The sequence below is a fragment of the Camelus ferus genome, chromosome 5, assembly GCF_009834535.1.
Source record: "Camelus ferus isolate YT-003-E chromosome 5, BCGSAC_Cfer_1.0, whole genome shotgun sequence".
Classification (NCBI taxonomy): Eukaryota; Metazoa; Chordata; class Mammalia; order Artiodactyla; family Camelidae; genus Camelus; species Camelus ferus.
In genome coordinates this window covers 5,173,250-5,299,066 of record NC_045700.1, presented here as the reverse complement: position 1 = coordinate 5,299,066, position 125,817 = coordinate 5,173,250, and the positions used below count along the sequence as shown (strand labels likewise).

The 125,817-nt window shown below is 42.4% G+C and overlaps 1 protein-coding gene, 1 long non-coding RNA gene and 1 other non-coding gene across 13 annotated transcripts; 2 read left to right on the top strand and 1 right to left on the bottom strand.

Annotated features, from left to right (window-relative positions):
- Positions 1-19,384: 19,384 nt before the first annotated feature.
- On the top strand, positions 19,385-91,713 carry SAP130 (Sin3A associated protein 130). 11 transcript variants are annotated; one of them, XM_032479235.1, is made up of 21 exons: positions 19,385-19,521; positions 21,163-21,283; positions 27,970-28,205; positions 28,924-29,082; positions 30,250-30,361; positions 31,640-31,764; positions 33,407-33,531; positions 42,180-42,327; positions 42,478-42,568; positions 42,780-42,884; positions 47,463-47,604; positions 50,201-50,322; positions 53,884-54,186; positions 54,889-55,066; positions 58,853-58,957; positions 72,888-73,246; positions 77,362-77,610; positions 77,787-77,912; positions 89,244-89,347; positions 90,516-90,629; positions 90,798-91,713. In XM_032479235.1, the coding sequence occupies exons 2-21, from the start codon at positions 21,169-21,171 to the stop codon at positions 90,954-90,956; spliced, it is 3,177 nt and encodes a 1,058-aa protein (XP_032335126.1). In that variant the 5' UTR covers positions 19,385-19,521; positions 21,163-21,168; the 3' UTR covers positions 90,957-91,713. The 11 variants fall into 11 exon arrangements, with proteins under 11 accessions (XP_032335126.1, XP_032335132.1, XP_032335127.1 ...); XM_032479241.1 differs by lacking the exon at positions 19,385-19,521 and adding an exon at positions 20,184-20,203 and having other exon boundaries at positions 54,892-55,066; XM_032479236.1 differs by lacking the exon at positions 19,385-19,521 and adding an exon at positions 20,184-20,203.
- LOC116663547 lies at positions 26,388-41,526 on the bottom strand. The gene is made up of 3 exons (XR_004319716.1): positions 41,515-41,526; positions 34,308-34,313; positions 26,388-26,686 (listed from the first exon to the last, which is right to left on the bottom strand). It is a non-coding gene; the product is annotated as an uncharacterized LOC116663547 (long non-coding RNA).
- A 21,897-nt stretch (positions 91,714-113,610) lies between the features above and the next one.
- TRNAA-GGC lies at positions 113,611-113,684 on the top strand. The gene has a single exon. It is a non-coding gene; the product is annotated as a tRNA-Ala (tRNA).
- Positions 113,685-125,817: the final 12,133 nt, after the last annotated feature.

Genomic DNA, 125,817 nt, shown 5'->3' with positions numbered 1-125,817 from the left:
GTCTAAGGAAAAATAAGAGGTTTACACAACTGTGCTGAGAAGATGCCAAGATGGCCCCAGTGGTCCCCTCTCCTGGTGTGTACACCTCATGTAATCCCATTTCCATAAATATGGACTGGCCTAGCAACTTGCTCCTAACTGGCAGAATGCAACAAAGAGATGCATTCTAAGAACATCAAAGGAGGTCACCTTGGTGAGTAGGATACAAGAGATTGTGACATCATCGTGCGAGGGGACTGTTTCTCCTGCCTCTTCTATTTGTGTTGATAAAACAAGCAGTCGTGTTGGAAAGATTCAATGGCACAGAACTAGGGTGGCCTCCAGCCAACATCTAGCTGGAAACGTCACTCCAGCAGACCACAAGGAACTGAATTCTGCCAATAATCACTCAAGCCTGGAAATGAATCTTTCCCCACTCAGACCTTCAGATGAAGCCCCGACCAACACCTTGGTTTTCAGTTCAGCTTTGTGAGAAACTCTGAAGCAGAGGACCCAGCGAGGCCATGGCCAGACTTCTGGTTCAAAGAAATGGGGAAGTAATACACGCCATTTATTTTAAGCTGCGATTTATGGTCATTTGTTTTGTAGTAACAGATAACTAACAGAATAATTATTGGGCTTTGTAATAACCTCTAATGAAAAAAATATGAAAATGAATATATGTGTGTATGTGCATGACTGGGACATTGTGCTGTTCACCAGAAATTGGCACCTTGTAACTGACTGTATTTCAATAATAAAATAAATTTTAAGAAACAGAATAATTATCGCGAGGCTCAGGGAGTGAATGTCCGGGGGGCTCCTACTGTCTTAGCTGCCTACAGCACCAACGTGGTAAAGAACTTCTGCCCTGCATCTGAAATTGCTACCATGGATTCTCTTCTGCCTTCAAAATCTTGTGCAAAGGAGAACATGAGTCTGGAGCATCTTGGATGCCATAAAATAAGGAAGGGCTTGAATAAATATGGGGGAATGCTGAAAGAACACACAGCCAACCAGAAGCTCCCAATGGCCAATGCTCAAGCAATTTGGGAAAGAAACTAAGTAATGATAGTAGGAGACAATAACTCATAGCATACACTAAATATTCATGACTCCATACTGATATTAATTAATAATTGGAGAGAAGGGACAGCTTTTCCTTATGGAAGAATACCAACTATAAATGTAGAAGGAATAAGAGAAATGTAAAGTAACCATCAGCAAACACCATAGCAACAATTTCTGGAGGCAGGTTTCACCAAGGGATGCTAAAATCTGTGGGCAGAACAGGATGTGAGCATCATCTCAGAATAACTCCTGTAGGACATTTATCAACTACAAAGGGGGAAAATTGGTAATTTTACCTGGAAGAAACCCAGCAAATAACACCTTAACCAAGTGGTCCAGGTCCACCTCCTGATACGACACACTGAGAAGTACACAACAGCCCATATATAGTTTCAGTCAAATCACAAGAAAATATCAGACAAACCCAAACTGAGAGAGATTCTACAAAATTCCTGACAAATGCTCATTGGAAGTGTCAGGGTCATGAAAGGCAAGGAAATGAATTAAAGCAAAATAAAGAAAGACAAGTTGGAGGAGACAAGGATATGTAAAAACTGAATGCAATTTGGAATTCTAGAATGATTCCTGGAACATTTAAAGGAACTTAGAGGATAAACAACAAGGTTCTACTGTATAGCACAGAGAGCTATATTCAATATCTTGTAATAACCTATAATGAAAAGGAATATGAAACTGATTGTAACTGAATTCATATATAGCTGAATTACTGTGCTGTACACCCAAAATTAACATATTGTGAATTGATTCTACTTCAATAAAAATAAATAAGTGAAAATTTTTATAAGAGGACATTAGAGGAAAACTGGTGAAATTTTAAGGTCTGTGATTTAATTAATAGTATTGTACCATTGTTCATTCCTGATTTTGATCATTATACCATGATTATAGAATCTGTTAATATTAGGGAAAGTTGGGTGAGGACCCAAAAATTTATACCATTTTCACAAATTTCTGTGAGTCTTAAGTTTTTTTGAAACAGAAAACTCAACATACATACTCTTCTATTCATATTTGAAGGGCCAACAAACAGCAATCATTCCACCCTCCCGGTTCTGCCTAACATCAGAGACGCCCTCATGCCATCAGAGATGCTCTTCTGCTTTCCCCAGGAAGGTGAGCTCCTGAGTCCTACAAGTCATTGTGATATTCACTCCTTCTCTAGATCAATTGCAGTCCACTTTTGCTATATTGTCATCTAAAGCCTGAATTACAAGGTTACTATTAACAAATACAACTTAAGTTCAGTACTAGCATATCATGCAGAACCACCTATAAACCCAGCCTGAGGGAAAACCTAGTCTTTCTCAGTCATTTGATCATAGGAAACTCCCCCAGGAAGCCAGAATGTGGGTTGAGAGAGCGGTGTCAATGCAGCAGGAGGAACTACCCGGGAACCTAAGCCCTCACAACTCCCTTGTGTCTTCAGGACATGTTCATGCGCAATCTTATACATTCTGCTTCTGCTTGATGTTGAATTGCTGGTACGCACGACCAAGTTTATGGTGTCAGAGATCCAATAACACTCAGATCATGACCAGCTTTACAGCTTCAAATAACACTTAGATCATGACCAACTGAGATCAGATAATAACTTGGCTTCCCTTTGGTCTCTACGAGGCCTAAGGAGTAAGTTAGGAGCTGTTCCTCAAAAAAAAGGAGATGGCATTCAGAAGATGACATTACTTTGCTCCAAAAGCCTGGAAGTCTGAGCTGAGATTCCCTATTGGGGTTTTCCGGAAGCCCCATCATAGCCATCCAACTGTGAGATACTTTGGAACCGTTGAATCTGCTGGGTTATTAGCCTCGAGTGGCGGGGCAGCTAACAGTAAAGTGAAAGAAACTGTCATGCCTTCTCTTGCTCAAAATGGAAATAGTGTGTAGGACTCAGTAAGTGGGTCAGAAGACACACTCAAATGCATATGTTGCCTCCAGAATCCAAAGTGACCCACTGAAATGTTATGCCTCTTTGTTAGTGGTGGGGGCGCACACACTGCAATTATTCGTTTCATTCAGGGGTTGGGGGGCGTATCTCAACTTACCCTCAGACCAAAGAACCTCTAGAAATGTCAACAAAGTGACAACCTTTTGGATTTTTATGAGGTTTACCTCCTACCTCAGACATGCACATGTCTTAAAATGAAATCTAGGGTATTTGAAGCACCTTCATTATCAGATCCAAACAGTGTCACGTGCTCACTGTCATAGGCCAGAATGATGACCTGATTTAAGAAGATTGTTTCCTGCGGGCTGCATTATGACACAGAGCCAATTCAACATCTTTGAGGAAAGATAAGTATACTGCTGCTATGGTTGTCAGGTCAAAACGAGTAACTTCTGATAGTTTTTTTTAATTGATATTTTTTAATTTTTTATTTTATTTAATTTGCCAGGTCAATTGCTGCAAACCAGTTACCAGATATGCCAATTTGCTCTGAAAAGACAATATTATGAAATCTGATGCAACTGGAATTAAATTGGCAATAATTCTCTGTTCTCCAAAATCAGTCCTTTGCACAAAACTAACAGGCATGACAAATGGGGAACCATTACCCTTGTGTCTTTCTTTTCTTTCCTGGTGATGTTAAGCTCTGAAATTTCCCACAGCATGCTGTATTTCTATTGTGGTGTGTCAGGGTAACTCCTGGGTCTCCCCTTGGCACTTCCTACCGTAATAGCAACCTTCTCTACGGGTCAGAGAGCCACTGTGGGCTTTTACCAACTATTGTGTTCAGAGAAAAAAAATACAGAGAGTGTTCACAGCCCACTAGACCTACTGTGAGGTGGACATGGACAAAACTCCATTTATCATATGACTCCAGAAGTCACCCATCTGACTAGTAAAAGGCAAAGTCTCACAGTTTGGAGATCAGAAGCTTAAAATGGGTCAGCAGGGCTGCATTCTTTCTGGAGGCTCTGAGGAAGAATCAATTTCTTTGTGTTTCTCAGCCCTAAAGGGCCTCTCTCTTTCCTTGGACCTCGGCTCCACACACTTTGACCTCTGCTTTTGTCCTCATATCCTCTTCTCTCTCTGACCCACCTGACTCCCCCTTATAAGAATCTGTATGGGAGGAGGGTATAGATCAGTGGTAGAGTGCCTGCTTGGCGTGCACGAGGTCCTGGGTTCAATCCCCAGTACCTCCATTAAATAAATAAATAAACAAACAAACCCGATTACCCTCCCCCTGAAAAAAATGACCCTTGTGATTACATTAGCCCCATCAGGGTAATTTAGGCTACTGTTTCCATCTCAAGATCTTTAAGGACACCTGCAAAGTCATATATTCAAAGGTTCCATTCTATTCTGGGGCTTAGGTAATGAACTAATGTGGGAGGGCTCTTCAGCACACCACACAACGGTTCATCATAAAACAGCATCAATTAAGTGACAGCATACAGTAACGCTTGGAAATTCTTGGTGTTTTCCTTCCCACAATACACAATTACTCTGGTAAATGGCCACAGATCCCGTGCGGAAGGCCTGGAAGAAAAATAGCAGTTCACACTTGTGGCCACGTGGCAGGGTCTTTCCTCGGAGAGTTTTCCCTGCCCTTCAACTGAAGGCGCCCTAGGTTTGCAAACCAGCTCAGGTGTGAGAATCAGGTGAGAGACTCTACAGTGTACGGCTCAGATCAGCTCTGTGGACACCACCACTAGGACATTTAATACCAAGTAAATCTTTAGTGGAATTCTCATATATTTTTATTCCTTATCATGTTTAATAAGCCAACAGCAAGGCTATCTTGAGTGAGCCATTCTGATTATTGCTCCATCTATGCTTGCTGTCCCCTATGTAACTATGGCTGTTTTTAATGGTATTTGGCCTGTGTCTGGCTTCTCAAGCAGAATCAGGACCAGGCCCAGGTGAAGCATAAACGGCAGGCCCAGGGACTGGCCCTTGGGAAGAACTTGGCACCTGGTGCCTGCCCCTACTGATGTGGTGCTGGAAGGCCAATCCTCCAACTGAATAACAAATGGCCTGGGGTCCTTGGGGATGGGGAGCTCATCAGAGCCACTTTTACGGTATTCAAGTTTGCTAGGAGAACGTTCTTATTCTCAGGAAATGCATACTGAAGTATTTTAGGATGAATCATCTTTAAAAAAACTTTATTATGGTATGATTCTTGCAAAGTAAACTACACATATTTGAGATAAACAATTTGATGAGTTTTGATAGATGTATACACCCATGAAACCACCACCACAATCAAGATAGCTAACGTTTCCATCACTCCCCAAGAGGTGCAAATTTTGAACTCCCAATTTATCCCTTTCCACCCCCTTTACCCCCTGGTAGCCATAAATTTGTTCTCTATGTCTGTGAGTCTGTTTCTGTTTTGTAAATAAGTTCATTTGTGTCCTTTTTTTAAAAGATTCTACATATAAGCTGTATCATATGGTATTTTTCTTTCTCTTTCTTGCTTACTTCACTTAAATGAAAATCTCCAGGTCCATCCACGTTGCTGCAAATGGTATTATTTTATTCTTTTTTATGGCTGAGTAGTATTCCATTGTATAAATATACCATATTTTCTTTATCCAGTCATCTGTCAATGGACATTTGGGTTGTTTCCATGTCTTGGCTATTGTAAATAATGCTGCTGTAAACATTGGGGTACATGTGTCTTTTCGAATTACATTTTCCTCTGGATATATGCCCAGGAGTGGGATTACTGGATCATACAGTAAGTCTATTTTCAGTTTTTTGAGGAATCTCCATACTGTTTTCCACAATGGCTGCACCAAACTGCATTCCCACCAACAGTGTAGGAGGGTTCCCTTTTCTCCACATCCTCTCCAGCATTTATCATTAGTGGACTTTTAAATGATGGCCATTCTGACTAGAGATATCTAGTGTGAGGATGATATCTCATTGTTTTGATGTGCATTTCTCTAACAATTCGTGATGTTGAGCATCTTTTCATGGGCTTGTTGGCCATCTGTAGGGTGAGTCATCTAGATAGCTGGACTGACTTTCTAATGGTCTAGAGGGAAAGAGTGAGTGTAGACAAACACAATCACATAGAAAAGGATGAGTGAGGGCACAAGGAAAAGCAGATGTTAAAAACTCTTGTGCAAAATAGCAGAAATGGAGAACAGATTAGTGGTGGTCAGGGGTTAGGGACTGGATGGGAGGGTGTGGAGAGAGAAGGAGATGGGTATGACTGCAAGGGGGATGTTTGTGGTGATGGAACAGGGCTGTATCTTGATGGAGTTGATACACAAATCTACACATGATAAAACTGCATAGAACTTTAGACACACACAAGTGCATATAAAACTGGAAAAACCTGAGTAAGATTCGTGGATGGTACCAATGTCAATTTCCTGGTTTTGTTATAGTTATTAAGACGTTACCATTGGGGAAAACTGGGTGAAGAGTACAAGGGACCTCATTGTACTTCTTTTTATACTTTCTGTGAATCTATAATTATTTCAAAATAGAACATTAAAAAAGAAATCTTGAAAAAATTGTGTAATGTTGCAAATTGTTGAATCTAAGTGAGTGGAAACTAGCTGGTCATTATGCAACACTTTCAAATCTTCTTTGTGTTTGAAAGACTTCTAAATTAAAAAGGGAAAAAAGCAAAATAACATAGCGGTGAAGGGCTCCTAACAATCAGCTTAAAGGCAAAAAACAAAGCTAAGTGTGGTGCAGAGCATTGTTTAGTCTTAGGCAGAAGACTGAATGCGATTAGACAGACACACTGGTCCCAGACTGGTTGCTTTCCAGATATACTCACTGCATCTGTTTGTTAAAATCAGGCATCTCCATGAAGGGAGGGCTTGGGTGCTGCTGGTGAAGCCCGGCTAGGCTCAGCAGTCAAGCATCTATTTGGATCAAGACCCACTACATAGATCATTGTTGGCAGTGGGCAGAGACTGGTGGGAAGCCGACCAGACAGAGTAAATCAAGTAGGGCACTCCTGCCCAAAGGACACTAAAGGACATCAGTGAACTTAGGGTATGTGGCAGGAGACAGGAGCCCCATTCCTCAGGACAGGTGGTGACCCGAAGTTCCAGCTCCCCATCCCCTGAAGGCTTAGGGCTACTCCTCCTCCTCTTCCTCATTCCTGGGGCTCCCTCTAGAGGCCAGAGGGTGCCACTGACACAATGGCCAGGCAGGAGCCCCAGCACGTGGTGGATCACCCACCCAGGGGATGGGGGGAATGCGGGGCAGGGGGGAGATTTTGCATGGTCCTTGCCCCACCCCCGCCCAGAAGGTATCACTCCATTCTTTGTGGAAACATAGAATTAACTTGCCCCAGTGCAGCCAAGTGGGAGTGCTGTGTGCCTGGGGAGGCCACAGGGAGTGGAGACCCTAATTACAGTGAACTGTCAGACAACGCACTATGGGAGATGGACACACTCCACATGGCCATCGAGGGTGGGTCATGGACATGTGGACATCTTGGGTGTGGAGGGCTACAAATTCAGGCCATGATCTGGACGTCTAAATAGGAAATGAAGTGGTTTGAGAAGCCACAAAAGTAAGGCGAACACCCTCCAGAGGTAGGGGAGGTCCACAGGACCTAGAACCAAAGGGTCTCCTTCTGTGCTGCCGATGTTATGTTATCAGCTGTTTTTCTAATTGCCAACAGCTCCTCGGGTGCCTTGTGACCCAAGGCACCTTCTTCTGGCTCTTCCTCAGCATTCTAGAAGGCAGAGCCCTGTGGGGCCGTTTCTCCGGCCCTTGGGCCGCCCTGCAAGAGTAGGGGTGCAAACACAGAGGCTGCCTTTGGAAAGATGTCAAGTCCAAGTTAGAACCGAAGAAGGTCCTCAGTGAAAAGAGACTGGTCAGAAGGAGAGTCTTGCTCATAACCAAAAAGATGGCAGCGGAAAGAAACAGCTAAGAAAGGACTCAGATGAAACACGGCAGAGGCAGGACCTGAGGCTATAAAAACAGAGCTGGGGAGATTTTCCTTAACCAGTTAGCTGCCACAGACACCCCTTGACAGCCTTGTAAAGTCTCAGGACCCTTCTCAGAACAATGTTCTTAAATGCATAAGCTAAAATACCTAGGGTTCCTAGGGAAACAGATTATATACAAACATGGTTATTACCAAAATATATATTTTTAAAGAATCTGTGCATAGTAACACAAGTGCTCCTTTATTAATATATTAAGGAGGGAGGATATAGCTCAGTGGTAGAGGGCCTGCCTAGTATGCATGAGGTCCTGGGTTCCATCCCCAATACCTCCATTAAATAAACAAACAAACCTAATTACCTCCCTCCTCCAAAATATATATATATAAAATAGCAAGCTAGGTCAGTAAATCTAATAACCAGTATACTTTCAATATAGGGAGAGCTGCAATTTGTATTCTGAGGTACAGCTTGTGTAATACGATATGAAAATATATGTGATTTCAATTGGTGACAAATTTACAGGGACTGTTCAGGTTACTGCAATCTGTTACTTCTATTTATAATGGAAGGAAATGGTTGTTTTCTGGTAGACTTTAGCAAAAATTAACATGTAACTTTTTTCTCTCCCAGTTCACAGGCCCTATAAATTCTGTCCCCAGACTCCACTCTGGAACACTGTTCTAGAGTCATTTTCATAAGGAACCCAAAGCCTTAGAGGCCACTTCTTTGCCTCAGCCCCTCCATGGGAAAAGTGGAGCCAAAATTTCTCTAAATTTGCCCTAGTGGAAAGTTCTAGTTCAGCTGGCTGGTTTTAGAACTGGGAGGCAAAGACCTTCATTTCTTCCAGCTCAATGTTTTTCAAACATTTTGACCAACAACCCATAACAGGAAATGTATCTTGCAGTGAGACTCAGTGCATGCACACCCAACTGAAACTAAAATTTCATAAAATAATACCCCACTGCATATAGGATACATATCGTATATAGTTTGATGGGGTTGCCATAACAAAATATCACAGATTGCGTGCCTTAAACAGCAGAAATTTATTTTCTCACATTTCTGGAGGATGGAGGTCCAAGATCAAAACGTCAGCAGGTTGGGTTTCTCCCAAGGGCTCTCTCCTTGGCTTGCGGACGGCCACCTTCTCGCTGTCCTCACACGGACTTTTCCTCTGTGCAAGCAGGTCCCTGGTGGCCCTCTGTTCTAATCTCCTCTTATTAGAAGAACATAGATCAGATTGAATTAGAAACTACCCTAATGACCTCATTTTAACTTAATCACTTCTTTCAAGGTCCTGTTTCCAAATATTGTCACATTCTGAGATACTGGAAGTTGGGAATTCAACACATGAATTTGGGGTGGGGAGAAGATACATTTCAGCCCATAACATATTTACATAAAATGTTATTTACTAGTAAGTGAAAACATAACTATATTTACATAAAATGTTATTTACCAGTATTTAAATGTAACAGGTTAACCCCCCCCCAAATAAAATTAGGAAATATTTTATGTATATTTCAATGGATGTGCTTGATTGGTAAGTTTAGTACAGCCTGAAACACACGGGACAATTTAATTTGCACAGCTGATGTCTTCTCAAGAGTTTCTTTTCATTTTTATCAGGTCAAGGTTGAAAATTATAGTTTACACTAATAGGTCACTGAGAATAGTGATTATATTAATACACTCTTTTCACTCAACAATTGAATTTTTTTCCTCTTACTTAATGTCTTAGAGTCATCCTTCAACGTAAATGAGAAACCAGCTTGTTCTTCAGACTCCAAGTATAATTCAATGACCAGCAAATGGATATTTTCTCTAAATAGTTTTCCTTAATGTTTCATATTTTTCTTCTGGAAAGTAAGGAACAAAAGTTTGAGACAGATAATGTAAGAGGTAACAATATCTCTAATCGTGTTTGTTCATACCATCCTTTTTTTTCATTGAAGTACAGTCAGTTACAATGTGTCAATTTCTGATGTCCAGCACAATGTCCCAGTCATGATTTTCTTCATGTTGTAACTGGGGCAATCACTTTTGTTTTTTCCCTACTTGCTGTAACCATTATGTCTTTGGGGCTTTTAAATACCCTGAATGTGTGGAAATCATGCTTCTCTGTGGTTTCAATTTAGTTTAAAAGGATGCCAAAAATTAAATTAAGTATGCCAATTGTGTTGCCCAAATATCAGGCTTTAAAATATTTGCCAAATGAGATTGATTTTCAACTAGTAAATGTGCATCTCATTCAAGTACTATACTCTGTGCTTGGTATTATTTCTAAAAACTTGAATAGGATACAATGAGTAGTTCTGATTTGCCCCAGCTTCTCATAAGAACATGTCTCAAATCTGGCTAGTCAGCAACCTGACTTTAATAAAATCAACTACTTCCACTGCGTTTGTCAGGACATCCATGAGATTTGGCAAAATTTCTTTGGATACCAGAGTTTCATGATGGATAAAACAGTGATTCCACCCAGCGTTTCTATAAGCAGCATAGATATTAACTATCTGTGCTATGTTCTCTGATAATATTCACTACTCCATAATTCCTAATTATTTTACTACATTTTAAATTTAATTTATGTTGTTCAACCTTGTACTTTTCCAATTCTGTACATTTCCATTCGTGTTCAAGGTGGATTTCAGACAGCACTAAGTTACAAGGGCCCTGAGAAGAGGTCTGTTTTGTTCACTGCTGTGTCTCCACCACCTGGAATAACGCCTGGCTCACAGTATGCACTAAATAAATGTGTGATAAATATATGAACAAATACTACCTACAACAGTCTTGCCACACAATTGGACATAAACGTAAAATGGTTGCAAAATTTATACCATCATTGCTGTCATCAAGTTGGACTGAAAATTCTGTAAGTATTCTTTTAAATGTTTGTCAGTGCCACAGGTTAGCTGAACTATTCTACTGTCACTTAAGGATATTTTTTCATGTATTACTTGATGTATCAAAAGTCAAATGTCCTATTTCCGTGCATGATAGGGAAATAGTTCTTTATATGTCCTCTTCCTTTGCCACAAAATATGCCCTTAAAATATGACACCCATAAGGCATTTGCATTAATATTTATATAACAATTAAGAAATTGGATGATAATTTTATTTCTTTTTCTTTCTTTTAACATATTTAAAGGGCTTATCCATATGTTCAGCATGAGTTACTTTTTATCTACACTTTGAGGTGGGAGTCAAAGTTCATTTTTCTTTCCATACAGATATCCATTTGTACCAGCAACAGTTATTGGAACGATTATTATATCTCCATTGAATTGCCTTTGCACCTGTTTGAAATGCAGTTAATTGTATAAGGGGGGGGTCTATTCCAAGACTTTCTGTTGAATGGCCCATCTATCCTTACCGAAATACCACGTGGTTCTGATTATGGCAGATTTATAGTAGGTCCTGAAAGACTTGATATCAGAGAGTATAGGTCCTCAGAATTTATTCTTCTTTTTCAAGACAGTTTTGTCTCCTTTAGGTCTTCTGCATCTCCTAATTCTAAAATGAGTATCCCCAAACACATATTTTTTCTCCCAATTAAAATTCATTCACTGGGACTAGTTGTGCTTCTGCCCCTAGATGAAAACTTTCTGAAAATATTTGTGCAATTATGAGGCACTATGGTAAGAAACTGACACAGCCAAATTATATAATAATGAAAACTGTGAGCTTATTTTAATATTAAGATTCCTGCCTTCACCGACACAGTCCTGGTTTCCAAACACTTTTTAGAATCAGCTTGTCAATTTCTGCAAAAAGAGCTTGCTGGGATTGGAACTGGGATTGGGGTTGCACTGAATCTATAGATAATTTGGGAGAAATTGTCACCTTAACACTTAGTCTTCTAATCCAAGCTTTTGCTCTTAGACTCCCTCTACTCTCATACTCTCCAGGGAACTGACTTGTTCCACCTGTCCTGAGTCAGCTTGTACATGTGGTTCTGCCAATCGGTTTACCAGGCCACGAACTCCTGGGGTGGCCTTCTAGCTCAAAGATAGAAGTGTCTGGCCAGGGTTGGGCAGCTGACTAGAGCAGAGTTGTGATAGAAATCAGACCCCCTGACCTGCAGTGATTAATCAAACATGTAGTATGGTAGGTAAAATAATAGCCTCCCAAAGATGCCCACACGCTAACCCCTGGAACCTTACAAGACGAAAAGGAATTTGCAAATGCAGTTAAGTGTGTGGACTTTGAGACAGGGAAATTAACCTGGATTATCCAGGTGGGCCTAGTTTAATCACGTGTGTCCTTAAAAGCAGAGAATCTTTCCCCACTTGGTCACAGAAATGAGATGAACAAAGAAGGAAAGGAGATTTAAATCCTGAGAGGGACTTACCCTGCATTGCTGGCTTCTTAAGGATGGAGAAAGAAGCCAAGACACAGGGGATGTGGGTGGCATGGAAGCTGGGAACAGCTGTCAGCTGATAGCAGCAGGAAAAAAGGATCTCAGTCCTACAACCGCAAGGAACTGTTTTGCCAACAACCCAGATGAGCAAGGACATGGATTCTCCCCCAGATTCTGCAGAAGAGAAAGCATCCTGACTGGTACCTGATGAGATTCACACTGGTTGGGTCACCCACAGGACAGGAAGACGATCCACATAGGGTCTTTATGTTTGTGGTGATTTGTTATAGCAACAACAGAACACGAATTCAGATACATACTGGAGGGCACACAGAACCAAGGGAATAGCTGAAGGAGCAGACTTGGGGTGGGGACATTCCAGAACCTCGAGGGGCTTCCACGGGTGACTGGACTCCACGTGCACTCAGTGTCTGCACAGCTGCACGCAAGTCTCCCATTCATGTGAAAGAATCCACTCTTCCAGTGGGCCTCACACCCATCCCAGGGGTCAGGGGACAGGGCCATGTGTGGGTCAAAATTCCACTCGGGGTTATGGAGACAAGGGGTCCCTGACAGGAAGGACCATGGATCAGCCAAAACACCAGATGCTCCCTATGATGTTTAATCATGGTTCTTCTACAAAAAAACATTTGAACAATGGTTCTTTTTTTTTTTAACTGAAGTATAGTCAGTTTACAGTGTTGTGTCAATTTCTGGTGTACAGCATAGTGTTTCAGTCACACATATACATGCATATATTCCTTTTCATATTGTTTTTCATTATAGGTTACTATAAGATATTGAATATAGCCACCTGTACTATACAGAAGAAACTTGTTTATCTATTTTATATATAGTAGTTAGTAGCTGCAAATCTCGAACTCCCATTTTATCCCTTCCCACTCTGTTCTCCGTGGTAACCATGAGTTTGTATTCTATGCCTGTGAGTCTGTTTTTGTTTTGTAAATAAGTTCATTTGTGTCTTTTTTCTTTTTTTTTCTTTTTTAAGATTCCACATATGGGTGATATCATATGGTATTTTTCTTTCTCTTTCTGGCTTACTTCACTTAGAATGATGATCTCCAGGTCCATCCATGTCACTGCAAATGGCATTATTTTATTATTTTTTATGGCTGAGTAGCATTCCATTGTATAAATATACCACAACTTCTGCCAGTGGGCATTTAGGTTGTTTCTGCGTCTTGGCTATTGTACAAACTATAGTTCTTGACTGAGATTTCCATGGCCACACATGCCTGGGAGTAAAAATGTTGTCATAGTAATGGTCACAAATTATTAGTTCTTTTCTTTTAAAAATTGTTTTTGTCTTTTGTGTGTGGGGGGGTAATTAAGTTTGTTTGTTTGTTTGTTTATTTAATGGAGGTACTGGGGATTGAACCCAGGACCTCCTGCATGTTAAGTACACGCTCTACCCCTGAGCTGTACCCTCCCACAAATTATTCGTCCTTTTACTCTGTCTCCACCTCTCTGCAGGGAAGTTTTATTATTTTTTTGTGATGCTCCCTGACAGTGGTGATGGACCTGTTTTGTTGGGCTCCGCATACCTGGCCTCTGTGGAGAGCTCGTCACTCAGTCCACTGGTAGAGTGCGTGGCCCATCTTCCTGTCTGCTCCAGGGGGCGTGAGCCATTGTCTTCTCCTCTGGTTGCTAGGGTACTCTCTCCTGTCCCTGCTGATACGACAAAGACAGTAACCTCGCCTCTGATGTGGGCACACTCACCTCTTATCTGGCAGCCACTCTCGGGGGTACAGTCCAGGACACTGGCATTTTTGGTTTTTTTTTTTTTTACTATGGAAACTGCTTACAGCCATATTTAGTGGTTCCTTGACATCGCAACTTTCCACAAAGTGAAAGAACTTGCTTTCTGCCTTTTGTGTTCATCTCTATCCTTTGGGTAAGTTTTATGCAAATACCTCTGGTTGCCTACCAAACAGCCAATCTTCCCTTCTTTCTTTTAAATATTTTTAAATTTAAAAAATCATTATTTTTCCCCGAGTTTTATTGAGACATAGTTGACATGTAGCACTGTGTACTTTTTTTGGAGGGGGTGAGGGGAAGTAACTCGATTTTATTTATTACTATTATTTTTAAATGGAGGTACTGGGGGTTGAACCCAGGACCTTGTGCTTGCTAGGCAAGCGCTCTGTCACTGAGCTATACTCTCTGCCTCAATCTTCCCTTCTTTCTTGAAAATAGTATTTTCAACTTTTAACTAGACACATAGCTGTCAAGGTAAAAGTCTATGTTCCCCAGTTCCCTTGCAGAATGAGAGGGTGGGGACTTCCAGCTTCCCAGCCTCTAGGGATGAAAGGAGAGCTGGAGACTGAGTTCAGTCATGTGGCCAATAGTTTAATTCATCATGCCTAAGTAGTGATCCCCCAACAAAGACTCTGGACACTGAAGTTCAGAGGAGCTTCCTGGTTGGGAACACGTTGATGTGCTGGGTGGGTGGTGCACCCCAGTTCTATGAGGAGAGGGCACGGAAGCTCTGTGCTCCCCCTCAGACCTCGCCCCGTGTGTATCCTTTATAATAAAACTGTAATTGTAAGTATAGTGCTTTCCTGAGTTCTGTGAATCATTCTAGTGAACAAGTGAGCAAATTCATGGGAAACCCCAAATTGGCAGTGAGTCAGCCTGAAGTGTGGGGGTCCTGGGGACCCCTTGAGACTCATGGCTGACACCTAAAGTGAGGGCGGCACTGAGGAGGACTCTCTCTTCAGCCTGTGAGCCTGAGTTAATTCTGGGTGGTTAGTGTGGGCACTGAACTGCAGTCCACTCAGCATTAGACCATTGGGGTGGAAACAGAGTAGATGGCTGGAGCTGGTGCTGCCGGCTTGGATCAGGAGGCAGCAGATGAGACCTGGCAGAGTGGAAGACAGTACTCTGGATGCTTACAGATCTCCAGCCATCTGATCAACTCTGCATTGTCTACCTCCAGACTTTGCACTTTAACTTGACAGCTTTCAGCTGCCACAATCCAACTCACTCAAGTTACTGTGAATTTATCAAAAAGTTACTTGTGGTGCTAAAGAAGATGGGTGTTCATGCCGTGTCATGAAGAGTGGGCTGCAGAAGAAAGTCCATGAGGCTCCTAGTCAATTCCAGAGACTGAGCTGGCTGGTTGTCCCGCTTGCTCAGAGGTATTTGTCCATCTGCCACCCTGTGCCTGGTGAATTGACCTTTCCCTGTTTCTGCTTCCCCAGGCTGCCCCTGACTGCCGGTTGCCTCTGGGAACCCCATGCTTCTCTTTTTTTGTCCATGACTTCAGCCCATTTCTGGTTCAGTTTTCTTAGGGCTTAGAGCCCGGAGGCTCAGGCTTTTCAGCTTCTGCTCCTTCTAATCTCTACATCACTTTCCAATTCTGGGGAGAACTGAGAAGGTTGGTTAATTGCATTCCTTCTAGTTTGGACGGAGCTTTCCTTTCAGACAGCTTACAGAATAGCTGCCCTAGGATCAGATGCCATCTTACTCTTGATGTATTAGTTAGCTATTGCTGCATAACAAATCACCACAAACTCAGCAGCTTAGACCAGCACACACTGATTATCTCACAGTTTCTGTGGGTCAGGAGCCCTGGCATGTCTTAGCTCCATCCTCTGCTCAGGGTCTCACAGGTTACAATTAAGATGTCAGCTGGACCAGGTTCTCATCTGGAAGCTCAACTAAGGAAGAATCAGTTTCCAGGCTCACTCAGGTTGGCAGAACTCATTTCCTTGCTATTTAGGACTGAGGGTCCAGCCTCCTGCAGGTGTGCATTTGGAGGCCACCCTCAACTCCTAGAGGTTGTCTGCAGTTCCTACAGGCCACCCCCAGTTGCTTGCCATCTGACACATGGCTGCCTCCTCAGGTCAGCTAGGGGAGTGTCTAGACTGAGTCTCACAGCCTGACAGTCTTTTATAATGTAACATGGTCAAGGAAGTGACATTTCATCACCTTCGCCATAGTCTATGGATTAGAGGAAAGCCCCAGGTCCTGGCATATTCAAGGGAAAGGAATTATACAAGGGCATGAATACCAAGAGGGGGATCACAGAGGGGCATCCTGGAGTCTGTCCACTGTACCTAGATAGGTCCACTTGGGCTAGGGACAGTGGTATTGAATGTGGTGCCTAGAGGAGACAGATTGTGAGTCTGGCCTGGGTACCAGACCAAATAAAGGTAACAAAAACAACAGATGTGGGCAAACTCAAGAGCTTCATACTCCTTGTGTGTGTAGCTCATTTAATCTACACAATAAGATTGAGGTAAGTAACAGTACTCTCATTTTATAGATGAGTTAAGTGTAAGGGACTAAGTTTCCTTGGCTGGGGAATTGGGCCAGAAGGAGTATGTGGACTCAGAGGAACCACAGAGGCAATATTATTAGACCACCAGGCTCCAACTGAGAACCATCTGGGTTCAGTGGCAGAGGCCAGCGAGATGTCATCAACACTTGCAGACCACCCACTGACATTTGAGTAACCACCACTTGCATTGAGAACCTTCCCTCTTCGTTGGCAGAGGACAGTAGTTATTTGTTCCCTAGTCAGCCACTCAGAAGATGTGGTGCCTGATGATGTCTTTGTTCAAGCCATCCAAACTATCTCACATGGACATCATTTTCAAGGACCCAAGATACTAAGGAGCCCCTGCAATTGGCACAGGGGCTTGAATACCTGAGAAGTGTGGAAGGTTCAGCCTAGCTGGGGCACAAGGAGGCTGTCTTCAACCCACTGAGCTAAGTGGATGGGAATCCTAAACTCTAGCAACACAACCATGGGTGAAACGTCTGTTTTCCTTCAAGCATCCACTCTGTGAGGGACTAGAGACATGAGTGAAGAAAGCAAAGACTGTCCCTAGTAACAAAGGAAAATGGAGATTTCATTCATGTACTATGGATGTGTCTATGTTTATACTCAGCAAACATTTATTGAATCCTTCCTCTTGATGGGAGATATAAAGATGAATAATTTCTCTCTCCATCTAGTCCAGGAAGAATACAGGGTAGATAGATCAATGCTAGAACAAAGGTACTGAAGGAATTCCATGGAAGTATCCTGGCAGGTAGAGGAAGGAGAGGAATTCAAGGAAGTCTTCCTGGAGAAGATACATCATTTTCTTCCCAGCTGGGCATTGTAGAACTGAAAGCACTCTGCCATATGACTGCTGAAGGGTGAGGCCAATAGAAGGCATTGTGGCTTGAGCCCTGGAAGCCAAGCCGTGTGGAGAATTGGTGGAAGCTCTTGTTGAGAAAGCATCCAGTGTTTGGAGAGGTAGAAGAAACTCAACTATCACAGCCTTTGATCTAGGGTTAGGGGTTTTGAATATACTCAGAAGTTACTGGAACATCAAGATGGGAAAACAGATTCAGATGAATGCTTTACAAAAAGGACTCTGTGGAGGACAAGTTGGGCGTAGGAAGAGATTGGAGTGGGGGCAGCCCTACTATAATCCAGACAGGAAATAATGAAGGGTTGAACCAAGGCTGCAGAAGCAACAGGAAAGGGGATACGGAGGCACACAGGGTGGGCAATTCTGGGAGATGAAAGAATAAAAACTGACAAGGAAAAAAATCAAAGGCAGAGAGGATATAATGCCATTAACCAAACCATTGACCAAACCCAGAAATCAGGAGGAGAAGTACAAAGGTGGGGCAAATCAATAAAGGTGTTCAATATGTTAAGTCTCAGGGGCTTATAAGAACAAGACATATTTGGGGAACTGTAGGTGTACAACTCAAGACGGGTCCTCATGGGGATACAATTTTGAGTCATTTTTGAGAATGATATTTGGAACTGTGAGAGTGCATTAAAATAGTTTGAGAGAGTACAGCACCGAGAGAGGGCTGGAGCCTAGGAGAGCACTGTACATGTGAGAAAGAGGAGGTATGAAACAGCTTAATAGGGATAAAAGTAGAATCAGGAGAGAATGTGGTTATGGAGGCCAAGGGAAGAACGTTTGAAGGAGGAATTCCTGTCGGTAAACTGGACAAGATGAGAACTAAGCAAGGACCACCGGGTGAAGGTGAGTGTCACTGGCAACTTTAGGGGAGCAGTTTGAGAAGAGTGGCAGGAGCAGAATCGACTACCTAAGGAGAGAGGAGGCTAAAGTATATCACACCAGTTACTTCTAGAAGAAATTTGAGAAGGGAAGTGTGAGAAAGTGGCTTGGGGAAGGAGTATTTGAGACATCCTTGTCGCCATGAGCTACTCCCGTCCGAGCAAGAAACCATCTGTGCACGATAAGAAGAAAGGATTTGAGCTCCTATTTATTTCTTTACATAAAACTCCAGGCCAAAATTACCACCTGGGGAGGGAGGAGGGGGACCTCATGTCTATCATCAGATTCAAATTTTGCTTCAGCCGCTTTGGCTAAGACTTCTACAGCTGTCTAAATGCCAGCTCTCCACTCCAAACAAAACAACAAAACACCACCACCCTCCTCCGCTTCTCCGAAATCTGGAAAAATCGAGCAGGTGCACCGTGCCCGAGTCCGCAGCCCAAAGCCCCGCTCCGAGCCGGCTTTAACCCGGGGATGCTCGGCTCCGGGGCGGGTCTGGACCAAACCGGACAGAGTCGCTCCAGTTCAGCAACCCCGATCCTCCCGCGATGCTCAGGCCCTGCAGTGGCCTCGGCGGGGACAGCAAGTCCCACATACGGCGCCGGGAAGCGAGCAGAGTCAGGAAAACCCTCGGCCCTGCCGCCGGCTACTTCGGCCGTCCACAGTCGGCCTCCATTACCCTTTTCTCGCGCCGCACCTCCCTCCGGAAAATGAAACCTGGTGCCGTCAGCGGAGGCAAAGGGGTGGGAGCTTTCTACTATGCAAGGAGAAAAGGCAGAAGCGACTCCCGACAGCAAAGAGGTGCGGAGACCCAGCCAGGTCGCCGCAACGCCCCGCCCAGGCCCGCCCTCTCGGCGCCAGGGACCACAACTCCCGGAGGCCTCCGCGGCCCCGGGGGCGGGCCCGTCCGCTCTCACCTAACACTGAGCGGTGACTGGCTTCCCCGGAGGAGGGCGGGGCCTACCCCAGCCAATAGGGGAGAGGCTCGTTACGGCAGCGGAAGCAGCGGCGCTGGGCTGAGGGGTGGGGGGCAGAGTGCTAGCGCCTCGGCGGCGGCGGCGGGTCTGGGAGCCCGAGGACGTCGGGTCCACAGGCGGAGAGCGCACGGGAGCGAGCTCGAGGCGGCGCGGCGGCCACTCGGCGCAGCACCCAGGTAATGGCGGGACGGGCGCCCGGGAGGGGAGGGAAGGGGAGGGACGAGGGGGCGGGGCGGGGCGGCCGAGCCGGGCTGCAGCGTCCGTCCCGCTGCGCGTCCCCGGGGAAGGGCAGCGGTGCCCCGTCTCCTGCGGCGCAGACCTGGGCTTTTTCGCGAGCTGAGCACAGCTGTTGGGCCAGCGGCAGGGGCTGGGTGTCCTGCGGCAAGGAAGGGAGAGGCGCCGGGAAGGCAGGGCGGATTCGGGCGTGGGGGCGTGGCGGGCGTGGGCCTTGGCGGGGAAGCGGAGCGGCCGGGGAAGCGCGGGAGGGCGGGCGGGCGGCCCAGGGAGTTTGGCTCCTGAAGCAGTTTAAAGTGACTCTCCACATCCGGGCCCTGCGCCCGCCGCTTTCAGACCCCGATCGAGGCGGGGCCTCCCAGCTCCCCGCCCCTTTCGCCGGCAGCGTTCGTCTTCCTCTGCCATTGGCTCAGCCTCGAGGGGTTTGGGCTGCCCCGGCGAGCCTCGCGCCTGATTGGCTGGCAGTCGGCGGGAGGGTGGGGCGGGATCACCGCGCGCCGGCCACCGCGGATTGGTGCGGGCCCTGGAGTGACGCGCCCGGCGTGGGGCCAATGGGCGGGCGGGGGAGGTAGGGGCAGGTTCCGGGGAAGAGGGCTGGAGCCGAGCGGCGGCCGGGCGGCGGGGGTGAGCGGGGCCGGCGGGGCTGGACAGCGGCGGGCCCGAGGCGCGCTGCGGCGCGAGTCCTCCTGGCGATCTCGGAGCCCAGCGCTGCCACCGAGATGGGTCCTCCGCGGCACCCCCAGCCCGGCGAGGTGGACTCGGGAGGGGCGGGCGGCGGGCGGCGGCTGCAGGTAAAGAGGCACCCTGGTCCTGGGGCTCCTCAGAGCGCCTGACCCGGCCCAGACCCGGAGTCTTACAGACCCGAAGGGTCGGCAGACCTGTGCCCTCGGGTCTCAGCCGGGGGCTTCAGAGTAGGGGTAGGAATCCGGGCGAATCGGAAACATCGGCAGAGCTTAGCTCCTGCGGGAAAAGTGGGGGTCGATTTTAGAGAAGGTGGTGAAGGTCTCGGATCCCTTGGGCTCAGTGGAGGTCTCTGAAGGAGGGTGGTGAGGAGAAATCCGTAAATGAGGCCTGTAAGAAAAGCGTTTGAAAATTCCTTTTGGATCAGGTCTTGATGTGAGGTTCCTGATCCTTCCGTAGGACAGGGCGTCTGCCCGGATTCCTCGTGTGACATACTGATGACAGTTCTGTTCACACTGGTGTGAGGCTTAAGTCTTTCAAACGCACATACCATTTGTCTTGAAACTTTACATAGATACACATGTATTAGTACCTGTCATGTGGCTATTGTCTAGGATGCAATGTCGACTTTTTAGTGTGGCAATCCACAAGTATTATACGGGGTAGGGAGGTCATAGTATCCCTCAGTGCCACATAAACGGTTTAACCATTCGTCGAACCTATGTACTTCAAAAACTTACAGAAGTTAGACCATTTCTGCATTGTATATTGATGACAAGTATTATTTTAGATAAATGATACTGCATTTGCTTTTCTAAGGGGAAATATATAAGATGCTTTAATTTCTCATCACTGATTCCAATCTCAGTATCCAGTAATAACCATATGACTGTGCACTGCAGGTGGAAATGAGTTCTCAGCAGTTTCCTCGGTTAGGAACCCCTTCCACCGGGCTAAGCCAGGCTCCTCCGTCACAGATTGCCAACAGCGGTTCTACAGGATTGATAAACCCAGCTGCTACAGGTGAGATGTGCAATCTTCTCTATTACTTCTTTGCTTCAGAAATGTTGCCAATTTTCTAGTTTAAACATTAGCAAATTCCTTGTGGGGTTTTAGTGAATATTAGGTTATTGAATTTGAAGAAAGAATGTATTACAATTCTAATTTAAATAAGGGTTTTTTTTCCTTCCAGTTTTAACCATTTTATTTACATGTACCAGAGTGTACATGAAACTCACAGCAAAGCATGCCTATAAGAACTGTTTTTTAAAATGTATTAATGTGTTCTTATTTCATTAAGGCCCAGAAGTATAATAATAATGCCATGAGGGAGCGCAAAAGTGTGTAAAGCATAGGTCTTGCGTTTTAGGAGCTTACTGTCTAGGAAAAGATTTTTTTTAAGTATGTACATATGTATGTATGTATATAAATATATATATTTATATACACCCATATTTGCAACTTGATTTTTAGTTGTACAAAATGCTGTAGATCAGAAGTCCTTCAGCTGGTGATGATTTGGCCCCCCAGGGAATATCTGGCAATGTCTAGATACATTTTTGGTTGTCACAGGTAGAGGGTGCTATTGGCATCTGATATTTAGAGGCCCGGGGTACTGCTAAACATCCTGCATCAAACAAGACAGCCCCCCACAGCAAAGTGTCCAGTCCAGTCAGCAGTGCTGCAGTTGAGTTACTCCTTCAAATAATGTGTATATTGTATGCGTCAAGTGGGAAGATGGTATTGCAAAGTGAAATAAAGTACTCCTTTTTCTATTCCTTTTCCTTTACTGCCTGATTCCTGTATTCCTTATGGGAAATGGTACTACCATCTACTCATTGTTCAAACCAGAAATGCAGGCATCATGTTTAATTGTTCTGTCTTTGTTTCTTAGCTCTGAGGTATGGCCCTTTGTCTAATGTTTCAGCCTCATTTTCTGTTGTCTTGCCTCCTTCCTGCCAACTTCATTTTTGCTACAAATTTATTTTAGTTCTCTGTGGACTTGAAGTAACTTTAAGCTCCTTTAGTCTCCTGCTTAATAGTAGCTGCTCATATTTTCTGAATGAATGATAAAAAGTTCCCAATTTTCTTGACCTTGGGACTTTACATAGTCTGGGGTTTTTTGGGTTTTGTGTTTCTGGCTACAATTTTTCTTCTCCCTTTCCACACTTACTTATCTGGCTAATTCTTTGTTCTTCCTTGAGGTTTCATCTCAGATGTCACTTTCTCTGGGAAGTCTTTGCTGACTCCATCATCCACAACAATTCAGGGTAGGACCTCCTCCCAGAGTGAAGGCCAGGACCTGTCCTGTCTGTCTCATGCTCCTTTGTATGTGCTATACTTGCTGCAGTGTAGATGTCAACAAATTCTTACACAGTTCTTTACTTCTTAACAGATATCTTTGACAATAGTTTGGCTTTGATATAAATTCACAGCAGAGTAATTTAAAGGAGCATAACTAAAGAGAATATTTCTGAATATATACTTGCAAGGAGTTACAGTGCTCGTTAAAAAAGGTATTAATTAATAATAATTGCCCTCAGATTTTGTTGAGAAGGAAATCATTAATTTAGACCAAAATTGTCTGTAATTTTACTGCTGAAATGTGTTTTTTTCCTTTCAATTGCTCTTGAAAAGAAAAAGGGTTTCCCAAGTAGTTACTTATCTCTCTATATTTCCTATTGCTCTTATTGGAAGAAGTCTAAGCATGTCAGGATTTCAAGTGTGTGTTCACAGTTCAGACGTATGGATTACAGCCAGTTCTCTTAACTACTGCCTCAAGAGTTTTTTTCTGATAAAAATTAACTGAAAATAAAGAACTCCAAATGTCTGGAAGAAAACAATAAAAGGTTCCAAAAAGAGCTTAATAGGAAATGGTCAGTGTGGTTCTATCTTAATGAAACTGTCAAAAATCAAGGTCTTCCTGGACCAATAGGTTTGGGGAAAAGTTATGAAATTGTCCATTTCCCCTAAAATTTTAATTAGGAGAAAATCTGGACAAGTGGAAAGGTTAAAAATTAATTGATAATGAAAAGACAGAAGTAAAATTGTCTTTATTCACAAACATGATCATGTATGTAGAAAATACTAGAGAATGTTTTAAAAAAGCAATTAGAACTAAGACTGAAATTAGTAAATGTTGCAGGATTAAAGTTCAGTGTATAGGAATCAATTATATTTCTAAATACTAGTCATGAACAGTGAAATTTTTAAAATGTCATTTACAGTAGTATCAAAACAAAAAAACCCCACAAAATACTTAGGAATAAATTGACCGATTATGTGTAAGACCTGGGGTTAGAGAACTATGTAAAACATTTGTTGAGAGAAGTTAAAGACCTAGATAACATGAAAAGATTTATCATGTTCATGGATTGGAAAACTCAGTATTTTCCTTTACCCAAGGGGGTGTATAGATTCTAACAAATCCTAATCAAAATCACATCAGGTACTTTCCTAAAAATTGATAACCTGAATCTAAAATTTATGTGGAAACCAAAGGACCTTAGAATAGCCAAAGTAGTTTAGACAAAGAAGAAAAAGAAAAAAAAGGAGGAGAAGGAAGTGAAGAGGACTCTACTACCTCACTTCAAAACTTACTGTAAAGCTGCACTAATCAGGACAGTCTGATATTGGCATAAATCACTGGCTCATTAGAACCAAGTGGAAGATCCTGAATAAACCCGCACATAATGGTCAGTTGATTTTTGATGAAAGTACATAGATAATTCGATAAGAGATGATAGTTTTCTCAACAGAATAGTGCTAGAACCCCAGCCTATCCATATGAAAAAAAAAAAATGAGCCTTGACTTTTCACCACGCGTGTAAATTAGCTCAAAATGTATCGTTATGGCCCAAATTATAAAACCTAAAATTTCTATTAAAAAAAAGCTAGGTGAAACTGTTTGTAACCTTGGGGTAAGTAAAAATTGCTCAGGGCACAAAAAACACTAACTATAAAGGAAGCAACTAATATGTTGTACTTTATCAAAATTAAAAGTGACTGCTCTTCAAAAGACACCATTAAGAAAAAGGCACACCACAGAATAAGAAGACATTTGTGATAAATGTATCTGCAAAGGACTTACATCTTGAATATACAAAAAACTGTTGTAACTCAATAGTAAAAAGGCAAACGGCCTGGTTTTTTAAAAAAAATCTGAATGGATACTTCACCAAAGATGCTGTATAAAGGCCAGATAAGCACTTAAAAGGTATTCAGCTGTATTAATCCTCAGGGCAATGCAAGTGAAAATCACAGTGCAAATCTGCTACAAGTGGACTAAAATGACCGAAATAAAAAGACTGCCGTTACCAAGTTTTAATGTGTTTGTGGAGCAAGTAGAACCCATACATGGGTGGAAATCCAAAACAACCTAGCCACTTTGGAAAACAGTTTGGCACAGTATCTTAAAAAAAAAAATTAAACAGAAGCTTACCATCCAATCCAGCAATCTCATTCCTAGATATTTACCCAATGAAAATGTGTGTCCTACTTACAAAGACTTCTACTTCAGTGTCTATAGAAACATTATTCATAATAGCCCCAATCTGGAAAGAACCCAAATTTTATCCAGTTTTTTTTTTGCTCACTGGATAAGCAAAGTTTGGTTGATCCGTACAATGGACAATTGGACGACAGTAAAAAGAAACAAACTTCCAGTGTACAGAGTAACATGGAGGAACCTCCAATGCATTATACTAAGAGAAAGAAGCCAGACACAAAGGACTGCATACGGTATGGTTCTGTTTATACGAAATTCCACAAAAGACAAAGCAGTAGTGTGGTTTATAAGGAGTAGGGGTGGGAGGGAGGGGACTGACTGCAGAGAGGCGTGAGAGAGCTTGTCAGAATAACAAAAAATGCTATCATAATGCTGTTGTGTCTTAATACCCAATACATTTGTGAAAATTTAATTTTATCCAAAAAAATAGTAGATTTTATATGTAGCTTGTACTTTGGTCAGTAAAGCCGATGGATTAAAAAATGGACAAAAGATAGGAACATATACTTCACAAAGGAAGATATATACAGATGGCCCATGATCACGTAAAAAGAGGTCCAGCACTACCGGTCACCATGGAAATGTTGACTGAAACCACAGTGGGATCCCTAGTGCACTCCCACTTGAGTGTCTGTGTCAGGCACTGGTGAGGATGAGGAGTGCCCGGAGCTCTTAAAACACTACTGTGGGAACACAAGATGATACAACCACTTCAGAAAGTGCCTGGGCAGTTTCATGTGAAGTTTCCCGTGGGGACCCAGCCATTCTGCTCCGAAGTTGTTAGTGAGAATGTAAAAAAAAAAAAAATCGTTGAACTCTCTACTCTTAGAATAGCCATCTTACTGTATACAAATCATACCTCTGTAAAGTGGCTTTCAAAAGCAAGGTTTTTTAAAATGGGGGGGTAGGTGGGGAGGGTGAGCTTGAGGTCCTGGGTTCAACCCCCAGTACCTTCACTGAAAGATAAATAAATAAATAAACAAATGAAATTTTAAGTCTGAATGACCTACGAGAAAAGTCAATATATAGCGAAATATAAAATACACGTTAAAGAAATATATACAGCAGTCTTTTCTCCCAGCACTTGGAAAAAATTAGAAAATTGTTCCTGAGGAGATCATGGAACGAGGACTAAAAGTACGCACGGATATGTACTCCACAGTTGTGGATAGTAGCAAAAATTTGGAAATAACCTAAAAGCCCATCAGTGACACAATGGTTATAAAAGCTATGGTACATCTAAGCAATGGAATTCCACTTAGCACTTTTAAAGTGATGTAGTATATATTCTGTATTACTCAGCGATTCCACTCTTAGGTACATATCCAATAGAAATGGTACAGAGGGTCCCCAGAAGACATATATGTGAATATTACTCGTACTACTATTCACAATAGTAAAAAACTGAGAACGATTTAACTGCCTACTAGCGGTCAGATGGCTAATTTGTGATTTATTGACGCGATGGTACAGTATACTGAGAATGAAAGGTTTATAGCTGCGTGCAGGAACATGCGCGTATCTCATACCAATAAATGAAGAGGCAAGACAGCCGGGTATGTCTGTTGTGAGTGTATTTATATAAAGTTCAAAAGTGCACAACAGTCATCTGTAGTGTTAGAAGTTAGCATAGTGTCTTCGGGAGAATGCAGACTGGAATCAGGCTGCACGGAGAGTTTCTGGGGAACTAGGAACGTTCTGCTCCTTGATCTAGGTACTGATTACTCAGGTGTGTTCAGTCTGTGAAAGTTCACTGAGCTATCCCATCAGTATGTGTGCACTTGTCTTTATGAGGGTTACAGTTCAATAAAAATTAAATAAATCAAAACTGACCCAAAATTCAAGAGGCAAAAAGTGTCTGAAGATTTTACCAAAATAGTAACTGTTGGCGCCTTGGGCAGGGTAGACCGTGGGAGCAGCTTTACTTTCTTTATAGTTTTCCAAATAATTAAAAAGTTTTACATAAGTGTAATGTTTATGTTCAGAGAAATAATGCTGTTTTGGAAAAATGACAGTGCAAATTAATATTTTGACAAACTGTCTTTTTTTATGTAAGTTCCTTGATATTTTTTAACTTAATTTTTAAATAGGCTACGTGTTCCCACGGTCCAAAATGCCAAAAGAAAAAAGAGTATACGGTGAAAAAAGTATCTCGCCCACTCCTGTCCTCCAATCATCCACTTTCTTTCTCTTCAAGCAATCACGGTGCTTTGGAGATACGTTATACAAATACAAATGCAAATGCATGTATTAGGGGGGAAGGGTATAGCCCAGTGGTAGGGTGTATGCCTAGCATGCATGAGGTCCTGGGTTCAATCCCCAGTACTTCCACTAAAAATAAATACACAAATAAACCTAACTACCTCCCCCCACGAAAAAAGAATCTTAAAAAACAAAACAAATGCGTGTATGTTTGTGTGTATTTACTTTTTCACTATTCTGTACCTTTCTATTTTCCTGTATTTTTCCATAGTATATATTATACATTTCTCCATAAGAGTACCTAAAAAACTGTCTTGTTTTATTTTTATAGTTATGTGGTAGTCTGTTGGGTGAGTATACCGTAGTTTATATAGCCAGCCCCCTATTGACGGACAGGTAGGTTTTTTGCAGTTCCTTTCCAAGTATAAATATGCTGAGACAAATCACCTTGTACCTAAGTCATTTTACACATGTGTTTTGTGTCTGTAGGACACATTCCTGCAAGTGAAATTGTGAGTCTCTCAAAGGTTGAGTCTATTCAGTGCGTCATAATAATGATAGAGGTTTACATGCTCACTCTGTAGGGATTTGGACTGAGAAATTTGTTTTGGAATACTACATGTTCTTGGACCTAAAGTCTATACTTAAATTATCTTTTCAATATTAGTTTCTTATAACCTTTTAAATAAATATTTTAAGTGAAATTGTCTTGAATCTTGTCTTATAGTTTCAACCATTTGAGCCCATTTTCAGTCCTTGTCAGGTCCTTTGTTCGTAGCAGTGGGAAAGCCACAATATCTAGACCAAGTCCCGTGTTCCCCAGGTGTGACTTTTGGGTTTGATATCCATCAAGGGAATCGAATGCCCTCATTCTCCTCGTTCAGAAAAATCTCACAAGGAAATGGGTCGGTTTATCAGCCCTGAAACTTTAACTGTGGGGGCCCCTCTGGCATGTGCTGTTACATTCATTAATCCCGTTTCACCTTCATGTCTTTACCAGTCAACGATGAATCTAGTCGAGATGCTGAAGTCACTGCCAGGGAGCACATGGGTTCCAGCAGCTCCCTACAGGCCCGTGAAGAGAAGCAAGAGCCTGTTGTGGTAAGGCCCTATCCACAGGTGCAGGTGTTGTCTACACACCATGCTGTTGCATCGGGCACACCTGTCACAGTGACAGCCCCACCAGCACATCTGACGCCAGCAGTGCCACTCTCATTTTCGGAGGGACTTATGAAGGTAATGGAGAGGTTTAAAATTTCACATTGAACCACAGCTAAGACTGGCTAGCATTTCTGACAGTTGTCACCAAGTGTTAGGCTGTAGCCTCGGATCCTAGTTTTTTCCCGTTGACCTCTCAGTTCAGCCGTCTCTGTAACTCAGAGTCCTGCTGTTCTGCAGTGCCTAGTCTCGTGCCGCTGGGCAGTGGGCATCCCAGGACCTTTCTAATACCCATCTGACATTACTCGGTTCAAGTTATGGGCATGCTGATAGAGTTTTTCTCTTGGAGTGGCACTCTTCTCCAAGGTTTTGTTTTAAACGCTTGCTAATTTGGGAGTCTCTGAGAATATCGCTTTGTGTATTACCTTGCGGATATGTTTCAGTTACTGGGAGTTTGGGAGTTCTGTTTACTTCCCCCTAGACTTGGGAGGCAGCACTGTACAGAAGAAAGAGTGTGGGCTGTGAGCCATGCAGCTCTGGGCTTTATTCCCAGTTTTAGTCTTTGCTGTCTGTGTGGCTTTGAGCAAGTGACTTAGCCTTGCTTTGTATGTTTTCTCACCTGTAACATGGAAATGCCAGTACTTCAATGGAAAGCCTCTGATACTAAGATAAAATTCAGGAGGCTTCTGGCATCCTTCCTGGCCCTCTCCAGGTTTGATTTGTGTACGTGTATAGAATGAAATGCATCACTAGTAAAAAGCTATTGATATGTTTCGTGTGGTTTTCTTGTTTGCAGCCACCCCCGAAGCCCACCATGCCTAGCCGTCCCATTGCTCCTGCTCCACCTTCTACCTTGTCACTTCCCCCCAAGGTTCCAGGGCAGGTTACCGTTACCATGGAGAGTAGCATCCCTCAAGCTTCAGCCATTCCTGTGGCAACAATCAGTGGACAACAGGTTTTTTTCCTCTTAATTTGCTGATTTTCAAACTGAGATGCCCGACTGTTGATCATTATTTCCTGAATGCCAGCAGTACGTTAGGCACTGTACTAAATAAAACATGAAGTGGTCACTGATATCTGCAAGGGGGCAGTCGTAGAGGTGACAGCGGAGGGTGACAAAGGGAATCAGACGAGTGTGCACAGCGGTCTTGGTCACTGAGCCCAGGGGTGTTGACTGTCTGCTGTGTGCGATGCAGATCCAGATGAGACAGCCGAGACCGTGAGCTCACAGCCCAGCTGTGCTTGGCTCCGGAGCAGCCTCACAGCAGTAGTGCTCCTCTGGGTGGTTCTTCCCCTGAGGTGGGTGCACCTCCTGGGCGACCGGCAGGTCCCCTCTGCGGCCCGCCAGTCGTGAGCATTTACTCTGAAGTCTCATGTTTTAACTTCTTTTTTTTTTTTCCCGAAATTGCAGTCCTACTCCATAATACGTATTTGGTTTATTTAAATATTTTCAATGACTCACCCATGAAAACAATGTCAAAGCTCTTTCCCTTTATGTTTTCAAGAAAAAAAACCGGTGTTCTGAAAAGAAGCACCGAGTTTTTCTTTCATTTTGTCATTCTGCTGAGTCCTCACTCCCAGAAGTGCTGGAACAGCCACCGGAGAAGCACTGGCGTCAGGGCTGGGCGGGTGTGAGGAAGGGACACCTCGGGGTGACTGCAGAGCCACTCAGAGGGTGCCTGTTGGATGCTAGCTAAATTTACTGAGAAATCCCGGAGAGCTTGCGGGATGAATGAATGCCATGGGGTGTAAAGGAAGTAGTGAGAATAAGGAAAAACAAGCTTTTGGCCAAGACAGAGAAGACAAGCATGATAGACTAACATTGAGAATGAGAGTATCTGAATGCGGACAGTCAGATGTGTCATCAGCAGTAAGGATCTGGCCACTGGCTGGACTCCAGGCAGTTGATGGTCCTCCCAGTCGCTTCACGTGCCTGCTGGCACAGGTCGGCCCTCGATACACTGACTTAAAAACCCAAGCGTCCTCTCCCTCGGGGTGCTCACTGCCTAAAAGGAACAACCTGGCCCACATTTGGAGGCAACCGACTCCCTAGAAGCAATGGCTAAGCACCAGTGGCTCAGACCAGGCACGTGAAAGTAACATGCCATCCTGTTTCTTGCAGGGACATCCCAGCAACCTGCATCACATCATGACCACAAACGTACAGATGTCTATCATCCGCAGCAATGCTCCGGGGCCGCCTCTTCACATCGGAGCTTCTCACTTACCTCGCGGTAAAGACTGCACGTTTTGTTCAGACGTGTAAAATGTGATGGCACAGACACATTTAGTAGAAGATAGGGTGACACAAAGCATGTCCAGAATCAGCTTGTTAAATTGTCGGGCAGCCAAAATAAACCCAGAGTCATACACCTCTTTAGAATGGTCTAATAGGTACTTCTTACAGTTGTATTACAACAGGTGTGTGTGTATTACATAAACTTAAGGCAATTTAAATATTTAGTGTGGTCTACAGACATGGAAAACCAACAGCAGAGGGTGGAGGTGGGGAGGGACAGATTAGGAGTTTGGGATTAACAGACACACATACAACTACATATAAAATAGATAAACAACAAGGACCTACTGTATAGCACAGGGAACTATATTCAGTTTCTTATAATGAGCTATAGAGGAAAAGAACCTAAATATATATATGTGTGTGTGTATGTGTATAACTGAGTCACTTTGCTGTGGACCTGAAACTAACGTAAATTGACCGCACTTCAATAAAAAATAAGACTTAACAAAAAAATACTTAGTGTGATCCAAAAATTGTCCTTATAACGAGGAACTCCTCAAAGCTGTGGTAATCTAACCATGGTCTTCATTTTTAATAAATAAGTCACGAATATTAATACTGAATATTTTTGAAATTCAGTGATAAGGGTTACTCAAATCTTTTTACTCACATAACAATAAGATGAATTTATTCTTACAATTAAGTTGTAATAGACCGTATGGTATTACATTTAATGAGGTTTTTCAGCTACTTGATCAGAAATCATCACCTTCTATTGGAGAGAATAAAATTACTGTTGGCAAAATCAGGCCAACGGGTACTCGATCATAGTGTAGCTTCGTGGTTCTCAGAGTGAGGGTCGCAGACTGCAGTGGGGGGTCTGTGTAAGGTCAAACCTAAGACATCATTCGCCCTTTTCATGGTGTTCTAGGTGCACCAAGGGTGCAGAGGCAGTGGTGGTTCAAATGAACTCACTGTCCGGTGGTTAAACTGCTGGAGCCTGGGCCTGAATTGTGGTGATACTTGCAATTTAAAAAAAAAAAAAAAAAAAAGGCAGCCAGTTTCATGTAAGCACATCCTTGAAGAAGCAGTTCAGATTTCAGTCTTACTAAATCTCAAACCCTCGCGTGCACGCTTTCTGAATTTTCTACGTGATGAAGTGGGAAGTACCCATAAAGCGCTTGCACTGAGCACTGGCACAGCCAAGTTTATAGGGCATGTGACTGGGGCTACTCAAAGCCATACTGATGCCAAAATACTGTCCTTCCAGGGGCCGCAGCTGCTGCTGTGATGTCCAGTTCGAAAGTAACCACGGTCCTGAGGCCGACTTCCCAGTTGCCAAATGCAGCCACGGCGCAACCGGCGGTCCAGCACATCATCCACCAACCGATCCAGGCACGTCGCAGCTGTGGGTAGCCGGCCAGCCAGGGATTCAGGGCCTACTCCGACTTACCCGCTCCGCTAGGCACCCTGCGAGTCCTTTGACCTCAAGTGACTTTCCATCTAGTTGCCAAGGGATAGAGAAGGTTGAGTCATATACAATGTCGTGTGATCGCAGTAGGAATTTAGGAGAGAGGTAGCAAGGCAAGGCTTCTGGTTGGGATGGGTGTGGCCATGGGGGTTCAGAGAAGGGAAGAGGAAGTGGTGGGGGCAGTGCATGAGCAGTGAACAGTTCAAGGACGAGAGGGATGGTTGTCCACAATGTTGGGTGCAGGCTAGTTAGAATGAAGGGGTTCTCATTTGGATGGGGTATGCGAGCCCCTAAACGTTTAGGCACATTTTTATGCACATACGTATGCTTTTTGAGGAGTTCAGTTCATGCCTTTCAACTTGTTTTCGAGGAAGTCTATGACCCTTGCCATAAATGTATTACCAGGTGATGCTGTGGTGTCTCTGCATTTGGAATGCTAAGATACTGAGTATAAACTGATTATGTACACAGCAGAGAGCCACTCTGTGTTTTTTTAGTATAGTGAATATATGATCAAAAAGATATCTTTGAAAGATTAATCTAGCCGAGTTACATACAGAAGGCAGAAGTTCAGATGCCTTTGTGGATCAGGCTGGTAGGATGTGTGAAATGGCTGGATTTCAGATAGTAAGGAAGAGGGCTGAGTAGGACACTGGTTCTACATGTCTAGCCTGGAGCTGTCAAATTTAAAGCAGAAGAGCTTGCTGGCTACCAACACATCTGAGACCGTAGGGCCCCAGGAGATTAATGATCTGTAGGAAGGACTGGAGAACGAGGAGACCCTGGGTGCACAGCTCACAAGTGAGGGAGACAGAGCTGCAGTCCTGGTATGAGACAGCGGCCTGGACCAGCTGCGTGGTGGGAGGAGGCCTGGAGGTGAGAAACAGATGGAGGATGGGCAGAGTCTGCCAAGATAACTGCCCGTGTTGGGATCAGGAAAGAGGGGCTGCACAGGAGAGCTCTGGTGATTGGAGGAGTGGGCAGCGGATGAGCAGGTGAAGCCCAGTGTGGAACTGGTTTGGCAGGTGAAGGTGGGGCACACGGATGGAGTGATAAGAGAAGTGCATCCATATGGAAACATCTAGAAGGTATCTGAGCACCGGGCATCGTCTGCTGGGAAAGAAGACCAGTACCACGCGTTTTCCTTTTGTGCGCTTAGATGCCCCGGGAACCGACGGCTCTGTCATTGCTGTTGGGCCCTCTGTGGGAAGCGCTGGGTGGTGTAGCAATGAAAGACATCTACTCTGGGACCAGCAGCAGTTCTCTGGGAACTAAGTCTGATGGGCCAGCTTCCAGTTTGTACTAAAAGTAGGACAGAATTTTGAATCTGGTCGTGTTTGGAGAGGAGGGCCTGGTGTATTGTCCAACCAGAACTGGATTTTGTTGATGCTTCTGACTCTTGGTCTTATAACTACCTATTTGAAAAGAGAACTTCATCAGGACAGTGAGAATTTATTTTCATTTGGACATAAACATGCTTATTTAGAGGCCCAGCTTAGACTTTTAGTGTTTGTCATACTGGATTTTGCTTTTCATTTTAAATGAAATTTTTTTTTTCTCTTGTAGTCTCGGCCACCTGTGACCACATCCAATACCATCCCTCCTGCTGTGGTAGCAACCGTGTCAGCCACCAGAGCTCAGTCTCCTGTCATCACTACGACAGCCGCACATGCTGCCGACTCGGCACTGAGGTATATCTAGGGGTCCAAGATCAAGCTGTCCCGCCCTCCTCCCTTCATCTCGCCCTTCTTACTTTCCTTCTTTCCTTCACTTAACTCAGTAAATATTTATTGAGTGCTTCGTAATGTTCTGCATACTGAGGAAAACACAGTAAACAAAAAGAAATTTCTGCCCTCAAAGAGTTTCTATTTTTAGGGGCTGGAGACATACATTAAAAAATAGATTTTTTAGGTGGCAAAAAGGGCTTTGGGGAACAACTAGGGTGAATGGGATTTGGGGTGACACTGTAGGCAGTACAGGGGGCTTACTAGTTCATATAAAGTGATCAGGAAGGACTTTGTTGATAAGAATACATTCAAGCAGAAAACTGAATGGTGAGATGAACCATAGGGCTGTCTAAGATGTGAGTGTCCTAGACGGTGAGAATGGTAAGTGCAAAGGCCCTGAGGCAGCAGTGTGTTTACCGTGTCAGGGAGCCACAAGAGGCTAATGGTAGGAGAGTGGCCAGAGATTATTTTAGGAGGTAACAGGGCCCCAGTAAGGGCCTTATGACCCACTCCAAGGATTTGGACTGTGCTGGGGTGCAGCGGGAAGTCAGTTCTCAGAGCAGTGTTGTGATCTGAAGTGTTGGATCAGCCACCAGGCTGGAGAGAGCAGGCTAAGTTGGAAACAGATTGTTTAGAAGGGTTATGGCAGGAGTCCAGGAGAGACGATTATTGAGGGTGGAAGGACACGGTTAGATTCTGAACAGGATTGTACAGACTGTCAGGATTCTGAGGACTTACACATGGGACTAGGAGAGCACGAGGAAAGTCGGATTATGCCCACGCTCATCGGCCTGTGCAGCTGGGAGGGTAGAGCTGCGTTCTTGTGAGTTGGAGGATGGGGGGAATCCCAAACTTTGGTTTTTGATATTTTAAGGTTGTGCTGCCCTCGGAGCACTCACATGGAACCATAGAGATAGGTTAATAAGAGTCTGGAGTCCATGGAAGAATTCTGGAGAGATAATTTAGGAAGACAGTCTGGGTGGGGAAGAGCTTCAGGGAGAACAGGGTTCCCATTGGGAGGGAAGCCGTGTTCTCTTGGGAGGACCATAGTTCCTTAGGGCGGGAGGGTAGAGGGTGTGTCCGCAGAGGTTGAAGTTATTGGGGATTTTGCTGAAGGTGAATTGTGAGTCCAGAGGGTATAGTGGAAAGGTTGGGTGTTTGACAAGTGAGGATAGTACAGTTAAGAGATTACAGAGTTGCACAGGAATGACATCTGGTTGGTGAGGGATGGTCTCTGATGCTCCTTGGGGGTGACACAGTCAGAGTTGAGGACATGGCGGTATTTGTCCTCATGCTCCCCAAGCATGTTGTGGTGGTGAAGCTGTGAAACTAGGGGAGGGCAGTGGGACACGAGTCTTGTCAGGAGCGAACAGAGGTCTGGTGGTCCTTGATTCTTGCCGTCGGTTGTGTGGCTGCCAGGGAAGGAGCCTTTACACTTAAACAAGAAGGGATTCACTGAACAAAAGGGGTAGTGGGCATGCGGAACAGAGCTGTCACAGACCATCCAGAAGACCTGATGGCCAGTTGGAAGCAGTCCAGAGGTGCCTCCTTGGTTTCTTCCTTGCCTGACTGAGTAAATGGAAAGGGCACAAGGGAGAGAAAGCAGATTTTAGAGAGAAGGCTGAGTCTTGGGATGCTGAGTTTATCTGTGGAACAATCAAGAGGCTGTTGTCAATAGGTGGTTGAAGGCTGTCTGTGCCTGAGACAAGGAGTTATGAAGTCATCAGCCTATGGGCTACTGGTAAAGCTTTAGGGATCTGAGTCCAACCAGGAAGAGGGCCTAGAACAGAACTCCGAAGAAAGTAACATTGAAATGAAGAATAGTGCCTGGAACTTAACTTTCCCCCAGCTCTGTCATTGACTAGCTGTGTGACATTAGGCAAATTGATTACCTTCCCTGACCCTTAGTCCCCTCTTTAATAAAATGAGAACATTTTACTATTTGGTCATTGATATATCGCCTGAGGCACAAAGAGACCCAACTACCTAACATAAAATAGACTGTGTGTTACTCATGTTATCTTTGTATTGCCTTTAAAAAACTAATTTATTCAGATGGCAGGATGAAATTCAAAAGGTATAAATGTGTATAGGGTTAGACTTTTTTAAACCATGTTGTTGAGTTATCTGTCTTTTCTAGTGTATTGAGTTTTTAATTTAAAAAATGGGTATTAGCGCTCACTTCAGCAGCACATGTACTAAAAAATGGATATTAAATTTTGTCAGATGTTTTCAGCATTCACACCTACAACAGATACTCACTATGTGCCTCCTATGTGCCAGTCACTGCTCTAGGCCCTAGAAATACACTAGGGAATTAAACAGACAAAAACCCTAATGATCAGATGATTTTTCTATTTGCAGTATCTCTAACGATAAATTCCTAACCTCTAACTCCCTTTAAATTCTAGGGATAGAAAGTTTAAATGGACCAATTTCCATAGAAAAAAATAGAAAGAAATTTCAAAGCACTATGTCTCAGAAAATCATCAGGCCCAGCCAGTTTCACTAAATTCTGCAAAGCTCTCAAAGACCAGATAAACCAATAATTAAATTGATTCAAGGCATAGAAAAAGATAGAACATTCCAAAATATTTAAGTGGTACAACTTACTCCTTCTGTTAAATGGATTCAATCCTGTCTGCCAGTTCTTTGGTGGTGGTGGTTTTTTTGTCATCACTTAGGTAAATGAAATTTATTCTCTTACTTTCGTCAAGGGCTGATGGAACCAATATTTTGAGGTTTCGCATGCTCTGACTCATTTCTCAGACATCCTTATATTTAAGCAGTAGTTTGGCTAACAGAGAATTTTTTTGGTTTCTGTAATCTTTCCATGAGTACTTTATAAGTATTTTTCCTCTGCTTTCTAGAACTGGATAATGCTGTGCAGTAGTCTGAGTCTAGCCTGATTTTTTTTTTTTTAACCTCTTAAAAAGACCTAGATATTTTTGCCTGATTGCTTAAGATTGTTTATCTTTGAATTTCAGCAACTTTACTAGGATGTGTTTCATGGTGATCAGTGTGTATCATTTTGTTCTGGAACCTGACGTGCCTTTTTAATCTGTAGCACAAAACTATGAAACATTTTCTTGAGTAGTATCTTTATATACTCATTCTTTTCCATTCTGTTGCCAGGGAGCCAATAATGTGCTTGTTGGATCTTTTTGCATGATTCCTTATCTAAATCCTTTTAAACTATTTTTTTCCCCTTTTGGCTCTGCCTACGTTTCTCGTGATTTGCTCTGTCCCTTCCTGAGTTTTCAGCACTGTGTCTCATGTTCATCTTTCAATTTTACCTTCATTCCTAAAACAGCCGGATGTTTTTCTTTTCTCTCTTGAGCTCTGCCCATTAATTTTGTCTTCTTTTGTTGTCTTGTCATCACTTGTCAATGAGCTCTGACATCTTTGCTTTGTGTTTTCATTTTGTGGAAGCAGTTGTATCATTCAGTTTCTTAGTTCATGGCACCATTTCTGCTTAGTAGGAGCATTTATAGTGAACTTCCTCATTTCTGTCCACCTTTTTCTTGTAGCTTCTTTAAATAGATCCTGTGCAGTTCCTTTCTGAGTCCTCATCTTTCAATGAATTGGATTTATTCTGGGTCAACTGATTGTAATTATAATTGGAGGCTGAGCTATATGCTGGGTTAGGAGAAATTTTCCTAATGACTCAGGATCCTTGTTTTGAGGTTTCTTGGTGGTTATGTCTCTCCTGCCGGTGAAGATGCATACACTGCTCAAATGGCAGAGTTTCTCTTCCTGGGTTCACCATACACTGTTTCCTATGTGGGCCTTACCTGTGTCTCTGTGATTCCTAATTCATGCCTTGCTTCTTGGATCTTGAAACTGGTCAGGGTTCAGGTTCCACTTTACTGCCATCTCCCCCTGGTTTTTTGTTTGTTTGTTTGTTTAATTTTATTGAGTTATAGTCAGTTTACAATGTCAGTTTACAAAGTCAGACAAGGACCCAAATGAATACTGGAGGATGGTCATGAGTCCACCTGTTGTTAGAGAACCCCTATTTTCTGTATCTGTCAAGTGTCTAAATTGGGTCTCTAGCCCTAGAGTCACCTTTGAGGCCATTACAAAAACTGATTGCTGGGAGAAATAGTATAGTGATTAAGACAACAGATCTGGGAGCACTTTCCAGCCAGCTGATCTTTTTTGGGGGGAGGAGGGATGGCAGGAGTTGCCACTGTGTACTCAGGGATTTTTTTACTCCATGTGTATTAATCCACATCCCTTTCTTTTTCTTTAAGTTGCCCTAAATTTGGCTCGTGAAAACCCCTTTGAACTGACTCAAGGGTCCTTTTGATGAGTCCTATGAAGTCTTTAAGTACATTCTTTCTAATACGTGGTGAATCAGGCTTCCTTTTACTTGCTCTGCTTCTCTGGTCTTGAAATCAGCCATTCCTCCAAGAATCCTTGATTCCTTTCAGTGGAGGATGGTATTTAGAACCCAAGATCTAGGTACTAGGAGTAGACTTGCTTCTGGGTTATCACTGCTTTGGGGCCCTTTCTGTGGACAGAGGTAGTCAGTATGTAAAGATAGTCATATTTTCGTACTGATACTTACAAATAAAGTTTAACACTACAGATTTTTTTCTTAGATTTTATATTTGTGCATCTTTTCTGTTATACTGAAAACCTCATTTTCCGAAGACATTAATGTAACTACTTGGGTTTTTGTCCTCAGACTAGATCCCACTAAGCAGAGGGAATGTATCCAAAAGTCACTTGAAGCGATTCTTTCCTCTGTGGAGTATGCAGTAACATTTTCTTTTTCCTAACATACATTCACCTGCTTTCAGAATAGCAACATGTAAAAAGGTGCACAGCGAGGAGCTGTCATTGCTCTCATCCCTGTCCCTTGGGTACCAGCTTCCCATGTTCTTGCTCCTCGGCTTTCTTTGTAGCCTGTTAATACTTTTTTGGTTCTTTTCAGTGGGTGTTTATTGTCGTTTAACATACAGTTAGGATTATTTGTTTACATTTGTTTCTAATTTTAGGATTTGCTTTTTGATTCTATTTTGTAAAATACGTAAATTATTGATTTGGTTCAAAATCCAAAGCTTTATAAAAAGATGACTCACGAATATCCCCGTCCCCTTCCAAGTGGCCATCTGCTCTTAGTAGGTCACCAGGTTATTCCTCTCTGACTTGGCTTCTTAGGAGTCCCCCTAAGGATTTCTTTTTATGAGAATAAGTGTACACACAGATAAACACACTTTCCTTGTTTCTGCTCCTTTCACACGGAAAAGACCTCATATCGTATTTCTGTATTTGTTTCACACTTTGCATTTTTCTCTTAACAGTATATTCTGGAGATGACTCCAGATCATCCGTGCATGAAAATACCTATCTTACTCTTTTTTTTTTTTTTTGGCCGCATTGTGCCCTAGCTTATGGGTGTACTGACGGACCTTTTGGCATAGGCTGTTGCGTGTTAGTGATTGTGTGCTGTCAGGGTGCATTCCTGGACGTGCAAGTGATAGGCCAAAGAGTGAATGTCTCAGTTTCCTCACTTAGGAAATGGTAATATTGCCTACCTCTGTATGTAAATATTAATGTGTAAAAGCACCTTAACACTTAAATATGTGTATCAGTACTAATATATAAAGCACTTAAATCATGCCTGACATGTAAGTCATTATGTAAATATTGTTATTTTTCATTAGAGTAAATGAAAATCAAAGACTATTCTTTTAGGAACATTTAATGTACCTAAATACTTAAGAAATATTCCTTTCGGGCTATATTCTTGGATGAGCGGGACCTTTTAAAATATGAGCACATTGAAGTTTGAATTTAGGAGATACTTTTGTGATGATTCTGTTGGCACTCTTTTTTGTTACAAGTATCTTCAGAATTGTTCCCATAACTAGGTTCAGCCATCCTCAAATATGTTGTCATTTTAATTAAGTTTCCATGTGTCTCTCTGAATGTTGTTCGCTGTAAGTCCTGGGAGTGGGTGGCTTTCATGGCGCTGTACTTGGTGACCTGTATGATCAACTATTCACAACCCAGGCTCCAGTCGTAGGCTCTCTCCTCCGTGAGTTCCCCCACGCGTCACAGCTGCACCTGTGGCCAGGCTCTCAGCTTGCCTTTGACCTTAAATGAGAAGCTGTTTAGTTCTCTTTCTGTAGGGAGAAAACCATCCTCTATTCAGTTTATAAACTTTATTCACAGAGATCCCAGCAGGTCGGATTTTAAAACATTTTGAGGAAACCGTTGCTTAGTTTGGTTACATGGAGTCCCAATCGTGTTTCACCCGTGCAGCTCAACTTTTCATGTTTTCTTCTTCCTAATCTATATTCACATGGTTCCAAAGTAGAAAACTGTAAAAACATAGACAGTAGGGAGTATCACTTTATCTGCCGGCTACCAAGGCCTCTGTTCTCATCCCTTTGTCTTTCTAAAGTAGCATGTTAGTAGCTTTCAGGGTATCCTTCCAATGTGTCTTAAATACAGGCACATTCAAATGCAGCTCTTCATTTTTATCCTTTTTACCCAAAAGATTGTTTAATTCATGTATTCCTAAGCTGCCTCTCAGCGCCGCCGGCAGTGTGTTAGTCTCATAATTCACATGTTCTCCTTTGGTTTTTTTCATGTAACAACACACATTGAAAGCTTTCCATTTCAGTACTTGGAGCTTCATCATTCCTTTAGTAGCAGTGCGCTGATCCTTTGTATGAACAGATTTGACTTCACTATCATAAACAGTATTGCGGTGAATAACTTTATACTTAACGTCAGTATGCACGTGTGCAAGAATATCTGTAGGATAAAGTCCCTAAAGTGATCAGGGGGTATACGTGGGTGTAATTTATTACCTGTGTCTTATTACCTTCCATGGGGTTCATACCAATTTACACTCCATCCAGAATGTTTAAAAATGCTTGTCCCTGTACAACTGGAACAACAGAGGACACTGTCAGTTTTTTTTATTTTTGCCAATCTGATAGGTGAACGATGATATCTCAGTGTATTTTTTGATATATTGTATTTATTTATTTTTAGTTTGGTTTTTGTTGGGGGGGGATTAGGTTTATTTATTTACTTAGTGGAGGCACTGGGGATTGAACCCAGGACCTCGTGCCTGCTAAGCATACACTCTACCACTGAGCTATACCCCCCACCACCTTCTCAGTGTATTTTAAATGGCTTTTCTCTTCCTATGAGTGAGACTTAGAATCTTTTTCTTTTGTTAAGGGGCCATTTGTGTTTTCTTTTTAGCAAACTAGCTATTCATATCCTTGGCCTGTTTTTTTGTTTGTTTGTTTTTTAATTAGATTGCTATTTTTCTCATTGATTTCTAAGAGCTCTTAGTATGTTAAGACTACACTTTCATCTCTGAGTCTTTTTACTTTGCTTGTAGTTTATTTTGCTGTATTAGGAGTTTTGCTTCTTTGTTCATAGAGTCAAATTTATTGATCTTTTATAGCTTTTGGATTTTGAGAGCTTTTAATTGTTAGAAAGCTCTCCTGCACTTCAAGGTTATAAAAGGGTTTTCTTTTCCTTATATACTTTTTAATTTTCCACTAAGTCTTTCATGATTTTCTTATTTATCCTGGTGTACCATGTGAATTATGGATCCAATTTTATTGTTTTCCAAATGGCCATGTAGTCTTTACAGCATCATTTATTAGATAGCCCATGTTCATGGCTCTGACTTGAGATGTCTACTTCCACGTACTGTCAAGTTTTATTGCCATTTTGGCAATTTCAGTGGCTTGCTACCAGGTAAGCTGACATGCCGTCTGGGTTGAGATCCCTTCCAATTATTAGGCAATCATAAATGTGACTTTTTATCATGTGGTAAGGTATGATATGAATTGGGGGATGGAGGTCAGTGCTTCAAGGGTCACAGGTTAAGCTGTGAATCAAGGATTTCTGTCATCTTCCCTTGTAACAGTTAGAACCTTGGTGTATATCTCCAGCTTGGTCCACAGAGCGACGTGTGTTTGTCATAATAAGGCTTAACTCAAGATTGTCAGAGGGTGCTGGTTAATTGTATCGAGGACCCTGAGAATGACTAAGGGTTTCTTTATTTGGTTCAAGGAACACCTTCATCCTATTTTTTTTTTTTTTTTTGAAATACAGTCAGTTACAATGTGTTAGTTTCTGGTGTACAGCACAACATCCCAGTCATCCATATACATACATGTATTCGTTTTCTTTTTTTTTTTATTAAAGGTTATTACAAGACACTGAACATAGTTCCCTGTGCTATACAGAAGAGACTTTTTTTTAAATCTATTTTTATATATAGTGGTGAACATTTGTGAATCTCAAACTGCCGAATTTATCCCTTCCCATCCCCTTTCCCCCGTAACCATTAGATTGTTCACTATGTCTAGGAGTCTGTTTCTGTTTTGTAGGTGAGTTCATAGTGTCCTTTTTTTTTTCTAATCACTTTTAAAATGAAGCTTCCGGCAGTTTCTGGGAGAAACCCAATAGGCCGTTTCCTTCCTTGGTTCACCTGCAGGCTTCACAGATGTGTGAATAGATAAAACCCATGACTGTGATCCAGCACCAGGTAACCAGTGGCCTGGACTGCCTGCGCTGCGTCTGGAGACACGGTATAAATCGTAGTGTCTTTTCTGTCTTTCCAGTCGGCCCACTCTGTCTATCCAGCATCCACCGTCTGCAGCAATTAGTATTCAGCGTCCTGCCCAGTCTCGGGACGTGACCACAAGAATCACACTGCCTTCTCACCCTGCTCTGGGGACGCCAAAACAGCAGCTTCATACCATGGCCCAGGTAAATCAGAGGCGGGGCACTGCCTGTCTGCCCCGGGGCAAAGGCAGGATCGGGCAAAACTTGTTCAGATCGAAGGCATGATTGCTTTTCAACTAGATTCAGTGGGAAATGTTCTCATTGATAATTCTGTTGTGGGGTGTTTCCCCGCAGAAAACCATCTTCAGTACTGGTACCCCAGTGGCTGCAGCGACAGTGGCACCTATTTTGGCGACCAACACGATTCCTTCAGCCACCACGGCCGGTAAGTCAGCGGGCAGCCCTGCGCCACCTGCCGGGGAAGAAGGAGCCGGAAATCCTGGGTTAATTTTTCATTTCTCAGCTTCAGTCAGAGAATGAGAATTAGCCTAGAAAAATTCTCGTAGCTCTTCCCAAGAGCTTTTCTCAGGTTTGGGAGCATCCATAATGTGTGCAGAGAGGCCACTGTTGAAGACTTTCCCTCTCTCTCATTCCAGGATCTGTGTCACACACACAAGCTCCCACGAGTACCATCGTTACCATGACAATGCCCTCACACTCATCCCATGCTACTGCCGTGACCACGTCAAACATCCCGGTCGGTGAGTGCAGCCTGCAGACAGAGGCTTATGAGGAATATTTCAGCCCCCTTGACCGGGTCTTGATCTAGGTGGCCAGTATCGATTTTTATTGTTGAATGAAGAGTACTGCCTCTAACTTGTAATAGTATTTGGTATACAGATTCAGCATTTTGACGATAGGGGGAAGAAGAGAAGATAATCTTGGAGAGCTCAAAGTAAGCTATTTTAATGGCACTTTTGACTTCTTCATCAAACTTTACCTCTTCTCCGTGGACCTTTAAGAAAAGTAAGTTGACTTTACAAGAGCAACACGAGAAGTGATAAAGAATCCAAGGACTGGAATGAAGAGAGCTTGTTCCCTGATAGATCGTTCAGGAAAAATCTCAGAAGGGATGCAGTGGGGGAAAGAGTGTAAACCTGAGGCTCTGATTTGAGTGCCATCCAAGATACTTCACAACCATCCTAAAATTCCTTCTAGGCTTTGCTTATTCCCCTTTTAAATGTCTGTATTAAAAATTCTTTGAAATTACAAACTCTTTGAAGAGTTTCTGGCAGGCAAACTGTAAATGACCAAGAGCAGGGATTGGCAAGCTTTTCCCGTTGGGCCAGGTAGTACACGCTGTGGGTTCTGCAGGCCTCGTGGGCCTGTGCCCCAGCCACTCAGCTCTGGGCGATACGTAACCAGATGGGCCTGGCTGGGTTCCAGTAAGACTTTTATGGACACAGAAATTTGAATTTCATGTAATTCCTTTTTAAAAAGCTTTTCAGTTTTATTATTTTTTAACTGAAGTATGGTCGATTTATAATATGCTAATTTCTGTTGTACAGCATAGTGATTTATTTATACACGTATATATTTTTTGTATTCGTTTTCATTATAGGCCGTTACAAGGTGTTAAGTATAGTTTGTTGTGCTATACGGTAGAAACTTGCTGTTTATCTGTTTTATATATAGTAGTATATATCAGCAGATCCCAAATTCCGAACTTATCCCTCCCTACCCCCTTCCCCCTCTAGTAACCATAAGTTTGTTTTCTATGTCTGTGTGTCTGTTTCTGTTTTGTAAATAGGTTCATTTGTGTCTCTCTTTTTTAGATTGCACAAATAAGTGCTATTATACAGTATTTTTCTTTCTCTTTATGGCCCACTTCACTTAGAATGATGATCTCCAGGTCCATCCATGTTGCTGCAAATGGCATTATTTTATTCCTCTTTATGGCTGAGTAGTATTCCACTGTGTTTATATACCACATCTTCTTTATCCAGTCATCTGTCAATGGACATTTAGGTTGCTTCCGTGTCTTGGCTATTGTAAATAGTGCTGCTGTGAACATTGGGGTGCATGTGTCTTTTTGAATTAGAGTTTCCTTCAGGTATACGCCCAGGAGTGTGTTTGCTGGATGATAGGGTGAATTTCATATAATTTTCACGTATCACAAAATATTCTTTTGAGTTTTTTCCCTCAACCATTTGAAAGCGTGAACCTGTTGTTAGCTCAAGTAGAAGCAGGCATGGGCAGGGTCAGGCCCACAGGTTGCCCTCGCCTACCTGGAAGCTGTTGGCTCCTGTCACAGCAGAGACTGGCCGTGAGGCAGAATGCTTCCCTCTGTAACCTCAAGTCACAGGTTTTAGTTTCTCATGTTACCTGTGTCTTGGTTCTGTTAGTGTGCTATCTGCCTGTTCTTCACTCCCAGAGATGTGGGGCAGCCACCGTATTTTCAGTAGACTGCACATGTAGAAGTGAGGATGCGTTGTCACCCTTAACTGTCAGAAATCTGGTGGCCAGACACAGAAGTGCGACTCCCCTGCTGGCCGAGTCCCAGCATTCGGGGTCCCTCCCCACCTTGCTTCCTCTGCCTGGGAGATGGGCTGCAGCATCACCACCCTCTTAGCAAACTTGCAGGGCACTTTTCCAGAAGAATGTTAGGACCCAGGACACCCTTATTCTCTTTCAGATCACTGGGCCATTCCAGCCCTTAAGCTGATACTAAGCCCCAGCGAAGGCTTTTAGCAGACTTCTCTCACACCCTCTGAATTCAATTTCGCATCTGTGAAGTTACTGTGTGTGTGTGTGGTTTCAGCATTGATGTGCTTTTCTTGAAAAAGATCATTGATTGTTCCGTGTTGTCATTTCAGACCATTTTCTGGCTGTACTTCACAGTGTCATCTATTCCCCTCAGCACTGTAAAGTCAGAGCCAAGGTTGTTCTTTTCATTTTTATAGTCCAGAGTCTCACCAGGGAATCTATAGCTCCTAAGAAAATCAGACCAGTAAAGAGGGGCCGTGTACCCTACAGGGGCTCTCTGGTTTTGTCTGGAACTCTCTCTGTGAAGAATTATTCAGAGATTAGTTCTCGTTAATGTCACTGTCTTCCTCAGAGTAACATTGTGAAGTAACCTCACAAAAAGCACCAGCAGACAGTGTTCATTCATTTGGCTGAAACTGCCAGCTTTTTGCCTTCCGTGAGTTACTGTGCTGCTGTACTCTGTGTCTCCCCAGCTCTTTTACCTTTGAGTTTTAACCATTCCCTAAATTGTAGACACGAAAATCGTTTGTCAGGGTTGTTCAGATATAACATCTGCCAGTTAATGTGATTGGTTTTGTCTAAGTTCCGGCAGGTTTATGCTCTAGTTTTGTCTTCCTCTTTGATAGTATCCCAAATATTTGTTATACCATAAGAGGATTTCCTGTACAAAAGTACCTCAGTTGAGAAGGGAAACCTGATATTAAGTCTAGAGCACTGATTTTCAAGATGGGGCTATAAGAGATACATTAAAATCACCTAAGTGGCTTTTTCTAAGTGTCACTTGCTTTCTCCAGCTGAGATAAAATTTTAAATTGAGCCATTGTTATTAATAGGAATGTTATCGATTCCTTGTTATTAATAGAAATGTTATTAATTCCTTGTTATTAATAGGAATGTAATAGAATTAAAGGGGAAAAACCTGATTAACCACTAGCATAGGGTTTTCACCTGCAGTGAGTGCCCCTCCGCAATAGAATACCATCCTCGTTTTCTCCACACAAGATGGTGGTCTCAGAATAGAAAAAGCAGAATCAGATGATCACAGCCTTCAGAAACCAGGGATTATCTTTGGAAATAGCCCTAACTTATGATTTCTGCATTATGTTTTTGTAAAGTTTTTTTCCTAATAATTGAGGATAAATGGCTTTTTTTTTAACACTATTATTCTTTTCAGTGGGAGAAGGCAGTTAGGTTTTTTTATTTATTATTAGTATTTTTTTTTAATAGAAGTACTGGGGATTGAATCCAGGTCCTTGTGCATGCTAAGCACACACTCTACCACCGAGCTCTACCCTCCCCGTTAATGGCTTTTTTAACTGGAAAAAAAAGCGTGTGTGGTCACCAACCTCTGCTCAGCTACTCTGTCAGATGACAGCGCATTCCCACTGTTTTCTTCTACCTTTTATGGGCTTTTTCAGTGAAAAACCAAGACTTAAGTTGCTTTTTAGTCAGCACCCTCTCTACTTCCCGCTGATGGAAAATGTCAAGCCGGCTTCTCTGTGTGTGAGCCAGGAGGTGCCATCCTCAGTGGCCGACCTGGCATCCCACCCCTCATCCTGCAGAAACTTCAGTGCGTCCCCCAGGAAGCAGCTGGGCGTTGTTGGGGTGTGTGCTGCCTGCCCGCCGATGTACAGTGCACTGCGCTTTGGCGATGGATTGGCATCAGTCATCTCTCATGTCAGTGGTCTTTACCCACATGGCAGCTGTCCCTCTGTCTTCTGAGGTCACAGCTCCCCTTTTCAGATTCCCAGTCACAGCGTTAACACACAGGTTGGTAAGAAGGGTTCAGCTCTACCTTCTAAACAAGATTTGACTGCAAATTGTAGAGGAGAGCCAGCTTTGAATCTCAGATTAAACTTGAAAACCATGGTCGTTTTAATTTTGCCACAAAGTAAATTATGCAGAATCACAGAACATTTCAGAAGACTTAAGAAATTAAGCAACTAACTAGAGAAGGCCTCCTCATGGATGAGGAAACTGTGACTTGGAAATGGAAATGATCTCATTAGCTTCATAGTACCAGGTGTGTGCCCTGGCATAGAGTCTAAGGTGTTTGCCGTTTCTATATTCAAATTTTTGTTGAATTTTTTTTTTAAGTTTTCTCCTTTTTAAACAAACAATCTCCAAGTACCTCCTCCAAACATAACTAAATGAATAAACCTAATTACCTCCCCCTTAAAAAAAAGAAAGGGAAAAAAAGTCTCCTCTCCCCAAAATAAATAAATAAATAATTTTTTTTAAAGAAGAAAATAAAAAAATAAATTAAAAAAGGTCTCCAAGAAGCCAGGTCAGGGGAAAGGGGCCTGGTGGCTGATACTTTTGTTGAAGTCCTCATGTTGAAATGAACCCTGCCTCGACAAATAACAGAATGGTTATATCAGTGGATTATTATATTGAAATAATTCTGTTGAACCATGTATCCTCATCTTTCATTTTTCATCTTAAAGAAAACTAAGAATGCAGGCTTCTTACTACCGTTTGCCTTCTTAAGATGGTTGCTGTCCAGGAACGCGTCGGCGCACCAGTGAAGGCGCATGAGAGTAACGTAACTGGATTCTTTCTCCTCTTTGTAGCTAAGGTGGTGCCTCAGCAGATCACACACACTTCTCCTCGGATCCAACCCGATTACCCTGCAGAGAGGAGTAGCCTGATTCCCATTTCAGGCCATCGAGCCTCTCCGAATCCTGTGGCCATGGAAACCCGAAGTGACAATAGGTAGGAAGGAATGTGTCCCATTGTGTCATGTTGTCCTGATTTTCAGTAAAACACATTGTCCTACAAATACGGCATATATTTACTTATTTTCAAATTTCCCCCTGAAGATAATACTTTATGTCATTTCCATTTCAGTTTATGAAAATGTGCTGTATTTATTCCATCATTCTCCTTGACACGGGTCTTCTCCTAGTATCCACTTGTTTGATTTGCATATTTCTGTTTGATTTACTCTGAGAGTAATGGTGGCGGCATCGTGACCCTTCATCCCTAAGTATTTCCATTTTCACCTCCAGAGAGCAAAGCTGTTCTTTATGTAACCACAGTACGGGTATCTGAAACAATCCTTTAACTTTCCATTCTGTTTCACACGTTGACATTTTTGAGGAGTACAGATCGGCTGGTTGTTTTTGTAGAATATTCTTCAGTTTGGGCCTGTCAGATTGGTCCTCGCAGTTAGATGCTGGCTGTGCATTTTGGGAGCAAGTACCACTCAGGTGTGGTGGTGGTCTCACTGGTGCCACATTGGAGAGCTCACGCTGTTCCAGTGTCAACATTCCTTACTTAGTGAGGGTGACGTCTGCCGGATTTTTCTACTGTAAAGGTGTATTCTCCTTTGTAAGTAACTAATCTGTGCCGACCTACCTGAAGACTATTAATATCCTCTCCCCCGTAAGCTTTCACTCAGTGGTTTTATCATCTGTGGATGATTCTTGGCTGAATCAGTTGATGCTTGTTGCTATCCGATGGTTGCAACATGGTGACTTTTTCCATCACTTCCACATTTATCCGTTGGCATTCCGAGGTAAAGAAGTTTACTCATCTCTGTCCCCATTCATTTACTGTGTTGTGTGTTTTATTTTTTAAAATCAGCATGAGCTCATGGATTTGGTTTCCTTTACTCCATGACTGTCATCTGTTTAGGTGCTCAGATCGTTTCCAGTTTAGTCTCTGGGAGCCCTTTCATACCCTTCCTGTGGGTCTGCTGTGCCCTGGTCGTTCTCGCCCTTCCTGCCTCCTCAGCACAGCGAGATACTGGCGGCTCCCCCTACACTTGATCTGTCTGAGCCCTGGAACCTGCCATCCCTCTAAGGAGCGCTGGCTCCTTCTCATCGTTTAGAAGCCACAGTCTAGGTGTTAGCTCTGTGTTGTTACTGGATTGTCCTTTCTCCTGGCCCTTCCAGCAGGCAGAGGTAGGAGGGACATAGCATTTTAAAAACCAGTACATTCTGGTGCTTCTGGTTCAGCCTCCTTACCTGCCCCCATTCCAGATTTGTATCTCCCTTCTTCCAGTGAGAACCTGGTGAAGTGCACTTGAAGTGATTTCAGAATTGGATCATTATACGTATTCTTGTTTGATTATTATTGTACATAGAAATGCTTAGTAAGTTTCTGTATACTGGCCATGTGTCCACCCAGTTTAGCTGCCTGTTAGCTCTGAAAGTTTGTAGATTCTCTTGGCTCTCCTATGTGGATGTCTGCAAATAAAGACAGTTTTTTTGAGGGATGAGGGAGTTTTCCCATTTCCATTTTGTATACCTGTGTTTTTCTAACAGTTGGCTAGAGCTTCTGATATGGTGCTGAATAGAGCAGAGATGGCGAGCATCCTGGTCTTCTTCCCGACCTGATGGAAGTTCTTCTGAAATTTCATTACAGGTTTTGGTAGATATGATTTCCAGTTTGAGGAACAAAGTTTGTTTCTATTTCTGCTTTCTTAGGCATGTATATCATGAATAAGTATTGAACGCTGTTACTTTTTTTGGTATATCTTTTGTAAAGTTTCCAACAATTGTTCTCTTTTAATTTTTTACTGTGATATAAAACATTAATAGAAATTCTGATATTGAAGCATTCCTATCCTCCTGTGATAAATCTTACTTGATCATGATGTATTTAATTTGATATTGTACTTAATTCAATTTATTTAGGAATTTTTGTGTCGATGTAGAAAGTGAGATTTGTTTATAATCTTATCTCACACTCCTTGTCCAGTTTTGGTATCAAGGCTATGTTAAGTTCAAAAAATAAGTTAGATCTCTTTTCTCATTTTTCTGGTCTCTGAATCAATTTGTGTAAGTTTGGGATTATCTGTTGTCTATATGTTTGATAAAATTAACCAGTAAAAGCAATCTGAGCTTAGAGTCTTTCATGTGGAATTGAACAGGGAAAACTTTTGATTACTGAGTTGTTTTTTTTTAATTTTTATTGGGGGGGTATTAATTAGATTTATTTATTAAATTTTTTTTAAGATGGAGGCACTGGGGATTGAACCCAGGACCTTGTGCATGCTAAGCACACGCTCTACCGCTGAGCCATACCCCACCCCGATTACTGGTTTTTTTTGAGTCCACTTTGATAATTATTATTCTATATATTTTTTCACATTTATTGATATAATTACTTATAGTATCCATTTATTTTTTTAAATATTACTCTCTCCAAGTCTGTGTCCTTTGGTATAATGTTTGGGGGACAATTTGGGAAATGTTGGGTGGTGGTTAAAAGTGTGAGGAGGAGGATGATGGGGGTAAGATCATCTGAAGGTGAATAGGAAAATAGACCGTTTGAGTTCATATTGTCTGTGTTTCATCTGTAGACCGTCTGTTCCTGTTCAGTTCCAGTACTTTCTGCCAACGTACCCACCTTCTGCATACCCACTGGCTGCTCATACCTACACCCCAATCACCAGCTCTGTGTCCACCATTCGCCAGTATCCAGGTATGAGCCCCACTGTGAAGATGACTTTTAACATTTTAATTTTTGCAAGCAGTGAGGTGGAAATTGATCACTGAGTCTTTTGAGTATGGACTTAATTACTCTAACTTTCGTTTTCAGATGCAGATAAGGCTAAAATCTGAAGCTTTAAGATTATAAATCACCATCTCAGTGACCCATAAAAGGTTGTTACTTACTGGTGATATTCGCATGATTTTATCCCACCCCTAGGATAATTATGTTAACAGTTTTTATTATCCCTTAAAATGATAGCACAGTTGAAATGAGCAAAGCTGTACTCTTAGGGGCTTCTGTTGTTTTGTGGAATATTTGTTGCATTTTTGACGTTAGTCTAGGTATGCTCAACATTCACCATCCAGATGTGTGTTCTTTTTGCCAATCCAGAATGAACAATCCTTAAACCTCAGAGTCTGTATAGTGTTTTCCTGTGGAACCCTCAGCCCACTTTAGGTGGAAGAAAGCCAGATGGTTCAGGCTGTGGCTCTCGCCTCTCTGCTGTGCGGTCCAGGACCACAGCCTGGCCATACAGGCCCTTGAGCCTTTGAAGGGGGACCTGGCACGGAAGGAGAACTGAATTTTTTGTTTTACTTAATTAAAAGGAGAGAATCTTCAAATATGTGTGGAACAGCTTGTGATGCAAAACTACTGTTTTTCAAAATTGTAGATTTTATGGAATCGAGGTACAAATCAAATACTTCTGATAAAAATTTAGTATCTGAATTGAGATGCATTTTAAGAGTAAAATGTACCCTGAATTTTGAAGATATAATATGGAAAAGAGAATGTAAAATATCTTACTGATAATTTTCGTAGTGATTATGTTTTGAAATGATAATTTTTGGATATATTGGGTTAAGATATATCATTAAAATTAATTTGACCTGCTTTTTTACTTTATTAACATGGCTATTAGAAAATTGGAAATTCTGCGTATGACTTATATTTCCATTGGACAGTGCTAGTCTAAAACTTTCAAACGGTAAGGTATTAATATTTTTTTAATAGACTGTATTTTTTTAGAGTAGTTTCAGGTTTACAGCAGAATTGAGCAGAAAATACAGTTCCCACACAGCCCTCCCCTCCCACACATGTGTACTCCACTACCCTCAACATCCCTCATCAGTGTGGCATATTTGGTACAATCGATGAACCAACATGGGCACATTTTTATCAACCTAATTCCATAGTTCACATTAGGAAAACACTAAGGTATTTAAATAGCTTTGAAAACAGGTTCCTCCGTCGCTGCATTGTTTTGGTTTTCTTTTGTTTTGTTTTGTTTTGTTGTATTTTGAGGGGCTTTTTTTGTGGGGATGGCTATTTATTTTTCAAAACTCCCCCAAGTTTTATTTTAATTTTTCCTCTAGTGTGGGAAAAGAGCTAAATTCTGACTCTTCTGTCCTGTTTTGCTGTACCTCAAAGTGATAACATCTTTTTAAAGGAGATTTGTAACAGCGTTCTTTATTAACGATCTTACAAAGATAAAATCATGTTTAATTGATTGTTGCCAGAAGTAGGATGCAAAAAGTGTCATAGAAGCATATTGACAATTAAGAAGTAAATTTCATGCTCTAAGTTTGTGTGTGTGTGTTTGTTACACGGATTGCTTAAAGTTCTTTTTTTTTTTTTTTTTTTGTGAGGGTGATAATCAGGTTTATTTATTTATTTTTAATGGAGTTCTGGAATTGAACCCAGGACCTCATACATGCTAGGCACACCATTTTATATCCTCTCCATCGCGCCCCGCACAAGCCCCCCCAAAAATTCTTAAGTCTCCTTGTCAGTAACAGCACTTGACTTCAGGTTCCTTTGTCCACTACTTGGGCCAATTGATGCTTCTATAACAATGCAGTCAGTTTGCCTTTCTGGAGAAATATTTCATGGCCAATATGTGTGTCTTGGAATGCTAACCAACTGGAAAGGATTTACAGCCTCTCTCTTGAGCTCCAACCAACCATGCAGACACTCCTGCTTTATGCAAACGTTTATTGTGAAAATCCATCATAAGACCCCTGTCTACAGTGTTGGGGGATCTGCCAGTCATCTCTTTCTCCACATTATTCTTTTTCCAAGTCTCTCCTTTCACCCCTGCATTAGCCCTGCTGGACACTAATACAGAAAAATGAGTAAGACAGTCAGTAACACTTTATTCCTTCCAGTACCAGTACTGCCATTGTTGGGCAGAAGAGAAGTGATACATTATTTCTCAGACATACAAATCTATACATGGAAAAACACAAATGAAGAATGATTTATTAACTGGCTTACAGTGTCTTATTTTCAAGTGTTATGGATTCATTAGCTCATTTTAAAGCAGATGTCTTCAAGCCATGAAGAGAACAGGAAAATTTGTATACAGTAGGCTCTGATCTTGTCAAATATGAGATTACTCTAATACATAGTTTATGATAGATTAGAATCGTTGTTCACGGACTCTCGTTGCTTATAAAGACAGAATCTTCTTGGTTTCTCAGTTATAAGTTAAATAGAGAGGTGAATATATAATTGTGAATGTAGATACGTAATCTACAGTTTGTAGGAGCCTTCGCATATTTTTTCTGAAATTTCACTTGTTTCAGAGATGTCTTCCATTTCATTCATTCATTTATTCCTTCATGCATTTATTAATGCATTCATTCCACAGGTATTTATTGGAACCCTACTGTATGTAAAGTCCTGTGCTAGACTCTATTTTTAAAGTTGACTTTTAAGCAGATGTTGCTTTCAACACCTTAGAGTCTAGTAGGGAGATTAGACATGAAGAGATATTATAAGGTGCTAAATCCCAAAAGAGAGGCTTTGATGACTGAGAAGAAGTCTTTTGTGTTTGTTTTCTTTCCACAAATACTGAGAAATCCCTTCTTTTTTGTTGCTTCCTGGAAAGGTTTTTGTTTTCAATTTTGTGGTGGTTGAGTTCATTTGTTTTTAACATACACAGTAGCTGATATGTTTGCCTGACAGGAAAAGGGAAACTTGATTATTCTCTGACGTCAGTGGATATTATAGAATTTAAAACCCACAATTACTATATTTCAGAAATGCCTGTGATAGCGGTTCTATCAGTTAAAGGGAAGATTCCTGACCTGGAGCCATGGATGTATCAGAAGTTTCATATTAACTATGCACACAGTTGTCTGGCTTACATTTGGCATTTAATAAATGATTGCTTTTTTCTGGCTTTAATGCTGTTTCTAGTAATCTGCAGAAAGATCATATCGAATTGGTAGGAAGTAAGGAGGGAAAATCCATGATATGTAGAGTTTTATGGAGTACTTTTTTAAACTGAAGATTCAGGTCTTGAAAAGTGGAAAAATTCTGATTTTTTGCAGGGGATGGGGGTAATTAGGTTTTTTTATTTATTTGTTTTTCTTATTGAGGTACTGGGGCTTGAACCCAGGACCTCCTGCAAGCTAGGCATGCATCCTCTCTCTGAGCCATACCCTCCCCCCTGAAATATTCTATTTTGATTTTAGTGTTTTTCTCCTTATACAGACCATGTCTAATCAGAGCTGACATTCTTGTCCCTTTTTGCACCATTTTCAGTTTCGGCTCAGGCTCCAAACTCTGCCATCACAGCTCAGACTGGTGTTGGGGTGGCATCTACAGTCCACCTGAACCCCATGCAGTTGATGACAGTGGATGCATCTCATGCTCGACACATCCAGGGGATCCAGCCAGCCCCCATCGGCACGCAGGGGATCCAGCCGGCCCCCATTGGGACCCCGGGAATACAGCCAGCACCAATTGGCACACAGGGGATTCACTCGGCAACACCAATCAGCACACAGGGACTTCAGCCTGCGCCAATAGGGACCCAGCAGCCTCAACCCGAAGGAAAGACCTCAGGTAATTTTAATTTTTGGCTTGGAAATTGATATGAAAGAAAGAGGTGCACTGGATTTAAATCAAGGGTCTGCCACATGCTGGCTCTGTGGCCTCGGGTAATCTTGCTCAGCCCTGGTCTCTTTGTAACATGAGTTGCTTAGAACTCACCTGTCAGGGTCACTGCAGTTACTAGAAATTACAGTGATAAAGAGCCTACTACTATGCATTTGCACGTGGGAAGAAGCACTTGAAAAGAGCTCTGAGTTGAGAGAGTACATTTACCTTATAGGAGAGCATTCTCATTCCATTTTAAGTTACTCTTTGGAGTTGTATGTAACACTGTGAAGTTAAGATAGACTGAAATGTTGGTAACATTACTAGGGACGGAGCAGCAGTGGTATTTTACCAAAAAGCCGTAGGAGAATGTTTCTTGAAGTCTACTGTGTACTCTGTGTAACTTGTCTCATTTATTAGTAATCACGAATGTAGGGCAAAGAGAACTGGTTATTGATCGTGCGTCAGTGGACTCTGTGACCTCCCTCTCTGCCGTCTGCTTTTAGATAGTGCACACTGTGCTCTTATTCCTTACCTTCTTGAAATCAGGACAGTCACACACAGGGAATCTTAATTCTGGTGGGCTGGTGGTTTTTATGTGACCTCTTTGTCATGTCTCTTCCATTCCCTCTCTCCATCCTTCCTTCTTGCCCTCTCTGTGTCCTCCAGCAGTGGTGTTGGCAGATGGAGCCACGATCGTAGCCAACCCCATCAACAGTCCGTTCAGCGCTGCCCCAGCAGCGACGACGGTGGTGCAGACCCACAGCCAGAGCGCCAGCACCAGCGCTCCGGCCCAGGGCTCCTCCCCACGGCCAAGCATCCTCCGGAAGAAACCCGCCACGGACGGGTGAGTGGACCCAGTGCTGCCAAATGACACCTCTGGTTCTGGATAGAATTGGTGTAAACAGTAGGCACTCGTCCAGTGCTGAGAGCAGACTCTAATTTCTCGCCTCCTGTGTTGTTTTTAAATTTCCTCCAACATAACTTGACTGCAGGCTTGTTCAGCAGAGCCTCGCCACGCTCAGGCTGTGGGATGGTAAGAATCCGAGAGCCAGTTGGGTGTCAGTTGTGAGCATCTGTTGCGTAGTTCTTAGGAGTTCTCTCGGGTTCGGAGAGTTTAACCCTAGAACCCTGAAGTACTGAACTCTAGGCTTGTCCAGCTTGCACGTTCATGTGTATTGTATACTTTTCCCTCTTCATCCCTCTTTCCAGTTCACTTCTCCCTTTTGGCTGACACAGCCCTGGCAGTTGAACTTAATTAACTCTGTTGACAGCCAGTGAGAAGAGGGCTCTACGCTCCCTCAGGGGTCCATCTAGCCCAAGGGGAGGAGCTAAAGATACCAACACTTTTTTGTCTCCAGGGCTGTGGAATTTCACGATAGTTTATCGCGGTGCGTCTGCCAGCTGACCGGCACAGTCTGCTGTCCTCAAGCAGCTCCTCCCGGGCAGCTGTGCCACCCCTGCTGCTCCCTGAGCTCCCCCAACCCATGTCCACCCTTAGCTAATGCGCGTGCTGCCCACGTTCTTGAGAAAATAGAAGCAACCAGGAGAGAACTTGACAGGCTTTGGCTGTCACATCTCACATCTCACCCGCCAGCCTCACCCCCACTGGGCCTTCCCATCCCTCAGCCCCGTGAGCTCTCAGGGCCTTTCCCACCTGCTCCCGCCCTTCTCCCCCTTCCTACTTGGTCAGTTCTTTCTCTAGTGGATCAGCCACACAGAGTATCAACATGCCGATGTTTCTTCCATCATTTAAGAAAAATCTTTCTATGGAGCCACTTCGTCCCACTGTCTGCCCTCAAGTTGCCCCTATTTACAAAGAGTAGAAAGGAGTTGTCTCTCTTTGTGAGCTCCACGTCTTCTTCCAGTGTCTCTTTCTTCCAGCATTTTCACTGGCGTGTAGAAAACTGCACAGATAGTGTACAGAAGGCGTAATGAGTTAGCACAAAGCGAACACCACATGCAACCGCTCCGTAGGTCAGGAAACACCATTACTAGCATTTTCTCCCAAAGGTTACTAACCAGTTTTCCTTTTTATCCTGTGGATTTGTTTTGCCTTTTTTTAAGCTCCCGTAAAATCACATATTATACTTTTTTGTGTGTGAGCCCGTCTTTCACTTGGTTTGTGCAGTACATCCATGTTACTGGATGTGATTGTAATTTTTTTATTGCTCTATAAAATGCCCTTGTATGTATAAAAATAGCATAGTTTATCCATGGAGATTTGGGTTGTTTCCAATATCTGGCTGGAATGTTATCCTGAACATCTTTGTGCATCACCTGGGAGGCATCCATAAATGCTTTCGTGTTGTGTGCAGGGAGGGGACTTGCCGGGAGGTAGGCTGTGCTCGGGTTCAGCTCTGGCAGGTGATGCCCACAAGTTTGTGCAGGTGTCTGTATTTACACTCTCACCAGCAGTGGGGTCCGTGCCTTACACCACCAGCACTTGGTGTTTGGCACTCTTTAAGTTTGGTCATTCTGTGGGTTTATAATGGTGTATTTCATTAGAGGTTTGAGGGGGCCTTTCCTTGTTTTCGGGGCGGTGAGTGGTGTGGACTTGGTCTTGTTTTTAATTGAAGTACAGTCAATTACAATGTGTAGGTCTTGCTTTTTTGTTACTTTCTTACTGTTTATTAATTTAAATTTTAATTTTAAATTTGTTCATTTAATCTTGTTAGTTTCCTTCTGTTGTGAGAACTTTAAACATAATACAGACTTGACCATATGAATTTATACCCCTCATCCAACTTCGGACATTCACTTACCAACTCATGTTTGCCTATATACCTCCCCTCTCCTTCCTACCATGTTATTCTGAAGCAAATCCCAGGGAACTTGTCATTTCACTTATATATATTTCTGCATGTGTTTGTTAAGAGATATACACACACACACAAAAAAAGCAAAAACCCCTTAATGTTATCAATTATTTAGTCATTGTGCAAACTTCCAGTGATCTCAGATGTCACAAGTTTTGTTTTCTTTTACATTATTTATTTGAGTCAGTGTTCAGATAAGGTACATGCATTAAGATTAATTGATATGTCTATTAAGACTCTTCTAATAAAGAAGTTTCCTCCATCTCTTTTTTTTCTTTCAATTTATCTGTTGAAGAAACTTGGTCTTTTGTCCTCTAGACTTCTCTAGAGCTTTTTCTCTCCCCCACTCTCTCCCTGAGCTTAGTCATTTGAATCCCCATTGTACTGGTTTCCTAGACTGCTCTAACAAGTTACCACAAGTTTGGTGACTTAAAACAACAGGAATTTATTCTCACAGTTCTGGTGGCTGGAAGTCTACAACCAGCGTGTCGGCAGGGCTGGTCCCTTCTGAATGCCCTCCGGGAGAATCCCTCCCATGCCTCTCCCAGTTCCTGGGGGCCCTTGGCAATCCTTTGAGTTCCTTGGCCTGTGGATGGACCAGACCACACCGGCCTCTGCTTCCGTGTTCACGTGGCCTTCCCTCCGTGTCTGTGTGTAGCAAACCTCCTCTCCTCTCTGTTACAGGGGCACCAGTCTTTGGATTTGGGGTCTACCGTAAATCTAGAGTGATCTTACCTCAAGATCCTTAACTTAATTACATTGCAAAGACCCTATTTTTTTACATTCACAGGTACCAGGGATTAGGACTCGGACATGTCGTTTTAGGGAACACAATTCAACCCACTGCCCCCTGAAACTAGAAACTGCCTAGTTCCACGTGTTATTCTCTCCTCCACACTTTCTCTTAACCTGTTACTTGGATCTAAAGGTTTGGTTAGGTTCGCTTTTTCTTCCCCTCTTGCCAAGACTCCTTCATCAGCGGTGGTTTAGTCTTTTACTGGGAGAACTATGCTGTCTGGTAGTGGGTCACCCTTTTTGAGATGCTAGCCGTCTTGATGGTGCGCGTCTGGATCTGTTAGTGACTAGGCGTTGCAGGAAGGTAGATTCTGGTTCCAGCCATCTTCTCTCTTTTCACCACCCTGCCCAAACAAAATACGTCAAGCTCGCGTATGACTTTCACGTTGCTAAACCCCAGGAGTGAGTGATCATTCTGAGCCCCGCGTGGCCCCTCTGCTCCCTGGCACAGTTGATGACCAGCTGCCTGGTCAGCTCTTTTCACTCAGCTTTAGGAACTTGCTCAGGTCACTATAAATACACAGATCTGATAATGATTATAAATGCTAAATGGATTTATTTTTGTTTGTTTTTTTGCGTTTGTGGAGGGGAGGCAATTAGGTTCATTTATTTTTTTCAATGGCGGCGCTGGGAATTGGACCCGGGACCTCGTGCGTGCTAAGCACGTGCTCTACCACTGAGTTGTACCTTCCCCTACTAAATGGATTTAAACTTTACTGTTAAGTAGAAAGGAGATGCTAGAAGAAGCAGGTAAAAGAGTCACAGCAGTGGGGACGGAGAGTGGGGAGGGCTGGGGAAGGGATCTGCTATATGTCATCAAAAGCTGTTCAGTTCTCTTTGGCTTTTTACATAAGGTGCCTTTATTACTTTGATTAAAGTTTTTTTTTTAAATACCTAGCACTGTAGTGCGACACAGCGAAAGCGCTGCGTTGGGCCGGCTCTGCTTGGCAGATGTGTGGTTCTCCTCCTTCACTGCCCTCGGACTGTTGTATTCCGGGTTTGTCTCTCGTCTCTTTCAGGATGGCCGTGCGGAAAACCCTCATCCCTCCTCAGCCTCCGGAAGTGGCCAGTCCCCGAGTGGAGAGCTCTATGCGGAGCACGTCCGGGTCGCCGAGGCCTGCAGGGTGAGTGCACGCTTAGGGCGGGAAGGGGCTGCTGCACATGACAAGGTTCCCATAATTTGCCTGTGTGCGTCTTTTTATAACCACTTTCTAGCTGCATGATCTGGACACGTCTCTCAACCTCTCTGATCCTCATTCACCTCATTTATCAAATGGTCATACTCACGACATCTGCCGCAGAGGATTCTTGTGTATTTAAAGCACTTAGAGCTGGCCTCCACAGTAAAGACCCAGTTACTGTTGCTGTCAGAAATGGCATCGTGACAGTAGTTAATACATGCTTTTTTCTTTTATTTAGCCTTTATCTTCTTGATTCTAAAAGTAATATTTTGGAAAAGAAAATGAGACAGTATAAAAATATTTTAAAGTACGGGGGGGGTGGTATAGCTCAAGTGGTAGAGCACGTGCTTAGCACGCACTGTCCTGGGTTCAGGCCCCTGTACCTCCTCTAAAAATAAATAAATAATAAAAACCTAATTAAACCCCCCAAAAAAAAGTTAGTCAAAAAAATATATTTTAAAGTACAAAGTGAAAATCATTGTCCTGTTCTCCACCCATCTCTCCAGTCCCACTCCTCAGAATAATATTGGTTGGTTAAGTTCTGTTAAGTATCTTTCCACATCTTTTTTTTTTTAACATTCACAGGTAGATACGTTGATAGATTCTTGAAAACAGAATTTTGTTGATGGCTTGTTTTATATATTGCATTTTTTACTTATGTCAGGAATAGCTTACCATATTCATGAATTTATAGCTACTTCTTCATGAAACTTCATTCAGAAAAAAATTACGAACGCCACTTGGGTGCCGAGTATCATTTTAGAATCTGGGATATGAATGACTAAAGCAAATTGTTCTCCTTCAGCTTACTACCTGTGGAGCATAGAGAAATAATAAGTATATGAAGACAAAGACGGCAGCGTAAAGGGAGTATAAGTGATGGGGGGAGGGGGCAATGGTTTCCAGAAAGGCTGCTGTGAGCCGAGGTTTGAAGAGCATGAAGGATGGAGCCACGCGCTCCTGGATGTCAGACTGTGTCAGGCAAAGGAAGGAGCAGGGCCCAATGTCCTGCTGTCGGAGACCCGCAGCCATCACTGCACACTAGTGCAGGAGCGTGAGGACAACCACGCACACTGGAAGTGTGCACGGTTACTTAGCATTGTTCTGTGACTTTTAAACGAGGAGGAGAGTTGTACAAAATGGTTCAGAGATGTAACTGAGGGCCAGACTATGTATGCAGGGCTTTGTGGGCCATTCAGGGTCCTGTGCACATTATTCTGAGCAAGACAGAGAGCCATCACTGGGCGGGGGCACAGGAGTGATGTGATTTGACTTATTTCTGAAAGGATTGTTCAGGCTGCTGTGCTGAAAATGAACTGCGAGAAGGCAAGAGTAGAAGCAGTAAGACCAAGTGTGAGGCAATGAAGCCTTAGACTGCCTTAGTGGCTTGGACCAGCATGGAGGTAGTAAGTCTGAAGAGAGTTCACGTTCCAGTTATGTACTGAAGGTACAGCTGTCAGAATTTCTGATTGGGTGGAGAGAAAGGTAGGGAGGGAGTCAAGGATAGCTACCAGTTTTTGCCTGAGCATCTGCAGGTAAGAAATTAGCCCTCCTAAAGTGAGGAGACCTGTGGAGTAGCAGAGGGGAAGGAAATCAAGAGTTTGGTTTTGAACAGTTTATTTTGAGATATCCAAATGGTTAGACATCTCAGGCGGCGATGTCAGGAGCGTAGTTGGTTATATAATTCTGAAGTATCTACAGTTCTGGAATTGAAGATCGAGGTCCATGCTGAGGGGTAAGATTTGGGAACGAAAGCAGGTACAGGCACACCTTGTTTTATTGCGCTTCGCAGAAAGTGTATTTTTTCATATATTTAGGTTTGTGGCAGCCCTGCATCAAGCAAGTCTATTGGTGTCTTTTTTTTTTCCAGCATTTGCTCACTTTGTGTCTGTGTCACATTTTGGTAATTCTCACAGTATTTCAGACTTTTTCATTATTATTATATCTGTTATGGTGATGAGTGATCTCTGATGTCACTGCCGTGATTCCCTGGGGTCACAGATTATAGTTGGCTTTTATTAGCAACGAAGTATTTTTTTAATTAAGGCATGTATGTTGTTTTTTTATGCATAATGTTATTGCACACTTAGTAGATTACAGCATAGTGTAAACACAAATTTCACATGCACTGAGAAACCAAAAAATGTGTGCACCTCATTTTACTGTGATACTCACTTTATTGCAGTGGTCTGGGGGCAGACCACTGCGTTATCTCCGAGGTATGTTGTGTAAGTGCTTTTAACACCGTGAGAGCAGGAAAGATCCACTGATCACGAGTGTAAGTAGAGAACAGAAGTGGTGTGAGGACCAGCGCATAGGACAGACCATCTTTAGAGGTCGGGAAAATGCAAACCCAGAAAAGGAGACTGTATTCCTACACTGTGTGATGTTCTCAGCTGTGTTGATGCCATCCTTAAGTCCTCAATTAATGAACATGTATTTCCATTTATCACTGTAAAAGCAATACTGCGGTGAATCTCATTGTTCTATCGTTGAGTCCCTTTGCAGACATTTCCCTGGGATACATTTCTGCTTGTTTTGTTTGTTTTATGAGGGGGAGGTAATTAGGTTTATTCGTTGATTTCTATTTGGAGGAGGCATTGGGTATTGAACCCAGGACCTCGTGCATGCTAAGCATGCACTCTACCACTTGAGCTATCATACCCTCCCCCCAGGATATATTTCTGGAAGGAGCATTGATGGGTCAAAGGAAATGTGCAGTTTAAATTCTGATTTCCAATCACTCTACTGCCTTTTTACATTCTCATAAAATGTATGTTCCCATTTTCTCCACATTCTTGCGAATGCTAGATAGGAAATTTTACAGATGTTATACATTATCTTCCATTGTTTAAAATGTTTTTTCTTAAAACAAAGTAGCATATGGAGTGACTTTTAAAGTAGTAAAAAGAAAAAAATGCATTTCTGAAGGTGAAGAGCACAGTAAAGTACAGAAGTACATCCCTCATGAGCAGCGTGTGCAGAAACGTGGGTGAGGAGGGAGACGCCTTCCTGGGCTTAGGATGGTTCAGAGAAGTTGTGGGGGTCGGGCCCCACACAGGTACCCACGCTGGCCCTTTCTGCAGTAGGCCCTTTCTGTTTCTGTGGCACCGGGAAGGAGAGAGCATTTGGACTGCGGAAACTACCCAGCAGAGAGAGCAGTCCTCATGCCCACACGCCCAGGCAAAGAGGATGTCATGTAAATGGCTGTTGTTTGCAACAGCCCGGCTCACTCACTGATGAGTAATAACAGACGGATTGATGTGAGGATAACTAACAAGTCGGAAAAGAGCAGCAGTATAGACTCATTCATTCAGTAAGAACGCTCGCCAGAAAAGCGCTTACAGGGGACGGGTGACATTTGTAACAAACTATTTGACTACGAACATGAATTACTTAATGAAATAACCACCGCTTCTATGAAGGAAAACACAAAGATGAAATGCAAAGACTCCCAAGAAGAAATGACAAAGAGATGACACACGAGTTGACAGAACTCAGCAAAGATCTGGAAGAAACCATCAGAGAATGAAGGCGAAATTACAACAGAAAATGCTGTAGGCGTAGAGGGTAGAAATGAAAAAAGTGAACAGAAATTTTAAAAGAAACAAAGCACAAGCCATGTAGGACATACTATGATACAAGTAAGATCAAACACGTACATGTCACATCTCTGAAATCAATATATAACTTTAAATTGATTGCATGGTAATACTCTGTCATTAATTAATGTATTTTTAAGTGGTACCCAAAAATATCAGTGTGTTGTGTGGTGCTGGCAATTTTGATTCAACAAAACACTGAACTGGAGTGGTATTGTGCAGAGATGGCCATGGATGGATTAAAGGAAGGAGGGAGAGCCTGCTCAATACATCTTCTGAAACGTGTCAATACTGATTCAAAACAAAACATTAAGGAAAGTTAAAGTATTGTAAAACAGTAGACTTAGAAAGTATATCCAAAAGCTAGCCAAATATAAAAATTGAGTTTTAGAAGAAGTTACACAGCACTACAAGGCTTCTGCTAACGTCAGCTTAGGTTTTCCTAGCCAGTCACTGAGTCATCCTCCAACTCTCCACCAAACCTATAGAGAAACTCCAAATACAGGTTGCCCTGTCAGGCCTCTGTCAGTTTCATTTCTTCTCGATGACATCCCTCCAGTCTGCACTGGCTGCCCTCTAGACTTGCTGCCCAGCTCAGCTCGTGTCCCATGTGCCTCCTTTGTCTGTGCTGAGTTCCCGTCAACCCAGCACCTGGAGCCCATTTACTTCCTCTTAGTTTGTGAGAGCATATCTTCTGTAGCAGAGAAAGAATACGTATTTTTCAATTCTGTAATGTCCACCTGGTTCTTTTTATAGTTTTGATCTCTTCTGATCTCTTCACTGAGATTTTTCTATTTTTTTCAAGCGAGTATGTAATTGCTTCCTGAAACATTTTTAAGCTACCTGTGTTAAACTGCTTGTCAGATAGTTGCCACGTCATTCATCTCTTATTCAAGTTGTGGTTTTCCTGGCTCTTGATTGGGCGAATGATTTTCTGTTTGGGCCTGGACATTTTAGGTATTATGAACGCTGGAATCACAGTGGACCCTTGAACAATACACGTTTGAACTGCACAGGTCCACTTCTACACGGATCTTTTTCAGTAACCACGTCCTAGAATACTGCACTACGCTACTAGAGATCTGTAGTTGGTTGAATCTGCAGATGGAGCACCTCGGGTATGGAGGGCCGATCATGAAGTTCTATGTGAATTTTCCACTACACAGAGGTAGTGCCCTAACCCCGACGTTGTCCAAGGGTCAGCTGCATATACAGCTTTGTTATGGCTGTCCTCCTCAGCTGGGGGAGGGAGCATTGCCTTACTAGCACCAGTGTGGGAATTGAAATCCAGGCTCCCTGCTTGGGCCCCTTTGGTACAGCTTTAGGAGTGGGATGGGGGAGGATTAAGGTGTGTCGTTACAGCCTGGCAGGTGTGGAGGTCTGGGTCCTCCACAGCCTTTGCCAGAGTGAATGGGGGTGGGGCCACGGTGTTCCCAGGGTGTTTCACTGGAGGAGAGCCATCATTGTCTGAAAGTTCTCCATCTTGCTGAGCTGCTTCTTTCTTGGTTCATTGGTTAGAGGGAGACTTTCCTTGGGATTTCTGTCTGTCCCCTTTGATATTTCTGGGTGCCAGCTCCTCAGCACTCAGTCTGGGATACATGAGGCAAAAAGGAAATCCAGGGAACTCACTGCTGTGTCACTCGAAGGATCCTGAGGTCCCAGCCGGTCTGTCTGCTCTTCACCTTTCAGCAGCTTTTTCGTTTTATACATAACACTTGTGACGTTTAGCTGTACTTCGCAAGAGGAATAGGAAAGTTGTATCTATGGCATCTTCCCATAAACAAAAGTCCTACCACACTCTTAGATAATATAATGACTGGGAGAATTTTTAATTGGAAATCTCTTTTGTTTGTGGGCAGTATTCTCAATTTTATCTTACAGCATTCTCTTTTTAAGTTCTTAATATGAAAATCTATAAATGTAGAGGAAAATAGAGAAAATAATATTATTCAACTAGATTTAACTATTTTAATACTTGGTCATATATTACCCTTTTTGGTGCAGTTTAATTACAGAGTTTCACTCTTAAATCCCTTCCTATGGATTTTGATAATTTAATTATGATGTGTCTAGCTGTAGGTTTCTTTTTAGTTTATCCTTCTTGGAGTTCATTGAACTTTTGGGTGTAGAAGTTTCCCCTGCTGTCTGAAGGTAGAGTGTTCCTGTGAAACCTTTTGTAAACTGAAATGGCATAAAGCAGTGAAGCAATTACCTTAGGACACATTTGCTAAGGGATGCACAGAATACATCAACATAAAGCAAAGATGCTCAGACAGTTCAGAGCAGTGGCAGCTGGATGCTGAGATGCTGAGTGTAGTTCCCAGGGAGGGAGCTCGGGGCTCACTGCCTCTAAAAAACAGCTCACTGCAAAACAAATGCTGAACGCTGTTACCACTGTTAGCCTTTTTCATGAAAGCGAAAATCCTCTTGGGATTTCTTTCAGTTAGTGAAAACAGGTACTAATGAAGGTCTATTGTAAAAGCAAAGTGGTGTAAAGCGCACTTTTGACAAGCACAGGATACCTGTATAGATTCATGCTTTTCACCAGATTTGGGGAGATTTTGGCCGTTATTTCTTCAAATATTCTTTCTGCCCCTCTCTCCTTTTCTGGAACTCCCATTATGTGTATATTAGGTTTTGTTTGTTTGTTTGTTTTTTGTTTTTTACTTTTTTAATTGAGTAATAGTCACTTTACAATGTTGTGTCAAATTCTAGTGTAGAGCACAATTTTTCAGTTACATATGAACATGTATATATTCATTGTCCTTTTTTTTTTCGCCATGAGCTACCACAAGATCTTGTTTATATTTCCCTGTGCTACACAGTATAGTCTTGTTTATCTATTCTGCATTTTAAAATCCCAGTCTGTCCCTTTCCACTCCCCACCCCCTTGGCAACCACAAGTTTGTATTCTATGTCTATGAGTTTGTTTCTGTTTTGTATTTATGTTTTGTTTTGTTTTGTTTTTAGATTCCTCATATAAGCGATCTCATATGGTGTTTTTCTTTCTCTTTCTGGCTTACTTCACTTAGAATGACATTCTCCAGGAACATCCATGTTCCTGCAAATGGCATTATGTTGTCGGGTTTTATGGCTGAATAGTATTCCATTATATAAATATATCACATCTTTACTCAGTCATCTGTTGATGGACATTTAAGCTGTTTCCATGTCTTGGCTATTGTAAATAGTGCTGCTATGAACATTGGGGTGCAGTGTCATTTTGAAGTAGGGTTCCTTCTGGATTTATGCCCAGAAGCGGGATTCCTGGGTCCTATGGTAAGTCTATTCCTAGTCTTTTGAGGAATCTCCATACTGTTTTCCACAATGGCTTTTCTTGCTTCCCTTTCCCACTCTTAATGATTTAGATGTCTTCTTTTACAATTTTGTAATATGTAATTACAATTTTTGTAATTCATGGCAGTTATTTCCTTTCCAGTTATGAGTTTCTCATTTTTGTAGCATCCTGCTTCTTTTCTGTTTAGAGTAGACCTGTCAGTATTTGTTTTAGCATGGGTTTAATGTTCTTAAACTCTTTTAGTTTTTGCTTGTCTGTGAAGTTCTTTATCTCTCCTATTCTAAAGGATAGCCTTGCTGGATAGAGTATCCTAGGCTGCATCTTTTTTTCATTCAGGACTTTGAATATATCTTGCCACTCCCTTCTGGCCTGTAGTGTTTGTGTAGAGAAATCAGCTGAGAGCCTTATGGAGGTTCTCTTGTAACTCACTGTTTGATTTTCTCTTGCTGCCTTTAGGATCATTTCTTTATCCTTGACTCTGGCCATCTTGATTATAATATGTCTTGGTGTGGGTCTGTTTGGGTTCTTCCTGTTTGGGACCGTCTGAGCCTCCTGTACTTGAATATCTGATTCCTTTAGGTTTGGGAAGTTTTCAGTCATGATTTCTTCAAATACCTTTTCAATTCCCTTTGTTCTTTCTTCCCCTTCTGGAACCCCTATTATGCATAGATTGGCACACTTTATATTATCCCATAGGTCTCTTATATTGTTTTCATTGGTTTTTATTTGTTTTTCTCTCAGCTCTTCTGTTTGGATGCTTTCTGTTGTCCTGTCTTCTAGGTCACTTATTCGTTCCTCTGCATTATCTAGCCTGCTTTGTACGGCCTTTAGGTCAGCTCTCATCTCAGCAAATGAGTTTACTAATTCTACTTGGTTCTTCTTTATAGCTTCTATTTCATTTTTGACATATTTTATATCTCTAAACACTATTTCTTTTAGTTCCTTCAGTACTTTGATCAGTCCTTTTTTGAAATCTTGATCTAGTAGGCCATCAATGTCTATTTCCTTGATCGTGCTTTCAGGGGATTTCTCTTGATCTTTTAATTGGGAGTGGTTCCTCTGCTTCTTCATATTGCTCATATCTCTCTGACACTGTGGCTTAAGGAGTATCAGTTATCTAGTTCTCTTGGTGACGCTGTGCTCTTAATGATTTTATCCAGGGGTCTTTGTGTCTTTGCCCTGTTTCGCGAGCTCAGCTTGCTGTTTCCAGAGGCCCTTTGTTGGCACCCTCATCTGTGCTGCTCCCAGCGGCTGTCCGCTAGCAGATCATGCCCCCTCCCAACATTGGGTCAGGGGCTGAGCTCTTATCCGGTGGGTGGGCGGGTCACTCCCCCTCCCGATGCTGCAGTCAGATGCTGGGCTCAGGGGAGGCAGGTGGGCGGATCGCGCCCCCTCCCAGCAACGTGGTCAGGTGCTGCGTTCCTGCCAGGAATACGGGTTGCCACCCGCCCTTACCTGGCGCCGGTCTCTCCGCTGCTCTGTGCAGATGCCCGCTCCGCCTCGGGTTGGTGTTCCGAAGGCGGGCTCGGGGAAGACTGCAGAATGGCCCTGCCTCTGCTCTGTGCCAAATCATTAGCTCCTTGTTTGTCTTGGCGGCGCGAGTTTTCTGAGGTGCCAGGGCAGAAAGATCCTATCTGCCTCTAGCTGTAAACAAGTCTCAGTCCTGCCTAGGAGGTTGTGGAGCCCCTGGGTGCGGATTCAGGGCTCGGCCCCGCCCCCGCCCAGGCGCTCGCACAGGAGGAGGTGGCAGCTGTGGCTGCGCCGCGCCTCTCTTCTCGCAAGAAGCGCCAGTAATGGCGGCGCAGTTCTGAGGAGACAAAGGCTACTGCACCCCTCCCCCTAGCCCACACCAGGAGTGTTGTTTTGCTTTTTTCGCAATTTATGGGGGACCGAGGTTGTTCTGCTCCGTATCCCCTCCCAGCCACAGCCCGCAGACCCCCGGGGCCGCCTCAGTGCATCTTCCCCCGTCCTCCACCCAGCTCGGGCGGCCTGTCCCGGCCCCCAGCTCCCAGCTCGGGTCTCGGGCTGGGTGTCGCGGGGACCCTTTGTGCCCATTTAACACCCGGTCAAGGGGTGCTCGGGGCAGACCTGAGCCTCGGAGGCTCCCCCTCCATCCCACTGACCTCTCCGTTGGTGGGGGGAGACCCAGCGAACGAGCGTCAGTCCTCCTTTGCCACTCCCTCCCTGTGGGATTGGTCCCGCACTATTTTGCTTTTTCTTCTTTCCTTTTTCCTTTTTTCCTACCAGATTTTTGGCGTCTTTGTCTTTCGAAGAGAGCAATGTTCTTTCAGAGTTCGGCAGGTGCTCTGGTTGGCTGAGTGGGTCCGTAGATGTGAGTTTTGGTGTATTTGTGGGAGAGGTGAGCTGTAAGCGTCCTGCTCCGCCATCGTGCCTGTAATCCCTAGGTATTCTTATTACTGTCCCAAAGATCCCTTAGGCTCTGTTTATTTTACATCCTGGTTTTTTTTTTTTTTTTTTTTTTTTTTTTTCATTTTCTCAGACTGGATAATCTGAACTGACCTGTCTTCAAGTTTGTTGTCTCTTATGCCCACTGACATGTGCTTTTGAAGACCCTCTAGTGTTTGTTTTTTTTTTTTTCTTTAAGCTTTTATACTTTTCAACTCTGGAATTTTTGTTTTTTGGTTTTTTTAATAATTTCTATCAATTTATTGACATTCTCAATTTGCTGAGACATCATTTCATGCCATTCTTTAGCCATGATCTCCTTTAGTTCTTGGAACATATTTAAAATCACTTAGTTAAATTCTTTTGACTAGTAAGTCTAACATCTGTGCTTCCTCAGTGACGATTTCATGAGTTGCTTTTTCCCTGTTTCTGAACAATGCCTGTCACTTTACATACCTCAGGACGTTTTTGTTGAAAACTGGACTTTAAACTGTATAATGTGGCAAATCTGAAAATGCCTGCTTGTTGTAGTTATAGTTGTTTGTTTAGTGACTTCTCTGATCTAGTTCTTTAAAATCCTTAGCTTTGTCTAGTGTGGTCACTGAAATCTCTGCTTGGTTTACTGTGTAGTCAGCTGATGATAGAACAGATTTTCTTTAATGCCTAGGACCAGTAAGTCTCTGTGTCTTTACCAAGGAGGGCTGTGTGTGTCTTGGGTCCCCCATCAACACGCGGGCAGGCAGTTTGCAGCTCTGCTTTGCCCTTCTCCTCCTCTTTGCACAGGGCCTCAAGGTCAGCCAGAGGTGAGAGCTTAGGGCCGTCTCAGTTCTTTCCTGGGCATGTGCACGGCCCCAGGTGTGCACACAGCCCCACAGCTATGTGTTTGTTGCCTCCTGGATTGCCAGAAACAGTCAGAGTTTTTCAGAGCCCCTAGGGATATTTCATTCTCCAGCATTTCCTTTAGGTTTTGGGGTAGCTTGTTGTTTGCCCTACCCAAAAGGCTGTTACCATCATCTCAGTCAGCCAGGAAGCTGATCCATTGCCTCTGATTTTTTCCAGAAACACCCTAAGAGAAAGGGCATTTGCACTGACAAGCTCCAAGTCAGGTCACATAAGACAGTCTTGCAAATTGGACCAACCAGACAGGTCGTGTAACGATAATTCTCTGGTAAAGAGGGTTTGTAGTGGCTCCAGCCCCTCTGGCTGGTTTTCCCTGTGAGTGTGGACTGTTGGCTGATAAGCCTTCCATGGAGTTGGAAGAATGGAAAACAGCAGTTCAAGTCAACACGCCACACAGTTTACTGTTCTCACTAAGATTCAGCCTATTTTCTTGAATAATTTTGCCAAATTGTTGAAAACCTTCAGCTAATTTCTGGTGTTACGAAAAAGTTGTTTCTGACTTTTTTTTTGGCCAGTTTTCGGTTGCTTTTATGAAAGAGGATTTTCAGAGGTCCTAACTCCCATATTTTTGCTGATGTCTTTGGTTACTTTATCTTTTAATTCTCTTGAATTCTAGAATAATCCTTAACCTCTACCCCATCCTTATTTTTAAAACACTTACTCCGAAATAATTTAAGACTCAAAAGAAGTTGCAAAAATAGTACAGAAAGTTCCCATAATACGCTTTATCTAGCTGCCCCCAATGATTACATCTTACATAACTCTAGTACATTTTCAAAATGAAAAAAATTGGCATTGGTATAATGCTGCTGAATTAACTGCAGACTTTATTAGAATGGCATCAGTTTTTAAATGCATTTTTTTTCCTTTTGGCATATACTGCTTTGGAATTTTACCACATGACTAGATCTGTAACCACTATTATAATCAGACTCTGGAATTGTTTCATTACCACAAAGACATTCCCTCATGTTCTGTGTGTGTGTGTGTGTGTGTGTGTGTGTGTGTGTGTGTGCGCGCCCCCGCACGCGCACATACATATACATATATACATACATACACACGTGGCTTTTTTTCACTCAGCATAGTACTTTTGAGAGTCATCCAAGTGGTAGCCTTGTAGCAGTTTGTTCTTTTTTGGATGAGTAGTGTTGTGTCATGTGGATGTACCAGAATTTCTCTCTCTGGTTGTTTCTAGTTCTGGGCTATTACAGAAAAAGCCGCTGTGAACGTTTGTGTACAGTGTTCTTGGTAGACACACATTTTCATTTCTTTAAGATAGAAATCCTAAGAGTGCAGTTGCCAAATTAAGTTGCATGATATGTGTATTTGTTTTGAATTGTATAAGAAACCTCCAAACTGTTTTCTTTTTTTTTTTTTTCTTTTTTTTTAAGTAAAGGTAGATTTATTTAGAGAGAGAACATACTGCATAGAGTGTAGGCTGTTTCCAAAGGCAAGAGAAAGGCCATGACGTGTGGGGGTTGGGAGCTCAGGTTAGAGTAAAAGTAGATACACACTCCATAGACAGGGTGCGGGCCTGTCTCCGAAGGGGAGGGAGCAAGAGAGGTGGCCAGGACTGTACCGTTTTAAATTCACACCTGCAACACATGAGACACTTTTGTTCTTCAGCCCTGCTAAGCTCACTGTTAGTGCTCGGAGGGCTTTTCGCAGCTACAGTTGCTGCGCATCCTTCCTGCGCTTGGTACCACAGGGAAAGGTGTTTTCACCGTTCCGGCAGGTGTGTGGCTGGGGGTGGTCTGTCATCGGAGCGTTGCTTTGCTTGTCTCTAATGGCCAGTGGTGTTGAGCATCTTTCTGCGTGCTTAGTAGCCGTCTGAATATTCTCTTTAGCAAAGTGTGTTATTCGTGTCTTGTACCCTAATTTTACAATGGGATTGTTTGTTTTCTTACTGTTTACAGAGTTCTTTATATCTCCTGAATATAATTCCTCTATTAGGTGTGTTTTGGGTTTGTTTTTTTTTTTAAACCCTCTTAACCATTTTTAAGTGTATGTTTCCGTGGTGTTCAGCATATTCACACTGTGGTGCATTTGATCTCCAGATCGTTTTCACCTTGAAGAGCTGTAACTACAGACTCCCTATTGTCCCTCCCCTCAGCCCCTGGGAACCACCATTCTATTTCCTTTTTCAGTGAATTTGGCTACTCTGGGTACTTCATATAAATGGAGTCCTGCAGTCCAGACATCCCTCAGTTTGCTCAGGGCATTGGTCCATGACCCTTGCCCCTGCAGGTACCAAAATCCCTGGGTGCTCAGGTCCCTTGTATAAAACGGCACACTATTTGCGTGTAACCTACACACACCCTCCTAGCTCTAGGGGACTTACAGGTGACTTATAATACCTAATACAGTGTAAATACTGTGTAAATAGGAGCTGGCATGCTGCAACTTCAAGCTTTGCTTTTTGAAACTTTCTGGAATTGTTTTGTTCCCTAAATATTCTCAGTTCACTGTGGTTGAATCTGCAGGTGCAGGGCCTGCGCATGTAGAAGGCCAACTGTGTTTGTTTTTGTGATTAGCTCATTTTACTTAGCATAGTGGCCTCGGGCTCACCAAGTATGTGCTTTGCAAATATTTTTTTCAATCTATGCCTTGTCTTTCCAACCTCTTAAAATGGGCTTTAGCAAAAACAAAAGTTTTTTATTTGGATGAAACCCAATTTATCAGCTTATTCTTTTATAGATTGTGCTTTTGGTATCATGTCTAAGAACTGTGATCTTGGGTTTTCTTTTGTATTTTCTTATGAAAGTTCCATACTTCCACATTCAGATTTATGATCCATGTTCAGTTCAGTTTCACATATGGTGTGAGGTTTGGGTCAATATTGAATTTTTTGTCCATAGAAATCCAGTTGTTTTTGGCCTTGAACTTGAGGGTATTGTCATGTGTTGCTTTTGATACTCTGGAGTTTCAGCAGTAGTAATGTAAGTAGGTAAACCTTTATAGCTATTAAATGAAAAATTTACTTAGAAAATGTTTAAGAAGAATTTGTAGTGACATGAATGAATTCTTCTTATAAAACTGAAAGAATAGGATATACATTTTTGAACACTGTATTTGTAGTTACTTTCGATGTCTGGAGTCTCTGGCAAAACATACTGGAAAATTATAAGAATGGTGTCCCTAGGTAGAGGGCTGGGTGTGTGAAGTGGAGGGAAGTTATTTTCAATTTGTATTCTTTTGGATCTTCGCCATGTGCATGAGTTTCCTCTTTTATAAAAAATAGGTTTACAAGGAGCTACATACAAAGTGTGAGTATAACTAAGTTTTTTAAAAACTCTTAAGGCAACATATACGTTAAGGAGGTCTTGGAGGAAGAAATACATGAAGCTAATGAAAGCTGAATCAAGGAATAGAGTTTTAGTTGTGCTATGTGTTGAATTGGGCAAATATTCATCCTCTGAGATGTTGCAGATTAAGGCAGTTTTCTGTCATTTGCTACATCATCTTTGCTTTTGTTTCTTTTTTTAATTGAAGTATAGTTGATTTGTGTTAGCTACCAGTATACAGCACAGTGATTCATTTGTACATGTATATATATTCCTTTTCCTATTCTTTTTCATTACAGGCCATTACAGGGTGTTGACTGTAGTGCCCTGTGTTCTGCAGAAGGACCTTGTTGTTTATCATCTTTGTTTCTGTGTTTCAGTGCCAAACCCAAGTCAGAAATCCACGTATCAATGGCCACTCCTGTCACTGTGTCTATGGAGACCATGGCTAATCAAAACAATGACCAGCCCACCATCGCCGTCCCACCCACCGCTCAGCAGCCCCCACCGACCATTCCAACCATGATCGCAGCAGCTAGTCCCCCGTCCCAGCCGGCGGTCGCCCTTCCAACCATTCCTGGAGCCGTCCCTGTCACTCCACCCATCACCACCATTGCCGCCGCCCCTCCGCCGTCAGCAGCTGTGGGTGGCAGTCTCTCGTCCGTCTTGGGCCCTCCTGTACCTGAGATAAAAGTTAAGGAAGAAGTGGAACCAATGGACATCATGAGGCCGGTTTCCGGTAAGTTCACTCTCAGATGCTCTCTGTTGGCAGTGGCCCCTTCCCCTCATCCACACCCTCCTCAGAGTCCAGACTCTCATGTGACCCTCAGCCAGGGAGTCTGACTCCTTGGTGCCCGTTTTTAAATCTGCATTTCATTCTTTTTTCATAAATAGAAAAAGTATTAAGCATCTCTGAAAACTAAATCCATTTTGCTGCCCTTTTATAATTAATTTTATCTCTTACAAAGTCATGAGAAAGATCATTTCAACAAGAGTATCTTTAAACGTAGATTCTGTATGCATTAACTAAATGCTGTCATGTTGAAGGGACTCAAGATACGGTCATGGCTAAATGCTGATTAATTTATAGCTTATTCCCTACCGATTTTTGTTGCCTTGCGTATTGCAGTAACGTAAGTTTGTTGAAAATCGTCTCTTGATGATCTTGTGACTAGTAAACTCTTAAAACTATTCATTACCTTTTCCCCCTCATCTTCTCAGCTCTAAACTTCCAGTTTGTGAAAGGCAGGTCACTTTGGAGATTCTCTATTTTGTTTTCTGGGTTTTTTAAATAATCTGTTGTGAAATCTTATCTTTCCTGACTACAAAAGTAACATTCAGGGTATGAAATTTGTGAAATACAGACAAAGCCAAAGTGGAGAGCAAGTTGCTTTGCACTGTGGTGGCCCCGCGCCCCCGTCCTTGCCTCTCTGTGTGGAGGTCCCCATCTCCCGTGCCCCATGCTTAGTTAAGAGATGTGGCCACGCTGCATCTGCAGGTTTTAAACCTGCTGTTCATTCGTTGGCTTCTTTATTTCCATTTATGGTGCCTGCATTGTCCTCCTGTGGGACCCACGTGTAGTCTCCGCGCTTCCATGGAGAGGCACGGTGGATAACCTCAGAGGAGTGATGTGGTGGTCCCCGCCTTGCTGTGCATCTGTCGTTCTTGAAAGTTCCCCTCACCTCTCTCTGCAGGGAGCCAGCAGGAGTCCTTCCTCAGCTGCAGGCTCCACACCAGACTTTGTTCTACCACAGTAGAATGAAAAAACAGAATCACACTGAAGGCACCACCTTGAACAAAACTAACACACCTCCATCCTTGGGAGCTTATATTCTAGCAAGGGTGCCAGGCAGTGAAATACAGCCGGGGCCAAATATGAGGGAAAGCTAGGGCTAGAGCTGTGATTTTTTAAAGAGTTTAAAGGGAAAAGCCCTACTCAGGAAACGATCTTTGAGTAGGGACATTAAAGAGATGCTGACCACGAAGATCCCTGGAAAAAGAGCTTTTGAAACCAAGAGAGCAGGAAGTGCAGAAGCCTGAGATGCAGCCCGTCTGTCGTGCTCAGCGAGCAGCAAGGAGGCGGAGGCAGGAGAGCTCAGTACGGAGGGGGTGGCAGAGACAAGGTCAGAGAACCAGGGTCACGGCGGTGACAGCCTCTGGGCCACCGCCAGGACTTTGGCTTTGCCGAGGGTGGCAGGGGGACCTGTCATTAGAGGGTTTTGAGCAGAGGAGAGACATGAGGTCACCTCTCCTCTCAAGAGAAAGCCCTGGCCGCTGTGCAGAAACACCGTGGGGACGAGGCTGGAGGTGGGGAGATGTGTTTTGAGACTGCTGCGTTACTTGCAGGGAGCGGGTGAAGGTTTCGGCCGGGGAAGTGGCAACAGAGGTGGTTGAAGCAGACAGCTCCTGCGTGGATCTCTGAAGCAGAACTGAGAGGATTGCCTTACAGCTTGGAGGCTGTGAGAGAAGGGCATTAGCGTCCGCTGTGAAGTTGTGGGTCTTAGTGATGGAGGTATCAGCTGAGGGGCAGGTTGCAGGGATGGCGTTTGTAGGCGGGGGGGGGGGTAGTTTTTGCTCTGGTGAGCTCGAGGTGTCCGTCAGACCTCCAGATGGACTCACCAGGTAGGCAGTTGGATCCCTGAGCCTAGCTTTTCGAAGAAAATTAAGTTGCCAGTAGAAATTGGGGGGTAGTCATTGTCTGTATGAATTATGTTTCAAGCCACGAGCTTGGATAAGATCACCGGAGGAATGAGTGCTGATAAGAAAGAAGCAGTTGTGAACTGAGCCTCAGGGCCCTGCACCATTTTGAGGCAGGAGCAGAGGCAGGAGCCAGCAAAGGAGACCGCATGGAGGGGCCGGAGTGACAGGGACAAAACTTGGAGTTGGTGATGTTCTGGAAAGCCAGGACAGAAATACTACAGAGAAAAGGGTCCCAGCTGTTGAGACCAGTGAAGGTGAGGACCGAGCAGTGACTGATGGACTTAGCAACACAATGGTTGTGGAGATCTGGAGAAGAGCAGCTTCCATGTGATGGTGTTGGGCACAGCAGGGTGGGGAGTGGGTTCAAAAGAAAAATTCCTGGGAGTGGAGTATCAGAGACAGCACTTGAGGGGCTTGTTATAAAGCAATAGCAAAAGGAAGGGCACTCGGTACCCGAAGGGAAATGATGCCTAGAGGAAGTAGGATTTGTCTGTTCATGGGAGTGACGGAATAGGGCGGGAAGGCTTGGTGCTGCAGGGAGAAGAGATGAGAGTCCTGGAGCCGGGTCTGAGGAGGTGAGAGTGGGTGGGGCTCCACCTTCACTGAGAGACAGGAGATTCCTGGTCACCATGCAGGTAAGGCAGGTGCTGTACGTGGTGGGAATTTACGGCCATTTCCTTCTGATTATTTCTGGGTTTTTTTTCTTCCAGTAAAGTAGAAAGCAGGGTCATGAGCTGAGAGTGAGGATGGTATTGGAGGTGTAGAGAGTGAATGACTTGGCAGACATGGGGGTCTGTCCAGCAGCAGCGACGGCCCACCCAAGCTCGGTGAGCACGCTAACCTGAGCCCCATCAGCCCTGCTTCGTGTCTTTCTCTGGTCCATCCCTCTGCATAGGTGCAGACTAGTTGGAGAGTTGGATTTAAGCTGTTGTCCTTTTGCTCAGTGAGCGCAGTGAAGCAAGAGAGGGGACAGTAAATGAGTAAAGCAAATCAAATTGATGGGAGAATTAAAACCCAGGGAGAGGAGGGAGGGGACATTAGAGGGATGAGAGACAGCAAAATAGTGGTGTGATTACTGGGTAATAATTTCTGATGTCAAGGAAGTGTTGGAGGTGAGATACTGAGAGGAGTGACCTGGAAGGGTGGTTGGTTTGGGCTGGAAACTCAGATGCTGGAAGCTGAGATGTGATGACGGGGCTTAGGGTATGACTATGGGGAGTGGGTGGCCGAGGAGCATGTGGAGGGAAAGGATGGGCCCGGATGCGGTGCAAGAGTTGAGGTGAGCTTTTATTGTGATTTGTGATTCCCTGGGTACGTGATCCACAGAGGCCCGAAAACACATTGTTGACTTCGTCCTAAGAATGCCGTCTGTCTGGAGGCAGTGGTTCAGGAGTGCAGTCTCCGAGGCCAGCCGCCTCCATCCACCCCCAGCTCACCTGCTTCCTGCCCGCGCAATTTGTGCCGCGTTTTCTCATCTTTTCAGCTGGCGGATAATAGAATGCCTGCTTGCTCAGATTATTTGTAAGAGTATATGAGTTCATGGGCTATCGCCTAGAAATTAATGCTCAGAGGCTTGAAAACTAGTGGCTTGAACGTGGAAGCTTTTGTCATCTCCCTTGAAGCAGATCCTGAGGCAAACAGTCCAGAGATGGTATGTGGACTCCATAAAATTATTAGAGATCCAGGCCCCTACTACCCTCAGCCTTTGACCCTCGTGCTCCTGATTCGAGATAGCTGCTGGAACTCCAGCTATCTCATCTGAGTCCCAGGGGCACCGAAAGAAGACGAGTGGGTCATGCCTTCTTGCTTTTAAGGAAACCTCTTGAAAATGCTACAGAGCACTTGGATTTGCATTTCAGACGGCCATACCTGACTGTGAGGGAGACTAGTAAATGCAGTTTCCGCTGAGTTGCGTGCACCCATTTCCCAGGAGGGCTCCTCACTTGTGCTAAGGGGGGGCGTGGCTGAGGTGTTAGGAAACTATTGTCAGCCTCTGCCACAGTTAGGGTGCTTAGCACTGTGCTGGGCACGCGGGAGGACGCAGTCAGCGTTAGCTTGCCTTCCTGTCAGTCTTCCACATGGATGGACACCATTGACACTCCCCACGACGTGTGTGGGTTCTCACACTGTGTGCACACTCTTCTCCCTTGACAGCAGTTCCTCCCCTGGCCACCAACACCGTGTCTCCATCCCTTGCGTTGCTGGCTAACAACTTGTCCATGCCGCCGAGTGACCTGCCGCCGGGCGCCTCCCCGAGGAAGAAGCCGCGCAAGCAGCAGCACGTGATCTCCACGGAAGAGGGGGAGATGATGGAGACCAACAGCACTGACGACGAGAAGTCCGCTGCCAAGAGCCTCCTGGTGAAGGCCGAGAAGCGCAAGTCTCCTCCCAAGGAGTACATCGGTAATGCCCGCTCGGCCAGCTTGGTCCCCGGACTCCTCCCCACTGCAGTCCCGCTGGAGGTGTCCCACCCGGGGCTGTGTCCCCGCTGGAGCTCACCTGCAGGAGCTGTCCCGGGAGGATTGCTGCAGATAGGTCATAAGCTGTTCAATGTCTTCTTTTTCTTCTCTCTTGAATAGATGAAGAAGGTGTGAGGTATGTCCCCGTGCGTCCAAGACCCCCCATCACTTTGCTCCGCCACTATCGGAACCCCTGGAAAGCTGCTTACCACCACTTCCAGCGGTACAGCGACGTCCGGGTCAAAGGTCAGTCTCCCCAGAAATGTCCAGTGTTCATGCAGGTGGCTGGTCTTTCATTGGGCTGTATTGAAACCACAGTAGAATAAAAAGACAGAATCACAGTTTTCCAGTTTCAAAAAGAGCCATAAATTTTTGTTATAAAATCTTGAGACTTTAGCAGGGGAGGGTAGAGCTCAGTGGTAGAGCACATGCTTATCAAGCAAGGTCCTGTGTTCAATCCCCAGTACCTCCAATAAAAACAAATGTGTAAGTAAGTAAACAAACCTAATTACCTCCCCCGTCCAAAAAAATTAATAATAATAAAATGAAATCTTGAGACTTCAGTGTTTAACTTAAGCAAAATATTCAGTTGAGTATAAAATTTGGAAAATTATCCTTTGCCTCAGAAAGCTATGTGCACTTTTATCGGACACTCAGTCTAGGGAGTAAGTGACAACATTGCTTTTAGTTAAGTTTCATGTGTTACCAGCTCCCCAGGTGGTGACAGACGACCTCCTTAGCCCTTAGCCCCCAGAGTCATTGGGGAAGAGCCCACTAGATTATTTGAAGCAGTCCACAGTAGTCCCTTGGATGCTCAGATATACAGGCATCATAAGCCCCAGGAAGTTTATTTTCCAAAAGACCTTTTGTTTAACATGTGTGAAGCTCTTGGAATGGTCCAGGGCAGGCGCTAAGTAAATGTTTCTATTGTTAAGCTTAAGAATAACATCCTAATAAACCCACACACATGTGATAAAAATGGCTAATGGTACCTTGCAAATAACTGCAACTATTTCTGTGGACTTTCTAGCATTAATCTCAGATATAATTGTTTGCACAGAAAGGTTATGTTTTCAGAGAATTGGTTGTGTTTCCCGTTCCCTCATATAAACTCTACTTGGAAACTTCTCTGAGGGTTTCCTTGACCCTCAAGATGAGTCTGAGTTGGATGGTACTGACTCGTGCCTGTTAGCAAGAGTGAAAGTCCTGGCGGTTCTGTCTCTGGACGGAAGCACAGAGGGGGCTGCACTGCCCAGCTTTTCTTCCTCACAAGTATACCCCAAGCTTTGAAAAGAGGGTGGGATTTCACACCCTCTTTGGTTTGGCAGAAGCAGGACCTGAGCCGCTAAACATTTCTCCACACCACGAGAATTCCATCCTAGCAATAAAATACTTACAGTTTTCCCTGGTGACACTTTAAGCCATGTTAGAAGGTTCTCACTGCTTATTGGGACTCACTCTTCAAGAGCTATCTCAAGAAAGATAATTTGACAGCTGAAAATATTAGTAATTCCTGAATCTTCTCTTTGGATATGTACGTATTTATCACCTTGTGCCAAGTCTTTTCTTTTTTTTTTTTTTTTTTTGGTGGGCAGGAGGTAACTTAATTTTATTTATTTATTTATTTTTAGAGGAAGTACTGGGGATTGAACCCAGGACCTCATGCATGCTAAGCACGGACTCTACCACTGAGCTATACCCTCCCCACCTCCAAGTCTCTTGACTATTAAACTTTAATTGAACTGCTTTGGCTGAACTTTAAAGTCATATTCATATAAAGAAATCAGGATGGAATTCTAAAAACAGATAATTCACAGGAGGGAAAGAAGAGAGGAAAAGGGAACAAGAAGCACAGGAAACAAACAGAAAACAAGTAATAACAGGGCAGACTTAGCTTTACATGTCAGTAATGACCTTAAACAAAAATAGTCTGAATATACCAGTTAAAGTACAGATTGGCAACAGATGCTGATGGGAATGTGGAGAAAAGGGAACCCTTGTACACACTTGGTGGGAATGTAAATTGGTGCAACCACTGTAGAAAACAGTGTGGCGGTCTCTCAAACAGCTAAAAATAGAATTACCATCTGACCCAGCAATTCCACTCCCAGGAGTGTTCTGGAGAAAAGGGAAGCACTAATTTGAAAATGCACCCCAAAGTTTATAACAGCATTGTTTACATTTGCCAAGACACGGAAGCAACCTAAGTGTCCATCAACAGATGACTGGATAAAGAAGATGTGGTGTGTATACACAATGGAATACTTCTTAGCCATAAAAAAGAATGAAAGTTTGCCATGTGCAGCAACATGAATGGACTTGGAGGGCATTATGCTAAGTGAAATAAGTCAGACAGAGAAGATAAATACTATATGATATCACTTATGTCACAGATACAGAGAACAAACGAATGGTTACCAGTGGGGGGGGGGGCAGTAAGGGGTTAGGGGAGTAGGAGGTACAAACTGTTGGGTGTAAGACGGGCTCAAGGATGTATTGTACAAGATGTGAAATATAACCAGTATTTTGTAATAACTGTAAATGAAAAGTAACCTTTTAAAATTGTACAAAAAACACAGATTGGCAGAGAGGATAAAAAAAATAGTTCCAAAGTTCCAACTATATTCTGTCTCTGAGAAAGTTCAGATACACTATATGGATAGATTGACAGTAAGAGGATAGAAAAATATATACAGTGCAAAAATTAATCAAAAAACAAGAGTGGTTATATTAATATCAAATAAAGTAGACTTCGGAGGAAGGACAGTTACTAGAGACAAATACACTACATACCAGTTAAAAATATATAGGCAACAAAAACCAAGAGCTTCAGAATACATGAAGCAAAAACAGCTGAAAGGAGTGATAGACAAACGTGCAGTTATAGTTAGAACGTCAGCAGCTCTTGGCAGTTGGCAGAAGTGCCTGACAGAAAATCAACAAGGATATAGAAAAGGAAAGAAGGAAGGAAGCCAACCAGCATCACGCAGATGTTTGCAGAACACTTGAACAGCAGCAGAACACATGCTCTGTGCACCCAGGACAAGTAAAGATGGACCACACTCAGAATCATTAACCTCAGCAGATTGGAAAGAATTGACATCACATACAGTATCTTCATTGACCATAATGGGAAACAAACCAGAAATCAGTGGCAGAGCAGTAACAGGAAAACCTCCAAGCCATGAAAGTTAAACAGCACACTTCTGCATAACTGGTCAAAGAGGACATCTCAAGGGAAATTTTTAAAAATACTAAAAACCGAATGAAAATGAAAATAACAAAGAAGAGCAACATAAAGCAAGGACGGGAAGAAAATAGTAAAGGTAGCAGAAATCAGTGAAATTGGAAACAGAAAAATAATGAAATCAGTGAACAAAGCGAATTCTTTGGAAAAAATTGGTAAAATTAATAAATCTTTAGCAGGACTGATGAAGGTAAAAGAAGACATAAATCATGAGTATCAGAATGAAACAGGATATTACCACAGATTATGCAGCCATTAAAAGCGTAATAAGGAAATACTACAAAGTTGACCACTTAGATGAAATAGACCAATTCCTTGAAAAATCAAACTACCAAAACTCAACCAGAAACAGACAATCTGAATAGTCCTATAACCATTAAATCATTTGAATCCATAATTTAAAAGCTTCCAAACAGAAATCTCCAGACTCAGATACTTTTACTGAGAAATTCTGCCAAACGTTTAAGGAAGAATCAACACCAATTTTCCTGATACAAGAATGAGACAGAGTACAAAGACAGAAAGCTACAGATCAATATTCCTCAATGAATACAGAGGCAGAAATCCTTAACAAAGCGTTAGCCAATTGAATCAAGCAATACATAAATAGAATTTTACACCTTGATCAAGTGGGATTTGTTACAGTGATGCAAGGCTAGTTCAGCATTTGAAAGTCAGTTTAATTCACTGTTATTATAATAGGCTGTATAGAGGGGGAGGATATAGCTCAATGGTAGAGGGTGTGCTTAGCATGCACGAGGTCCTGGGTTCAATCCCCAGTACCGCCATTAAAATAAATGAATGAATAAACCTAATCCCCCCCTCAAAAAATAGGCTGTATTAATTTCTCAGGGCTGCTACAACAGAGAACTACGAAGTAGACAGCCTAAAACAACAGGTTTATTCTCTTACAATCCTGGAGACTAGGAGTCCCAAAATCAGAGTATCAGCAGGGTCATGCCGTCTTTGAAGACTGTAGAAGAGAGTATTTCCTCGCCTCTTTTTAGTTTCTGGTCATTGCCAGCAACCCTGGGTATTGTTTGGCTTGCAACCACATTACTCCAATTTCTGCCTCCATCTCCATGTAGCATTTCTCCCCTGTGTTTCTTGACTCTTTGGCTTTAGGGCCACCCCTAATTCAGTATGGCTTCTTCTTAACTTGATTACATCTGCAAAGACCCTCTTTCAAATAAGGTCACATTTGCAGGTACCAAGAGTTAAGACTATAACATACCTTTTGGAGAGAGCAGTTCAATCCACAATGAAAGCAGAAGAAGAAAAATCACATGATCATATCAATTGATGGCAGAAAATTTCCTTGACAAGATTGAGAACTTTTTCATGATAAAATCTCATAAATAAGAAAAGAGGAAGACTGCTTCAACTTGATAAAAGATCTGCCAAAAAAAGAGAGAGCTAACATTGTATTTAATGGTGAAAGACTGAATGCTTTCTACCCGGGATTAGCAAATAGACAAGGCTAAGGCTGTCTTCTCTCACGGCTCTTACTTAACATAGATATGGAAATTCTAGCTACCCTGGAAAGCAAGAAAAAGAGATAAAAGGCTGTACAGATTGGAAGGAATGAGTAAAACTGTCTCTATTTGCAAATAAAATTATTGTCTACACAGAAAATCTCAAGGATTATACCCCCAAAAATCTCTGGGAACTAATAAATAATTTCAGCAAGTTCACAGAATATGGTATCAACACACAAAAATCTACTGTATTTGTAGAAACCTGGAATAAACTTGTGGAAATGTACTGAAAATATACTATCATTTATAATTGTCTCCCCAAAATGATATACTTAGGTACAAATCGAGCAAAACACATACAGGACACGTTTACTGAAAATGGCCAAATGCCAATGAAAGAAATGAAAGAAGGTCTAAAGAAATGAAGAGACCTACAGCATTCACCATTGAAAGAACTCAACATAAAGATGTCACTTCTCCCTCGATTGATCGATAACTTTTACTACAGTTCCTACTAAAATCACAAAGGTTTTTACATACAGTAAAACTTATCCTAAACATTATGTGGAAAGGCACAGGAACTAAAATACAGTCTTGAAAAACAAGAAATCATTCTTACCAATAATAAATCTAATTTAGCTACAGGACTCAAAACAGCATCATATTTGCAGAGGGATAGATGTGTAGATGATTAGAATAGAAAATGCAGAAGTAGATCCTTACAAATATGCCCAACTGGTTTTTGAGCAAAGCACAAAAGCAATTTAATTGAGAAAGGAGAGTCTTTTTAGCAAATGGTGCTGGGCATCAAATGTTTTCCAAAAAAAAAAAAAAAAAAAAAACCCTCAACCTAATCCTCACACCTTATACAAACTAACTCAACATGGATAAAATGGATAATAGATTTAAATGCAAAATACAAAACTACGAAACTTTTCAAAGAGAACCTAGGGTGTGGTGAACAGTTCTTAAGGCATGACACCAAAAACACCATCTATAAAAGAAAAACAATAAATTGGACTTCATAAAAACTTTGTATCTGTGAAAGACCCTGTTAGGAGGATGAAAAGCAAGCTCTAGACTGGGAGGGAGCACTGGCAAACCACGTATCGCATAAAGGATTCATGTCTAAGATATATTAGAAAATCTCATTACTTAACAGTAAATGAAAACAATAATCCAGTTAGAAAATGGACAGAGGCATGAAGAGACATTTCACCAAAGAGAATACATGGATGGCAAGCCACTGAGATGTTCAGGGGAACATGAATCCTAGTCCGTAAGTGTGGGCTGTGTAGTGACTTTCATCCAAAGTGTGCAGTGTGGAAGAGGGTGGGGGAAGAGTAACGTTACAGTGGAGCACCTGATAAATGTCACCTCAGCCAGGTGATCAAGGTCAGTGTCAGTAGCAATGAACCACGCTAATAGTACGTGCCCTTCACAGTGAGGCTTCTCTGTCTCCTCTCAAAAACCCGTAAGCACAGTCTAATCCTAACAGAAACATTGGACAAATCTAAATAGAAGGGCATTCTATGAGATACTTAACCAGGACTCTTTAAAACTGTCAGGGTCATCAGAAGCCAGGGAAGTCTGAGAAACCAGCAAGCCAAGAGGAGTCTAAGGAGACATGACAAGGAAGTGTAATGTGGTGTCTTACCTGGATCCTGGAACAGAAAACAATGAAATCTAGTTTTTAAAAAATGTTTATCCCTAGCTGTTAGAGGAATTTAAATTGAGATGCCTATCAAAAGAGCGGAAATTAAAAATACCCATGACGCCAAGTGCTGGTGAGGATGTGGAGAAACTAGATCTCGCATACATTCCTTTGAGCATTTTGAATCTATTGTCCCACTGCCCTCCAGCCTCCATTGTTTCCTCTGAGGAGTCGGCTGTTAATTTCATCCACTATCTTGTAAGGGATGCTTCATTTTTTTCTCTTGCTGCTTTGAAGATTTTCTCAGCTTGGAACATTTTTACTGTGGTGTGTCTGTGAATATCTTTTCATTTCTTATACTTGGAGCTCCTTGAGCTTCCCAGGTATATAGGTGATCGTCTTGCAGTAAATGTGGGAAATTTTCAGCCATTTTCTCTTTGAATATTTCTTCTCCTTTCTCTCTTTTTTTCTGGCACTCCATTACCATGTGTTGCTGCTCTCAATGGTGTTTCACATTTCCCTACAGCCCTGTTCATTTTTCTTCATTTCTTTTTTCCCTCAGTTCTTCAGCTTGCCTGACCTCTATCCATCTGTCTTCAACTTCACTAATTCTCTTTTGTACCAGTTCAGATCTACTGTTGAGACCCTCTACTGGATTTTGAGAATTTCATTGTATTTGTTTTAATTTAATATCTAACCAAAGGCAAGATTTTTTTTCTTATTGACTTACTTATTTATTGACATATAGTGGATCTACAACGTTGTATTAATTTCTGGTGTCACTTTTGTACTTTTTAACTCCAGAATTTCCATTTGGTTCTTTTCTTAAGGAATCATTTCTGTCTTCTTAATGATAGTCTCAATTTAATGGGACATGATGATCACACCTTCTTTTAATTCTTTGCTCATGCTTTCTTTTCATCCTGTGAACTTACCTGTTACGGCTCCTTTGAAATCTGATAAATCTGATACCTGGTCACTCTCTCAAGCAGTTTCTGGTGCCTTGTCTCTTTTTCCCCATGTATGGGTCATACGTTCCTGTTTCTTTGTGTGCCTCATAATTTTTGTTGGAAACTGGACATTTTAGATAATATACCCTGTAGGACCTCTGGGTACCAGTCTCACCACCTCTTGCAAGACTTGTTATTGTTATTTGCTTGTTTATTTGTTTAGTGACCGGCTGGATTCTTGTAGTGAAATCTAATCACCTCCACCCGATCGGCACCACCAAGTGTTAAGCCTCTGGTGTTACTCCTGAGGGAGGCGTAGCTTTGGGTGTGCCCACAGTCGTCCTGGGGTGACAGTGACGTTAGTAGGGCTCTCTCCCACTGTTTCCCAGACCACATCCAGCTGATAAACTGCACTAATTGCTTGCCATTTGATCCAGTAGAACGCAGTCCTGGAATTTGCCCTGGAACACAAATTCCTCTGCAGACTCACCCCATCGTACTGTAGCTCCCTGCCGGAATGGCCTGTGAGTTCAGTGTGTGATATTTGCTCTACCCCCAGGAGAGCTCCTGCCAGCCGCCTTATCCTCTGTTCTCTCCTGCAGACTAGTCAGCCCACAGTCTGGGCTGTGTCTTTGTAGCTCTGCACATTTCCTCACACTGCCCTTCACTGCCCCCTCCACTCTTCCCGGGTCTCCTTCTAGGCAGACTCTCTGCGCCCAGGGCCCTGGAGATGGAGGGGTTTGGTGAAGATGGGACAGTGGCAGCCTTCCCTCCCAGTAACAGTTTGCTCCAAGACGAGCATTCAGGGAAGGGAGGAGGGAGCAGCCTGGAGTCCACTGGGCTCGCTGCTCCTAGTGTGAAGCCACCGTTTCACAAGGCGGGAGAAGCATTCTCAGCCGCCTTGCCCCAGTACGGTCTCCGTTCCAGAAGTGGGGATTGAACAGAAGGAGGGAGCCCCCATATGAATTAGCCTGCCCTGGGACAGAGCCCTGGAGCAGAGGTGTGAAATGCCCCGCTCTTCCTGGGAGGGGAGCCCTGCCCTCAGCCTCTGGAGGAGAGGGGCCCTGGGTCCGGGCGGCAACGGTCTGGAGTAGGGTATCTATTGGAGGAAGGAGGAGGGAGGGAAGGGCCTCGCTTCGGTGACCGCAGGCTTGCTGTTCTTACACACTTTGTAGGTTTGCTCGAATAGATGTTTCTGCATTTGCTGTTTGCCCTGAAGACCTTTCCCAGAGGTTTAGGTGGTTATTTCAAATATTTCACCACTTCCTCTGGGGAGCAGCTCAGTAGAACCTGTCACACACATCACTGAGCTACTCTGGAAAACAGTTTGGCAGTTTCATAAAGACTGAACACAGACACTGGGGGAGGGTACAGCTCAGGGGTAGAGCGCATGCTAGCATGCACGAGGTCCTGGGTTCAATCCTCAGTACCTTCATTAAATAAATAAATAAACCTAATTACCTCCCCCTTCCCAGAAAAAAAGAAATAAAAATTAAAAAATTAAAATATTTAAAAGAAAAAAGACTAAACATACACGTATCATAGAACCCAACACTTGCACTCCTGGCCATTCATCCCAGAAAATTGAAAACCTGTGTCTCCACATAAATCCGTACACAAGTGTTTATAGCAAATTTTGATGATAACCAGAAGCTGGAAACAACACAAATGGCACTAAATGGTTAAACAGACTGTGGCACCGTTGAAAACTGCCCAGGAACGGAAAGGAAAGAACTCTTCCTCATGCAACAGCCTGGATGGGTTCAAGGGCATTGTGCCTGCGCTTGGTGGAAAAAGCCAATCTCAGGACACATACTACCCACCCCTCAAACACCATGTGATTCTATCTATACAACAATCTCAAAATGCCAAAATTATACAGATAGAGAACAAACCAGTGGACCCTAGGGGGAATGGTAGGGGAGGGGTGGTGTGACCGTAAAGGTATAGCACAGGAGAGTTCTGAATCCTGACTGTGCTGGGGTCACATGAATCTCCGTGTGACACCGTGACACGCACTCACTTTGCGTCAGTGGTAGTTTCCTAGGTGCCGTACTGGACTGTTGACATTAGGATGTAAACAGTGGGGGAAAATAGGGAAGCAGGACCTCCTGACCTCCCTTACTGTCTTTTTTCCAATAATAGCTTTGTTGTAGTTCACGTAGCATACAGTTCAGCTTTGAAAATATACAGTTAGTGATTTTCTAGTGTATTCCCAGAGTCGCACATCTGTCACTGCGGTTCGTTTTAAGACACTTTCATCACCCCAGTAAGAAGCTCGCCAGCCCTTAGCCGTCTTCCCCAGTCCTGCTGTCTTCACCCGTCCCTGCCCCCAGCCCGAGGCAGCCTCTCACCAGCTTTCCATCTCAGCAGATGTCCCGGTGCTGGACATTTCACATTTCACTTATCAGGCATCTGTGACCAGCCTGTTTGACGTAATGTTTTCAAGGCCCATCCGTGTAGCATGTATCAGTACTTCATTCTTTTTTCTTGCCAAATAATATTCTACTTTATGGATATATACCGAATTTTATTTATTCATTCATCCCTTGTTGGGTATTTGGGTTGTTCCCATTTGGGGGTTATTTCGAATAATGGTGCCACGATCCTTTGTGTACAAATTTTTGTGTGAACCTCTGTTTTCATTTCTCTTGGGCATATACCTAGAGATGGAATTTCTGAGTTGTTTGGTAATTATATTTAACGTTCTGGGAACTCCCAGATTGTTTTCCAAAACGAATACATTTTACTTTCCCACCAGCAGCACATGAAACGTTGATTTCGTCACATCCACACCAACGCTTACTGCCTCTTTTGTTTGATTATAGCTTCCTAATGGCTGTGAAGGGGTATCCACCATGTGAAGGGCTATCCACTGTGGTTTTGATTTCTGTTTTCCTAATGCCTAATGATGTTGAATACCGTCACATGTTTATTGGCCCTTAGTATATATTTTTTGGAGAAATGTCTTCGGATCTTTTGTCTTTTCTATAATTGAGTGGTAAGAATTCTTCCTGTGTTCTAGATATAAATCCCTTATTAGACTTACCTCTATACTGTCTTTGCAGCTTCTGTGAATCTATAATTATTTCAAACCAAAAAGGGTTTTGAATGCTCATAATGAAATAAACATATGTCTGAAATTGGTTGACACCTGACTGGGGTCAGTAGATTCTCTCAATGTCAAGGCTGTGATATGGTCCTGTAATTTTGCAAGATGTCACCACTGGAGGAAACTGGATGAAGAGAGCACAGGATCTCCCTGAGTTATTTCTTACAATTACATGTGAGCCTACAGCTTTCTCAAAAAGTTTAAAAATTTTTTAATCACATTCATGCTATTATTTGCCTAGATGAGGGTTTTTTTTTTCAGTTGCTCTAAGAAGTAAAACTTGTCAATTTTAGGTTCGCAACAAAATTGAACGGAAGACAGAGATTTCCCATGTCCCTCCACTCCCCACACATGCAAAGCCTCCCGCTGTTGACACCCCTCAACACAGTGGTACTTTGGTTACATTTGATGACCCTACACTGACATTTAATCATCACCCAGAGTTCATCATTCACATCAGTGTTCAGTCTTGGTGTTGTACATTGTATCAGTTTTGACAGTCTATAGATTTTTTTTTCAAGATTAATTTTTTAAGTAAAATTTTTAATTTTTGAAATAATTTTTCATTTTCCATGTAACGTGTAAATACATTTTGAGTCCTAGCGCAACAGTAATATTCAAACTTCACAGATACAGCTAAACGCACCTTCGACAAGTGCCCCTCAGTCCTGGTTTGCCTTTCCCCAGTCCAAACGATACAGTTCACACCTACTTTACTACAGTGCTGGTTACTGGGCTTTTCTGCCCAAACGTAAATGTTACTCAGATTTGATCCCTGTGATTTCTCCAAGGTCGAGACAACAGCTTGGAGCTGCTACAACTTCGTGCCCAGCCTCCACCTGCTTCCAAGCATCACACATGCCATGGCTCCGACCCACTCAAGATCGCTTCCCTTCTTTTAAGAGATTAGAATATTAATTTATTCTTTTGAACTAACTAGATTTGAAGAATTCCTCTAGGGTGGACAAAAAGAGCTCTTATTCGTGTCACGACCTGTATCTTCAATGACTTAAATGCAGAGGATTGATTTAAAGATACTTAAGTGCAGAAATTTTTGAGAAAATAGTGTCTTGAACACAAATGACTTTAGCACTCTAAAAATCAGAATACACTTTTTTTTTTTTTAATGTTTCCAGAGGAGAAGAAAGCTATGCTGCAGGAAATAGCTAATCAGAAAGGAGTCTCCTGTCGTGCCCAAGGCTGGAAAGTCCACCTGTGTGCCGCCCAGTTGCTGCAGCTGGTAGGTGGCGTTCCCGCAGCTGTGACGTCATGCTGGGGCGGCTGGATTCCCTGAGTCATTCTGAAGCATTCCCAGTGAACATGGGTCATGGTGGAAGTTCTGTGTGTGCTGTGTAACATAATTATCCTGTCTATTCCGTGGATGTACTGTAATCTGAGCACATCTTAGCTCTGGTACCCATAACCGCAATCTGTTGAACAGCCGTGGTGTGAGACCTGCGGTTCGGGTTCTGTGTTACGTGTTGCTGTGACATCCGATCGGGGAGCCTCTAACTGTGGTGTGACGGTCTGACAGTGAGCCCCACCTCTCGCCATTCTGCTCCTTATCGTGGGACCAACAGCGGTCCCGCTTCTCCACGAATAGTGGGCCTCAGTTCTCTGCCCACTTGAGATATTCAAGTAAGCCAGTCACACCCTCCCGTGAGCACCGGGGGCACCTCTCCCCCTGGATACTACAAAGTCTGCCTCCTGCAGCCCCTGCTGGTTCACGGAGTGCAGCCCCCACATGGCCCTGCGTGGTGTGCAGTGTCCTCTTCCCCTCAGCTGTGAGTATATTGACCAGTAAACTGCTGTTGATCTCACCTGTCTGGTGTGTTACGTGTTCAGCCATTTCCATCCCCCTGGGGTGGCAGTCCTTCCTTCACCAACAGGGTAAAGAGGAGGCGATCAAAATGATAACCTCACAGAGTTTGCCCATCTTTGGAATAGAGTGATCTAAAGAACATTGTCTTTAATGAGTTTGTTTTTTTTAAGGTAGTGCCAGGGGAGGGTATAGCTCAGTGACAGGGTGAGTGCTTAGCATGCATGAGGTCCTGGGTTCACTCTCCAGTACCTTCATCTAAAAAAAAAAAAAAAGTAGTGCCATGGTTAGTTTTTGTATTTAGCAGAAATACAGGACTTGTAGACTTGTTTTTCAGAGGAATTGTGAATTCAGGGCAGTATTTAAAAGTTATCCTTGAAGGTAGACAGTGCCTTACAACAAATTGTGGGGTAAATTGTTGTCGATCGGTTTTCCTTGCTGTCCTGTACCTTATTCATTGGGAGAAACAGTTTTATCAGTGAAACAGATCTTTTCCCAGTTTACACAGGTGATTCAAGGTGGGTTTATTGGCCTGAGTTTGACAAGAAAGAGAATCTCTGAGGTCACAACGCCCTCTTGTTTGTTGCAGACGAATCTAGAACACGACGTTTATGAAAGACTCACCAACCTACAGGAAGGGATTATCCCAAAGAAAAAAGCAGCAACTGATGATGATTTACACCGAATAAATGAACTAATACAGGTTTGAAGGAGTCCTCTCCCTCTTCTCTTAACTGCTCCCTTTTTCCCTCCCTCGTCCAGTAATGTCTTGAGTAAAAACCTGTTACTGACTTCCGCCCGCATTATCAGAATCACGAAAACCACACTGTCTTGAAGATGACGGTTGGTGACATGATGTCTCTCGTTCCAGGGAAACATGCAGAGGTGTAAGCTCGTGATGGATCAGATCAGCGAGGCCAGAGACTCCATGCTCAAGGTCTTAGATCACAAAGACCGCGTCCTGAAGCTTCTAAACAAGAACGGCACTGTCAAGAAGGTGTCAAAATTGAAGCGAAAGGAAAAAGTCTAGACCCCAAATCAGGACTCTGAAAACAGAATTGATGAAGAATGACGTTGGGGGTGGGGGGAGGGCTCCAGTTATTTGCAAAGTGGATTTTCCTTAATTCACACGTGAAAGCAGAGGGACCCGTAGCACAGTGACGCGGGGGGATCAGAGCTGGTCCGACACGGTGGACGCCAGTCTCTCTTCCAGGCGGCTCCCTCCCACACTTCCTGTCCCACACGTGACTTGTGATGCATCAGTGTCTCCCGGTTGAAATCAGTGACAAATGACCGGCTGGCATTTCTCGGCCTTCCAGCCGACAAACTGAATTTAGCTGATGGATTCCTGCAGGACCCATACTGAGCCTGGACTGAAAGTATCCACTCGGACCATCTGTTCTCTCTCCACTGAAACTCAGACCTCTCCCCTCACTCCAGCCGGGTCTTACTCCGTCTGCCCTTCAGATGCCCAAGCTGGCCTTCGAAAGCAGTGCCATGGCACCGAGCGACCTGCCACATCTCACACTCTAAAGGGTTTGAACTATCGAGTCTCGTCGTTTTTTTAAAGAACCATTTCACAGTGAAATTGTTATATTGTCTGTCCTGCGTGTGTCTGAGTTGGGTTTTTGTGGAGGTGCCGAGCCGGCAACACCGTAAGTTGCTCTGAGATCCCTGTCCTGAAGTACGTTCTTGGTTATCTGTACTTCTATAGCTGGTGTGATGCTGTTAATCGTATGTACCGCACATCTCCAAACGTTAATAAAGGACTCAAAGAGGTTTTTGTACATAAGAAGTTTGTATCTTTTTATAAAGTTAATCAGTGCCGTGCTGCACGTGTCTTTGAGTGTTTCCCCTCCTGTGGTTTCTCACACACCATGGGTGTACTCCGTTAAAGTTTTGTTATTCCCCACAGAATTCCATTTACCCTGGTGTTTTGAAGATGTCACAGATTGTGAAGTCTGATGGCTTTGGGTTATCTTAAATACAAGACTGCTGTTGTATCCCATCGCACATAGAAGCTGGTCACACTGTGGAACAGTTGAGGGCTGCGGAACATCCAGGAGGGTGGATTTCCTTTACGAGGTTGCTCTTCCTTCCTGTGAACTTGCTGGAATGGTGAGGTGGCTGAGGCTTGCTTTTTGCCCTGACCTGAAGAGATCTGAGACGAGTCCATGCCAGTCCTGATCCCGTCTTTGGGACGAAGGTTGTAGCTCTCCTCCGACTGGCTCACCTGAGACGGCCTTCCTCGAATGGGAGCGGTGAGTGCTCATCTGGTGTAGGGTCGGAGAAGAGAGAAGCCAAGCAGGTGTTCAGCCTTCCCCAGGCTAGAGCACCTGCCTGCAGAGCCTCGGCTGCAGAAGTCCTCGGACAGGAGCAGTCAAGGCTGCTACACCAGTGTTTCCACTTGAAGATATGACTGCCCGCGTCCTGGACGCCGGCGTGGTGTTCGACGTGGTGGTGTGTGGCTGTGCCAGAACAGTGTTCTTTGCCTCAGCTTCTCATCTGTGTCTCTTCCCAGGGACACGTGGTGTGCCGGCGAGTGAAGGACAGGACTCAGGTATTTGGGACTCTGCATTACAGACCTGTTCTCCCGAAAGGTAGCATTACCTCCCTTAAACAGCGTCGATAACCCTGGTCAAGGAATCTGTTCGGGGCAAGCTTGCTGTCAGTGCAGGTTAGGACAGTAGCATCTTCTGTTCTCCCCCGCCTTGGGAGGACAGCACGATCAGAAGTTGGGAGGGCATGGGGGATGAACCTTGTCTACAGTACAACATTATTGAAAAACAGCCTTATCGAGGACTGATGGACATACGGTGAACTAAACATCTGAAAGTGTACAATTTGGTAAGGTTTGACGTGTGTGTGCCCTGAGAGCATCACCACAATCAAGAGTGAAAATGTCTATCAGACTCCTAAGTTTCCTCGCGCCTCCTTGTGACATCTTACCTCGCACCCCTCCCTGCCTCCGCGCCTCCAGGCCAACATTAAACTCCTTTCTGTCACTCTAGATTATTTGCATCTTCTGGAAATTCATACGAGTGAAATCATACAGTATATTCTCTTTTGAGAGATGGAGTCTGCCACCTTTTACTCAGCATGGTGGATATTTATACTGAGATCTGCTCATGTTGCTCATGTCAATAGTTCCTTGCTTTTTAATTGCTGAGTAGCAGGCATTCCATGCTGTGGCTCTTCCACAAGTCATTTGTCCGTTCACCTGTAGAAAGGCGTTCAGGTCGTTAGGTCTGGGTTATTACAGACACAACCGTTTTACACGTATCTGATCTTTGGACAAGTGGTCAGTATACAACTTAATTGGTGATTTTGTTAGTTGTGCTTTCCAGGGATTTATGACCAGGAGAGAGTGCTGAGAAGTCCAGACACCCAGTGGCTCTTGGTCCAGAAAACTATCATCCACATACTTAAAGATTAGAAAGAATTAGAAATACATCGGAGGTAAGACTTCAATATTTGGCTTCTGTTCTTTACAGTAGAAAAATCAAAGGAATGTGAATCTGGGGGAAAAAGTTTTAATCCATCTGCTTAGTCTAGAAAATTCTGTATTTTTTAAAACCTGGGTATTTCAAAAGACTATTAAATAGAAAGTGCCTTATAGTGTTGTCCTTTTCAGTGATTTTATCATAGGAATAATAATCACACAATTTTAAGAGTTTAAAGAGATATTTAGAGGTTATATAGTCCAACCCAGCCTGTGACGAAATGCTCACGTTTGAAAGGATGTAAATTTTCGTACTTTTTTTTTTCTTGCAGAAGACAGCACAGATTCAGAAACGTACATGAAACAAATTCATAGCTTTCATAAATCCTTAAAAGAACAACTTGGCTATGATTACCCAGAGTAAGACACAGAGCCTTGCCAGTCACCTCAGAAGCCCCACAACTGCTTCATTCCAATCGCAACCTTCTACCTGCCCCACAAGTAACCACTATCTTGACACTTTTCCGCCAATTTTATCGTGGTATGATTACATATAGTTAAATACCCAAATCTTTTTTTGTATGAGTTGATTGTGAGAAATGAAGGGTCTTATCCAGGCACCTGGAAGTGGGCAGACACATCTCTTTTTCAGGAACGTTCTCGTTTATGATTTTGGCCTGATGACTCACCTCACTTAGGAAGGAAATGGGAAAGAGTTCCAAGTCACTTTGCAATTACATTTCTCAGAGAAGGTCTGTGCACATCAGTCACCCAGCCTTGCCCTGGAGCATGATGTACGACATGCCTGACGGTTTTAGAAACACCCGAGTTCACGCCCCCGCCCGAGCCCTGGGCACACACCACTGTTAGCTGAATTTAGGTTTGAGTCAGTGCTTATCTCCAGCTCCTGAAGAATTTGTTGCTGAAGTTGCCTGGCCCCTTGCCAAGGTCCTAGCCCAGGCGGAGACCTCTTATCCCGGTTGGGGAGGTTCTTTTTCTGCTCAGATTTGCACAGCCAATCACAAAATGATGCTGAGACAGGAACAGCACAAGCTTTGTTCAATCTGAAATACACAAATCTTAAATTTACAGTTTTGTGCGCACTGATAAATATATACAACCATCTAAATAAAGATGACGTTCCTGTAACCCCAGAAACAGGGCCCCTTTGTAGTCAGCACCCTCTCCACCTGACCCCACCCCCGCCAGCCCACAAGGTAAGCACTGATCTGCTGTCCCTGATCATGGGTTAGTCTTGTCTGTTCTTGAACGTCACATAAATGGGATCATACAGTATGTACTTACTTGCATCCGGCTTTTTTGCTCAACGTAATTTGAGATCCTTCCGTTTGCTGCGTGTATCACAAGTTGTTTGTTGTTAGTGCTGTGTGACTGCCACAGTCTGCTTACCTGTTTCCCCACTGAAGGGCATCTTGGTGCTTCCAGCTCTTGACTGTTATGAGTAAAACTGAACATTCCCATGCAGGTTCTCGTGTGGAAGTAAATTTTCAAGTCAGTTGGGTGAAAACCTAGGAGTGTGATTGCTGGATCATGAAGTGAAACTATCTTTAGTCTTGTCGGAAACTGCCAAACTGCCTTGCAAAGTGGCTGTACCATTTCACATTCCCACCAGCGACAAATGAGAGTTCCCGTTGCTTCACATCCTCGCCAACCTTCTGTGATGTCAGAGCGTAGGTTTTAGCCATTCTGACAGGTGTGTAGTGGGGTCATTGTTTTCCTTTGCAGTTCCCTAGTGACATGATGTTGAGCATTTTTTCAAATGCCCATTTGCCATCTTTATATCATTTTTGATGATTTTGCCCGTATTTTAATTACCTTGTTTTCTGATTGAGTTTTAAGAGTTCCTGGTATATCTTAGATACAGTCCTTTTTCAGATACGTGTTTTGCAAACATTTTCTCCTTGTCTGTGGCTCACTTTTCCAATTACTTAATAAATTGTGCCTTTTGAAGAGCATAAGTTTTCAATTTTAATGAAGTACAGCATCTGTTTTTTTCTTTCATGAATTGTGCGTTTGGATTATAGCTAAAGACTCATCACCAAACCCAAGGTCACCTAGATTTTTCTCCTGTTTTGTTATAGGAGTTTGTTTTTTGGTTTTTTTTTTTTTAGTTTTATGTTTTACACTTAGACCTCAATGATCCATTTTGAGATAATTTTTGTGAAAATTGTAAGGTTTGTGGAAAGATTTTTTTTTCTTTTGGTACATGGATGTCCAATTGTTCCAGCACCATTTGTTGAAAAGACTATTCTTAATTAAATTGCCTTTGCTCCTTTGCCAGAGATGAGTTGACTGTATTTGTGGAGGTCTATTTCTGGCCTCTCTATTCTGTCCCATTGGTCTACTTGTCTGTCCTTTTGCCAGCACCATTCTGTTTTGATTACTGTAGTTTTTTAGGAAGGTTTGAAGCTGAGCATTTATCAGTTTTCCAACTTTGTTCTTCACTGTTGTGTTGGCTGTTCTAGATCTTTTGTCTTTTCATATAAATCTTAGAATCTGTTAACATCTGCAAAACAGCTTGCTGGAATTCTTATTAGGATTACATAAATCTATAGATCAAGTTGGGAAAGAATTCACATCTTAGTAACGATGAGTGTTCTGCCCATGAACATGGACTTTCTCTTCTTTTATTCTGATCTTTGATTTATTTCATCAGTTTTGTGGTTCTCCTCATATACAACCTGTACATATTTCATTAAATTTATATCTAGGTATTTCATTTGTGTGTATGAGCTATTGTAAATGGTACTGTTTTTTGTTTTGAATTCTACTTGTTCCCTGGTGGGATATGGAAGGCAGTCTACATTTTTATACTCTTAGCCTTGTGTGCTGTGATATTGCTATATTCACAGTTTTTTTGGTCTGTTCTTTGGGACTTTCTACATAAACAGTAATTCCATCAATGAAAAAATACGATTTTATTTCTTCTTTCACAGTCGGCATAGATTTTATTTCCTTTTCCTATCTTACTGCACTGGATAGGCCTTCCAGCCAGATGCTGAATAAGAGTGGTAAGAGGGAATATCCTTGCCTTGTTCCCAGTCATGGGGGTAAAGTGTACCATTAAGTATGATGTTAGCTGTAGAGTTTTTTGGTAGCTTTTCTTTATCAAGTTGAGGAAGTTCTCCCCTATTCTTCATTTGCTGAGAATTTTCAATCACAGATTGAATGATGGATTTTGCATATGCTTTTCTGCATCACTAATATGATCATATTTGAGCTTTCTTCTTCAGCATGTTGATCTCTTATTTCACATTAGGTTTTTTTGGTGGGGGGGGTTGTTGTCTTTTTTTTTTTTTTTTTTTTTTTTTACTATTGAACCAACCAGTCAAACCAGCATACCTGGAATAAATCTCACTTGATTATGGTGTGTAATTCTTTTTACACTTTGTTAAATTCAGCTTGCCAGTATGTAGTTGCATCTGTATTCATGAGAGATTGGTCTGTGGTTTCTTTTTTGTACATGTCTTTGTCTGGCTTCAGTGTGTTGGTAACGCTGGCCTCATAGAATGTGTTAGGGAAAGTTCTCTCTGTTCTGTTTTCTGGAGGGGATTGTAGAGAGTTGGTACAATTTTTTCCTTAAATATTTGGTCAAATTCAACAGTGAAAACATCTGGTACTTTCTTTTTTTGGAACATTATTAATTATCAATCCAGTTTTTAAAATAGACATAGGCCTATTCAGATTGTCTCTCTCCTTGTGTGACTTTTGGTAGTTGCTGTCTTTCAAGGAATTGAAGCATCTCATCTATGTCATTAAATTTGTGAGTAAGGAGTGGCTTATAGTATTCCTTTCCTTTCTTTCCCATGTCTTTGGGCAAAGTAGCGATCTTCTTTCATTTCATCTTTTTAAAGAAGTACTTTTGAGCTGTAGCTCACATAGCATACAGTTCATCCACTTGAAGTGTGAAGTTCAGTGGCTTTTCCTTTGCATCCATCACCACAGCCAGTTTCAGAATGTCTTCATTGCCCCCAGAGCAAGCCCTGCACCCCGTAACCATTGTTCCCACTTCAGACATTAATCTGATTTGAGTTAATGTTTGCATCTGATGTGAGGTCGGGGGTGTCCAACTTCATTCTTTTGCAGGTGCTTGGTCTATTGTCTCACAGTCATTTGTTGGAAAGACCATTCTTCCCCCATTGACTTGTCCTGGTAATGTGTCAAAGTCAGTTGTATTTGTGAAGGCTTATTTCTGGATTCTCAGTTCTAGTCCATTGATTGAGCCTTAAGCCACCACCACACTGTCTTGTTTACTGAAACTTTGTAGTAAGTTTTGAAATTAGGATGTGTGAGTTCTACATTTTGTTACTGGTTTTCAAGATTGCTCTGGCTGTCCAGGGTCCTTTGAATTTTCAGGTGAATTTAGGAACAACCTGTCATTTCTTTGCAAAGAAGTCATCTGGGATTTTGATAGATACTGTGTTGAATCTATAGACACATTTGGAAAAATTTACCCCTTTAACATGAAATCTTCTGATCTATAAACTTGGACTGTTTTTTCCATTTATTTAATCTAATTTAATTTCGTTCAAGTGTTCCATAATATTCAATGATTTTCCATTTGTCAAACTCACTCTTAACTTTTATTATTTTCATGCTACTGTAAATGAAATAGCTTTTTTTTTTAATGTTAACTATTTTAATTTATTCTACAGCTCACTTAACACATTCAAGTGGAATGACAGTCTCAGGCCAGAGGAAGGCAGTTTCTTTTCGGCCCCCACACCCCCTGGTTATTACAGATTTAATAAGACACAGTCCCTGCTGTTGTCGTGGACTTTTCATGTCATTACAGCTGCCTGCTGTTGACACATCACTGCTGACGTTAGCAGGTGTAGGAGAAATGTTGTTGTCTGGTTTATGCAGCAAAAACATTTGCAAGAGACCTCTTTGACTATCTTTTTTTTAAATAATTTTTTTATTGAGGTATAGTTGATTTACAATATTATGTAAGCCTCAGGTGTACAACATAATGATTCACAATTTTTAAAGGTTATTCTCTATTTATAGTTATTATAAAATATTGGCTATATTCCCTGTGCTGTGCAATACATCCTTGTAGCTTATTTATTTTATACCATCACAGTTTGTATCTTACAATCCCCTTCCCACTTGCTCTGTCCCTGCTTCCCTCTCCCCAGTGGTAACCAATAGTTTGTTCTCTGTATCTGTGAGTCTGTTTCTTTTTTTTGCTATATTCACTAGTTTTGTTTTTCAGATTCCACATGTCAGTGATATCACACAGTAATTGTCTTTCTCTGTCTGGCTTATTTCACTAAGCATAATACCCTCCAAGTCCATCCATCTTGTATCAAATGGCAAAATTTCATTCTTTTTTATGGCTGAGTAGTTGGAATAACTTTCTTAATTTCATTTTCTATTTGGTCATTGCTACTGCATAAATACAGTTGATTTTATAAATATTGTACTTATTTATTTTTTAACATTTTTTATTGAATTATAGTCATTTTACAATGTTGTGTCAAATTCCAGTGTAGAACACAATTTTTCTGTTATACATGTACTTATTTATTTACGTTGAAACAGCTTAACAAATGTAATTAATGTACTATACAATTTACCCATTTAAAGTGTACAGTTCATTCGGTTTTGATATAATTACATTATTAATTTTTTATTGCAGTATAGTCAGTTACATTGTGTCAATTTCTGGTGGACAGCATAATGTCCCAGTCATGCATATATGTACATATATTCATTTTCATATACTTTTTCATTAAAGGATATTACTAGATATTGAATATAGTTCCTTGTGCTATACAGAAGAAATCTGTTTTTTATCTATTTTTGTATATGGCAAATATTTGCAAATCTCAAACTCCCAAATTTATTTTTAAATTGTAGTGAGAAATACATAGCAAAAAATTTGCCATTTCAAGTATACTATTCAGTGGCACTAATTACATTCACAATATTATGCAAACTTCACCACTATTTCCAAAATGTTCTTATTATATTACCCCTTTGCAACCATTAAGCAATAACTCCTCATTCCCCCTTCCCCAGCCCCTGGTAATCTCTAAGCTATTTTCTGTCTCTGTGGATTTGCCTGTTTTAGGTACCTCATATAAATGGAATCATACAATATTTATGCTTTTGTGTCTGCATTATTTCACTTAACATGAGCTTTTCAAGGTTCGTCCAGGTTGTAGCAGGCATCAGAACTTCATTTCTTTTTATGTCTGCGTAGTATTCTGTTATATGTACATAATCACATTTTATTCTATCTGTTTATCTGTTGGTGAACACTTGGGTTGTTTCCACCTTATGCCTATTGTAAATAATGCTGTAATGAAAATTGGCATATAAGTGTCTGTTCGAGTGCCTGGTTTCAGTTCCTTTGGATGTATTTCTAGAAATAAAATCATGGGATAATTCTGTGTTTAGCTTTCTGAGGAAACATCAAACTATCTTCCATAGCTGCTATACCATTTTACATTGTTAAGTATTTTTTGATACTATTGTAAATCTAATTGCTTTTTAAATGCACTTTTGACTTGTTCATTGCAAGTATATAAGAATACCATTGATTTTTGTGTGTTGATTTCTTATCCTGCAGGTTTGCTGAATTTTTTAGCTCTAACCGTTTTCTGTGGAATCATTAGATTTTTCTACATGTCAGATCATGTCATCAACATACAGAGAGAATTTTACTTCTTCCTTTCCAGTTTGGATGCCTTTTATTTCTTTTTCTTGTCTAATTGCTACAGTTTGAACTTCAGAACTATGCTGAATGGAAGTGATGAAAATTGGCACTGTTGCCTTGTTCCTAATCTTAGAGGAAAGGTTCTCAGAGTGTCACCATTGAGTATGAGATTAGCTCTGGGTTTTCCACATGTGGCTTTTATCATGTCAAGGCATTTCCCTACTATCCCTGGTTTATTGAGTGTTTTTACATTAAGTTTTATAAAATGCTGCTTCTGCAACAATTGGAATGATCATGTGGCTTTATTACTTCTTTCTAATAATGTGATTTACACTGTGTTGTTGACCTTTAATATGTCAACCATGCTTGCATCCCAGGAGTAAGTCCCACTTGGCCATGGGATGATCCTTTCCATATGCTGCTGAATGTGGCTTGCTAGTACTTTGTTGGGTATTTGCATCTATATTCATAAAGATTTTACCTGTTGTTTCTTTTCTTGTAGTGCCTTTGTATAGTTTTGGTATCAGTAATGCTGGCCTCAAAGAGCGAGTTATGAAGTGTTTCCTCTTCTTCAGTTTGTTGAAAGAGTTTGCAAATAATCGCTATTGGTTCTTTAAACATTTGGTACAGTTTACCAGTGAAGCCTTCTGGTTCTGGGATTTTCTTTGTTGTGAGGTTTTCCATTCTGAGTCAGTCTCCTTATCACTTCCATTTACCTTAATTTGGGCTGCTGGAACAGAATACCGTAGACTGTGTGGCTGAAACCACAGACTTTTATTTCTCACAGTTCTGGGGGCTGAAAAGTCCAAGATCAGGGTGCCAGCATATCTGACGTCTGAGGAGAGCCCTCTTCCTGGTTTGCAGAGACTGTCTTCTTGCTGTGTCCTCAGATGAGGTGAGCAGAGGAAGGGGAAGCCAGCTCTCTCTTGTCTCATCTTAGAAGGACACTGATGCCGTGCATGAGGGCTCCACCCTCATGACCCAGTTACCTCCTAAAGGCCCCACCTCCTAATAGCATCACATTAGAGGTTAGGATTTCAACATACGAATTTGGGGAGGACACAAGCATCCAGTCCATAGCACTTACATTTAATGTGATTGCCGATAAAGAAGGATTTGCTTCTGTCATTCTGCTATTTGCTTCCAGTGTGTCTTCCGTGTTTTTCTTCCTCATTTCCTCCATTACTGCCTTTCTTGTAGTAAGTTGGGTTTTTTGCAGTGTGCTATTTTGATTCCCTTCTTCTTTCTTTTTCAGTATATTTTTCAAGTTTTTTCCTTAGGAGTTAGCATGATGATTACAACGAACATCCTAAAATTATGATAGCGTGCTTTGAATAGTAGTTCAAATAGTACACAAACACTTTGCTCCTATACATCCCCATCCCTCCCCCTTTATGCGAATATTGTGGTAGATTACATCTTTATACATTATATGCCCATTAACTTCCCTTCATCCTTGAGAGATAGTTTTGCTAGATATAAAATCCTTAGGTGATAGATTTTTATTTCAGCACCTTAAGAGTGTTATTCCATTGCCTTCTGATCTTCATGGCTTCAGATGAGAAATCTGCTGTTCACCTTATTGAAGATCCCTTACATGTGAGGAGTCACTTTTGTCTTGCTGCTTTCGAGATTCTCTCTGTCTTTGTGTTTTAGCAACTTGACTATAATGTGTCTCTTAAAAAGATCCTGTTTAGAGTTTGTTGAGCTTCTTGGGGGTGTGTATTCATGTCTTTCACCAGATTTGAGACGGTTTTGGCCATTATTTATTTAGATATTTTTTCCTGCCCTTTTCTATCTTCTCCTGGGATTCCTATAACACATATCAGTATACTTGATAGTGTCCCACAGGACTCCTAGACTCTGTTTACTTTTCTTCATTCTTTCTCCTTTCTGCTCCTCAGATTGGATGATTTCTTAATATCTAATCTTCAAGTTCATTGACTTTTTCTTCTGCTTGGCTCAGATCTATCATTGAACCCTCTGTGGGTTTTTCATTTAAGTTGTTCTACTTTTTAGCTCTAGAATTTCTTTTTGATTGCTCTTTATAATTTCTGTCTTTTATTGATATTCTCATTTTGTTCAGACTTCACCTTACTAATTACCTTTGGTTCTTCTTCCATGGTTTCCTTTAGCTCATTAAATGTAATAAAACAGTCAATGTAACATCTTTGACTAATAATAGTATGTGAGCTTCCTCAGGAATAATTTCTGTCAAACTCTTTATTTCCTGTAACTGGACCATACTTTCCTAGTTCTTCATATGTGTTGTATTTTTTGTTGAAAAGTGTGTATTGTGAGCATGATGTTGTGCTAGCTCTCTGGAAATCTAATTCTCCCACTCATCAGGGATGACGGTTTTCTTTGTTGATCACTGGAGCTATCCTTTTGTGGCTTTTCCATACTGTTTTTGCAAAGTGTATATTCTTTGTTGTCTATGTTCACTAAAGTTTCCCTTCTGTTGTCTCTACCATCAGCCAGTGTCCTGACAATGACTTCCTTAAATGGCTCCCAAAAGAGACCAAAAAAAAAAAAAATACTGTTTCTTTAAATTTTCTCATGTCTGGAAGACACTTCAGCTCATGGGGGTTGCAATGATGGCCACGCTGCATGGCTGCCACTCAGTGATCAAAACCAGGATCAGAATCTACAACTTTTGAAGGACAACGTCCTTATTACCTACTCTGGGTCCAGCAAGCCACACCAGGAGTGTGTGTGGGCTGCTGTCTCCATAGCTGCCTGCTCCCGGGCTGGAGGATGAGGAATAGTAACCACCACCTCCCTAAAGCAGAAATTAACAAGATTTCCCAGCCTCTTCATCCAGCTCTCTCCCAGATGCTGCAAGTGTTCTGCTCTACTCGTGTTACAAGTAGTTGCTTCAGATAGTTCCTGGCAGTTTGATTGTTGGGTCAGTGGAAGGATAGATTCCTGGAGCCATCTTCCCTGATGTCACTACAATATATTTGGTACTTATCCATGTACAATTTGTATGTTTGCAGGGTCTTATGTCCTGCAAACTTGCTAGACTTGCTTGTTAATTCTAAAAGTTTTTTTTTACTGGATTCCTTAAGATTTTCTGTATACACAATCATGTCATATGCAAAGAGAGGTCGTTTTCCTTCTTCCTTTCCAATCTGGACATCTTTTGTTTCATTTTTTAATCTAATTGTCCCAGCTGTAACTTTCAGTAAATAGTGAATAAATGTGATGACAGAGAACAACCTTGTTTTTTTCCTGATCTTAGAGGAAAAGCTTTTAGTCTTTCACAATTAAGTTTGGTGTTAGATGTGGATTTTTCATAGATGCCCTTTATGAGAATTGGGGAGTTCCCTTCTATTTCTAGTTTGTTGATTGTTTTTATCATGAAGCAGTGTTGCATTTTGCCAAATGCTTTTTCTCCATCTATTGAGATGATCAGGTGGACTTTGTCCTTTATTGATGTGGTGTATCACATTAATTGATTTTCAGATATTAAATCAACTTTGCATTCCTTTGGATATATACCATTTGGTCATGGTGTATAATCCCTTTTATTTATGAATGGATTTATTTCACTAATTTTTTAAAGTGTTTTTAGTATATATTCATTAAAGACATTACTCTGTACTTTTGTGTGATGTCTTTGCCTGTTTTGGCAACAGGGTAATACAGGCCTCAGAATGAATTGGGAAGTGTTCCCTGCTCTCCTTCCTTCTGGAAGAATTTATTAAAAGATGTGTATTAACCCTTTCTTAACATTTTTTGGAATTCACCAGTGAAGTCATTGGATCCTGGGGTTTTCTTTGTGGGAATTTTTTGGTTGCTAATTCAGTTTGTTAATTTATTATAGATCTATTTGGATCTACTGTTTCTTAATGAGTCAGTGTTGGTAGTTTGTGTCTTTCTAAGAATTTGTTCATTCCATCTAAATGATCTAATTTGTTGACATACAGTTGTTTCTAGTGTTCCCTTATGATTCTTTTTATTTCTGTAATGTCGAAAATAAAGTCCTCTCTTCAATTTCTGATAATAGTAATTTGTGACTTCTATTTTTTTCCTCGGTTACTCTACCTAGAGTTTTGTCAATATTTTTAAAGAACCAACTTTTGGCTTTATTGATTTTCTCTGTTAATTTCCTGTTTTCAGTTTCATTGATTTCTGTTGTGGTTTTTACAAGTTCTGCTTATTTTAGGTTTATGTGGCTGTTCTTTTCTCTAGTTCCCTGAAGTGGAAGCTTAAATTATTGATCTTCAATCTTTCTTCTCTTTTTACTCTTATATATTTAAGGCCAAAAATTTCCTTGTAAACACTGCTTTCACTGCATTCTACAAATTTTGAAAATTTGCATTTTCACTTTCATTTGGTTGAAAATATTTAATTTATCTTGAATTTTCTTTGACCCATGTGTTATTTAGAAGTATGTTGTTTAACCTCCAAGTATTTTGGAATTTTCCAACTATCTTTCTGTTATTGAGTTCTAGTTTAATTTCACTGTGGTCTGAAAACATTCTTTATTTGATTCTATTCTATTAAATTTGTTAAGATGTGTTCCATGTCCAAGAATGTGATTTCTTAGTAAATCAACTCTGCCACTGATGGACTCCTCTCTCTTGACATTTATGGTAATCACAGTCTTGCATTTCTCTATGGTTTTAATAATTAGTTGTGGGTGTCTTAACATTACAGTTTATTTTGCCTGTTTTCTTGTTGCCTTTGATATGCCTTTTAAATCTTTAATCTATAGGTGGCCCTTTTGTTCTTTTTTTCTTACAATTTATTTGTTAAGGTATTCAGTCCTTTAACTTGTAATTTCCCACAGTCTGATTTTTGCTGATTTGCTGATTTCCTAATAGTATAGTTTAAACATGAGTCTCTGTCCTCTGGACCAGAATTGTGGTCAGTTCATATTTCATTTTTCTTTTGGTAGGACTGCGTGTGCTATTGTGTTCTTTCCACAGGAGTTACTTAGTGTCTAATTATCTCTTTTTGTGATGTCAGCAGCCAGTAGGAGCATCTTCAAGTTGACTCTTTTTTTTTTTTCTTTTTTTAATGGAGGTACTGGAGATTCAACCCAGGACCTCATGCATGCTAAGCACGCACTCTATTACCCTCCCCCCTAAGTTGACTCTTGTTTCTTTTTTTATGGTCTTGCTCTGTGGTATGGCAAGTTATTCCGAATACACCTGGTATATTTCCTGCTTCTCAAGTTAGTCGTTTCTCCAAGAATCCCTGGTTTCATTTACTGGGAAGTGATGTTTAAACAACACAAGCTAGGCAGAGGGGCATAATTATTGCTGTTGGGCTTGTAATCGTTTCTAGGACTTTTCAGTAGACAGATCCACAAACACCTGTCCAAGTGAAATGTTTAACTGTAAGGTTAGCCCCCTACTCCTTTCCAGAAACTGATCTTTAAAAGCAAGTCACTAAGTATAGGTCCCGTTCAAGGGGTGAGGAAGTAAGCTCCCTGCAAGGTCTCCCTCATTTTTTAACAGTTGTGCTATACATCTGAGGTCAGCACGTCAACAGTCGTCAGCATCCTATATTCTCCTTTTCGACGTTCAATTAGTATTAATTCTAGAAATAACTGTGTATTTAGTGCCTACCATCACCCCCTATGTCAACATCTCTCCTCATTCTGCTGTCTGAAGCTTGTTCTCCAGTGAGTTCCTCAGGAAGGGCTGGGAGGCAGAATATTCCTTCAGTTCTAGTGTTCAAGTAATAGTTCGTCTACACCTTATATTAATTGAATGTCTGACCGACTTTAATAAAATTCTTGATTCACATATAGTTTATTTTTTATTTTACAAAGAGGAAGTGGAAACTTTAAAAGAAAGTGTATATAATCTTTTCATTCAAACTAGCCTACCAGTATTTTAAAAGTCTCACTTATAAGTTAACTCTACCACTTTAATAGCTTGCGATTTTTTTTTAATTAAAAAAATTTTTTTTTACCCTTAAGGGAGGCACTGGGGATTGAACACAGGGCCTCGTGCATGCCAAGCACACACTCTACCTTCTGCACCCTGTGGCTGGTATTTTTAAAGCACTCTCAGGGATTTGCGGGTACCAGGTTGCTACAATTATTGCAGTCCAGCTGTGAATCACCCCTGCTTTTTCTTCTTGTTACATTTATCCTTATCCGTATGCTCCGAGTTTTCCATGCTGCATAATAAATTACCACCAACATAAAAGAACAGTATTTATGATTTCAGTGTCTATGCTCTCGGAAGTCAAGCACAGCGTCACACCACAACCCCCATCGGGGTTTCGCGAGGCTGCTCTCCTGCTCACCACCAGGGTTGGGACCTCACCTACGTCCTCTTCCAGTAGCTTCCTGGCATAATTCATTTCCTGTTGAACTCATGGTGGCTTTGCCTCTTCCGGGCCCAAAGGAGTGCTTTTCAGGCTTCGTAACTCCAAAGGCCAAGTGGGCAGAGTGACCACAATGGACGGCAGAGTCAGAACAGCAGCTGGAATAGTTTGAGCAGCCGTGGTGCACAGACCAATGGTGCTGGCGACTTAATCATGGTGCTGCTAGGGGTGAAATAGATGAGAAGCCTAAATTTGCTTCCTTGATCTGGTTAAGCAGAAAAGTTCTAGGTCAAGTGATCAAAGTCTAACTCCAGTCATAAAAACAAGAGAGTCACATCCCCTCAGTCAGTTCTCAGACATGAGCCAGTTTACAGACCCAGAACCTCTTAAATGAAGAGGAGTCTGGGTCCGCTTGAGGAAGGACCCCGGTCACTACCGAAAACGTGTACTGTTAATCTTTCTCCCAGCCTTCCCCAAAGGGACAAGCAGCCTTTCCCTGGGACAGCTATGCGTTGAGGAAAAGGAAATAATCAGACCTTTCAGGGACACTGACTGTGAAGGGGCATTGATACCAGGAGACCTGAAATGTCACTGTGCCCCCTAGTTGCAGCAGGAGCTTATGGGGTTCTGGTCAGCAGTGGAGTCTTAGCTCAGGGCTATCTCAGAGTGGACCCAGTAGGTCCTCAACCCCACCCTGTGGTTATTTCCCCAGGTCCAGAAGGCATCATTGGAACAGACGTACTTGGCAGCTGGCAGCCTCCCCGCACTGGTTCTCTGACCTTCAGAGTGAGGCCTGTTATAGTGGGAGAAGCCAGATGGAAGCCATTAGAACAGCCTGTACCCGGAAAAATGATCAATCAAAGCCATACTGCGTTGCTGCAGGGACTGCAGAGGTCAGTGCCACTCTCCAGGCCTTGAAAGTTGAAGGTGGTGGTTCCCACCTCATCCCCATTCAGCTCTCCCGTGTGGCTGCGCGGGAGACAGATGGGTCTCGGAGAAGGACAGTGGATTATCACAAACTTAAACAACTGGTGATTCCAACTGCAGCTGCTGTACCAGATGTGGTTCCATTGCTTAAGCCAGTTAAGTCATCCCCTACCCCTGGTATGCAGCTATCCGTCTGCAAAATGCCTTTTCCTCCCCGCCTGGCTGTGAGTCTCACCAGAGCAGTCAGCTTTCAGCCGGCAGGGCCAGCAGCACAGCTTCACTGTGCTACCTCAGGGGGCTGTCAGCTCTCCAGCCACAGGTTACAGTTTAGTCCTTGGGCATCCTGATCCTCTTTCCCATCCACAAGATGTCACACTGGTCCTTTACATTAAAGACATTATGCTGATGAGACCTACCAAGCAGGAAGTAGCCAACTCTAGACTTACTGCTAAGACGTGTGTCAGAGGATGAGAAATAAATCCAGGAAAATTCAGGGACCTTCCACCTCAGTGGGATTCCTAGGGGTCCCGTTGGGTGCAGCATGTCAAGATAGCCCTTCTCAGTTGAGGGATAAGGCCTTTCCTACAACCAAGAAGGAGGTGATGCCAAGTGGGCTTCTTTGGATAGTAGTGGCAACATAGCTTCATTGCAGTGTGTTATTCCAGACCATTTACTGAGTGACCCCCAGGCTGCTGGTTTCAGGTGGGGCCCAGAATGAGAGAAGGTTCTGAAACAGGTCCTGGTTGCTGTGTCCTGTGATGCATCAGATCACATGACCCGTCACAGCCAGTGGTGCTGGAGTGTCCATGCAGAGGGGATGATGTTCATATGTGAACCACATCACAGGCCCTTAGGATTTTGGAGCAAGACCCTGCCAGCTTCCACGGATAACTGTCTCCTCTGAGAAGTAGCTCTTGGCCTGCTTCTGGGCCTCAGTAGAGACTAAATGCTTGACCGCGGGCTGCCAAGTTATCCTAGGACCTGAGCTGTGCAACGTGAACTGAGTGTGATCTGACTCATCAAGCCATGAAGATGGATGTCGCAGCAACACCCCATCCCCAAATGAAAGTGGTGTAGATGTGTCTGGGCCTGGGCATGCCCTGAGGGCACAAGTAAGCTACTTGAAGAAGTGGCCCCGATGCCCACAGCCCCCATTCCTGCTGCATTGCCTTCTCCCTCCCAGCCCGCACCCCTGGCCTCATCAGTAGCTCCCTCCGCTCCGTCTACAGAGGAAGAAAAGACTCGAGCCTGGTTTATAGATGGTCCCGTGTGACATGCAGGCACCACCCGAAAGTGGACAGCCCCAGCGCTGCAGCCCCTTACGGGGACATCCCTCAGGGGCAGTGTGATGGCAAAGTCCCCCAGTGGGCGGAACTGCAGACGGCACACCTGCCTGTTCACTTGGCAGGAGGAATGAGCAGATGTGTGATTATATACCAGTTCATGGTTGTGGCCACTGATTTGGTTGGATGGCCAGGGACTTGGAAGGAATAGGATTAGAAAATTGATGACAAAGAAATTCAGGGAAGACCTATGTGAATAGACCTCTCCGGGCAAAAGATGTGAATATATTTGTGTCTTAAGTGAATGTTCACCAAAAGGGGACCTCAGCAGAGGAGGATTTTAATAATCAAGTGGATAGGAGGACCTGGTCAGTGGGTACCAGGCAACGTCTTTCCAGACCTGTCATCTCCCAGTGAGCCCGTGAACAAAGTGGCCATGGTGACAGAGATGGAGTTTACTTGTGGGCTTCCGTTCATCAAGGCCAGCCTCTCTCTGCTACCAGCAGCGGGGGTCAACCCTGAGCACCCCTATGGCTCCATCCCCTGGGGTGATTTGCCAGCCACCTGGTGGCAGGTTGATTACGTTGGACTGCTTCCATCATGGAAGGGGTGACATTTTGTTCTCACTGTAGTAGACACTCGACATAGAGTTGCCTTCCTTGCACACCATGCTTCTGTGAAGACTACCATCCATGGACTTACAGAATGCCTTATCCACTGTCACGGCATTCTACACAGCATCGCTTTAGATCAAGGAATTCACTTTGCAGAGAAATAAGTGTGGCAACCAGTCCATGATCATGGAGGTTACTGGTCTTACCATATCTTCCACTATCCTGAAGTAGCTCACTTCATAGAATGGTGTGATGGCCCTTTGAAGACCCGGCTACAACACCAGCTAGGTGGCTGTGCCTTTGAGAGCTGGGTGAAGGTTTTCCAGAAGACCGTACATTGTCTGAATCAGTATCCCATCTGCGGTGCTGTTTCTCTGATACCCGGGATTCACAGGTCTAGGAATCAAGGGATGGAAATGGGAGCGGCACACTCATTGTTACCCTTAGTGACCCACTAGCAAAATTTTTGCTTCCAATTCCTGTGACTTTGCTCTGCTGGCCCAGAGGCCTTAGTTCCAACAGGAGGAATACTTCTACCAGGAGACATGATGATGATTCCACTGAACTCAGAGTGAAGACTACCACCCGGCCTCTGTTAACAGGCAAGGGAGGGATTGACTGTGGTGATCCACCCTGACAACCAAGGGGAGACTGGACTGCCACGCCATGATGGAGGTAAGGAAGGGCGTGTCTGGAATACAGGAGATCCCTTTGGACTTCTTAGTATTTCCATGCCCTGTGATCAAGGTCAATGGAAAACCATCCAGGCAGAACTACTAATGGCCCAGACCCTTCAGGAATGAAGGTTTGAGTCACCCTGTTGGGTAGATTAGATAGAAATGAGCACTGGGCAGAGGGAGAGGAAGGGGAAAGGAACAATCCAGAACACAAGGAACCTGCACTGTCAATTAACCAGAGCACAGGGAACCTGAGCTGTCAACTAACCAGAGCACAGGGAATCAGTTAATCAATCGATTAATTAATCAATTACAAAACCAGGACATAAAAACAGGAGGAAGGAGAGAGCGGCGCCATTTTCCCCCTCTTGGCTTGGCCCACTCCCAGTTCTCAAGAGTGTACTGTCTTTCACTATTTCGTTTACTTCGCTAATAAAATTTTGCTTATCACTCCTTTTCCTATCTCTCATCAAAAATTTTTTTTGAGTGACGAAGAACCAAGGTGATTCTAATTTTCCTTTTCCCGGTAACAACCCCACCAGGTAAAGGACCATGACCAGTTGAGGTGCCTGCTGAAGGCAAAGTGAATACAGAATGGATAGAGTTATAAATACCATCTTGGGAGGTGGGTGGCACAGCTCAGTAGAGCACATGCCTAGCATGCATGAGGTCCTGGGTTCAGTCCCCAGTGCCTCCATGAACAAACAAACAGCAAAGATAAGATAAATACCACCTATGACCACATGACCAGGTAATTCTCAAGAGTATGTCCTCCTTATGAAAACATACGGCATTATACCACCAGCTTTCTTGGTTCCCCAGTTTACAGACAGCAGAGGGTCGGACTTTCTTGGCTTCCATAACCATGTGAGCAAATTGCTATAATAAATCTCTTATATTTGTATCTATTTATCTATATGTCCTATTGGTTCTGTTTCTCAGGAGAACCCTAATATATACAGTTTCCATGATTCAGGAGCTCAGGATAACATAACTGGGAGCCCGATCAGGGTCTCATAAGGCAGCAATCATGGTATCATGCAGGGCTGGGGTCTCATCTGAGTCCTCATCCAGGCTCCCATGCTTTCTGGCAGAATTTGTTCCTGTTGAACTCATGGTGGCTTCCTTCTTCGAGGCCCAAAGGATTGTCTTGGGCACCTTTTAAAGGGCTCGCTTGATTAGGTTAGGACCACCCAGGATGGTCTCCCTTTTAATTAACCTAAAGTTGATTGATTAGGGCCCTTAATCACATCTGCAAAATCCCTTCAGCTTTGCCACGTGATGAAATCAAACCACGAAAGTGAAATCCCATGATATTCACAAGTCCCACCCCCACTCAAGGGGAGCCACCCTAGACACCTTTCGACCACAAGCTGATTTAAGAGAGGTGGGGGACTTTTGTTGTTGTTAAGTACGTAACATAATTGCATTTTGGAAAACACACTGCTTTCTTTTCTGATCACATCACCATCATGTCTTGAGTTTCTAATGTGAACAAGGCCTAGGGTTACATCTGAGGACAGGGAGAGCAAAGCATGTTTGTACTTTCCTGGCTGTTTTATTGTAGACCGTACATAAAGAAGAAAAGCAGCAATAGACAGCAGCACGCGCTAAGCGGTAAATCAGGTGCATAAAATAAGAGTGCTTCCAGGGTTTGGAGAAGGAGATCATCACAGGATAGGAATGACAGAATGAGGTTAGCAATTGAGCTACATCTCAAAATTGAACAAATATTTATTAAGCCCCAAGTGACACTGTGGGGGTTGCAGGATGAATCCGTCTCTGCCTTCCAGGATGGTAGAGTCTGGGAGGAGAGACAGATACTGAACGAGATGAATGTGGGCAGATTAAAAAGCTGGCAGGTTAGAGGCAGAAAATACATAGGGGAGAAATCCTGTTATATTAAAGGATAAATAGGCATCTGCAGGAAAAGGGAGAAACAAGAAATAGCAAAGCTTGACGGGCTGGGGGCAAGAGGAAGGCGGAACAAGAGAGAAGCCCCCACGTGGTCCAGGGCCCAAGTCCTGGGGACTCGGACTCCCCGCTCCAGGGTTTGACTTCACCCTAAGAGCCCTGGGAATTCTGCACGGGCTGGAGAGGGACGTGGAGGGCAATACAGGCACCACGTAGGATTTTGCTTCCCACATTTTTTCAGTTACCCCCAGGAGAGCTAATCAACATCTCTCAGCCTCAACGGCCACGTCGGTTAAACTGGGATAATAATAGTTCCCATTTCCGAGGTGTTGATGAGATGATTAAATGGAATATTCTGTGCAAAGCCTCGGAGATTGTTCCAAAGGGCCAATACTCAGATAGTGATGAATATTTAGCTACTTGGCCAGAGATGAAGAATCTCTAGGTCAGAAATTAGTAAAGTGTTGGGGGAACAGGGAAATCAGGTGAAGGGGGTCAAAAGATACAAACTTCCAGCTCTAAGATAAATAAGTCCTGGGGATGTAATGTACAGCACGGTGACTCCAGTTAACAATGTATTTTGAAAATTTGAAAGGTGCTAAGAGAGTAGATCTTAAAAATTCCCATCGTAAGGGGAAAAAATGTGACTATGAGAGGTGATGGATGTTAACTAGACCTATTGTGAACATTCTGCAAAATATAAATTTATCAAACCATTATGCTCTACACCTGAAACTAATACGATACTCCATGTCAATTATAATTCAACAAAACCGGGGAAAAAAAGAAATTAGAAAAGTTTGACATTGCAGTGATAGTAAGGAATGAAATCACTCCGAAACATGTTTAAAGGCATTTGAAAAACTTCAGATGGTGACTTTTTTGTCATGTCTGACTTTTATATAAAAATTATATATTGTCATTATTTTTAAACTAATCCACTCAGAGAGGTACAAAGAAGAAATTAATAAATTTCCTAAAGTTCTACCACTTGGAAAAAAAAGATCAATGTTACAGTGATCATAGTTCTGGACTTTACTTGGATGAGGGGGAGGTAATTGATATGAAAGGCAGAAATCATTTTATAGAATGGATTATACCACACACTTTTTTATATAAAAAGCATTAAATTTTATTAATTTAAAGACCAAAAAAAACTAAAGTGAAACAGAGGGAATTACAGAACTTTATACAAGAGATATTAATTCTTTTTTTAAAAAATCTCTCTTCTCATACACAGTATAGTTTTCCCTGAAATGAACGTAACTAAATTGCACATCAAAGGGACAGACATAAGGAAAAAGGGATACAGGAGAGTTGCCGCAAAAACCCTGCTTGGTTAAGTTTCTGAACTTTCGGGACAAAAAATTCTTCAGACATCCAGGCAGAAAGAGGAAGCATCATGTGAAGACAATTCAGTGAGGAACAAATAGTCTTTTCCACAAATGATACTAGGGAACTGGGTATCCACATACAAAAGGATGATTTTGGACCCTCACCTTGTACTATATGCAAAAATTGGGTCAAAATGGCTCAAAAACCTATACATAAGAGCTAAAATTATAGAACTCTGGGAAGAAAACCGAGACCATTGAGTTAGGTAATAATTTCTTAGATACAATACCAAATGTACATGTGATACTTAAAAAAGTTGATACTTGAAACTTTATCAAAATTTAAAACTTTTGTGCTTTGAACAACACCATCAAGAGAGTGAAAAGGAAATCCTCAGAATGGGCGAATACATTTGTAAATCTGGTATCCGCTAAAGGACTTGTATCTAGAAAGCTTAAGGGAATCTTACAACTCAATAATAGGTAACCTGATTTTTTAATGGGCAAGGGTGATGGAGGTTATAGCTCAGTGGTAAGAGTGCATGCCTGGCATGCATGAGGTCCTGGGTTCAATCCCCAGTACCTCCATTAAATAAATAAATAAACCTAATTATCCCCCCTCCCCCTCCATGAAAAAAAAACATTTAAAAGATTATTTCAGTAAAAAAATAATAAATAGGCAAGGGATTTGAAGAAACATTTATTCAAAGAATCTATATAAATGGCCAGTGAGCGCATGAAATGCTTAACACCCTTTGTTATGCAAATTAAACACCATAAGAAGAAACAAATCCACACCCTTTAGGATTACTACAATAAATAAAATGACAATAACAAGTATTGTCCGCAATGTGGAGGACTTGGAACCCTCATATGCTGCAGGTTGGAATGGGAAATCGGGTAGCCACTCCGGAAAACATTCTGACAGTTTATCAAAGTGTTAAACATCATGTTACCACGTGATCCAGCAATTTCACTCCTAGCTCTCCACCCAGAAGAAATGAAACGTCTGTCCACACAAAAACGTGTACATGGATGTTCATGACAGCATTATTCACAATAGCCTAAAAGTAGAAACAACCCAAATATCCATCAACTGATGAATAGATAAACAAGATGTGATCTGTCCATCCATACAGGGGAATATTGTTTAGCCATAAAAGGGGATGGATACACGCCCCACCTGGATGAACCCTGAAAACATTATGCTAAGTGAAGGAAGCAGACACCAAAGACCAAACATCACATGATTCCAGCTACCTATGAAATGTCCAGACAGGCAGGTCCGGTGTGGATCACCGGTTCTGGAGGGAGAGAACGGGAGGGACTGCTAATGAACAGGAGGCTCTTCGGGGGGTGATGAAAATCTTCTAAAATTAGATTATGGTGATGGTTCGCAAACCCCTGTAAATATACCAAAATCCATTAAATTGGACACTTAAACAGGTGGATTTTATGATATGCCAATTATATCTCAGAGCTTTTTTTTTTTAAAAAAGCAGGTGGTTTCAAGGGTCAAAACTGGGACTCACCTGAGACTTCTCCCTGCCAACCCCAATCACAGAAAGCTATGGGGGAGGGGGAGGGTATAGCTCAAGTGGTAGCGTGCATGCCTAGCATGCACAAAGACTTGGGTTCAGTCCCCAGTACCTCCTTTAAAAATAAATAAACCTAATTACCTCCCCCACAAAAAAAAAAAAAAAAAGGAAAGAAAGCTATAGGGCAATGTCTACAAAATTCTAAAGGAACGATTGACCTAAGAATTTTATACACAGTCAAGGTACCTATTCAGAGACAAGAACAGCAGGCAGACTGCTGACGAAACTACCAAAGGATGAAATCTAGGCAAATAAGTAAGATTCAAATTAAAGAATTCAACAACAGAGAAGTTGAGGTAAAGGATTGGAGGAAAAAGTTATTTAAAGCAAGTCAGATATAGAACCAATATTTACATTTATTGTAAACCAATATTTACATTTTATTTCAAATCCAATAGGCAAATAGGCAAAATAGGATTTGAAATAAAATGTAAATATTATCAACAAAGGAAGATAATTGACTCTCAACAATAAGGAGAAAAATGTTAAACTTCCTTCCTCTTCCCCTCCCTTCCTTTTGATTTTGTTGTTTGTATGTGGTTTTCTTTTTTTTAATTGAAGTATAGTTGATTTACAACGTTGTGTTAGTTTCTAGTGTATGGCATAGTGATTCAGTTATACACATATATATATTCTTTTTCATATTCTCTTTAATTATAGGTTACTACAAACCATTGAATATAGTTCCCTGTGCTCTACAGTAAAAACTTGTTGTTTCTTTTACCTAGAGTAGTTCATGTCTGCAAAGCCCAGACTCCCAATTTATCCCATCCCCCCCATTCCCCTTTGGTAACCATAGGTTTGTTTTCTATGTCTGTGACTCTCTTTCTCTTTTGTAATTAAGTTCATTTGTGTCTTTTTGTAGATTCCACATATAAGTGATATTATATGATATTTGTCTTTCTCTGTCTGACTTACTTCACTTAGTATAATGATCTCCAGGTCCATCCATGTTGCTGCAAATGGCATTATTTCATTGCTTTTTATAGCTGAGTAGTATTCCATTATATATATGCCACAACTTCTTTATCCAGTCATCTGTTGATGAACATTTAGGTTGCTTCCAAGTCTTGGCTATTGTAAATAATGCTGCTATGAACACTGGGGTACAGGTATCTTTTCAAATTAGAATTTTCTCCAGATATATGCCCAGGAGTGGGATTGCTGGATCTTAGGGTAACCCTACTTTTAGTTTTCTAAGGAACCTCCATACTGTTCTCCATAGTGGCTGCACCAGTTTACATTTCCACCAACAGTGTGGGAGGGTTCCCTTCTCTCCACACCCTCTCCAGCATTGCAAATGGTTTTTAAGGTGGTCATTAGAGGCTTGAGTTTAGACTGTTCCACGGGAACAAACAGCTGCACATTCTCAGTGGCTCAACAGCACAGGTGTTCCTAGCCCACGTTCCTCCGTGCCTAACACTGGTGGCCCCAGGACTCTGCTGCACACAGTCACCTAGAGACCCAGATGGACAGAAGTTCACTGTCTCATGGCTGCAACTCCAGGAATGCCAGGCTCACAGTCAACACCCCCAAGGAATACCCTGCTGATCAGGGTTCCTGATTCACACAGGCAATGAGATGCTTGAGCCCAGAAGTGAGACTTGTCACTTTGACTCAGCCCATTGCCCCGTCTCAGCTGCGGGGGAGCAGGAAAACGTAACTTCAGATGTCCCTGGGGGAGAGGGCGGCCTGGATATAGACAAGCTCTGGAAGGGTTGTCCCCAGCCTTGAATACATCACTGAGATGCAAAGTGTCAGGAGTGGCAGAATCCTAGCTTCTGTGCTTTTGAAAAAGACCTCCCCTGTCCCGCAGCCCTGTCCTGGGCGAGCCAGTACTGGTCAGCGGCAGCCTTGTGGTCCTCGCAGGCGCTGTTGGAAGATGCAGTCTTGATTGATTCTGCCCATACAGCCTGGAGCCCAGCGGCTTCTCTCCAGAGGCGTCCATGACTGTCCATAAATTCTTCCCCTCCCTCAAGCAGCCAGAATGGATTCTTGTCATTTGAAATGGAGAGCTCTTACTGACAGGGGCCTGCTCTGCACACGGCAGTTAGGATCAGACAGCGGGGAAAATGGTCCATTCTCATCAACTTGGTCTGTGCTGAGATCTCGTGATAGGAAAACCACATCTGTGGGCTGAGTGCAAAAGATTTTACTCCCAGTCCCCAAATGGGGCCGCTACCAGAATCACCCTTGTTAGCTTGGCTTTTGCAAGACCTCCATGTCCTTTAAGAACAAGAACAGCAGAAATAATGCATCCAGTCAAATATGCAAGAACACGGCCACACGTGCCCCATTTCCTCCTCAAACCTGAGGACATTGGATGCTTTTCCATTGGTCATGGAACACTAGCTCTGTCAGCCCTTCAGGGTGAGAGAGAGGAGTCATTTCTCAAGTGCTAAACTGCAGCTAACTGCCAAACTATCTTGTGCAGTTTCCAGCTACGAAAAGGACACATACAACACACAGGCTGGGAAAGAATGTTGGCAAATCGCATATCGGACTTGCATCCAGGATACATAAAGAATACTAACAGAACAACATTCAAGAAGATGACCTAATTATAAACAACAAATTCATACTGTAGAGCACAGAGAACTATATTCAATATCTTGCAGTAACCTATAATGAAAAAGAATATGAAAACGAATATATGTATGTTCCTATAAGACTGAAGCATCGTGCTGTATGCCAGAAATTGACACAACATTGTAATCTGACTATACTTCAATTTAAAAAAAAGAATTAGATTTTAAAAAAAAGATGATCCAATTAAAACACGGGCAGAGGATTTGAAGAGCTATTTCTCCAAAAGAGATACACAAATAAACAATATCCACATCAAGATATTAGAGGAATGCAAATCAAAACCACAATGAGATACCACTTCACTGCCCAGTTGGATGGCTGGTTATAATTTTAAAAGACAGACGATAGCAAGTATTGTCGAAGACGTGAAGTCATCGGAGGGTTCATACGTTGTTGGCAAGAATGTGCAATGGTGCAGCCATTCTGGAAAACAATCTGGCATGTTCCTCAAAATACTAAAACTAGAGTTTCCAGAGTTACCGTATGAAACAGCAATTCCTCTCCGGGTACGTCGCCAAGAGAAATGGAACACGTCCACAAAAATATTTGTAAGTACATGCTCACAGCAGCATTCTTCATAATAGCCAAAAAGTGGAAACTATTCAAAGGTCCACCCTCTAATGAGTGGATAAATATAATACGCAATGTACCCATACCACGGATTATTACTCGACCTGAGCTGTAACACGGAGGGACCTTAGAAACATGATGCTGAATAAAAGAAGCTGATCACAAGATCACACACTGTATAATTCCATTCATGTGAATGGTCCAGAAGATGCAACTCCATAGAGACAGAAAGTCACGTAGTGGTTTCCAGAGCCTGGAGAGGAGGGCTGAGAAGTGACTGTAAAGGGGGTGGGGTTTCTTTGGGACGATGCCAACGTTCTAAAGTGAATTGTGATGGTTGGACAATGCTGAATATACTAATAACTGTGGAACTGTAGACTATAAAAAAGTGAGTTTGGGGGTATATGAATTATATCTCTATAAAATTGTTATTTGCTAAAAGTACACATAAACAGCTATTTTGCTCAGGTTATTTTTAAGATTTCAACAAGTGTGTTTTTCTCATTTTCAGCTTTTGAAAGTAATTCTGTAAGAAAGCAGGGGAGGGTATAGCTCAGTGGTGGTAGAGTGTGTGCTTAGCAGGCACAAGATCCTGGGTTCAATCCCCAGTACCTCCATCAAAATAAATAAGTAAATAAATAAACCTAATTACCTGCCCCCAAAACAAACAAACAAAAAAACCCTAAATAAATAAATAAGTAAATAAATATTTTAAAAAAGAAAGTAATTGTACAGGAAGAAAAGCGATAAGCCTCTTGCCAGTAAGACGAGGTTAAATTTTGCTTTGGGAAAGAACAGATTCGGGGCTAAATCCTATTAAATGTATTCAGTGCTTAACTGTCTTCCCACCTCCGTCTTCCCTTCCCTGTCGAAGAAGCATTTTCCAAAGACCAGAGTGAGAGCTTAAGCATGTTGACCTGCAATCATGTCCAGGGTTTGGGGACAGGAATGACCTCAAATGTCTTGTCCTGGTGCCTGGGACGTAAAGCCTCAGGATGCGGTAGGAGGGGCAGACCCTCTGCCAGAGGGTCTAATCCCACCACACAGCAGCACCCCTGCATCATAACTAATCTCTGATCACAGATGTCCAGCATGGTTCATATTTAGATAGGAGATACTGCTTTTAAAAATTTTTTTAATATTTTTTTACTGAAGTACAGTCAGTTTACAATGTGGTGTCAATTTCTGGTGTACAGCCAATACTTCAGTCACATGGGTACATACAGACATTCGTTCTCGTATTCTTCACCATAGATTACTAGAAGATATTGAATATGGTTCCCTAGGCTATACAATATGAACTTGTTTATCTATTTTATATATATTAGTTAGTATCCGCAAATCTTGAACTCCCAATTTATCCCTTCCCACCCCCTTTGCCCCCTGGTAACCATAAGTTTGTTTTGTATGTCTGTGAGTCTGTTTCTGTATTACAAATAAGTTCATTTGTCTTTTTTTTTTTCCAGATTCCACATATAAGTGATATCATGTGGTATTTTTCTTTCTCTTTCTGGCTTACTTCACTTAGAATGACATTCTCCAGGTCCATCCATGTTGCTGCAAATGGCATTATTTTACTCCTTTTTATGGCTGAGTAGTATTCCATTGTATAAATATACCATAACTTCTTTATCCAGTCATCTCTCCATGGACATTTAGGTTGTTTCCATGTCTTGGCTATTGTAAACAGTGCTGCTATGAACATTGGAGTGCATATGTCTTTTAGAGTTAGAGTTTTCTCTGGATCTATGCCCAGGAATGGGATTGCTGAATCACATACTAACTCTATTTTTAGTTTTTTAAGGAACCTCCATATTGTTCTCCATAGTGGCTTAACAAAAAAAAGAAAAAACAACTCCTTTTATAAATATTTCTATTTCCTTATTTTAATAGAAATTAATATCAATTCCAGACATTTTATTTTACATATCTGTATTAACTTCTACTAGCAACATTTAATTTAATTTTATTTTTTTTAATGGAGGAACTGGGGATTGAACCCAGGACCTCATACATCCTGGGCTTGCACCCTACCACTGAGCTATACCCTGCCCCCAGTTTTATTCTTATTAAAGGGGTAAAAGCTGTCAATGCAGTGTTGACTAGCAGGTCCGGTAAGAGTGGGCCCCCACTGATGTGAATAATCCACGTTGGTTCCTTCTACTTTCAGGCAGAGTCAAAGGAAGGAAAAAGAACAAGAGCCCAGTTCACCTCTCCCTCTGACCTTCCATGTCTCCGAGCACCTCTCCCCAGGGGACCACTGTTAACAGCTGTGTGTACCCCTCCCATCTTTTGTTTCATACAGTCACATGCACACAGATAAGCACATACAGGGACACATCACAGTGATTTTACCTTAATGAAACGGGACCAAGCAGGTCGCTGGCTTTTTCCCTTCACAATTTCGTCACAAGTTTTCTTTGTCAGTGTGGAGTTCCACCAGGCTCTTGGCCCCAGCCACACAGTTTTCCTAGTATGAATGCAACATGGTGTGTTCTAAACTCGGCTTCCCTAGTGAGAAGATTCAGTGATCAGAATTCTTCTTTGCATCATAAACAATACTGCACATCTCATCTTCAAGACTTTTGCGGGGAGGGGGTAATTAGGTTGATTTGTTTATTTTTTTTTAATGGAGGTATAGGGTATCCAACCCAGGACTCCTGCTTGCTAAGTGTGCGCTCTACCACTGAGCTATACCCTCCGCCCAGGATCGATCATTTTTACCTATGTTTATTATCCATTTGCATTGCTTATGTTAGTCATTAACTATCCATATTGGGCAAATTTTTCTCTCTCTTTTTTTTTTTTTGTTTTGTTTGTTTTTTCTTATTGATTTGCAGTTAGCCTATACTCATTCTGGATATTAACCTTTGGACTATGAAGAATGTTGCAAATATTTTTCCCAGGTGACACTTATCTTTAGCTTTATTTTTTCTAACAATTTAACCAATTTCCTTTCCTTCACTGTCACGTTAGCGAACATTTACTAATGCTTTGGTGTTATTATCCCATTTCAAGAAAAAACAAACCAAACAAAAACTGAGCTCCTAATTTGCCCTCTTTTGCTCTGCTCAGTTCTCTCATGCCTGGATATGAAACGTTCGTGCAAGTTAATAGGAGCCAAGTTAATCAAACACGTCTTTCCCCCCAAGAACATTCAGGAATATTTATTCTGAACGTCCCATTCGCACAGCAATAGGATGACACTTCTGAGTGCCTTTCTTTTCCCTTTTTGGCTTAGGGAACACACATTTCTTCAGGTCGCCAGTCCACAGGCCCTCCTCCTTTCAAACAGCAGGTCTGCAAAGACGGGACGCCGGTGTCCACCTGCAGCGAGCTCAACGGATGCCTCCTCTGCGAAGCGCGTATCTGGCTCTGCACCTTAGACACGCCTACTCGTGCTTGGGCTTTGATGTATATAAACCCTGGGTGTATTATGTGACCTTGTCTGCCTAGAACATCATGATGTGTGGCCTTTTAGTCCTTAAAGGGCCAAAGCGACGGGGTGGGGGTGGGGGAGGCTCTGGGAGATGAGACTCCCCCTCACCTCTAGCTGTTAAGTCAATCCTGGAAATTGTCGTTACCATGGTAACAGGTGGATATGCAGACCATGTCTGTCTTCTAGCCGGGCCTGTGTAAGTGGCAATTATTCCTGTGCATGGTACTATACGTTTAAATTAATGCTTCCACAGACACTTAGTTGTATGACTTTACCTCCTAAAATGCACAGTACAGCCAAGAGGCATCTTCATCTGCACCAATATAATTTCCTGCTGAGTTTCCTAAAATGTCCAGGCTGCGACAGAGGCAGAAGAGGCCAGGATTGGCTCTTCTTGGCAGTTAACAGGGAAGAAAAGCTTCCATAAAACATAAAATGGCCATTAGCTTAATTTGCCTAAGGTCACTCGGGAAGGCTGTACCCGGCAGGATTCTCTTGGCACTGCCGTGACCAGCAAGAAGCATAATGTGAGGACGTGGCAGCTGGAAGGGCAAATGATTTCCTTGAAGGTAAATAGTGAACAGTGTTTCTTGGAAAGTGTAACTTTCTAGAGCCACGTTGAAAGCTTCGGCCAATCAAAGCTGAGGGGCTGACTGCGGTTGGAGAATCTGTGTTACAGGCTGCCTGCCCAGCCGTCCGGCAGACCTTGGCTGCGTCCAAGTTTCCCATCCATCACTGTCAGATTTACTGCTCACTGAGCATGGCTGTGTGTGCACAGGTAGAGAGCCAGGACAAGGCCTTCCTGGATGTCCTGTAACTTTGGCAGCTCACCTGTTGGACAGTTATTAATCAGAAAAGAAAGCCAAGGCTCAGAGAGGTTAAATAACCTGCTCAGGAGCTGGAGGAGCTGAATGCAAACCCCAAATCCATGCACTTGTCTCCCTACACCCTGTACTCAGGGACTGCTGATTCTTTTGTCGCCCACTCTGGCCATTTGCATCCTCACTTGGCCTTTCATGTAAGGAGCAGAGCAGGGTTGCCCAGTGACTCTAAAAAGTGTGTCCTGGGGAGGGGAGGGGATAGCTCAGTGGTCCTGGGTTCAATCTTTAGTACCTCCATTAAAATAAATTTAAAAAAAATTTTTTTTAAAAACCTAATTACTTCCCCCATAAAATTAACAACAACAAAAAAATTCTTTTCTAATAAGTGCATCCTGTGGGCTAAAAACTGTCAGGTGCCTGACGTGTGTGATCTCTGAATCCTCACAGTTGAAAGAGGTGATCACCTTTGAACTTTTTATTTGAATATCATCACTTATTTTTCAAGTAGCGAGGACATCCAGAAAAGTACATGAATCTTAACTAGACAGCCCAGTGGAGTGTCACAAAGTGAACACACTTGTATAATCACACCCCGCTCAAGAAACAGAACAGTATGTCCTCCCTCCCTCCCTCCCTCCCTCCTTCCCATCCCCCTCCCCCACTAACACATTTCTCTCTATGCAGCTGGCAGGAGGATTTTTGTGTCTGATTTGAAGAGGGTAGCAAATAATTAATGAAATAGAATTTTTTTCAAAATACAGGTTTCATATTTTATAAACTCAGAATGAGATCGAGAAGCCAGTCCTCTCCTGTTGTGTGGGACCGACTTCAAGGTAAAGGGCACAGATAATAATTTCAAATCAGAATCTTTGGTAAATGTCCTCCAACTTTTAGTAGACTATCCTAAGTGTCCCACATCACCAGACATTTCAGTAACACTTATTACTAATTTTTAAAATTTTATTTATTTATTTATTTTATTTTTTGGAAAGTTTGCAATTTTTTTTGATTTACAATGTTGTATTAGTTTCTGGTTTACAGCATCGTGATTCACTTATACATATACATACATAGTCTTTTACATTACAGGTTACTACAAACCATTGAATATAGTTCTGTGTGCTGAACAGCAGGACTTGGTTGGTTGTCTGTTCTGTACCTAGTAGTTTATATCATACTTATTACTTACTTTAAGTAAACATTTCTTCTACAGGTACTGAGCATCTCATATGCACCAGATCTTACCAGCAGGCCTGCCTGCCCAGGCTCCTTCCCCACAGACATCTCTTTTTGGAACATGACAAAAGGCCACCTGGCATTGTGGTTCTGACACCAGCACTGGGACACCAATTAAATGTCCAACAATTCAGTTCAATTCAATTCTGACATGAACTACCTAGGTAGACCCCATGGTTTAAGAAGACAGTTCCAAAAACAAAAAAAAAAAAAACAACAAAGTATAAATACAACGCAGAAATAGACGCATAGACATAGAATACAAACTTGTGGTTGCCAAGGGGGCGGGGGGTGGGAAGGGACAGACGGGATTTCAAAATTGTAGAACAGATAAACAAGATTATACTATATAGCACAGGGAAATACACACACGATCTTAAGGTAGCTCACAGAGAAAAAAATGTGACAATGAATATATATATGTTCATGTACAACTGAAAAATTGTGCTCTACACTGGAATTTGACACAACATTGTAAAATGATTGTAAATCAATAAAAAATGTTAAAAAAAAAAAAAAAGTCAGTTCCATAAGACCACCCCACTTCAGGTGCCAACTGCAAGTCTCGGGGGTAGGGGGGCACGCCTAATTCTAACAGGCCGTCTCCAGGTCAGGGGTTCCTCCACCCTCTCCCAGCTTCAGTAGTTCACCAGAACAATTCAGAAATCAGGAAGACACTTTATTTCTGACATTCCTGGTTTCTGATCAAGGACACGAGTCAGGAGAAGCCAGATGGAATGAAGCGCTGCAGAGAGCAAGGCATGGGGAGGGGCTTGGAGGTCCCACAAATGGATTTTGGAGGGACACAAACATTCAGTCGACTGCACCTCTTCTACTGTAATTCATTTTTTTATTTAGTTTTTTTTTTTTTAATGGAGGTACTGGGGATTGAACCCAGGACTTCGTGCAACCTAAACATGCAGTCTACCACTGAGCTGTACCCTCCCCTCTCCCTGTAATTTCTTTTTAAAAATCACTTCCTTCACAATTATTTGAAAGGCGTGTAGTTTGGATTCCTTGGGGCAGTTCCCATTTTCTATCAAGGTCCCTGAAATATCTCACAAAAAGGGTCCGTTGGTAATGAAAATTTGGGAGTTCTTTTCTGCTAAAATAGTTGAAGTCTCTGGGCCAGAATGATAAAGTTGGCTAATATAGCTTATTACAATATAGTAGTTTGGAACTGGGGGCCAGTACTCCATTTCACGTGGGTGAGGGAGATTGTCTTTGAGCTCAGGTGACTGGTGGGTTACTTGTGCCTTAACCAGGCCCCAGCTCCTTGGTGTCTCACTCTTCTTGTTAAAAATTAGGATTAGTTCAGAACAGCACTATTTACAATAGCCAAGACATGGAATCAACCTAAATGTCCATTGACAGATGGTGCGTAAAGAAGTTGTGGTATATTTATACAATGGAATACTACTCGGCCATAAAAAAGAATAAAATAATGCCATTTGCAGCAGCATGGATGGACCTAGAGATCATCTACTAACTGAAATAAGTCAAAGGAAGACAGATATCATATGATATCACTTATATGTGCAATCTAAAACAATGACACAAAACAGAAAGAGACATAGAAACAAACTTGCACTTATCGGGGGGAAGGGGGAGGGAAGGATAAATTGAGAGTTTGGGATTAGCAGATACAAACTACTATGTTCAGAATAGATAAACAACAAGGTCCTACTGTATAGCACAGGGAACAATATTCAGTGGCTTATTGAACCATTAATGAAAAAGAATACATACATGTATTGCTGAATCACTATGCTGTACACCAGAAACTGATGCAACATTGTAAACCAACTATACTTCAATTTTTTTTAAGTTTTTAAAAATAAGATGTGAATGCTAAACAAACAAAAAACACACCAAAAAAAACTACTCAAAACAGATCAGATCAGCCCCTCAGATAGACTGGAACACAGGAACAATAACCCGCCCCTGGGGCCAGCCACTTCCTTGGCACCTGCAGATGGAGATGAAGGCTGACAAGAAAGGACCAGTTTCCTTGACTCTGCTAAATCAATATTCATGTCCCTTCTCCAGTGAACTCTGGAATGTGAGAAACCATGGTTTCTCTTGAGCCCACGACACCCTCTGTGTACATACACCCCCCAGTCCTGGCTCTAGGGAAGGGAAGGAACATTCCTCATTGCTTGTATGCCCCTGGATTTTGAGTCTTTCCCTTTAGAGTCAAAAGAACCTGATTCTGGCTCCAGTGATGGAATCAGAAAGTTATCCCTTAATGAGACAGATACAAAGCAGGGTCAGAAAAATGAGTCACTGGCTCCTGCAAAAATCTTCTGATTTCTTTAGGCCCTTCAGTCTTTATGAGGCTGAGAGATGGGGCTTAGGGAACAAAGAATAATTCATCTCTGACGTACCCCTCCTTCCTGTAGACTTTAGTTCAGCAAATCCCTCATTAAGAGCAGAGACCTTTTTGCTGTCTGCGGCCCCTTGAACTG

What these genes read in the sequence shown, in the direction of transcription:
- SAP130 (XM_032479231.1), top strand. Translation starts at nt 20,299, where the DNA reads ATGGGTCCTCCGCGGCACCCCCAGCCCGGCGAGGTGGACTCGGGAGGG. An exon ending in GATAAACCCAGCTGCTACAG is followed by an intron (nt 21,284 to 27,969) that starts GTGAGATGTGCA and finishes TGTCTTTACCAG; the next exon opens with TCAACGATGAATCTAGTCGA. An exon ending in TTTCGGAGGGACTTATGAAG is followed by an intron (nt 28,206 to 28,923) that starts GTAATGGAGAGG and finishes TCTTGTTTGCAG; the next exon opens with CCACCCCCGAAGCCCACCAT.